A 109,647-nucleotide genomic window follows, 5' to 3' on the forward strand; every position below is an offset into this window, starting at 1 on the left:
GGCTGAGCCGGCCTAAATTTCATCCATGCCAACAGACTGAGCCTCTGCCTTCCTCTCACCGAGTTTGTTGCAACATGTGCCGGCTGCCGATGCTCCTGTGCGCCAGGGTAGAGATTTCGCCTCCGCCTGGTTTAACCCCACCCTTTCCACCGCTTGTCACCTCCCCCATCGGGGGGAAAAAAAAAATAAAAAAATAAAATAAAAAGCCCCCAAAATCCTAAATAAATAGGTCTCCGACCGCTCGCCCCCCCGCCGTCAGCTTGTAGCTGTCAGCACGCAAATAAGCTAGGGGCTACAAGGAAGAAAAACCTCACGATCTGGAAAACAAGGGCAGCTAAAAATTAAGTTAAAAAATGCCTTCCCCCGCCCCCCCGTCCCTCCTCAGCCCCTTCCGCAGCGCCGATCCCCGCCGCCCCAAGGAGGCAGCGCTGGCGGGGGCGGCAGCCGAGCCCTCCTCACGCACGTACCTTGCCAAGCTGCCGCGGGTCTCCGCCGGGGTTCTTCCTGCCGCCACCGCCTCCACATCCACCATGCTTTTGTCCGGCCGCGGGCTGCCTCTAACGCGGTGGGGGTCCCTCCGCCCCCGGCGCCGGCCTGCCGCCCTACCACGGCCACAGCAGCCGGCGGGGCTCCATGCCGCCGCGCTCCGCCAGATCCCGCAGCCGGCGGGTGCTCCGCACCCGAGGGCGATGCCGGGGCGGCGCCGAGGAGGCCACGGAGGGCTCGTCCCGACCCACCGCCTCCCCGCGGGACGGCGCTCGCTGCCGCTCTTTCCTCAGAGCCGGCCGCGCCGCGCCCCGGCGGAGGTGCGAGCCCGCGGCGGCCCGAGCGGGGCTGGGAGCGAGAGGAGAAAGGATGCGGGCAGAGGAGGAAGAAAACCGAGCCCGAACGAGGCGCTCTGGGATCCGGCAGCCGGGGCGGCGGCGGAGCGCCTCACTTGTTGCCCTGTGGCAGAGCCGCGCGCGCGCTCGCCTTCCCGCTCGTCACGCGCGTCTCGCCTCGCCGCACGAGCGCGCGCGCACACCGCCACCCCGCCGGGCGCCGCCGCAGCTCTCACCACGCGCTGCACTGGGCAAGGGGGGTGCAGGGCGGGGTGCTCCCGCTGAAGTCCCGCCTCCGCCCGGCCGGCAGCGCAGCGGATTGGATGGACAGGCGGCGCGTCATAGGGCCGGGCGGGGCACGTGGGAGGTGGGACGTGGGCCGTGGGCGGGGGCAGGGAAGGGTCCCTCTGCGCCCCCTCTGGCCCCGGTCGTCCCCGCGGTTGCTGGACCATTGTGTCCCTGAGGTGACGAGCGGGCGGGCGGAGGGGGAGGACTGGCACCGCCGCCTCGCCGGCCCCTTCCCCAGCAGGACACAGTCTCCCCACCACCCCGTCGCTACCCCACGGCTTGCAGGCAGCACGCCTCGCCACCCTGCCCCGGGAGGCCGCCTCCGAGCCCAGCGCGGCCGCCCACCCCTGCATCCCGACCCCGCTGCCATGGCGCCCGCCCGCAGCCCCGCTTCCCACCCGCCATGTTCTCCCTTGACGCCTCACCCCCTTCCTGAGGTAAAACACCCCGGGAAGGGGGAATTGGCGTCCCCCAGGTGTCCACAGACACCCACAGCTCACTGCAAAACAGGCCAGCGCTGACTGTCGGCACGGGAGGGGGGTGTCACCCGCGACCTCACCCCTAGGAAGAGGGTGACTGGTTTGGGGGCCATTCCCACAGGGAGGGAGCTGTGCTTGACCCCGCAGAAAGGCAAACACCACCACAGTTATGTCTGCCAGCTTCGTTGGTGGGAGAAGCTGAGGTGGCACCTCCTTCCCTCCCTCCTGCAATAATAAAAACATGTTTTCTGAGGTAAACACCTACTAGGTTTACAGGCTGGCAGCCTCTACAGTCACAGGGGCAGCTGGTCTTGGCTACAACACATCTTTATGACAGTGTTCATTCCTTTGTTTTTTTCCACGTGGCATCAAGCAAAAGAGGAAAACCCCCAGCCATGCTGAAAAATGCCATTCCACATCACTTTTTTTTTAATGTTTCTCCTATTTAAGCAAGGTAATTGCAGCTGGCTCAGTTTTATGTGGTGGTCCGCAAAGCTTTTGTTACTGAGTCCAGGAGGGAGAAGAAAAGGACTGTTTTAGGCTGTCAGTGCTTCCTTTAGTAAATAAGTTTCTGAGAGTTTCAGATTTTGGCAATTTGCCCTCCAGAGCTGATACTAATCACGCATGACTCACTCATTAGTAACCCTCTTTTTTTTTGTTGCTTGCTTACTTGCTAAATTGATGAGACTACAAATCCTGGCCAAACATCCCTATTAAAACAAACTAGAGAAATCTCCGAGACCCAGGATGCTTACTGAAATAAAACATGTGTGCTGTTACAGAAAGGAGTACAGTCTTCAGTCTCATCGTGGCCAGATCGATAGCAACCAGCAGACAGATTTACAGTTTCCATGGACTGTGAACCTCACAGCTTTTTATTCTATACAAGAAGAAAATGAATGCATGTCATTTGTTTCTATTTTTAGCACCTGCATTCTCAAGCCAATATAAGGAGAGGCCCAACCAAAGCAATTATCTCAATGTCACGTGGCACAGTTGTTTAAAAACTGTTTTCACTGCAAAGGGAGAGGTAAGCATGTCCCCACAATCCACAAAAATACATGTTTATGCTCATTTTCACCAAGACTTGGTAGCTGATGTGAAGAGCCATAGACACATGATTTGGTAAACAGCATGAGGATCCACAGCACGTACTGAGCTCCCAGTACTCCTTGTCATTAAATATTGGAGGCCCATAGAAAACCCGCAGCGAGTCTCCTGGAGCTGCTCCAAAATCTTGTTCAGGAGTCTGGAAGGAACGTCCCCATTCACGATGCATTGGGAGGGACATTGCATATTTCATTCCTCTTCAAATATTTATATATGTATTTCACGTTCTCACGTTTGAGTAAAGCTCTCCTTTTCATGAAAGCAGAAAGATTACAGCAAAGGGAGGAATTACCCTAAATTGGCAAGCATCCTTGTCCACCAAGTAACACAAGGCTCGAAAGGAGAATTATGTGTCTGGCAGCCAGGAGCTTGGCTCCACTGCACGGGAGATTTCATAACAATATGTTTTGAGATCAATTAAAAAAAAAAAAAGGAAAACAAAAATGAACTAGAACAGTGTGTCACGTAACACTGGGTGCTAAGGAACGTGGAAAAACACATGAAAGCTGAAAAGTTTGGACAATGGTGAAATGGTCTGCCGCCTTTGGGTGAAAGTTATTTCTCCCTCCTCCCGGTCCCACACCCACGGCCGTGCCTGCTCCTCTGTAATCTCACCGACTCAGCTGGTCATGGGGCTGCATTATGAAACCTTGAGGGGGGAGAAGGTGTTTTAATCCAAACATATTCCCTGATCCAATTGGCAGCTGAGCCTCAAAAATCAGCTGAAAGAGGGAAAAATACCTAGAACTGACATTGCCACCCCGCACAGGGTATTTTCAAACCACTGCCTAACTGCAATGCCTCCACTGTGCAGCTACACCCTAAAAACCTCAGTGAGGGTTAAGGCAGGAGCTCACTTTCCAGCCCCACTTCCCCGAGTGCAGGCAGCTCGACTTTCCCCGAATGCGTGCATCACACCAGGCAAAGCATTAAGCTTTCTTACCTGATGCTGCCAATTAACAGGTCCTGGTATGAGTAACAGTGAGTGTAGCACCATCCCGGGGCAGGGGCTACAGGGTTTCAGTGCGTCTCAGCCTGCTACAACGGCACGAAAACACCTCCAGCTCTAAATTCAAATCTCCTCTGTCACTCATCAGATTTAATAAAGTCTCATTAGCACAAAACAATCCCACGAAGCAATTCTCCCCCAATCCCGCCGTGACATCCTCCCTTCAGGCTTCACTCCAAAGCAGCCTCCTTCCCTCCTGCCCCATGCACTCTTGCTGGGGGCCAGGACACTTCCCTTTATGTCCCTGTCCCCACCAGGGTTTAATGGAGGGGTCTCATTTAAAAGCACCTCAGTCACTCTGAGATTTATATTTATTTTATTTTATTTTTATCTCTTTCTCCCTTTTCAGCAGGACCTGTTGCTTACAGCCACTGAGACGGGAGAAAACAACAAGGACACATCCACCTGATGCCCCACCATCCCATGTCATGACCTGATGCAACCTTATACATTAATTAATGGGAACTGGTTCTTTACAGCACCAAGACATGCTGTTCCCAGGGTTTTGCTGTTGTTGTTGATGTTGTTGCTTTAACAGGGCCTGCTGGGAAAGAGGATTTTGTATCCAGCTGTAGAGACAGGTAGTGGGGTGCCAGACTAAGGAGTAACCTCATAAAAATACACTTTTAAAAACACTGATGATGGAGCAGACACTAATTACATCTGCCGGTGTGACTGTTGGGGAGTATGGTCCCTGGGCCACCTCCAGCATGCATGGTGGGATGAAGCAGGATGTGAGAGACCACGTCTAAAGACAGATGTACAGCCTCTCCTGGATGGCTGGTTGTGCTCAGGTGAAACTAAGGATGCCCTGAAAAATTGGATGTTTAAGTTATTTTGCAGTTTGCTTCATTAGAAATGAAGCAGGATTTTCATGTTTCAGGTCTGTAAAGCAGCTGAGCTTAGTTATGGACACGGTAGTAAATTTTTCCTTTTTTTTTTTTTTTTTTTACTCCTGAGAAAGAGAGCAAAAGCTTTTGATTGCAGCTGTTGTCAGCAGCATGCACACACTATAATTTGGTCTGAAACTGGAATAACTTTTTTTTCTACATATTCAAAAATACCACCTTCACTTAGCATCATGATGCAAATTGTTAGACCCAGTGTACAGCCCTCGCCAGTGAGTTGCAGAGCATCAAACATTTCTCAGGGGCTGGTTGCAGGGAAGTTTTTATGTTCAGGGCATTGGTGTCGTGTCACTTGGTGACATGAATTCTTGTTGCCTAAGTTTTTCCATAGGCAGCATGATAAATGCAACAGTCAGAAAAGAGAGTCTTTTAAAAGGATTTGACTCTTATTTTTTATCAGATTCAAAATCATTTCTATTTTCACCAAGATTTTCATTGCTGTCATAGAAATTGGGTTCACTGGAATAAAAGCTGATTGAGGGGGGCTATTGCATCTACAGCTATGGAAATGAGCTATGTACATTAGCCTTTTCTCTAGCATTGGCCTGTTAATTAATAATTGGTACATTGCCAGGTGTGAAAAGAGAAGTAGGAATGAGTCCAGGTTATAAAATCTTCAAGGTTATCTTGCTCTTCCTGTTTCGCAGCAGCAAAGTAAGAGCGAGAGAAGTCAGATGCAGCCAGGTTGTGGCAAGATGGGGCCCGGCCATGGGGTGCTCGCCCTTGGGGGCCGTGGGCTGCTCTCCTGAGGGAGCCACATCACAGTGCACCCCAGCCTGCCACGTCTCTTGGGCTCATTGCAGCAGCTGCAGGCACGTCCTCCCCCAGCTACCAGAAAGAAGGAGCAGACACAGGATTTTCCCTTAAACCTTGCCTGGAATTCCCAGGTACCTGCTTGCAGCCACCCTTGTGAACACAGTCATTACCTCCTCCCTGGCAGAAGTGAGGGACCAGCACCTGTCTCACTGAAACACTGACTAGCTCCTTTCCACAGGGAGCACCTGGAAGTCCAGCATGACTGGTAGTCATTTATGTGAAGGAAGTGCTTCGCCCAGACCCCTCACACAGCGTCCCATAATATTAATGACGTCTCTTAGCACTACAGACCCTGCTCCAAAGCGTGCACCCACCACCTGGGCCAAAAATGCTGCTGGCTGCAGGCACACATGTACTGAAATGTTTCCCAGCCTCTCTCTTGTAAATACTCAACTAGTTCTCCTGTGTCAAGTGCTCCTATAAGGCCAGTGCAGCTAGAATTAATTTCCTGTGGTGGACCAAAGCTTACCCAGGACACAGGTTTATCTGATTTTTGTGGACAGACGTGTGGCTAGAGGACACCTGGAAAGCATGGGACTAACCTGAGCATGCTTCTGTGACAAAGGAAAATAAGAACACAAGATAAGAGGTTAAGATTTAAGTAATAACAGCAGCCTAAAGATTGCTCCTGTAGCATGCAAGCACTTCAGCAGCAGCTCTGATTTTCGAACACTGAAGATAAGAAAAAAATAAAAATGCAAAGACAACATGCAATTGGAGCCTGGAGCATCTCAGTTCCTCCAGGAATGAACCTGGGTTTTCCCACCCAAATGTTTGAGCCTCAAATCCAGCCAAGCAAAAAGCCTCTCCCAGGGTAGGCAAGGCTTGTCGGCAAGGTTTGTCAGCAAGGCTTGTTGGCGACATGAACACATTTCAGTGGTCTCCTCACACAGTCGTTTTCCCCACTTTCCTCCCCTGACACACTCATGAAAACCAGCGCAGCAAGAGTAACCCCTGCAGAGCTGTTTTGCTCCACTTCCCTTTGCTTTCATGCCATGGTGAGATGGGGGAGATACGAGTGGCACATTCAGCTTTGGCAAAACCACTCAAGTTGAAGGGATCGGCACATCCATCCGTGTCCCCAGAGCTCCACTTTTTTTCTGGAGCGTTGCAGCTTGCTCTCACAGGCAAAGCAGGATAGCGATTGCAGCAAGAAACTCACCCCTGCTACGTTGTGTGCTGTCATTTGCAAGCTGTGGGCAGAGCTGCGTTGTGCTTGTATTGATTCACATTTGCCAGGAATAATTACTCCCTGAGCTGCTTGGATTAATGTGTTTCCCTTCTCTAGAAGGACATACCTGCATTTTTCAAACAAAGGCTGCAGTAACTAGCAGCGTTTTCCTCCCAGTAAGGTTCCTTTCCCTTGCAGACAGAAGGCACAGCAGTGCAGAAGGCAGGCAAGAGGATGGAGAAGAATCCACTTGAAATTCAACTTCTGTATCACCAGAAACTGAACAATGATTATTTTGCAAACAACAAAAAAGCGCCCGCTATGTACAAAATATCTTTTTTGTGTCCCGGAAACATGAGCCCCTTACACCTCTCCTTACCTCCGTTCAGAGGCATCCCGCAGCGTTTTGCAGTAAGACCTGAAGAGCTGCAAAACTGAAAACTGCCAGGCAGCAGAGGCTGCAGCCGAGCCTCTTCGAAGGTGAGAAAACTGTTTACACTTAGGAAAAAATGTATTGGACTCACTTCAGCTGAACTGCTTCCATTTTGTTTTTATTTTTTAGCAGATGCAGTGTGAAGCACCAGCAAAACCCCAGCTGTGGGAAAACCACCAGTCTTCACATGTAGCTTAGATTTTTTTTAAACGATCTTGACTTCAGGCATCTCCTGGACAAGGCTCTGCTGCGTGATTTCCCTCAGACTCTTGCGGTGCCAGCTTGGGTAAGGTGACACCAATTAAAACCAATCCTGTATCTGGAAGGGTGCCAGCATCCAAGGTGGCTGTTTCTGGGTGGCAAAGAAAACTAAGCCAACACAGTGCGCAGGAGGTTTTTCAAGACACTCCCAACAGTTTGGCAAAGTGCTTGCAGCCGCCACCGGAGTGCAATCCTGCTCAGCCCACGGGGGTTGCAGACCAGGGACGGTGGCACAGCGAGTGTTTCGCCACTGGATCTTGGGGCTGGCACTTCTCACTGAGGGCTCCTCCTTTGCGTGGCATGAGCAGAAGGGTCTCCAAAACCAGCGTGAGGAGAGTGGCCCTGTCTCAGGGGGCAGCAGTGGCTGGCTCCTAGGGCTGCAGGGTTGGGATGGGACCTAGCTGGGCTGTTTGAAAGCTCCCTCCCAGGCATTCATGAGGCCCTATCCAGAGGGAGATGCATGGCATCCTCATTTTTGTGCCAGCTGTCTGCAGACATTGGCAGAACAGTGGTTACAATCCCTGCTTTCGGCCTCGCTGCTCCCCACATCCTCCGTGCTGGCCACTGGGTGCAGGCAGCCGTCCAGCATATTGGTCACTGAGTTCGCAGAGCACCCAGGGGCCTTGCTCCCAGCTGGAAAGCTCTGGCCCCGCACCATCCAGCTGCTGATGGCTTCTCGCAGGCGCTCGGGGCTCATCTGATTTGCCCCAGGTCCCATGAAACCCCTGTAACCTTTTTATGTGTATTTATCCACGTAAAAGCCACCTCGGAGGCCACAGGCCATTTGCCATGCCGCATTGCTCAGTTACACACACACCCATTACCACCCAGCCCTCATTGCAATGAGTGGAAGCCAGCGGTGCCACCTGGGGTGCATGATGTGCCCCCCCGGCATATCAGAATTACAATATATCAAAGAAGGAGATCAGAAAGCTTGTTATTGTAGGCTCTGCAGATAAACTTCAGAAATAAAAAACAGGGCAAAGGGAAATGAAATAATCCATATATCTAGTTTTAATATCCAGCCTCATACCTACAGATTACTGAAAAATGACCCGGAGGGAAGATACCTCCTGCATTAGGGACTGAGATCAGCAACATAATCAGAGTAAATGAAGGGTTTTCTTCATGCCATTCAATGGAGAAATCCCTCTGACATGGATGTGCTCACTATAAATAAATAAAACTTCAGAAACCAGCACACAGCACAGCTGAGAGGTAGCCTCGTAAATTAGTAAACCACTGCCCCATGTACGAAATTGCTGCAGATTTTGTGCCTGATCCTGTACATATTTAACCTCCCCCATGTAAACAGTCCTCTGAAGTTAATGGAGCCGTACTAATTTGCAATGGCTGGGGATTAAGCTGCTGGGGTTAAGCATTTCTGCCAGCTCTGATTGCAGCATGTTGTAGTTACAGGGCTGCAGGATGACTCGGAGATGTTCCTGCTCTGGAAAGTAAACATCCGTGGCCATTACACCGTGTCGCTGGCAGTCCCGCAGCGCAGCCCAGGTACAAGCGCTCGGCCTTCGCAGGCCGTGTCCTTGGACAGAGAAATCCTGCTCCCGCCCTGCAGAGGAGGGTGCAGACATTTTGTCGGACGCCGCAATGTAAAGCTCATTTCTCTCTTTCATTCTCACTGGGGATGTGCCAATGTTTTCCAGAGACCGTTTCATTACTATTATGCTGCTTGCAAGCATCTTAATTTAAATCACATCATAGATGCACCAAGGCAAAATGATCCATCCACAGCCTAAATAATAAACTGGAGTGAAAACATCCTTGGGCTGCGAGAGGCTGGAACAAGCACTAATTGAAATGTATAAACTTACATAACATTATTTATAGAAAGGAGCCCAATTGTCAAAGAGCCTGAGAGAGCTGGAACATGGGGATGTTTGTTCTCTTCGCAAAGAAAAATTAATTATGTAAGTTTATAACTTCCAGTTGCTTTGTTTGCTCGTCTCCTGATGTGCCTAAAGACTGCTTGAAAGGTATTTATGGTTCCTGGCCACCGCTTCTTGATGGCATTTTTTAACCTTGTACTTCTGCATGCCATTGCCTTGCAAGATCTTGGCGCAGGGGATTAGCTTTACACGCTGTGTTCCTCAGCCATAGAAAAATGCAGATTTGTCCTGAGGTTCTGCAGTAACAGATTTATTTTAGGGGATGCCTGGAGGAGGCCAGGGCGCACCAAGCCACCAGATATTTTGTGGAGGGTTCTGGGGTGGCTGCTGTGTTTTGGGAGCACGGGCAGAGCTCTGAGCTACTCGCAAGTGGCTGAGATCAAATGGACACCTCTCTCTGCCTGAGCCTGCCATCTCCTCCTGATGTGGCTTTGATTATTTTCTTCTTTCACTGCCAAGAACAGAGATGCCATGAAGACTCTAATACTCTACGTGGTTTGATTTGCAAGGTGGGAGGAGTGTCACTTATTACTAAAATGCACTAGATTGTATAATTTCCCGGTAATGATGTATTCAGCCAAGGCTGCCAACTGGCCAAAAAGCTCAGGAAGTATGGCAGAGAAATTATATATCATCAAACCCAAATGATGAATGTTCCCTCCCAGGCTCCACTCAGAAGCACTATGGCTTTGGGCTTTGTGCTGTGATCACTGTTTTTCCCCCCATCCATCCCTGTAAAACGTCACTCCTCAAGGGTCTGAGACACTCGCCAGCATCCAAAAATGCCATTTATTCAATTACCTGGTTTTACGTGTTCTTCAGTACCATCTCATTACGAAAGCTAATGGCTGAGTGCCAGAGTTTCAGCAGAGCCAGCCACTAAGTGAATTAAAATGCAAGTTCCAAGTCACCTGTGCTCAGGGAAGATGATAAGAAAAAAGAAGACATCTTCAGAGAAATGTTTCGTAGCTCCCCGTTGGTCCTGCTTGCTGCGAAAACACTAAGGGCCACCTGCAAAATGCCCCAGGCAGGCTCTCTGTCCCTGGCTGCCCCAGCCCCCTCCCTCCGACATGCTTTCAAACCCTTTTTCCTGCAATTTCTTGCATTTCAAGATCTGCCTTGTTGCCACCAAAAGGAAGGAGGAAGGGCAAGGCTTTCGGGGATTTGAGCATTGGGTGATGATCGACCCCATTATGTCTGGGAGGAAAGCTTCACAGCACCAGCCTCTACCACCCATGGATTTTGTGCTGGGGCAACAAGCTCAGGTGATATCCCAAAACAATCCTACCCAAGTGCTACCGGCAGTTCAGAGGTGGATTTGCACCAGGTGAGGTTGTAGCTGCAAACCCCTTGCCATCCTTTCATGGGAGGTGACACATCGTGTCCTCTGGGGACTCTGGTGGCCCCAGGGATCACCCATGGCATTCATGCTACTAGTAAAAGGCATTTTTGTTGGTGTATGTGCATACCTTTTGACGAAAGGGAGGACTCATCCACAGCTTTGGTGAGGCTTGGCTAAACCAGGGTGACCTTTATGGGTAGAAACAGCTTTATTTTGCTGCGCTGAGAGCAGAAAGCATCGATGGTGATGGCTGCCTGTCTCCTTGCGCCGACACCTCTACCTCCCAACATGGTGAGGGAGGCGCAGGAGCGCAGCCTGGTGTCTGTGTTGGATTAAATGGCACCTCAAGCCCCACTTCCCTGGGATTTGGGAATAATTTAAGAGGCGTATTTTAACTCCAAGGTGAGGAGTCATTGTCTATTTTTCTGGTCGCAAGCCACATGAAATGTAATGCATTAAATAGTTGTCAGTGGCTGCTGTGAAGGACTGCTGTGCTCCCCCCACCCGGCCATTGCCATGTGGTACCGCCTTCTTAAAAAGGCTCCCTCTGTCCCTGGCACAACTGAGCGCCTCTCTATAAATATTTGGAATAAATGAATAAACTGTTGAAAATCCCCAGAAGGGGAAGGAAACATTTCCGCGAGCAACGGGGGGCAAGCGTGAGTCATCAGGTGAAACGTCTCAGAGACTTGTGCATCTACAAATGATTGGTAAACATTTAAATCAGGAAATTTCCCCAGAAAAATGGTAAGCAATTTATTTTATCAATAGATAGCAAAGAACTGATGTACAGAAAAGAAAATCTCTCAAAATATCAACCAGTTTATCAAAAAGTTAAAGCACAATAAAATGTGGAGATCATGGACGCCAGCAAAAACCCTCCCGTGAAACACAATAAAAGCACAAACATTAATTCTGATATTTACACTTGCAAAAAGGGCCTGTAAGAAAGAAAAATAAAACAAGAAATGTAAAAGAAAGACTAAGTAACTGAACAACGGGAAAGTAAATCAACACCAATATAAAATAAGTATGCCTCGTCATCTGCTGCTTTCCATGGACCAAAGCTTTATGAAATACAGCACTTGCTTGGCTTGGATTTGGAAAAACATGGTGTGCCTAACCTGTTATTTTTTGAAAATACAGATATGCCTAGAAAAATACTCTAAAAATTCAGCAGTTCTGGGAATACGTGGACCAAGAAAAAAGAAAATTGCGCTAAAAGGAATCATCTTGCCAAGCAGAGAGGGAGTGCCAATTCTGTAATGTGTGATTGAAGGTGACAGCACTTGCAGATATTTTAGGGAGCACCAGATCATAAACGAGTGGCAACTTGGAGGAATTCCCAGAAAACAAGAAGCGATTGCATGAATAAATTGCAGGGCATTGTAGTGGTGCAAAAGGTGACATCTGAGATAGAACCAGCTGAAGGTTGCAACAACATGTGGCTGCTGCTTGTGAGTCTTTGGTAAGAAGCAGTACAGCTTGGGATGGGCTGCACATCTGGAGTTGCACATCTGAAGTTGTCAAGTATACAGTACCAGAGGGCAGCAGCAGCCCTCGCTCACCACAGGGCAAATCCACAGTGGCTTTGGTGAGCCATCACCCAGGAATGCACCAGCAAAAGTGGGACTGGAGGAAATCCCTGGTGCTGCCGGGTGCCGTCCCCTGCCTGAGCAGCATCTACCTGACCGCTCCCTACCCTGCCTCCGCCAGCATGATGCAGGTTAGAATAAATAACCAGGCTTTGATCGAAACCAAGCCTGCCCCAGCCCGGCAGCATGTGGCAGTCCCACTTGCAGGTGGTTTTTAGTTGTTAGGAAACCAGGAAAGATGGAGATGGGGCAGATCGCAGGCAGGTAGGGCAGGTATGAAGGGGAGTTTTCTGAGGTTAAGGACATTGCAGCATAGCATGAGTTGTGTCCAAGCTCCTTCCCTGTCTGCTTTTGAGGACCAGGCAGGGAAACCTCTCCCAGGTGGGACTCAGGTAGGGGCCCTCCTTCAGTCCTTCCTCCTGCTGCTTCCCCATCTCCCTTACTTTCCTCCTCTGTCTGTGCTGAGCTGCTCGTGTCCCTGCTGTAAATCTACAAACTGCCTGGCAGGCTCGACCGGTGGTTCAGGGCACACTGCCACATGGCTGCTCCCCTGAGGGAAGGAGGAAGAGGAGGAGGAGGTGATGGCCCTGGTGTCACACTGCTGGCGTGGCTCAGCATGCAGGCACGGGACCTGGTGCCATGGCGGGCAGCAGTGGTCTCCAAAACAGAATGATAGGCCAACAGTGCTGTGCTGGGATGTCTGCTCGGACAGACCCACGCAGGAGGCCAGCACCCACACACGGCCCCAGCCACAGCAGAAGCTGCCCGGCCATGCACTCAGGCCGAGTCTGGTTTACATCTGGGCTTTGGGGAAGGAATTTGCAATCTCTCCTGAAGGGTGTAAGCACCGGCTTTCATTTGCCAACACCACCAAGATATTTAGCTGGACCACTGATAGCTAGTAACACCCATGAATACCAACAAAAAGCCACAGGTGCTTGTATTCTTCACTCAAGGAAGCAAAGCAGAGCAGCATCGGAGGCCTCTGCTCTTCCACCAAGTTCAGCCAAGAGTGGCCAACAGGTTGAAAACTCCATAGTGAAGGACAGATGGATGGACATACACATAAACCATCCCAGTAGGAAGGCACAGTCCTGCTCAAGGGGGACAATCTGTTCTCCATGCCCCAGTAACAGCTGGACATTACAGCCGTCTGGGGAAGTGCAGAATCCTCTTTCCCTGCCCACATCAAACCTCATGAAGCAGACACGATTTTGCTGCCCCGTGACACTCCTGTGCCCTTACCAAAGGCCAGGCAGAGTGGGGTCCTCAAAACACTCAGCTTTTTTTTTCCTCATTGTGAACAGTAGTTTACAAATATCCACCAAGAAGAAAATCAGGTTCATTAGATATTCAGGGGAGGGAGGATTACGAAGAGAGAGAAGTGGCCACCCATAAAAATGTGCCCCTTCTTTAACTCTCACCTCTACTAGGAAAGTACCCAATTATTTCTTAAATGACCCTGGTATTTTTTGCCTCAGTCTCCTTGCCTGGTTAGCAATTTCATGTATTTATTATTCTTTGAATGAAATAATACTTCCTGACATCTGGTCCCAGTTTGTTTCTCTTTAATTTCCATTTATAGCATATTTTCCTATCCTCTGACCATGTTAAAATAAAACAATAAGTATGTTTGACATGGTGCAAGTTACTTAAGATCACGATCCTTCCCTGACCTTGATTTTTTAATTTTTTTTTTTAAACATGTTCTAAAATGTAGAAAAACATTTTAATGAACTTTGATGAAAAGGCAAGTGGAAAGCTCAGACAGTGAGCAACCACTCGGCATTTCACACCCGTGCCGGCAGCTGGTTACCCTGGGACTGGTGTGAGGATTGGTTGGTGGTTACAGTCCGGTTCCACTCTGACAAGTATCAGCTGGAGAAAGATGGGGAAAGCGAGACCACCGGGACTGCGCAGTCCCTCCACAAGATGGAGGGAATAACCAGGTGGCTGTAAGAGATGAGGCGGCAGTGGGGCAGGCCTGGGAAAGTAAATGTTAATTCCCAATGCAGTAATACAAATTGGCTCGAGTGATGCTTTCCCTTCTGACCAGGCAGATGGGAAAAGGTGCCCTTCCCTTGCTCTGAAGAGATTTTGCATCCAAGTACAATCTGGCAACTCCACAAGCAATAAATTCACAAGGAGAAGCGATGAGGAGTACTTCAGTTATGGCACAAGAACGTTTTATGTTGTTATCTCTATCTTGGTACAAGCCCTCAATATAATTTTAGCTCAGGAGGAGGTTGCTTATGAAGCTAAAACAAAATGGAAAGAATCAATGTAGCCTCCAACCAAATGTGTGGGCACACCTTCCTGTTAAGGAACGAAGCAAAACAGCGAGCTGGTGTCATCTCCAGCTGGTCCGTCACCATTTTATGGGCTACCAGGCAGTTCTCTGGTAAGGACCATCACGCTCCATACAAGCCTTAGCCTGCTCAGAACAGCTCCTCCAGGTCCCACACTGATAAGCTGGTAAGCGTGATTATACAACCTGCTGTGACAAGGCTGACAAGGTTGCACCCCTGAATGGAAACATCTGAAACTGAAAACATTGCTGCTCAGTCCTCTTTAGCCAGAAGGGTAGTGGTTGCTCTGCAGTTTGGTGCTTTGCCAGAGAGATGTGGGTGCCCACGACAGCCAAGAGCCACAGCAACCTCGGCAGTTCAGATCATGGTGCCCAGTACGTACCTTATCTGCCTCTGAAAGCTTTCTTCACACAACCCTTTTATTGATAGGGCTTTAAGCTGCCTGGTTGCCAAGGACATTTTCCTTTTACCCAAATGCCACGCTGAATGCACACACTAGAAATCCTGGGTTTAACTTAGGGCTCTTTGAGGTCAAGACAAATACCTTGACAAACAGGACTGAGAGCAGCCAGGTTAAACTGTGCCCTGACAAAGCACCGCCCTCTCAAACACACCGTGCAGCTCGGTGCCAAGGCTGCACCACTACAGTTCGAGAGTGGCTGGCCTTTGGGGAAGCACATCAGAAGTGGCTTTGAAGGCTTGCCAGCAGGTCGCTGGATCAGGCGCTCAGCTCATGCAGGAGGGCTGCTTCTTTTGGGAAACCAGCGTCACCTCCCACCACCCAAGAGATGTTCCCCTGATTGTCCCCTGGCTCCTCATGGCATCAGGTAGGTGTGACTGAATGGTCCAGCAAGGTTGGCCACCTCACACCCTCGGGAACCATTTAATCCTCAGCAGCACAGAGGCTTACAATTACAGAAATGCACGTTTGTGCGCTGCTCCCTGAACTTGCTGCACTTCATCTACTCTCCCGGGCTTTAAGCTCTAAGCAGGCAGAGTTCATGCAGGTGGAGTTGTCCTACATAGCCCATGGTTTGGAAGGATAAACATGAGTCCCCCCTAGTCTGCCTGTTTCTTCTGCTCATTTCTCCCCTGCCACAACTGGCCAATTTACCTTTGCTGTTCATCCAGCCCAGTATTTACAGCATCTGGAAGGCTCAAAAATTGATTGAGGGGGAAAAAGAGAAAAGCTACGCTACACTCGAAAGCCTGATTATGCAAAGCCTTACGCAAACAACGCTGCCGCCGCCTTGGAGAACAGGCCTGGAGGAGGGGACAGAGAAAGCTTCACAGTGTGACTTAGCCCATACTTCGTTGTGAATACATTGTGCGGTTAAAACCAGGCTTTAACAATCATCGCCTATTTTATGTGAAGAAAGAGGAATTACAAAAAAGTACTGAAGGTCATTCATTTTCTGAGTTGCAAGCTCTTTATTTGCTTAAGTGGTCTGAGTCAACAAAGTCATGCTCTCCTCTATTTCCGAGAGTTTCTTCAGCATCTGGCTCACCTTGGCCTCGTCAAACTCCAGACAGAGAAACTCCGATTCCTACAAAACAAAATTGCAAGAACAATAGTTGAGAAAGATAATGGTTTTTCAGGCATACAATGGAGGCAGGATAGCGAGTTCTGGTTTCCTGACGATTTGTGTCTCCTTTTTTCCTGGTACCACTTAAATAACCTCAGCAGACCCAGAGGTTGGCTACACACCTACTGAGTGAGAGCAGCACATGCCGGCAGGCCAGACAGCGGCTGCCAAAGAGGATACAGGAAGGCTGAGTTCTGTCTGCCCCTCCTTTCAATGTAGGCATCAGTTTGGGTCTCTCCTTAGCTGCAGACTTTCACAAAACTTGTAGAAATTTAATTATAGCTGAGACTTCCCATTTTCTTTCCAGCCTGGTGACCCCCAAAGCTGTCACCGCAGACGCTCCAACCAAAGCAGCTGGAGCCACCGCACAAAGCTCGTCACATATGAAAAACGGATTTTATACAGGGGAAAACAAGAATCTGAAACAGTCTTGTACAGGACATTCCAGTCTGAAAATTCTGGATAGTTTTATATTCTTTTACATATGGGTTCTAGTGTCAATATAAACTTAGAAGCAAGTTAAGAAGCAGCACTGATTTGCTCTGAAAAGTCCTGTCACATCTTAAAAAGTAGTTATTCTCTGACAAGATGGATATTGGGATATAGTAAAAGGATCTTGTCAACGGCCCAGAAAATAAAGAATATATATAAAAAAATAAAGACTATATATATGTGTGTATATATATATATATATAAAGTTCAAATGATACGGAACTCATTAATAAACTGAATGTGAAAAGGCCTCCTGAGATCTCCAGTCCATTAGCCTTACCTACTGGTATGTCTATAGTTACAAAGTATTTCCTATAGTGAATCTGGCAGATGAAACAGATGGCCGGGAGTGTGACTGCGTACTACAGGTCATTCCAGGTGAAGCACCATCAGTGATAGAGAAATAAATTGAAAAGTTTTGAAGACGCAAGTGCAGCCAGTATGGAGGGAGGTTTCCTTAGGAGACATTGGAATAGTTTTAGCAATCAATCAGAAACACTGTACAGCCACTGAATTTCTATATGTAACACAGACCCTGTGGTGCTTATAAAAGCAGAAGGGCATCTCCAGGTCTCATCTGTTTTCTACCAGGCTAAAGTTTCTATCATTATTTCAAAATATGTTTTTTCCATACAATTAGCATCTACCCAAACCACCGCAACTTCATCCTTTACATTTATGGAATTAATATTTAATACACAAGGATAAAATCATCGGACAAATTAAACCCATCCATTTTTACTAAGTACATTTTAGAACCGCTACGAGCATTTCCCCCCAGGCATCAGGATTAGTTTTACCTTTTACCCTCTCTCGCTCTCCCAACGATTCCTGGGTTGTTTCATTTTTCATAAGAACCAAACCAGCAAGTGAGATACAAACCAAAATGCTGAGAGTCAGCAAGGGGATCATTTTGTGTGCAATTACCACAAAAGGCACTGCCAGAAGAACACTAACGGGAAAGAAACGACGCACCAGAAGTCAATGATCAGGAAGCCAAGCGTGTGAAATGCATGGAAAGGTTGTGCTGGACATCAGTCACATGGGGAACTACCACAGTTCAAGGCAGAAATCAAAACGGTGATTTAAACCTTAAAACTTGAAACTTTCTAAGAAAGAAGACCTCATAAATTGAGAGCAGCGTGCACTTTAAACTTTTGTCTTCAAATGTCTCTGTCTCTCCCCTAATGCTGGCACCTAGGTCCTGTGAAGTCACTTACAGTAGTCACACTGGATGAGTCAGTGTTCGTGAAATGGTTATTATCTTATCTGCTAATGACCAAATCAGCCAACAGGCCAAAGTGCAGAGATCAAGTTACATATTTAGTATGCGGGTGCTTCTGATTAGAAAAGGTTTTGTAGAATTAAGGAGAACTTTGACTGAATGAAGTATCAGTAAAGTTCAGTAATAGTCATGTAACTAAATACATACCATGTAGAATATACAGATGACAATTAGGAAAGGCCTTTGCCTGAGCAAGCAATTATGCTCATAAACAGCACCCTATTGGAAACTATTACTGTAGGCTGTGGGGTTTTTTTTAAATTAATCATTCATCTCTATAATATGACTTAGTACATTCCAAAACATCACAAAAGTAGTATTAAACATTTGGGATCAATAACAACACAGGTAAGAAATCTAGGACTTGGAAGCAAGGGTGCTCTCGCACTGTTTTTCTTGTCCTTGACAATGGTTAATGACACGTCTTATGGAAAATACATACCTTCTACAAAATACCTCTGCAAGCATAATTACAGCAGAGCATAATTACAGCTGGTCACCGTGCAGAAATAAAATGGTTGGTGAGGAATTTGAAAGCCTAATTCCATTTGGCAGTGGGCTTTCTTGTGTTTTCCTGTCTGATTAGGAGTGCACTGAAAAAAAATCTAGGTCGGATCTGCCTGAAGAAGATGTGGTTGCAGGAGATTGCATAAGAAAGCCTGAACCAAACCCTGAAATATCTCTCTACACATTCCTTGATTAGGAAGCACTGGAAAAGTCAAATCTCAAGCAATCTGTTTGTTAACCCCTGAGGCTTTGTGAAGCATTGTGCTGAAACCAGATCACAGACCCTTGCTGGAGTAAACCATTCTCCACTGAAATGAGCAGAAATGGGTAGCTCAGCCCAGCTGGTGCAACTGCTGCAAATCAGGACTGCAAAGCCAACGCCTCTTCACCTCCCCCTGCTAAATTCCCCTGTTTTAGCATCCTTGTTTTCCCAGATACAACCAGAAAAAAGTTTTGAGCTCACTTTCACAGAAGAGCTACCGCAGAAGTTTTCTCACCAACCTAAAATCATCCCAATATCTGTAACATGTTACAAGTCTTGTTTCACAGACAACAACTGAAAACAGCTCTTCTCTCTGTAACCTGACCTTTCCTCAACACGTGTGCCACAGCCACCAGCTAATTTCTACCTTGACCTTTTAGGGAACGAGAGGCAGCATCATGCTGCGCAGCCCTGGGTCATAGTCCTCAACACGACTAACTCCAAGGCCAAACTCCTGTTGACATCTCAGGCTTTCCAGCCACAACTGCGCATCTCAAGTCACATGAGCCCATCAACAGACTTCCCCAGGCCAGGGTGTGCCCATGCAGCCTTTAAGCTCTGCATAAACCGATTTTATGGCTTAATCACACGGTGAGTGTGAGCGGACAGGAAAAGACTGAAGCTCCCAGCTCTGATGGAAATGTTTTTGCACCAGCCTAAGGCATAAGGAGGCTTTTTTTTTTCCCCTCTTAAGGTTTTGTCAGTTAAAAGGAATGTAAATTGAGCAAAAGGACACTCTTGGATTACACTAAGTCTCTTCATGCCATTTTATAGAAGTGTAAGTGTACTCATAAAGCATACTTCTATCTGTAAAGCAGCTAAAACTTCCCTATGTGGATTGGATGGTATCTAAATAGTTATCACACTCTCACGTGGACCAACCTAAAACGTGACCGAGAGGGCTGTAAATCAGGCTGCTCCGAATTGGGCTTTAGTTTTATTTAATGCTTCACTAGCTTATATCCTCCACAAAGTTCCAAAGAAGGAGGAAAAAAGGAACAAAAGAGAAGATGGAGCTGTGAAATTAAAACTTCCCATCGCTTCTCTAAGGTATCTTCCAGGAGCAGGACAAATTTGGTGTCTCTGCTCCTTCTCAGCAAGAAACAAGGCATCCCTTTTGATAGCTCCTATTGTTAAAAAAGTTTTCAGCCCACTTGGATCCCTTGTAGTTAAGCAAAACCAAAATGGAACGAGTCATTTGTTGCCTCGAAGTCCTGAAGCATGGCACACTTGCCAACCAGAACGAAATCTGGACTTCAGCTGAGCCCTTCATGGAGATGGACGCCATCTTTGGAAAAAAGCAGGTGTCTGTGCGCAAGCGGGGTTGTTAGAGCATGTCCGTGTGCGACGGAAATGGCACATGCATCCTCACCTTCAGGTTGGAAAGCCAAGCTTGATGCTCTCAGAAAGGTGTGGGAATGGACGTCCATTTCCTGCAACCATCTTGGTTTTCTCCCCACGTGCTTTCCTACCCCTTCTCCCGTTTCCCTCCTGAGCCTGGGCTATAAAAAGGAGCTGCAAAACAAACATCCAAGAAACACAAACTCCCCCCCAGCCTTGAATCAGGTTTTCTATTTTTTTTTTCTTTTTTAGTAACAACAGAGCACTGCAAAAATATTTATATGAGACACTAAGAGAAGCACAACTTTCACTGTCTCGGTAACTACACTACTTATTTTTAGAAAACCAATCCTCACACATTGAAAACTTTAAAAAAATAAAATTGTTCTCTATTGCATCAGTTTGACCAGCTATCTGAAATGTTTCCCAGCAACTTTGATACATCCAGTATTTTTAAGTTCTAACCACTGTACTGGAAAAACAAAAATAAACCTCTGAATTCACGTATCATTTTATTCATATTCATGTCCACTTGATTCGGAGACCTCCTACAACACTCAGCATTCAGGGAACTTGGTCCCTGCTAGGACTGCAATGTAAGTTGGTGGTAAATTTGCTTTGGATCCTGAAGTGTCTTGACTAAGGCTTGTTCCATGGGCTGGGGTAGAGGCTTGGGGCATCTCCCGATGCAGAAGTTAGCAAGTCAGCTTTGTTAGCAAACGGTGGTCGCGAGGGAGATGCTGGTAGGGGTGCAGTCAGTGGGGTGCCATGTCTCATGCTCGCTGGCCCAAGGACAGTGAAGGTTCCTATGTGCAAATATTTGCCTACCCAGGTGGAAACACCTCAGACAAAGCTTTGAGAGAGGTGAGGAGAATCCCCTGCCAAGGGGAAGGAAAGAAAAATCACTCAGCAAAGACAGCAAGGTGTTGATGACAGCCTTAACAACCCACAACCCACGTGGGTTCCAAGGGACTGGGGGCTTTCTTCCATTAAATCAGAGAAGTGCTGCCAAGCAGAGTCCTGGCTGGCTACCAGGAGAGCAGGTCTCCATGGTTCAGCGGTGGTGTCATGTGCAAGGAGAGAGGGAGCCAACTCCACTTTCACACAGAGAGTGCTCTGTGGAGTTCAAGGAACTGAGACAGAGAGAAATGCAGCATTTGTCTGGTTAGATACTATTTCATATTAAAAGCAGTTGCATTTTGAAACCCTATGCAAAGAGAATACAGGCGATGCTGCATGCCCATCCTCACCTCCAAGGATTTCAGATGTGCACAGAGCAAGCGCAGGGTCCACATCCCATGGGAACAAGCCTACTCACACCTGCTTGATTTGGGGTCCCAGAGGCCACCAGGCTATGGGTGCCACTACTGAAAAGGGCCCTCAGGAGAACTGCTTCAGATCACGTGGAAGCAGAAGGGCAGAGATGCCGCAAACTGGGACCCATGGCGCTTGTGCTGAGTGACCAGGGGTGAAGAAGAAACCTCAACGACACCCCATGACGGGCAACCACTTGCCAACACGCCAGACCCATGCATAACAGCCTTCTCAACTTGACAGAGTGCTCCTAAGATCATTAATGGCTCTTTGCAAAGGCATTATCCAGTCTTCCCTCTTGCCTCTCACCAGGGACATACCCTGGGATGAACTACAAGGAAAGCAAGCTCTTTTAGATCGTGAAAAAGCACCAGCTTCTGATGCCTGCATGCAAACACAGACAGACAGACAGGTACAGATATGGACTTCTGTACTCACAGAATCACAGAATCAATCAGGTTGGAAGAGACCTCTGGGATCATCGAGTCCAACCATTGCCCTGACACCACCCTGTCAACTAGACCATGGCACTAAGTGCCATGTCCAGTCTTTTCTTAAACACATCCAGAGATGGTGACTCCACCACCTCCCTGGGCAGCTCCTTCCAATGTCTAATGACCCTTGCTGAGAAGAAATGCTTCCTAATGTCTAACCTGAACCTCCCCATAGGTCTTTGAGCACTCTCATTTTCTGTATATGAGTGTATGCATGCATACAATTTATTGTGTGCACACACATAGGGCTTGCTATATCCATGCAGCTCCTTGAATATACACAGGCAACCATCACTTTACATCCTTCTGTTTCAGACCCCGTAGTGGTTTGTTTATCCCCAAAGCTTATTTTGCTTTACTTTTTATCTGCAATATATTTTAAATATAGATATTATTACTTAGGCAGCTGTTTCCCATAACAATGGGAGTATCGTGGTTTCTTGGGCTTTAGGTACAGGCAATGCAGTCATTTGCGCTGCAGAGGCTGAGATTCAATGTAATTTCATTGCTCTGGAAGATATTTTATTCTCCTGGCTTAGGTTCTGCCTTAGATTAGGATGTTTCAAAGATTTAGCTGCCCCTTGCATAAGTAAAAACCAAACATGTAATGTCACCAGAAACCCAACTTGCCTTCAAACATCCTGGTACCTTTCATTGTGATTAAGAATCCACATTAATTTTCAGCCTTCCCATTTTTTTTGGTAAAAAAAGACATTAAGTGGTTTTGGAAAGGACTTAGCTGATAAAACAGTTTTACATCCGCAGTTATACATTTGCTTGCTAGCAAGGAAACCTTGTTATCGTTATTAACAGTTTTTGACACTGTGGTAAGCAAAGTGCTTTAATTATGGAGGGGTTTGTTCTTAATTAAAAGGATTGCCGAAGGCAGAATTTCAATGAAAGTTATTAACAAAAGTAGTTGAGTTCAGAAGCGTTGTCTTTTTTGGGGGGTTGAAGCCCAACCATTCAGTGATACGTGATTAAAATAAAAAGGAATTTATGTCTTCACTGCTTAGTTGGATGTGTGAACAGGTGAATCAAAGAAATTTTTGGCATAACATTTCCTATAGAACTGAATTTTGCTGCTTTTTAACAACTTCTGAGTTCCTGATGGCTAAGCAATAAATAACAATTTTTTGACTACTTCATGTCACTTTTCCTTCCAGATCACTGAATATTCTGCAGCCAAGCCAATCTCCTGCCTCCTCTGTTAACTAGGAAAAACAGCATGTATATATTACATGAGTAATTAAGTGCATCACTTGTAAATAGAGACTCCAGAGTCAGGACTGTCAAACCTCTCAGGATTTTATGTTAGCTTGGATAGTAAAAACAGCAGGGAATACCTCCAAAATGATGTAATATTCTGCCGTAACATGCCAAGAGACAACCACGTATAGTTTTCCACCTGAAGAGCTGCCCCGGTCTCCTCTGCAGAAGAGGTGGTGGGCTAGGAGTCATCTGCAGGTTGCATCTGGCTCCCGTGTCGCAAATCAAATAAATAAAGCCACATACATTACAAGCTAACTAATAATTTTCTTTCAAGCAGAATTATCTCTGTAAACACGTATCTAAAACCCACCTTTGACTTTTATTCTAAACACACTAAAGAAATTGTGGGCTTGCTTACATCAAAGCAGTAGGGTTAAGGTTAAATCAGTGATGTGTTAACACCAGAGGAATATCTTACAATTCACAATACAAGCAAATTAGGTTGCAAACAGAAAAGCCAGTGGGGGGTAAATAAAACAATCCCAGAGAAAGCTGCTCCCTTGGAGCTGGTCACTAAGACATTACACGAGCCTGAACTTGCGGTCAGCTTGCATCACACAGGAGCGAGCACGATAGCAAACATGCCTGGGAATTCAATGCACACTCATCTTCTCCAGCAACACCCACAAGCAGAAACAAACGCCACTTTGTTTCAAGGTATTAATTAAACAGAAAAGGCAAAATTACTGAGTAAATCTATAACCTACCAATTTTACTTTTTTTTTTTTTTTTAATTTTTGCAAACAAGTATTAAGACACTGCTTATCTGGAGTAAAAGGAAAGCTATGCATGGGCTTAGATATAACCCACTTCAGCAGCATGAGTTCAGATACCATTAAAACTTTTGGTTTATCTGAAAATGTCAACTCTCCCACTTCTTCCAAATTTGCTAATTACACTTAAATGCTATTTTAGTAAAACACCTGTAGGGACTACCCTGTAAGTAATATCCTAAGTCACAAGCGTAATAGTATTTCAATAGGAAAATCAGTAATAGCCAACTACCTTATCAGCTCTCATTTTATACCTTACTACCCTTACAGAGAGGTACTGATGCTCCCTCTGGGTCCGCTTTCCTCCTCGCCAGCTCAGCATCAGAGCGGGTTTTGCCTGTACCAGCACCATACAGCTTCCCATTCCCACAACCAAGAATTGCGCATTCTCAGTTACCTCTTTTTTTTATTTCTTAATCACTAAAAGATTATAATTGTAGTTGAAAATAAAGCGTCTGGAAACTGCCAGTGAAGAAACCTAGAGAACTCGCAGAGGGGTAGCACGGACCTGACAGTAATAACTGCACCTTAACTTTGCAAGTTAAAACACATACAAACCAGTCAAAGTCCTTTAGACCCTTTTTACGCAGTGCTCCATCGGGGTCACTTGGCTAGTTTTTAAGTCAATAGATTTAAAGTACAATGCAGCTGCGGTCATTCCTTGACACATCAGCGCTGCTGGGAGCTGGGGGAGCGGAGGTGGCTCTAAAGCAGCGACAGCGAGCTGCCTGCAGAGCCCATGGCACCCACTCACTGCAGTGTTAAAAGGAAGCTGGCAAATAGCCCCAGTCATGCCAGCGACCCAGCCACTGCCAGAAGGTATTAATAGCATGCTACGTGTTAAGAGTTATTTCTCTAACATGGACAGAAACAATAAGATACTACCTTCAAGGTTTACTGGACCTGTTTAGAGGCTTGCATGGTAAAGAAAGAAATGCAAATCTTAATTAAAAAAAAAAAAAAGAAAAAAAAAGAAAATCAAACCAATTAAAAAAAAAAACCCATCCCAAAAAAGACAAGAGAAAAGAAATAAAAAAAAAATCCCAACCCAACCCAAAATTCGAACTGGAAATTAGACACTTTTTAGTACAGTGCAAGGACACATTTTCCTTGGAAAAGGTACATCTTAAAGTCATTTTTGCAATGATGCCACCTAGCTTGATTGCAGAAGCCTCCTTTCATCGTAGGCTACTCTTACTCATTAGTGTGAGAATTTGCTATTGTACTGTCTGATGGCGGAAAATAAATGAACCCTGATAAATAAATCATTATTATTACTATTACTTGCTTCCAAACCTTTCTTTGGAGGACCTCTCCTTGACACCTGGTGCACACAATTCCAATGGGACCCACTCTGGTATTGCTGAAAGGGCTGCCTGGTTAAGAGGTATTGGGTTTTGTTCCGCTACACGTCAAAATACAAAGCAAGCTACACTTGCTCTTCTTGCAGATCATCAGAGTGGAAGATCCTCCCAGCACAGAGAGCTTCCTTAGTGCTCCAGGTTTGCTTCTCCAAGGAATAGTTGCTCATGCCATTTCTAGCAGGACTGGGGAGAGAAGGAGACAGAAATGACCTGCATAATTCAGGCTAAAAAAAATAATAAAAGATAATGCGTAAGTTACCATGGCAATGTTCTCGAAAAGACTCAAAAAGAAGAAAAATATTGGATTTGATCTTATTTTTACTTCTTCAAGAATCAGGGCAATATCACATTGAACTGGGTAATTCATGCTAAGTGGAAATAGTTTGTGTCAGATGTTTATGAGAGCGATTTATTTTTGCTACTTAGACTCTGAAATCAGGAACACCTGATAAGTGGTAAAAAGAAAAAAAAAACCTGGGCTGTCACAAACCGATGTCGGGTGATAAAAGTATGAGATGCTGCATCAAATCTCCTATCACGTTGCGTCAATTGTGATCCCACTGCAAACTTCAGAAGTTATTTTTAGATTCATTAATATTCTGCAAGATACACTGGGGTATAAGATAATGACAGCAAAGTCTAAAGAATTCCAGAAAAACTGGAATGGATGGCAATCCATTGATTTCATATGACTACATTTCTGACAATACTAAATTCATTATTTTTAATTCAATTCAGAGCTATTTTTGCAACAAACCTATAATCATGGCCTTCAAAAACTCTAAGGTAAAGTGCAATTCATTTCCACAACATTGTATAAAATAAAGCACAAATATTCGTAACTGAAAGTGCCTTCTAATTCTTCTACATTATTTTGGTATTACATGAACAAAGAATTGTTTAAGCGAATGATTATTACATCCAAGTAGGAAAAAAAAAAGTTAACCCGCTTGCAGATTTTTTAATACTTTTAATGTAACATCAAGCCTGTAATATTACTGATTAAATAGATAAAGGATTGTAGAAATTGGAATAGTTCCAGAAGCGTATGACTAAGTCTCTGATACTGCATGGCAAATGTCATTGCTTTTACGACATGAACCTACTGCAAATAGTCCGTCTAGTATTTTATACCTTACGTGAAAGAGGAGTATTTATGGCTGCAGAGATGCACATGCTTTAACCTGCTGGCCTTTGTGTCTTTTGGAAGCACAGGTTTCTTTTCAGAAAGTCTTACAGGGAAAAAAATACCCGAACCATATTTTAATTGGTGTAACTAATTAGAAGAAAGCATACACTGAAGTTCATATACATTTCCATCATAAAGAATTAATAAGAAAAAAAGACAATTTAATACTTCTACTCAAGCTTTATATACTTTCTATATGGCTATGCTGGTTTCAAACTGGTGATATTAACCTGTACTGGTGTCTGTAAGCCTTCCAACTTTCTCTTTGATTTTTCAAAACAATCACTTTGATTTGTACACATTTCCTTTTTTGAGCTCTTTTAACCTTATGAATTCCCCACATCCCACACAGAGAACAGCATCCTGTCCTGTGTGCTCCTGCTACACAAAATCTGTATTACAGGGGTTACTTATCCATGCTTCCACTTAAAAATATTATTATACCACAATGCGTAAATGCAGAGGTTGCCAATGAACAAACGGTGGATGTCTAACACGGGTAATTACCCTGCGTTTGTGATTAGTGATCTCCTATTTCATTATTGAAAGAGTGCTCAGTCATAACTGCTGTGTTCCAGATGCTGCCAGGACACTGCTCATTCATTATTGATGGCGATTAGCCCAAACCCTCAGTTGTTTTGGAGTAAACACCTCAAATGTCTTTCCTACAAGGGCAAAACACATTCAAATACCCCAAATGCTGAGCCACATCATGCGGCAACTTGCTGTGGCCAGAAAGGAAAGGTTATAAAAGCCACAGTTCTGCTTGTACCAACACCAGTCAGATAAAAAGACCTGGTTATGTTGACAAAATGCAAATTTCATTCTCATTTACCGATTACTCTTTGCAAGATTATACCCATAACTTTTTATGTGGGCTTATCTGATTGATTGCCACTTGCTAAGCTTGCTTACCTGGTTCCTCCAACACCCTTTTACAATGTCTTCGAGCAGTTGAGACTCAAGTTACCCTATAAAATGCCTTTCCAAATCTGCTGCAGTCATCAGCCATCACGAGAGGTTAACAGAGTGGAAAACCCTTTATGCCTCTCCCTCGCTAAAGAGCAACTTATGTTTAAATGCGTATAACGTACATAGTATTTTGGCCTCCCTTCTGTTCACAATTCAAATTACTAATTAGAAAACTGTGAATTTGATAGGGAATTCCTAGTGATTTCTCCAACCCTGTAGTCAACTAGCTTAATAAATGTGGAGTGATTGAAATGTGTTAATAATAATTGTTTAAAAATAACCTGGTTTGTCCTCCCGAATCCCACATGCCAACACTGAGCACCAATGCTAAGGTCACAAAGTCAATCATCCCCATGAAGCTGCGTCGGCTTCATTTCAGCACTTGGTGAACAGGCAAAGAGATGCAGAACCCAAAATCCCTCCAGTGTAGCCACAGTTTGAGATATCTACCCCATTTTTCAGAAATATGCAGTGTTTTTTTAATAGTGCTCCACACCTTTTCAACACAGCTCTGACCACCTCTGGTTGTCAACGTACGGCTCTTTGCAGATTTACTCGCATCTGCCTCAGGCACCCAGAAAATGAGGAACATCTCGCTGGGAAATGACTTGGAAACACTCAGCTGTGGCCGCTTCACCAAGCCTCATGCCAGGGCTCTGTGGACTGAAATAAGCTGGGAGGTCGCTTTTCACTGTCTTACGCATGACGTTATCTCTTATCTTGTGGCAATGCCCTGTGTCCTACCCTTGGGTAGCCTGTTCATCAGCCTGAACCCAGAGCCGAGTACCTACAGCAGCACCCAGAGCATCCGGAGGCTGAATTTCCGCTCTGGAACGTGCTTGTTTCAGGCAAAATCCTCTAGGAATTGAGCTGCTGGACAAGATCTCTATCAAGGATGCACAAATAAGGTTTTCAGAGGCTCCTAACTTCTTTAAGGCAATTTTTTTTTTCATAAGAGCACCAAGATCCACGTCCCTGATCTTGCTGTAAGCCTTGAGCTTACTATTTCCATGCTTTTTTTCCCCCCCCAAAATTACAGCATTTCCTATATGAAGAGATATTTAAGGAGAAGCCCCCCAGAACATTAATGGTTGGACTCAATGATCTTAAAGGTCCTTTCCAACCAAAAGGATTCTATGATTTTTCCCTCTTAGTCTTGATCTTGGAGATGGACAAACCAGTTCGGGGAAGGATTGAGCCTGCAAAGGGAAATACTGACCATGTAAGTCGGTCAAAGCTGAAGGCCACCAAATATAGGGCTGGGTAATCCTAACTAAAGGCACTGCTGTCGCTGTTGCTTTCTTTAGATGGAAATGGAGTTGTGGCAAGAGAACAAAAAGTGTTACGCTCTAATTCCTGGTGCGGAAATTAAAAGTGAGACATCTCTGTATCTAAACTGATTTTAAAAAATTAATGCAAAAAGAACCTCCCCCAACTCCTCTCTGCCCCTATGGACATTATTTTGACACAGAAAGCACATCAAGACTGTTTTCAGTTGAACCCCAGCATCTTTGAAAGCACAGCTGAGCTCAAGAGCTCCTTCAAACCCTAAAACAACATGCATGGGATGTTTAAATCTTTAACAGGGGCATTTTTCAAGCAGGTCAAGCAGCAGGAGAAGTAAATAAGTGTAACAGCATGCAAAATAAATCACTTCACCTGCTTAGTCTGCTGACACTTTCTTGGTGATGCTGGTATGCAACTTTGGTTGGGTCTCAAGCCCAGGTGTTATGTAGAAGAAGGTCTAAACAAGCATAAAGTTAAAATCAGCAACTAAGAAATGCATTTGCTTTCTAACTGTTCTTTACACAAACTTTGTCTCCATTAGGCAAGCCTAAAAGACCTCCGTGCAGATGGGTTGCAGGGATTTATATCACTTTGTGTGCATACTAGGGAGAAAGCCCTGCTCTTCCTCTGTCCTACAGGCACAGCCGTTTCTGTTTCACAACAAGAAGAAAGAGGCAATGCAAGTCTAGAGAGCCAGGACTCTTCAAGGTCGAGACTTACTAAGGGAGAATTTAGGGAGAATTTATTTAGGTGCTTGTGGTCAATTTTTGGAAATCATAGAATCACAGAATGGTTTGGGTTGGAAGGGACCTTTAGAGGTCATCTAGTTCCAACTCCCCTGCAATGAACAGGGACATCTTCAACTAGGTCAGGTTGCTCAGAGCCCTGTCCAGACTGACCTTGAATGTTTCCAGGGATGAGGCATCTACCACCTCTCTGCACAACCTCTTCTAGTGTTTCACCACCCTCATCGAAAAAAAATGGCTTTCTTCTCTCTAGTCTGAATCCACCCTCATAGACCGGTCATCCCTGGTCTAACCCCAGTTTGGGAGATGGTACATAAAAGCTTCACATGGAATCATGTTAATTCTGTAACAAACACGGTTGCCAGTCCCCAATCACCCTAAAAGTGCAAATTAGACTGAAAGTTTCACATTAATTTTACTCCTTTAGAAGAAAGCTTTTGGGGATCCTATGCAATTTCAGTGTTTGTCATAGGATGCAATCTTAGGGAAACAGAGGGTGAAATATTATGTTTGACATTTCTATGTATTTTTCTCCACGTGAATGCCCTAGTGCATACCTACAGATATCTGTCAGGGCTTAAGAGGTTTTAAAAGAAAATAAAATACAGTGATACCTGCAAGTTTCACCAAACTGTGCAGAGAAGCATATAAAGACAGCTTTAAAAAAAAAATTAAATTACCTTTGTATCACTGTGACATTTGAATCAACATATGTATTTAAAAACTAAAGGAAATAATAACTATTTCTGTCAAGGTATCAGGTTCTCATCTTACTTCTTAATCACATTTTTCTCCATCTCATCTCAGCTCCCCCACCACTGGTAGTCCTTCCACTGCCAGTGCCCCCAAGGGTACCAGAGACTAGAAAGCTCCATCATCATTTATTCGAACTCTGCTGTGTCAGCTCTTAACTAACAAAGAGTCTCTCAGTGGAACCGCTGCAAGGTGATGTACTTTCCTCCAAAAGTCCCCCGCAGGGGACCTTAAAGGGTAAATGTCCTTTCCTCACTTCTGATCGTCGCCTTCCTGTACTGATCTGCATTCTTCTATTTCTATCTTGTCTGACAGCTGTACTTGTTTTCTTGTGCCACATTTTCTTTGCTTGGGTTTCTTTAAGCCTGCTCACAGAGCTGAAATATCAGTCTACAGCTTTCTGTGTACATGTTTAATCTCCAAATACCTAGGCTAGCCTCTGTTTTTCAGTCTTGTAGCACTAAATTGCAGTATGAAATTTGTCTAAGAAAAAGAGAGCCCTTACTGGAAGGATCTTCTGTTTTACCCAAAATTCAGCTTCTCTAGTGAGAACATTAATCAGACCTGGAATTCATATTCGTTACATTTTAACCTCCCTATTATCCAACATAGGAGTCATTCAGCATCGCAAAACCCCCTCCTTTTTCAGAATCAAGTTTCAACTACTTTGTGGTATTATTTACCATTTTCTTAAATGTATTGGAAAGTACCGTATTACAACATGAAATCCGCTCTGTCACTGGGGCGTTTTTTTGTTATAGGGTATCGCCAAGACTGCAGTTTGCAGACTGTGCCTTTAGTTAACTCTTAATTACACAAGGAAATTTCTGCACTTTTAAACTTAACTGTTTACTTAATCAAACCAGTGTCAACCACATTCTTCTCCATTACTGCAATATTTACTGGCAGGAAAACAGGAATGAGCTGTGGGGTTAAGAATTACTTTTATACCAGCTACATACACATAGTTTAAGTAATCGGCTTTTAAAAATAATCTCAGAGTCTCTCAGAGTCAAAGAATACCGTCAAAACTGACCAGAGAGTACCTGACCTTCAGGAGGCCGCGTGACTTGGGATCCTGGCGTATTCTGGCTGACAGCACTATGAGCTTGCAGGCTTAATAACTTGGTTAGCATCCCCCAAAACAGATCTTCCCTGCTCCCTCACAGCTCTTTACATGTTTTCGTTTATCTGTTATATAAAGGATTCAAGTGCCCATTAACATCCTGACTAAAAGTATTAGACTGAATATAAAAGCTGACTGGAAATTAATACCCTACGACAGTTCAAGTGGCCTTATTTTCCATGACAGTAAGCAATGCTGGCTCCTGTTGATGGCAATGGCTAGGAGATCTTCACTTTTCGACTTGAATCTAGCTTCAGCCAAGACCATGCCTGGTTTAGGCTCTGCAGAGGGATCTGGACAGGTTAGATAGATGGGCCGAGACCAACGGTATGAAGTTCAACAAGGCCAAGTGCCAGGTCCTGCACTTTGGCCACAACAACCCCATACAGTGCTACAGGCTGGGGGAAGAGTGGTTGGAAAGCGGCCTGGTGGAAAATGACCTGGGGGCATTGGTGGACAGCTGGCTGAATATGAGTCAGCAGTGTGCCCAGGTGGCCAAGAAGGCCAACAGCATCCTGGCGTGTATCAGGAATAGTGTGGCCAGCAGGACTAGGGAAGTGATCGTCCCCCTGTACTTGGCACTGGTGAGGCCGCACCTTGAATACTGTGTCCAGTTCTGGGCCCCTCACTTCAAGAAAGATGTTGAGGTGCTGGAGTGAGTCCAGAGGAGGGCAACAAAGCTGGTGAAGGGTCTAGAGGGTATGACCTATGAGGAACGCCTGGAGGAACTGGGATTGTTTAGCCTGGAGAAAAGGAGGCTGAGGGGAGACCTTATCGCTCTCTACAATTACCTGAAAGGAGGTTGTAGCAGCGTGGGGGTCAGCCTCTTCTCCTGGGCAACTAGCAACAGGACTAGAGGACATAGCCTGAAGCTGCGCCACGGGAGGTTAGACATTAGGAAAGATTTCTTCTCAGAAAGGGTCATTAGGCATTGGAACAGGCTGCCCAGGGAGGTGGTGGAGTCACCATCTCTGGATGTGTTTAAGAAAAGACTGGACATAGCACTTAGTGCCGCGGTCTAGTTGACACAGTGGTGTTAGGTCAAAGGCTGGACTCGATGATCCTAGACGTCTCTTCCAACCTAGTTGATTCTGTGATCAATCAAAGAATAGACCGAAGATTAAAATGACTTTGAATCAGCATTTTGGAATAAGACATGTTTAAAACCTTTTTTTTCTGCCCCTTTCTGACCCGTGCGTACTTGCCCTGTGGTCTAAAAGGCACCTGGATTGCCTGAAACAGCAGAGCAAATGAGGGGAGTACAAGGCATGTCACTGAAATGCTTCAACACGCAGAGCTGAACAAAAAGTACAACAGTGTTTATTTTGGTTGCTGCAAATTTTCACAAGTGGTTAGTAAGGGCCACGCAAATCCTCTGCTGGTTTGTGTCTCTGAACAATGACAGGCAATGCCCTCAAAAAGTCCCATCTTCAAAAAGTCCCTATATTCTTGCACCTAAGCTCTTATATCAGCACGACCCTGCTCCAGCAGATACGTTTGTGCCCACAAAATGGAATTTTTCATAAAGTAATTTTTCAAGGGCATCTGTTTATGCACATCTTATCCCCGCTGTGTTTACAGCATCACAGCGATGCCAGGCATCCATGCGCTCCAGGGTATTTTACCACCTCGATGGGAAAGGAGAGCACAAAGCCTGGCAAAACAGATCCTCGCAGGCACACACACCACCAGCAGCATCCTCATCTCGTTACAAAAACATTAACCCTGTTTCCCTGGCACACTGGTGCATCACACAAATCCTGAATTACACACGAATATGCCTCTAAATGGAGAGTGAAAAGTTACTCTCATTTGGGCAGAACGGCTCATCTAAAGATAAGAAAGCCATGTACCAAAGGCTTGAAAATATGCCTGCAAGTTCAGCACGTGTTCAGCTGGGTTTTCCTTCTTAAAATATATAACAAGACAAAGTGGTCGGGCCAAACAGGCTTTTTTTTTTTTCCTCCTGTTTTTAGGGCATTTATCTATACACTTTCTGACAATCTGAAAATAGAATTTATGAGGACAAAAGGGACTACTCAGAGTTACGTTGCCACTGCAAACGCATATTCTCAGCAGGACCAAAATAACTATAACTTGTTTCCTTTCAGTAATTCAAATGTATGAACTTACAAGGGGGAAAAAGACAAATTGGAAAAAAAAATGCTTTATTTCACTTTTGATATTTTTATCTCATTTCTTTTAGAATGCAAACTGCTGTCTTTCGATTTGCCATAAGAAACTTCCTGTGGAAAGAAGGGCAGCCATGTATTCATAGCCCAGCCTGTTTTACAGCCCCTCCGACACTGCTGCTGTTGCTGTTCCAAAGCCTGGGACAGGCACCGCACTTGGATTTATCAGCAAAAGAGCAGCTCTTGCTGTGCGGGGTGCAAGACCCATGAAAGATAGTGGGAATCCCTGCACTGACTGCAGTGACCTTTGGATTAAAGGCACTAAACAATCAGCGTTACGTGCCGGCAGGGAGACACTGGAGGAATACAGCTCTCTGATGAAAAAAATGGAGAAGCTACAGATTTGCATTTTTCTTTGTCTTTTTTTTTTTTTTTTTAAAGAACAGAATATGTCCTTGCTAATATTTGCTGCATGATACATAACTCCTCTTTTTTTTTTTCCCCCAGCCTCTTCCCTTGTATGAGAGGAAAAGCAAAGGCTCACAATGAAAGCTGAAGCTGTAGGTGCAATCGTGCAGAGAGATTAGCGTGGGAGGACACTTCTGCCTGTGCAGAATCCCACTGAAGTCAAGGGGCTGTAGGTTCTGCCCACACAGCTCTCGTTGCCTCAGCTAGTATTACAACTTTGATTTATTCAAGCTGCAATTTCAAACTTCATCCTAGAAATAAATACAGGCAATAGAATAGGAACTCTGCGTTACAGTCAATGCACCTCACCTGGATTCATCTGTTTGAAAGTCTAAGCAGGACAGATCAGGACATCAGTTCCCAGCACGATCCCAAAACCAGCCTTGCCATGAAGATGGTATTAACGCACGGCACTTGATAGTCTTCTCGACAGGCATCATGTTGAACCGTATCTCTTCTTTTTAGAAAAAGATTCAAAGAAAAGTTACCTAATTTTGGTTGACCTCTCGTCCTCAATTCAAGGGCAAGTGGTACTGAAGTAGAAATCATTTTCATAACTGAATTGCAAAGCAGTCCTTTAACAATTAATAAGTGATCTGCTCGGCATATGAAAACTGAATATGAAAATAAGCACATGAGAATTGGAGATACCTCTGCACAAAGAAAGGCTGCAGCTCCTCCACATCAGATATTTAATTAGTTAGATCTTTCTTTTTCTCCCCATGAACAAGGGGAGGAGAGGGCGATGAAATATAAAAGAACTTAACCGCTTCTCCAGAGGAAAATGGAGATGATGTGAACGGCTCATTTAGTTTTCTGTGTCTTTGAAGCAGAGAAGTTGTCTCTCTTTTTTTTTTTTCTCCACAAAAGCAACCTTTCTTTTTTGGTCTGCATCCACGGTTTGGACATCAGTATTTAGCAGAACAGATGCATTTCTCATCAGCAGTAAATCTGTAATGCCACAGCCCTGTTCTCCTGCATCAACCAAACATAAGATTTGTGACCGGTTCCCTTTGGCAGATGTAAGGTCATCGCTCTTCCTGTAGGACTGCAAGAAATAGGATGTGTTTCACCGCCTCCCCGTTCCTGTGATCAGACTAAACATGTCCTCCTGGGAGACCAACCTAAGCACTGAGGACCTTGCCTCATGGACCTCATACAGGCCTGGCACATCATGGCCATGAGGATGCAGTGACACCACCCTGTGTCTTCTCACTTCAGCTCTTGAGTGGAGGGTCAAGAACCAAGTCACAATTTGTAGCAGCTCTCAGATAAAAGACAAATGAATGGTGCTGTCATTTAAGGCAGGGAGAAGAGCAGTATTACAAAACCCAAAGCTCTCCCTTCCTTAAGGAAGCAGGGAACAGGAGGAGGACATGCAATACCGAATGCTGTTGCCAGGTTTTAGACCTGACGTGGAAGTACAATAAAATTTGTGAGTGGGTCTGTGTCCTTAAATGTATGTATTTCTTCTCTTTTCAAACATCAAAGCACTACCCCTTTATAATCCTTGAAAACCCAGGGGTTTGTACCGATGGCTGATCTTTCTGCTGCACTCTTGACCAACACACACTAACAAAGCCAGGACTAACTGTGCACCGTAGTAATAAAAATATTTGTTTCTGGTTTAAATATCTTGCTTTTCAGTTTCCCTGCTTACTGTTGTACCAAAGGGCTGGGAGGTAGTAGAGATTGTATGGAAAGATTTGGACTATTTTGGGGGCTGGGGGAGCAAAAAGAGGCCTGCAGATAAAATAAAAAATGGCGATGAGAACAGGGAATGTCTCCCTCCCCTCCCTGCCTGCAGGATTTTCACATCTCTCCTCACTCTGCTAATGCCTGTTGTAGCTTTCTATGTCTATTGCATCTTTCTTCAAGGTTAGGAGACAAGACCTAGCAAGATTTTGCAGCAGCAGTAAATAATTAGATTTTCAGGTTTATTTCCTCCCATTTTTAAGCTTGCTTTTATCTGCACTGCTGCTGAATGCCAAACAGGGATGTTCACTGACCATGCAACACTTGGACCCCTGGCCTTCCCTTCCTTCGCAAGCCTTTACAGCTCACATAGAGCTCAGAGAGATTTATAAAATCCAAATGACTCCTTCCCCAAAGCATCATTCCACCTCACCTCCAGAGATTTAAAAAAAACCTCATTGTGGCTATATTAATTAGCAAAGCTGGGTTCAACCCACGTTAGCTGTTGTTTTTATCTACCACAAAACCATAGTGATTAATTTCTCGGAGCCTGCCAAACCATTTTCAAGAAAGGCACAGCACGATGCATCGGCGGCACTGCAGACGAAGAGAGAGGTGCATCGGCAGGGCTGTGCGGTGAACACCAGCATGAGCTTGCCTCCGTTGTGCTTGATGCAAAGCCAAAACTGGCATTTCGTTTTCAGGAGGACTAAATTTCGCTCATAAATTGAAAACCAAGTTTGATAAATAGCTAAGAAGTTCTAAGAAAAATGGACACGGTGGCATGCTGGGCTTATTACATTCATTCTGCTCCACTGTAGGCTCAGTAACGTACTGCTGGAGGTTATAAAATGTGCCTTAATTTCCTTGGATAAAAGGATTCTCCTGAGATAAAGCATCCTGGGAAGCAGCTTTACATTTGGAACAGCCTTTCTCCCCACAGGCCCAATTAACAGTTTTCGAAACAAGTTGTAGACACGTAAAGAAAATTTTACTACAGTGATATTTTCTAAAATATCAGCCCGGGTTATGAAAAAGGTGTTTGCGCTATAATGAGCTAGTAAAATAAACGAGGAGTGAAGATGTCATTACTGGCCTCCTTTGATTGATTCTCCAATAAACAAGTTCTTGATGAGAACTCAGCATTACCATTTAATGGGTTTGCGCTACTTCTCTATGCACCCGTTTAACAAAGGGCTGTAATTAAATGCCGATAAAATACCTTATCTTGACATTACAGACCTCAGCTTCTCATTTTAAACCAATGCGGTGGCAGCAATAGGTTTTTGTTCGGGTTTGTTGTTGTTGTTGTTGTGGCAGCAGAGCAAGGGAGGGCACCATGCACCATGAGCATCCCCTGCACCAAAAAATTAACAACAAAAGAGTAACTTCAAAAAAAGTAACTTCCACTATAACTTTTAAAAAAGCCAGTCAGTCACACGAAGAAATCAAACGCGTCTTTGGTGCCCTAAAAACAGAACCACACCCCCCTCGCCAAAAAACATCCCAGAGGTGCTTTCCAGAAGAAACTTCTAATGTGCTGTTCAACCCTGCGCTATTGTAAAGGGGTTGATACAGGTTTCAGGACGCGGCTGAATTTTCAACAATAAAATAGCTGCAGACAGCATTAAACTTGGCTTTTTCTTTTTAACCTCACTGGGTTTATCTTATCACACTGCTCTTCTCAAATATGATTTCACAACACATTGCAAATGATGGAGGGAAGAAAGGCTGGACAAATCGTGCACTGGTTGTCCTTGAAGGTGGGTATACTGACTCGGCTGTCTTGATACATAGGAAGCATATTATCTCATCAGATCTGAGGAAATTCTGATAAAGCAGTTTTGGGTATCGTTAAAAAAAAGACGATGTCAACAAACCAAAAAAAAAAAAAGTTCAGAGATACGTGAACTCTTTGGAAGGATTACTAGCAAAGCATCTGCAATAGCTGGCAAAACTCTGTCTAACATTTCTTCCCTCTGCCAAGAAGAGTTGTCCTTCGCTCAACTGGGGATACTGTATCCTTGACTTTTATAATTTTCACTGTAACTTCAGGCAACTTTTTGACCTTACAACAGACTTCAACACCACTGAGGTTGGAACCAGGCAAATCCGAGAGGTGCCTGCAGAGTTATACCCGACAATGACCACCTCTATACTTTATTTCGCCCAAGCACATGGGACACCAAATTCCTTAAGCACTCACGTTCATTCTGATGTGGTCCTGTATTACACCTTGAATGTCCTCTCCCCTGTCACGGTTCGCCACCTCTTTTCGACTCAGATGGTTAGTCTGTATTTTGGGGTCTCAAGAGCGCAAGCTGACGCAGAGAAATGCGTGTCTGTGCATGTGCACACTTTGTATATACACAGCCACAAACGTATACCTACAGGCACCAAGTTTTGTTCAGCAAGATGCGATAGGGAATCAAACACCAGGATGACGTGTTTTTGCCTCCACTTCCAAGCTTCCTTCCAGTCAATGCTCCTTGCAAAAATACAAAGCTCTTCTCTGTTCCCATCACATAACCACCCCAAAGCTTTGTGAAAACCATGCCAAGGTCCTGCTTTTGATGTGATAACCACTCTGCATCAAGCTTTGTCATCTATATGATCTCCAGCTACCTTTGTATGTTCTATTTGTGGCAGGTGGCTTTCTCCAAAAGGAGCTGACGATCACAGCCAGTCTCTTACCGCTGGTCTTCAGTGCATCATGGGCACTGAAAAGTACACATGGTGGCCAACACTGTAGGAAGGTCTTGACCAAAAGCTTCACTAGCACCTGGGAAAGCACATTTTGGATGAGGGGCTAAGAGCTTGAAGGTGTTCGCTTAGGGCAGTCATTGCCCCACTGAGCTGGGCCTGGGAGAGCACAGTCACATCCTGGGCTGGAAAGACTCGATGGTCAATCCTGAGCAGCAACTTCATGGATGCATTTGAAGCTCAGACAGCACAAGGCCCTACAGGACTTCTCCTCAAGGGAAAAAACAAGTTGGGATGAGAATGGACCTGCCCACTCAGTGCTTGAGAGAAGTGATGAGGCATTTCCCTTGCTGGAAACCTCTCCTGCGTAGCGCCAACCCTGGGTGGGTAATGCGCTCTCCTCCCTCCGCTGTCCTACAGCACTACTCTTGAAGAATGCATGCCATGAAATCTCTGCCATGAAATCTCCAAGAAAGCCAGTCCCCTTCCTGAACAGGAGACTAGTTTCAGTGCTCCCACTACAGACGAGCCTCAAAAACATGGAGTGGTACTCGCACTGCATCACTGTAGGGGAGTTACGTAGGAGGCAAGAGGGTCACTGTCCATGACTTTGTCATGGGCCAGGTTAAAAAATCACCCCAAACTACTTTCCATCTGGATCAGGCCTCCAATGCAACTCCCTTTTTCTTCCTAGTTTTTTGTTGCCTCGGATTCTGTGTCTCAAAATGGCCGTAAATAGGAAATAATAAGCAAATACAACATCTCCACTTATTCCTACCATACGTTATACATCCTTTGTGAGCAAAATGACTGTGACTTTTTAAAATTGTGGTGAAGCATATTTTTAACTGTTACTAAAGATACAGTGAGTCATTAATGATCTGGGCGCCAGAAGACTGTGCTTTCTGAAGTCATCACTACTCATTATTTCAAGAAAACAATTAGTCAAAATTAAAAATGAAGCCCTAGAGCTTCCAGGAACTGGATACTGTTCTTTGAATCATTCATGAACAGGATGAAGACAATAAAGGCTGTCTGGACCATCCCCTCACCCCTTTGTAATGGGTATAATAACTAGAGACAATTTCATCAGTAAAGGACAATAAAAATATAGATCCCCTTCAGGAGCTCTGAATGGGGAGGATGGAGGCATGGAAACACTGAAAAATTATTCTTATTTACTGACCTGGCTGTGTTAAACTCCTAGCTACGTACTTTTTATTTTTAAACAAGAGTCTTAAGCTTCTAAAAATAATAGCCTGAGAGGAATACTCTTACTGGAAAACCAAGGCAATAAGTTCAAATAAAAAAAAAATGTAGTGTTTAAAACTGTTTAAAACTTTAAAAAAAGTTTAAGACTTTTTCAAGACAACACTCTTAGAAGATAGCATATTACTAGAAACAGAACAGAACTGAAGCAATTTCTTTTCATTAAAAAATGAATTACCATACTTTTCCCCAGCTACAACCCATTTATCCGACTATAATGAGGAGCCACCATTTGATGTTCTGATCTCTCCAGAGTCACCCACTAAAATATAACTACTGCAGGAGTAAAAAGACCTTGGTACCTGGGTCTAACGCACCAGTAGCGCCGTCTGAAGTTCTTTTGTTCTATTATCAGAACAGCTGCATCCATAAGGACAGATGCACTCTGCTCGATGAGATTTATTGCTATTAGATAAAATGGCCAGAAAAGCAGCTTTACTAATTTTTTGTCTTAGGTAAAAGCTCTAATCACTGTCCTCTTAGTTTTCAGCTACAAAGGTCAAAACAGAGTTAGGTTTTTTTTTTCTTTTTTAGGAAAAAAACCCAAAACAAAACAAAACAAAAAAAACCAAACCCACCATATGTTTGGAGTTTTGGTTATATCATCCCTCCCCGTGCCCTCGCCGACCCGAGAGACAGGTTGCCGCAGCGAGATCTCGCTGCAAGCACAGACGTGTGCCATCAGCTGACAGCTCCAACACCGGGGAAGCAACCAGCACAGTGACTCACCTGGGTCTGAGTTTATTTACGGACAGAAAAAAAATTTGGTTTATTCCTCAAAGAAGGGTTGGGGAATCTGGGCTGTGGAGCCCAAGGGATATTTTTCCCTAAAGATACCTTTCAGTTTGCAACTTTTTTGTGCTTAGTCTGTGATCTACTTTTTCCTTCTTTCCTAGACTCTCTCTGACATGGCTTGTCTCTCAGATCAGGCATTTTGAGACTCTTCGCTGACATCAGGAAACACAATTTTTTAAGTGGAAAAAAACCAAATCCTCTACAAAGCTGAGTTTCACATCTCTTCTTCAGAAAAGATGGCATCAGCACCCCCCAAAAAATAAATCATTTGAATGTGTTGCACCCGATTTATACCTGAAACATCCCCCTCGATAACTTCTTGGCATTGAGGTTGTGACTGCTCTAGTGGTGAGCAACAGCTCTAATGCCACAGTTAAAAGCACAGAAATGTTACAAATGTATAATGAGGCCTGAGAAGAGCTGCTTGCCGTTCTTTCTGCTGGCTTAAACATCACACTTTGCAGGCCAGAATGTCCCACAATGAGAGCGCAAGTAAGCAGCTGGCCGAGGATTAAATCTAACAGTAAATCTAATGCATTTTCCTCTTTTTCTCACTGGTGGAATACCCTCTCTGGTCTCTATCTCACGTCATCAATATTACAAGCTTCTCTATTTTAGCTTTTCTGATTCATATCTCATCTCTCCATCTCTGCAGAAACAGAGAAGACGACCCCTGGCTTCTTTGATCTCAATACCCCTTCCTCGGGGCAGCCTTTGGTATATGTTTAAGGCATCTTTCCTTTCAAATTGCAATGCAACATTTACTCCTACCAGGGTGTCCACATGATCACAGCAAAGAGAGCAGAAAGAAAAACCAATGTAGAAGGTTGGCATTTATTATTTAAAAAAATAAGTTGTTTCTTCCTCTTAATCTTCCCTTGTTGCTTTCTATTAGCAGTTTGGTAACTAGAGATCATTTCTTACAACATGTTTTCAACACACGTAATGTAGCGGGTTTTATCCTGGAATCCTTGAACCACTTTCAAGAGATGAGGGAGAGTTAACGACAAAAACTAATTTCATAGTTTTGCTCTGGAGTCACCTGAGTGTGATGCTTCCAAAGGGTCCAGTACCTCCAGCAAAATATTTTGGGCTTCACAACTCAAAAAAGATGATCCCATGCTACAGGCACCATCCCAAGACTATACTAAATGGAAGAAGGTTTAATACCAGCCACGTGCCGTACTCATTTTGAGATCATGTCACTTCTGTCCCTAATACTGCTGTTCAGTTTTTGGGTGTGTTATCCATGGACTGAGCATCTCCAAGTGCATTATAGCAGACTAGTACCTCTCAAATACAAAAATGGGGCATTTAATAGCAGTTGTATTTAAAAAGCGATCCTACAGCTACTAATGGATCTGCTGGTTAACATTGATACCGCAGCTAAAAGCAGGTTTGAAAAGGCACTTTTTCAGCCACGCGTACGAATGTTAATGATTAATGTGCTTGTGCATGAAGACGGGAGGAGGAACAGGTGTAGCAAAAAGATAACATTAGTAGGAAAAAGGTTGTTAGGGGAAAAAGCGTAAAGGTCAAAGAATGGAGAACCAGGCCATCCTTAGAGCTAGTAACTGTAGCAGCTCACGGTAAATGAAGGACAGTACAGTTTCATTTTGGGGAGAAGATAATTTGCCCGTCACTACAAAACTCCACTACAACAATTTTCCAACTTACCAAATTGGTCCACAGAAGAAACAATTTTTTCAGGTGCTTTTTTCTGCCTTTCATTTGATGTTTTCATAGGTGACACAACCAGGCAGCACTCTTTGAAGTAAATACAGAAATGTTTCTTGTTGGGAGGGAAGAAAGCCCCTGCAAAACCTTTACCACTCCTCTTACATCACTAACATGGAACTGCCTAACATGCATGAAAGACTTCTGGCTGAAGAAATCAAAATTAGCACGTATTTTCTTCATCTTTCTTTTAGTGAACAAGCAGACATGGCAGGGCATCTAAACGAGGTATTTGAGACTTAATTTCTGTGAAGCACAGTACAACGTAGGATGGAAAAGCAAAATTTGAAGCATCCTTTAAACAAAATCTATCTCAGAAATACTCTTCAATACTTCAGCGTGATTTTGGAGGTTTGTTAATGCATTAAAGTATTTGTTATTAATTGGCACGCATCAGAAAAAGCCTGAAACACAATCAGACCTTTCAGGAGTTTTGCTCCTCGTGTTTTTATCATACCATTCCTGGCTGGGAAGGGGGGACTATCAGAAAGCTGCCACCTCCCACCGCATGACGACAGAGCCATGGCGCTGAATTGCTCTGCTGGAGATCTTCCTCATCTGCTTCTTAGAAATCTCCTCTTTCTTAACCCAACAAGTTCTTAAAATTGCCCTGTCATGTACCTGGAGTGCTTAGGAAAAGCACAGGAAGGAAGGCACATACAAAGCCCCTCACTCATATGAAGAGAACAGTAAGGCATGGGTATATTTTAAATATCTAATCAAGGACTGGTTTTACTATCAGAATTTTATATTACCAAGAACTTTTATTACTTGAATTTTATTATCAAGGACTGGTTATATTACCAGAATTTTATATTCTGCACTATTTGTATGGGCTGCACAAGAAAGCAAACATCCCTAATTGAATAATGTGAACCCTTTAGGAACTACCACAGCAAGGAAGTTCACGCAAAACTCTTGCTTTAAATACCTAAGCCAGTCCAGTTATTTGAAACAGAGATGTCAGTTCACAAGGCAAGTGACTACCTTTAGAGTTTCAAAACCAGAAATTCAGTAATCCATCATTAGTCATCAGTTTTTCATTTTATTTCTGATGCCCTTATTGTTTTGCTCATGGATTATCCAGCTCTATGTTAAAAACTGTAGACACAGCATCAGACTCATATTATACAAAGCCATAACACATTCAGTGTGAGAACAGTTTGTATAAGATTGCAAACCTGTTGCATAAGCTTTAAAGGAAAACGGATTGTACATGCATTTCATCTTGATCCATCTGTCTGGTCTATAATCTAGTTTCCAAAAATGTCACTGTAGTTCCCTCTCTGAAAGAAAAAGAACCTGAAAGTGTTTGAGATGAGCTGATGAGATGAAGCTTGCTATGAATAAGAATGTTTATATTGGTGATGAATTAATGTTTGCATGAACGTTTGTGTGACACTGGCTTTTTCCTCCCTTCAGAGTGAGCTTGAAATGAACTTTATATGTATCTACCATCTATAGGTACCAATGATGGTACCTATGAATCCAGATTGATTTCCATTGAAAAAAAAAGAATTTTAAAGAAGCAGGGAAGGACCTCACAAATCAATTGTCTCTGTCAGATGACAACAACTAGACTTGTTTTTAAGTAACTGGAGTTGTTTTTCAGTCACGGTTTAGCAAGGGATCAATACAAGCTGGCAATGGCAGCTAACAGCCAAATTCAAGCTCGGATGAATTTTCAGGGCTGCAAGATAGGCTTTGCATCTTAAAACTTCAAGGAAGGTGAAGGGATGTGAAAGACCTAAGATGAAGGCCAAGGAATCTTTCAGCTCCTCATATCTACAGAAGAAAAATTACACTTGAGACTTGCCACCTTAGAAAAAGAAGTCTCCAGCAGCAAGTAATCCCTACCCTCCTCCCATCCCAATCAAGGAAAAAGCAAGCGGTGGCTCTTTGAAGCTCTCTGTGTTAGAGAGGGCTGATCACTAATGACCACCAGAAACAATAGGCAGCACTAAAAACAATGGGACCAGCTCCTGTCTGCAGCTCCAGACATTTTTCCAGGAGCCTAAAGGAATTTCAAGTCCTTTTCACCTACATAGTTTTTTTTTTTTAAGGGATGCCTATGGGTGCATGGGAGCAGCAATCAAGTACTTGTGAGGAAAGCATCTGGTCTGACAAAGGGATTTCTCCTGATTTTCAGTTTTTACAGTGCATGCTTGTAAAATTAGAGCTCTAATCAGAGTGCTCTTTCCACATCCATTAAAAGGCAGAAAACCAAAATACAATCCAAACCTGAGACTACAAACTTCTGCTATTACATCTGGCAACCTTGATTAATTCGAGGCTTGAATATTCTCAGTAGAGTAAGGAAGTGCCAGCATAATGCCCTACGTTGATGTGAAAGTGCCTTTCTCTGATGCATTTTACTCTCATTTGAAGGTTTCATTAGCAACAACTACTTTTTTTAAGCTACAAAAGCTTGTTTTTCTTAGGCCTTGAAATACCTGTCAGTACTTTTTTCCTTGGAAAAGTATACTTATTGTTTGCACATCTTGGAAAATCTAACAGGTTAAAGATTGACGGAGCAAGGCACTCAATATCCCAGTAAATATAGTACTTGATGTGCTAATTTTCAAGAGGCTGGTAGTAAACTCACCCATGAAATAGTATCGGGGAATCTCAGTGTGTGGGTTAAGAACTGCACAGCGAGAGATAAGAGAAACCCCTGGTTTCATTTGATGAGAGCACTTGGGCTGCAACCTACTGGCTTGGGCCCTTCCTGATCCCGGCCAAGTCGTTCATCCTTCTGCACATCAGAAATTAGCATTACCAGAAAGCTTTGCCATTTCTATTTTATAACTCTTGTTTATTCATGTCTGTCAAGATATTTGTTCTAAAAAATTTAGGAAATGAAGGTCTATGGAATCTGCTAATGAAAGGTTTATTACATTTAATTGAGGCTGATGTTGCATCTGGGTTGGGTTTATTCATTCATGCTGTTAAACACAGATGAGCTATTGTATCATTAGCAAATTACAGAAAACAATCAAAATTCTCTAACATGAAAAGCAAAGTTATTTTGGGCAATCAAGGTAAAAAAAAAAAAAGGCACAATACATCTCCATAGCCCTTTCAATTTTGCTCCCTGCGTGCATTTGTTTTAGCAGCTTCCCTTGCTATCTACGTCCTGCATCTTCTCACAACTGTGACCCACAAAAACACTGACGGAGTAACTAAACACAGATTTCAAGTTACAAAACAAAGTTGTTCACATATGCTGGTAAAGCAATCCCTGTTCCTGTCAGAATGAGCTTCAAAACACCTCAGTTAACTCATGCTGCAGATAAAGCTCTAAAAATAGCTTGCCCTTAAGAGAGTCTTGACCAAAACAAATTATCCAGTTTAATAAGCATCATTCCCTCCTTATCCTCCGAACATTATGCCTGCCAAAGGAATTAGAAACAAAAATAGCAGTTTTATCTTCCTCAAAACTACCAAACCTACAGGCTCTTAACCGAGTTCCAGCTGGGAGGAGTGCAGCAGCCTGAGCTATATGCTGTTGGAAATGAAAGCCAGAAAACTGTTAATTAGCTCTTCAAATATCTGAAAGGGTAGGTTGTGTTACAGCCAACAACTCCACAAGTTCAGCGTGAACTCCTGGTCCCGGATTATCGATTGTTGATGCTCCCCTCAAAACACAGGATTACAAATATTCCCCCTGAAGCTTGTCATTGAGCATCCCGAACAAGCTCCAGAACAAACCCAAAACTGAAAATATTTTAAGTAACAGACAACTGTGAAAAATAGAGAATGAACACAGGAAAAGACCACGACTTTCAATGAGGCTTTTCATTAAAACATCCATGCTTGAACAATCTGCTTTTCTCACAAGTGTTGTTAAATATTCACTCCAAGTTCCATGTTTCAAAAATTCCTTCTTCCACTACCAGGATATCTGATGGTTTATCCAGGCCAAACATGTCACAGAAGCTTTTGTTACAGGTGGTTTTTCTATGGAGCTGGTTTCATTGTCACAAATGGCATCTCACTCAAATTAGATATAAAATACATAAAATACAGCTCAAAATATATAAAATATATAAAATTAATAAAATACAGCTTTTGCTTTACCCTAACCATGCACTATTTAGCTATAACTTCTCTGTTCACAAAAGTATTAGTTGATATACTTTAATAAAAGTATTATCTACATGCTTAGACTGCATTAGTGTCTGGTCTGCAATGGAGCGGTCCTTGTGCAACACAGCCAGTGTTTGAGAAAAACATACCACAAGCTAAAAATAATTTGTAATCTTTAATGTTCGCCACTAACTTCATATCAGGTCTGTGATGGAAACTTTCCAAAACAGTTCTCAGATTCATTTCTGAAGTAGCTGGATAATGAAATTTCAGATATTTTGATTTTTCTTTCTCAACAGCAGTCTGAAAACCTAAACACACACAAAAGACTGGATATGGTATGAGAAAGTGTAGCTCACCTCTGCTTTTTTGTTGTTCATAAACTACAACAAAACCCCAGGACACTGATGGAAACAGATTTAAGATGTGCAACCTAAGAGTCTCTGAACGTTGTTATCAGCAGCACAAGAAAATTCATGCGGAAGACTTAAGCGCAGCACAACAAGAGGAAAAAGCATCATCGAACGGCACAGGTTGCAATCTTGTCAAAGACATTTTCTAAATAAAGAGGCAAAATCTCCTGCCGAGGTGAGTCTGAGGTAACTTCAGACAATGGCAATAAGCCATGCCTCCCCTGTAAACTTGTCTCTTAAACCAAAGGACTGTGTCAGTCTGTAACTTCATGAGGGGAAAGTAAACATGTAATTGCCAATAAAAGCCTCACCACACAATTAATGTGTGTTGTCCAAAAAAGAATGTCCAAGCTAATTACATTTATATGAACAGCAGGAGATGTCAGCCTTCCTCCCTCAGCAGTGGAAGCCGGGAACATGCCTGGGGCCCTGACACTGGGATGAGGAGCTGGCCTGGTTCACGTTCTGAGCATGGCTTCGGGTCACAAAACGTCCCTAAAGCTTTTTAGGTGATCTAGATATACCATGGTTGAGGAACCACGTGGCATCTTGACACGGGGATGTCATGGGTGGCTACCATGACGCCTGCACAAAGCTTTGGTGCAACAGTATGGTGGACAATACCTTGGAAAAAACAAGCTTTCTCCCTGGAAAAACATACCCTGCCCTGAAACGTTTTTCAATGACCCATCTGTAAACCGTAACAGGCATCAGCATCTTTATAGTTAAGTCGGCAAGAAGTGGCTGGAAACCCACCAAAGTGAGGCAGGCAAAGCGCTGAAAACCCAAGTGTCTGCAACTGCTGCCCAGCTGGACGGACAGTTTTGCTCACCAGCGTTCAGCCTTCTGCACTTTACCGGACAAAAACGTCTTTCTTTGGAGACGTGACTTTATAATCAAGCGCTATAACAAGGGCTGCAATTCAGCGCCCAGAAAACAATAGAAGACCTGATCCTTCCCATGTGAACAAGCTGAACAGTGACCTGAATAAATAAAGCGCAAGGCAAGCTCCGTTTTAGCCATCAGACCCATGGTTTTCATGTAGCAAAGCCAAAAGGTACTAAATTTAAACACTGAAAATTAAGGAGATGCTGTTCCAGTTCTTCGCAAGATGCTCTCCCCCCGCTACTCTTCTTTCACCAGGCACCGAGCAAGCCAACACTAGAGAAACTGAATTTTGTAGGAAAACATCTTTCCCTGCTAGAAAGAAAAGACTCCTCTGACCCGCAACTGCACAGCTGCCACGACGCCAGGGAAAAGGGCTTCGTCTCCCTCCCAGGCTTTGTGCACGTGTGCACACCATTACACACCTCTGCAAAAAATCACTTTGTGGAGCTAATTTATAGATGTTTTATGCCCAGCATTGAACTAACCTTATGCAAGTGCAAACACTATGATAAATTACAGCACGTGCACATAGGACAGAAGGCAGAATATCAAATGACAGAAATAGCCCCATCTCCTTCATTGTTTATTGTTTTTCTTTAATTTTCATTTAAAATGCACTTTAGAGATAAGCACAAAAGACTTTTTTATTTTTCTCCCCCCACCTCCCCCCCCGGTCAGATACAATGAACTTGTCCTGAAAGAATTTAACCTTACTTTTTAGTTGCTCTCCACAAACACTACAAAAACAAAGCTTTCTGCATGCTGGGAGGAACAGAAACAAAGCCGAAACTTTACAAACCAGCCACCATGAACTGCAGCTCTTTCTGACCTGAAGCCAAACGCCTTGCTCATCCTTGCTGGGCTGCACCGCTCAGGTACTGGCCATCACTTCAACACCTTTTTCTGTTTTCTTTTTTTTTTTTTTTTTGGCCACGCAAATACAGGCAGAGCACGACAACATAGACGCGTAGATTTTCAGAAGGCAATATTAAATTCAAGAGTACAGTTCCTCCCTCAACACCTGGGTAGAGGGTTGAACAGCAAAGCTGTGGTGGGGTGAAGACAGGCTTTCCTACCAGAAGAAACCCTAAACCAGGGACTCCTGCACTTTATCTATAAGCTAGCCCTGTTCATTAAGTCCTTCATGAAGAAGCCCCTGGTCGCTGCTGCTCCTAAACCTAGAAGAGAGAGAAACTCAGAGCTCGGTGGTCAGAAACTCAGCCTGACCTGCAGCTTCCCATTCACCGGAGACCTTGTGCCAGCAATCCTTCCACCACGGTTGATAACACCAAAATGTGAGAATTTGAAAAGTCTTTTTAAGCTGGTATCTTTTGCACTTTTGCCTGACAATGAAATCCAGCAAGAGTTCTTCCCTCAGCAAGGAATTAGCTGACATGTAATTTCAAAGATATATATTTTGTATGGACAAATCTCCTAAGAAGCAAAAAGTACTCAACATTTTTTGTCTGGTTTACTAGTAATATGGTTTAGTGGTGGACTTGGCAGTGCTAGGTTAAGTGGTTGTACTTGATGATCTTCAAGGTCCTTTCCAACCAAAACGACTCTATGATTCTATAATACAAAATATATTTCTGTAAAGTGACAATAGTAAAAAAACTACCAATAGAACCTTGACTAAAATTTCCCTCTTTTTCACCTATGCACTTACTTGTTAATTTTTTTAAGGCGGTTTCTGAATCCTGAGCATCAGCAGGGCTACTTTGTCATGAAATACTCTTACCCAAGGAGTGCACAGGATAAACAGGCAAACCAGACTAAGTCAAACTGGAAATTCAAGACACAGAGAGGTCAGCAGGCATTCCTATGGATTTATCCCTAATGGGAAAACTCTGTAGATAGTGCTGGCCACTTCTTGCTCAGACAGAAAGGAATTAATTTTGCCATTGTAGATCATGTTTGAAAGTTGAATAAATGGTTGGTTTTTAGGATCCATTGACATCTTTCAAAGAAAAGATGAAACAAACTGGCTTTAATTCTGTCTTCACAGCCACGCTGTCAAATCAAGCCCCTCCTGCTCTAAACACCACGCAGTGAGCAATGTGATACACCACAGTTTCCTACAGTTTTACAATACACAATGTTTCAGTCATTTTATTAGACCTACGATAAATCTTTCTTACTATAACTGGTATTTACTGTGAAAATACTGATACAATATTAAATTTAAATTATTCCATATTTTTAAGACTGAAAGATACACTTGGTAAAGATTAATAAAGGCAGAACAGTCTCAGGCAAAGGAAAGAAAGAGAAAGGAAAACAGAATTCAAGAGGTTTAATTGTTTTCGCAGAAGCGTTCACATCTTTGGTTGCAAGTTTAGAAAACTACTCAGAGCCACACAAATATTTCTGTTGGCGATAGCTGATCAATTTGTGGATGAAGATTTTGTTTCATTTAGAGCATTAGAGGAACAAATTCCCTCTTTTTTTTTATAAACAGAAAAGTATTTTTCCATTACTTCTATTACAACTTCTATAAATGTGTAACACCTTTATCACAAAATTGCACTCATCTTCAATTTCCACCTTGTTCTAAAAACTGAGAAGTCAAAGTGTAAAAGACACAGTAATACAGTTTCACAGAGGACAAAACAGGACACTGCTCCAACACTGGAGGGTAACAATCAGCAAACTCTCAGCTTTTATTTAAGGATGATGTTACAGGCACAGCTATTACAATGTCACCGAGATAACATGAGACAAAGAAATACCTCACTAAAAATTCCTTTTGTAGCACACCCTCCCTTTTGATCCCCTACTTACCACCAGCAACTATAAGATTAAATAGTGCGACCTACCAAAAATATGCAGGAAAAAGGTGCCACTCAAAGCATGAGTGCGTGTGATTTTGAAGGGAGACAAGATCAAGAAGGGGCAGGATAGGAAAAGATGACAAACAGTCGTCTTCACTGAGGATGGACAGTAAACATACATACTAGTATCACAAAGCAACTTCTCTTTACTGCAGCAGTTAAACTTGGAAAATGGCTTTTTGAGATGCTAGCTGAACAACCAACAGTCTTTTACAAATATTTGCACAACAAACCACACTGAGGAGTATTCACATCAGGCCCATCAGGTCATGTTAATTTTGTATCCCCCCTAGAAAAAGATCTTTTCCAAGGTTATATCTCTGGCACCCTGGATACAAGCTCCATGAGCCTGTTCCCACTATCAACAAACTTTAAGGAATAGCCAGAAGGTCTGTAAGTGTATCAGGATCCATCACACAGAGGAAAAAAACACATTACTTGCAGATGAAGACTGCTGTGGGCCCAGCCAAGCTGAAGAAGAACGAAGTACTGTCCTGTTTCAGGAGAACAGCGTCCTTCAGAAATTTCACTGATGTTCTGGCACTGTCCTTTGAAAACAAATCCTCTCTCTCAGCTGCCGGCGGGGGGGGGGAAACAAACTAAAACCCAAGTAATTCCATTCATTTCACTATAATTCACATTTTCAGACACTATCCCAAGCTCCTGCGTAGCAGGAAAACAGGCAGCCAGTGTAATGAGGCTATGCTAGGGAAGACGAGCATCACACAGAAAAGTTGGAAATGAAGTCCTCACGAAAGTAAATAAACCACTGCAATACTTTCAAAATTCCTGCTGTAACAACATCTCTTTGAGCAAGGGATATTGCCAGATTTCAGTTACGTCCTCAGTGAAACACAAGCCATTAGTAAAACAGACCTGTAATTCATCACCTAGACCATCTTTTCTCTCTCTGTACTCTTTTACAAAAACCAAGGACAGCCTTAGAGACAGAGCTTTAGGTGAACGAACAAAAAACCCAGGGCTTTGCCCTGGGAAGCTTGACCCCAGGTAGGTGTTGCATGCTCTGGCAGAGCTCTGCAGGAGGAATGAATCTGCAGTGTTGCCGGCATCTAAATACTCCTTTATGGAAGGCTATTTAGCTATGAACTCAACATCTATCCCATCATTTTAAATTAGAAATGCTCTGTTCTTCATGTTGTATTCAGCAGCCTGTATCTTCACCCAACCCAACAGAATGGGGGACCAAACTCTACGTGTCTTTCTCTGTGGGAGTTGTCTAACTTGTGGCATCAGCCCTGGGAAAAGCCTGCGAACCTGCAACTCTGGTACGCACAAGGGACAGTGAAACAGCAGATCAAAAGTCTGTTTTCACTAATTCTTAACAGATTTTCTGTGCTGGAAAAGTGTTTTAGCTGATGGTCCACTGTATCTTTCACATGTTTCTATATTCAGTCAGCTCCATATATTCCTGGCAGCTGATCTTTTTTGTGTGTGTGTATATATATATATAAAAACCTCTTAATTTCTAAATCTAATTATTGCTAATATGACTTAGCTTCACTCTTCCAAGCGCCTCATAAATCCACAGTGAAACAAGGTCCCTTCTGTGAAATTCAACAGAATTATTTTCCTCAAGCCCATGGCAACAAGACTGTGACTTTCTTTTTGAAGGAGAAGAAAAAAAAGAAACTATTTTGAATCTCAGATCCTGAGATTAGAAACAAATAACCCTCCCAAAAATCAGTAAAAGGCCCCTTTTACTTTAGATACTGAAAATTAACATTTGTCAAACCAACATGACAAGTTATTTAGATAAAACGGAACCGGATTTTCTGTGTTTCAATGTTTATATTCTTAGAATTCTCCCAGGAGAAAGCTATGCCACTTGACAGATTTATCCCCCCCCCCCAGCTTCCTGGCATGCAGCAAGTTAGTTTTTAGTGCTTCTGGCCACTTGGTCCTTATGTGACCCATGGAACAGGAGAAAAAAAAAAAAGAAAGAATTATGGTATGCTTATAGTTTAAGTTCTCATTAACTTTGTTTGTTGACTTTACCAAACTTAACAGCCCCTCAGAATAAATCTTTAGCTTATTTTGATTGTTGAAAACAAAGTATGCTTCAGATTAGGAAGAACTAGTAATTACAGCATTGCTGGTTCAGAGACAGGATGAACCCTTCAGAATCATGGCCATCACAGCCAGCTTGTGAGCACCATCACTCAGAGCAAGTTTCTAGCAGAGCCTCGTCAAGTTCCACAAGGCAGCCAAACAGAGGTACTCTCCCCCTTTTCCAGAAAATCCCCCTATGCCAGTGCTGGTCATCACTGGAGTCTTCTGGGAGCCGATTCATTCCACTAACCTGGCCAAAAATCAACCCAGTAAAGCAGGCAAAACGCTTTCTGGGAGAGAAAAGGAGCAGAGAAGGGGAGAGGGGACTAAAACCTTTCCTTCAGCTGTGGCAGTTTGTTAGACCTGCTCAAGCATGATGCATAAGTTTACTCTTAACCCACGTGGCACATTTTTCCAGGATAGTATTAGCTAAATCGTGGTACTAACCACTCTCCTACCCTGTAAGGAGTAGGATACTGTTGTACCTGTAACTCCAACATGATTCTTGAATCACAGGAGGCTTTGCCACACAGGGAAGGAAAATTATACACACTCTGGTACCACCAGCAATGTCTAAACACAATTCTGGGTTGGTTCTGCTCTCATGCCTGCGGCCGTGGCCTTCAGGTCTTATGCAGTGCATTTTCCCATGTTTTAGAAAATTCTGTTTTAGGTTTCAGAACAAGACTATTAAGAATTGCTTCTGGAATAAATTAAAGGCCAGGGAAGTCAGGACAATATTGCATCACTTTATATTTCTACTTTCATAGTAGAAGTACAAAAGAGTTCCTCACCAGTGTTCATTTGAAACACATTCCTAGAAGTAGGGATCCATTTGTATTTGGGTGAGCAGCACTTTTACACAGGCAGATTCCCATGTCAGAAGCTGTTCTCCTGAAGCTAAAGCAGTACAAAGGAATAAGGCAGTGATAAGCACTAAGCAGATCATTAAAAATTAGTTTCTTCTAAGGTAAATAGCATTTAAATTGCAGTGGGAATTAGATATGCCTGTTGTTTAAACATCTTGGAATCAAAACAATAAAAAAACCTTATAAAAATTATTTGACAAGTACATGCAGGCAATGTGACAGTGTTTAAGATCACCATGGTACCTGATTGCAATGCTGTCGCAATGACAGTGACAGCAAGCCAGAAATCTGGAGGTGTTTCAAACGAGACAAGCTCCTTTTAGATTCTGATTTCCTTGTGTGGAAAAAGAAAGGGGAGACAAGTGCACAAAGAAAAGATATACTTGGTATTACTTACTGCAAAAGAAGAGACCTTGCAACTTGGGGTGGGGGGTGGGAAGATAGTTATTTCCTCTAACACTCAGAAAACCTAGTGATGATGATTGTGTTCAGAGTCCCTGGGGATGAAACAACGCCAGGCTGATGCAGCTTACTCTAAAAAGCAATTCGGTACGTTAAAAACAGTATGTACTCCCTCCCCTTAAAACATTCCTTTAATCTAGGAATTATTAGCAATTAAATGCTAGAGGAGAACTAAACCTTTGAAGATACACAAATATAGTACACAACAGCATCTTTGTAAGGTTAGGGTTGGGGCTCATCGTTCATAAGCCTGACTAACCCATCTCTCCCCCACATCCAGAAAGAAGTGAAGAATTTCTGTTCCCCTGCACTCCTGTGAGGAGGGAGACAAACAAAAAGAGCTGTGGACAGGGAAGAGTTGCTATGGCAAATATTTAATGCAAACAGTGATTTTGATAACGAACTAGCAAATGATAAGCTCTGAATTCCCCCCATCTCCATCCCTAAATTGGAAACAACTGACTGTATCCAAGTCCTGTGCTGGGACACACAAAAATTATTATCCATGTGTGATGTTTTTAATATAAGAGAAATAAAAAACAAATCAAGGGGAACATAGATAGCACTGGTACTCACATGAGAAAAGCAGACCTCTGCATTTATTTCTAGCGACTACTGGATTTCCATTGAAATAACCAGATTTCTAGCCTTGCAGGAACCTCAGAAGAAACACTCCCTGGTATCTCTGGGGCCTCCTCCACCCTGGAAATGTCCGTTGGTGTCAGTAATTGATACTTTGCTTCTGGCAAATCTACATACAGCAAGTTGACAGGAGTGCAGCCTTGTGAGTTTGAACACAAGCTTCCAAAAAAGATGAAAGCCTGTGGGCATGTATGTTTGTGAGTGGATGAGTTACATGAGTACCCGGCACATTGCAATGACTCAAATCAGAGTGAAAATTTCAGAGGTAAGAAGGAAGAGGAGACAAAGTGAAAAGTAGGAAAGACCAGAATAGCCTGTTACATCCAGATGTTTATGCAAATGGCAGACTGCATATGAAATAAAATATACTTAGAATTTATCAAGGGTCATGGAGATACGCCATTAGCTTTGTAAAGCAGGACTTTTGCTGCCCCTGAGCACACAAATCTTCTAACTATACAGCACAGCACTTACCGTGCATGAAGGCAACTTCACCGGTGACACCCATAATTGTATAGACATACTTCTTCTGTTTAGGTTCTTACACTATCACTTTAAAATGCTAAAAATACCCTGGAAGCACATGAAAAAGTCCTCCTGCTTATTCGGAAGTATAAATTGTATAGATAAAGCACTCTGCTTTGATTCAGTAAGCCCAAATCTTTTCCTCAACATCTGACTCATTGCTTTCCACCTAGTTTGCCTCTAATGAGTACCAGCCAAGTCTAAAGTGTAAACACCAGCCCGAGAGATAAAGATGTGTTTGTACAGAGGAGAGAGAGAAACTATAGACAAAACGCATCTTCATAATTACAAGTGTATGAGATTTGAATGTGTTTTGTTTTCAGCACAAAAAGTCATGTTCCATCCACTCTGGTGACCCAACCCTTGCCTCTGTCAAAAATATCATCGAGTGTCAACAGGATGCTGGGCTTTGCATTAACAATGCTCGTAGTGTGAAGTATGTTTACCGCTAGGGAAAGGAAAAGAAAAAAAAATATATCTATTTCCGTATGCAACATACAGAGCTAGTCTTCTCTAAATAAATGGACCTGTTTGTTCATATGTGTCGATCTTCAGTTCTCAGAAGTTATTTTCAAGTAAGTCCAACTCAAAAGTAAAGGTCTAAAGAGGCAGGCTTTTGTGCAGGCTACAAACAGAGGACAGATGAAGTGGGGGGGTGGGAAGAAATGATGACCCTTTGGTTTGCTGATACTTCATGAGACATCTGAAGACTTCACCCAACGCATGCACAATTGATTCTCTCAGTAAATCTATTAAACCCCTTGATGGCATCCTGTTTGAAGCTGAGATTGCCACATGATCCACTAGTCCAAAGGGGAAAAAAACATCAGAAAGAAGAACCAGTGTCCTCACACGCCTTAGAGCCACATGTTGGAGCATGAACGTGCAGTATCACTGGTACAGTCTGACATAAAATTTTAATTGAGAGAGGTTTGCATACCTTCACAGCAACTACAGCTGGCTTAAAATGCAAATACGCTTACTTTTAAGCTGCCCTCTGCACAATCCCAGCATTATTGCTAATCAAGTCTCCAAGGTAATAAGCCTGGGTTGTGTTCATGTGTATCTCAACTTGCAAAGCTGATTCTCAATATAATCATCATGAACAAAATTATACAGCTCAGCTACGTAAACTTACCACATAAAGCTCATTATTTAGAATACATTAGAACATGCAGGTGCCAAGTAATTCCTATATGCTCCATCCTTGTTTTTAAAGCTCTGCTTTGATATTGCAGTTCACTAAATCCAGAGAAGAACAATTATAGACAAGGGGTTTCACGCACAGTTTCAAGTGAAGATTGCATACACTGCTTCAAAAAAAACCGAAACCACACACAACCCCAAGAACACAACGTAATCTATTCACAGCTTCCTGGAAAAATAAGCTTTGCCACAGAACAAGAAGAATATGCTGTTTCCATAACACAGCACTGGTCTCAGTACAGTAATATAGAGAGACAGGAAGCAGGGACACCTTGCAAACCTGAACCTTCCCCAGGAGAACATCCGTACTTTTACATGGTCACAGACAGCTTTGATCCGGGATGGTTCACGGCCCTCTGCTGTGCTGTACAACTCCAATAAAGAAAACAACCTAGGTAGCTCAGCTGAAACGAAAAAAAGAACCAAGTTTGAGAGCGGGGAGGAAGCCAAAGGGATGAAAAGAGGGAGGAAGGAGGCAGAGCAGCACCCTGGGGGTGTGGGGGCAGAAAAGAGGAGAAGCAGAAGGAACGAAAGCAGAACCGGCAGAGAAAGGCAAGGGAGAAATGGGAAGACTCAAACACAGCAAGGAATATGCTGCCGCTGCTGAGAGGTGACCTGCATCTCAGGACCTCCTGGACTCAGAGCCCTCTCCAGGACTCTGGCTCGGACTCTCACGAGGCAACTCTGCTAGAGCCTCCCACTCCTGACTGACCCTTCTCAAGCAGTCCCCTGCTTAGCAGATAACCCTGGAAATAGTCCCCTGTCTACCAGAAAACCCATCACAACTGATGCCCAGGCAATCTTCAAGCAATAGCTTGTAATTTAGAAAAGCAGCAGAGTATCTCAAAAGCACACCGTGCACGTCGACGTGTCACACATCAAACAACCTTCTCCAGATATTCTAAAGAAAATCACCTTTCTCCCTTGTCAAAGATGACAGACGCTTCCTTGGACAAACACAGCCCAACACTAGTTGTTTTATAGTTGCTTCCTGCCCAGCTTTCCAGCCTTGCAAAATACACACTTTAGCCAAGAATAAAAAGGCAGCACCTGCCCAGAGTGTACTGCAGTCACAGCTGGGTAGGCTCCAGTTTCCAACAGCACAGGTGCATTACACCTATCCTACTACACCCTCATAAATCAGATTTTTCTGCATGATTGCCTACTCCCATAGTTAAGCCTGAGATTCACCTTAATTCACCTTCTTGACTAGAGTGCTTACGATATAATCGTATGATTACATCTCACTGTGAATAAACCACTATTGCTTACCACTTCCACGTTTGGAAAAAGGAAGATGTTAAGAAAAGGATGAGGCAGGATAGCACATACACCCACACAGAGCACAAGTCCCTATGCAAACGACTTCAGATAAAAGGCAGCATTTGACTTATATTCTATCAATAAGAAAAGAAGAGAGAAGCACTAAAGGCCATTTCCCAGAGTTCAGATAGGGAGGTATTAATATTCTGCTCCGATATACGTCCATTTCAGATTTTCTTTGGCTGGAAGAACCCCACTAATATTTTCTCCAGTGGCTTATGAATATCATGAGTGTTCTGCCTTTATTTGCATGCAGCCATTACGTAAATTTATTTGCCCACAGGTAGATGTTCTTGTGTGCATACAGGAGGTCCAAGCCAGGATTTTCTGCATGAGGAAATCTTTCCAACCCCATTCTTAAAAACTTTATTAAAGAACACAAGCACTACAAAGCAAAGTTATCAAAACACAGAAAACGCCAGAATTACAGCTGCCGAGCAACCTTAAATAACCTTCTACCCTTTTGCATATGCACTGTAGCACAGGCTGCCATGACAAGATCCAATACTATTTATGTTCCAGCTGAACTCTTACAGGCAGTGCCCCGGCAATGAATGGGGGCTGTGTAGCGAAGCAGGCTGTGGGCTGTGGGCTGCCCAGGCTCACTCACGTTGCAGAAGCTGGAAGGTGTGGAGGGGAACTGCAGGAAGAGAAAGAAGGATCTTATAGTTGAAGCAGCTGAATGATACCCTGGAGAACTGGGCTGTGCCTATACAGGAAAGCCCATGAAATGGCCAGCAAGCCATGCCAACAACGTTTTTCCAGGTGGTCACTCACTGTGTATTCCCTGTTTTCTCCGGCCTCAGTCTGAGGCTCCTGGAGCGTGGTTTGCAGGACTGATGCCTGTCAGAGTCATGGGTGTGTGATCAGAAATGTACGCTGGCTAGATCACCAAGGCCCAGCACTCTCAGAACTCCAGTTGAGGGTTTTTCAAACTGGGCACCAAAATTAGTGGAAACCTTACATTTATGTTCTCTCCCCTCAGAGTGCCTCCTTGAAATGGGAATTATAATACCATCATAACTGATTATAGCTATTTATTTATGAGACTTTTATGGCAGTAAGAGGGTTTGGTTAGGAGCCTCCAAAATAATAAATACTATTAAAATAAAACACAAAGAAATTCATAATTTCATATTCAATGAACAACAAAAATGAATGTTAAATAAAGACAGACTGAATGAAGAAGACAAATTACTTCGCAGCACCCTTTCAACAAGCCCCTTATTATTCTGGGCAGTGAATGAAACAGAGACAGTGTGGGAGAGAAAAACATACAACCAGAGCCAAGCAAAGGGCATAAAAGAAAGGAAGGTGCAGAGGAGCCGTGCTCAAGCAGGGAATGGTGCCAAACGGGGAAGGCAGTGAGAAAGCAAACGAGAGCCCTGGTGACAACTCCCTGCCTGAAGGAGAAAGCCCTGTCCTTCGAGCAGAAGAAGGTTGTCGGACGCTGCTGTCACCTCTTAGGATGGAAGATCACGAGACACGCTGACCCAGAGCACAGCAGGCAATTGAAGTCACGTGCAAGTTCCTGGCTTGCAATACTCAGCCCTCTGGCTCAGCACTCTGCTTGCTGCCCTGAGAGAAAGGTATGAGTTGAAATCTCTCCTGGGAGACAGAAGAGCTTGTGGAGAGCTCTACATGTTGTCATGCAAACAGAGGGTGCAAGAAATGCACAGGAAGGGGCAGAAGGAATGAGGTTGTGTTGCAGGCTTGGAGCACAGCGTCATGCCTCTGACAACTCCTTCCAAAAATCCTCTTCCAAAACACAATGACTGAGAAAAGCAATGCCCAAAGCTCTTTGAAATAAAGTACTGCCTGTGCAGAGCAGAAGTCGATGGTTTAGAATAAAATACAAAGATTCGCTAAACAGTTTTCTTACCAGGTAGCTCCTGCACGAGGATCATGGCAAGTCAACAGCCCCCAGACAACCACAAGGCCACCAGGATGTGGCAGCACCATCCAACCACGAGTACTTCAAGCTAAGCTCTCTTCCAGCAGCTCTGGGGAACAGTCTCCTTTAGAGGTGAGCGAGTCTTTTTGATCTCCAAGCTCTGTGCTTGGAAAAACAAGCCTCCCCTCCCTGTCCTGAGAGAGAGGCTTCAAGCCCTTGAAACCGATACATTTGTCCACCGTCTTTCAAATCCTTCCTCTCAGCTGGGGATATTGTCTTTCTTCTGTTTGTTCTGCCCTAGCATCCACTAAGCTTGACTCAGTGTGTTTGCAGAGAAAAGTGTTATGACCCAAAGTGGCTCAGTCACACATCATATCCAGTCCACGACAATGTTTCAGTGCTCTTGGATCACTGCTTATCAGCGCTGTTAACTGTCATGCATAGCATTTGGCATATGTACTTCTGCTCTGCAAACTTAATGCTTGTTTAATATGACTTTAAAAAAAGAAACACACATTTAAAGAGGGTTTCTTTATCTTTTCATTTATATCTTGCATTAATTTTACCCTGAGAGTTTTGATTTAATGCAAATGTAGGTCTCTCTCACCCAGCAGCCTGCACTCTTTGACTGACGGAGTTTAATGACATTTACTTGACTACTCTTCCCCCAGTATAAGTGGAGGAGCTGCCTTTCTCTTCTCTTTTTGCTTCCTAGAAAACAAAGGCTGAGACAGTTTGCCTCATCTGCCCTGAGCTGAACTAAGCACAAGGTTTTATCCATACCATTCACTTGAGAAGAGGGGTTGTTAACCCATCATTAATCAGTACCTGGTTCAGACAAAGGCAGGGATCTATCTCACCAAACTTCAGGTCCCTAGAGCTGAGCTAGTAAAGCCTGCTTTCCTTCAGAGTAGGTGGGAACAGATTCTTTGAGGGAACAGTCCAAGGCAGACACCTAAACTCAACCAGATTTACCGCTCCCTCAAGCAGCCTGGGTTTCTCCACGTGCTTTCCGGTGAGCTCCGTTTGACCGGCTGGAAGCAGACATGGCTCATTGCTCGAACTCCAACGGTGGTGACCTAAACACCACAGGACAGCAACGGCAATGAAAAAAAAGCACATTTTACGACACACAGAAGTTGTCTGGATTCAATCAGTATCTTTTCTCTTCTAGTGGAAAGGGTCAGAAAGAAGAGAAACAATATGGGAAGATGCTGTTGCCAATGCCTGCACCTTCAATGACAGAAAGCATGTGAATCAACAGCTCTTTTTCGCGTCCTCACAACAGAAGGTATCACAAAAGCCAATTCTGTCAAGTGTCATGTTTGTTCTCATTGTATAATCAAGATATTTGCAGGCAGGAACAGGTTCCAGACTAAGTAAGTTTGATCACACTTGAGCTTTTTCCCCAGACAGGCGCACTTTCTAGCAGTCTCTGAGCATCACGGTGATATTTACTGGGAAATGCAAGTGCTCCGTTTCCATAAAAGCAGGCGGTTTAAAATTAGCCGCGGATAACTCAAAATGACCGCTTAGAGCAGAAATGTAATTTTCTGTAAGGGGTTATTGGTTCTGATCATGATGCCCTGCACTCATGATCTGTCATGCCTCATTACTTCAGACCAAATAAGTCAGGCCAGTGTAACTGGATACGTTAGAGACTCTCCTCAATGCCAAGCTCTTTTAAGATGCTGCCTTCCAGGCTGAATTATCAAAAAAAAAAAAAAAAAAGCCATTATGAAACTCATTTTCTCAAGTCCTGTGGCATATTTACAGGTTAAATGGAATGAAATTTTTTTAATAGTTCTTAAAGCACAGCTCCACTTTTGACAGCAATTCAACAGAAATGGAATCAAACTGACTTAAAAGTTTATTGCCTCCAAGCTTTCAAATACCACTTCAGAGGTTTAAAGAAATAGGTATTATAGCAGCTTTGCATGTTCAGCCAAGGTTCAGAAGCTGTCAGAGAATATATTCTAATTCCAGTAGTAATTTGCAACTATCTTATTTGGTTAGGCCACTGCAAACTAAACACCGTGCGAGCATGTCCCAGATTTGCATTGGTGAAGCTTAGCCATTGGAACACGAGGAAACTTTGTTCTTTCCATCTTGTATCTGCCTATCTAACTCCACCTAATATATTTTGGGAACTCAAATTCCAATGCCATAATCTTCACTAGGTCTCCACTGGCACAATTTATTACAGTTAAATCATAAGGGAATGTGATGATGCATACGAGAAGGACTAAAATTCAGCACAGAGGTCCTTTGGTTGTGCAGGGTCAGGGTAAAAAACACTAGAAACTTACTTTTGTCACTAAACCAAGAGGCTTTATACCCTCCTTGTGACTTAAGAGGAAAAAATCCTGAAAAAAGCAGCATCATTTGTATGGTTATTTTTAAAACTGGGGCTATATTTCAAGCATTTACTAACCAAATTAAGCACATGCAATTTAAATTATGCTTTCCTTGTCTTATTAACATATTAATGAATATACATCAGCGAGTTGAACTAAAAATATATTAAAGATTTGCATGTCTCATTATCTTTGTGGAGTTTTGCAACTGACAATTTGAAAGAAGGAGAGGGAAAAAAAAACCTTGTGTCAAGGTCTATGCAAAATTACAGCTTAGAGAGGTTTCTTAATCAAAGGGTTGTTTTGTATCTTTCATAAGCTACAATGAGAATCTCTTTCTAAATGAAGAGGACTTGCTCTTGGAATTATGTTCAAAGTAGTCATTTCCTCAACTTTTAAAGCAGTAAATAGGACAATGATGTCTTAACCAAAAGCACTACCAGTGATCTCCTCCCAACCATCTCCTTTCAGATAAAAGCAGGGAAACTCATGCTTCAACACACTGCCTCACTAAGTATTCTCAAAACAAGCAAAAAGAAAAAAAAATGGAACAGAGGCACTCAAGGAAACAGGGAAAGCTATTTTGACGATGAAATTGTTGACAGCAATCAACTTCTTGTAACCACTGAATAATAAAAAAAAAAGAACCACAACAAACCAGTTTATTTGTTAAAGCTGTGACTAAGTCAGGACTCGCTTGCTGTTCAGCTCTGCTCCTCGCTGTTCCCATACTTCTAGCATCACTGCAGGCAACCCAGCCAACTCTGTGGTTCAGCTTGCTATATTTCCCACCTAACAGTGCAGAAAATAATTGGACAAGTAATAGGACAAATATTTCAATCATGTTTCTCATTAATGACCATAGCTGAGAAATATTCTAGAAATAAAATACTAATACTGCTAAAATACCAAGATCCCTCTGTTCTTGCAATCTTGGCAGGTTCCCACCTCCAGATACCATTTTAGATCATTTCCAAACCAGATACCTTTTCCACACTTCTCCAGATTAAGTCTACAATACTGAACTCGTCCAACAGTCATGCTTCTCATTTTCTATTCCTCCTCCATTCTTTGAAGAAAAGCTGGCACTTTGGAGAGGTTATCCTTAGCGCTCAAGGAAAGCTGCTTCACTTGTTCAAGAAATCACTAGCTAGTATTTAAAATGGGTGATCCTTTGAACACGTATGTTTAAATAAGCATTTTTTCGTGGCAAGGCAGAGTTCTCAATTTCTTTTCCTCCATTTTGCCCTCACCCTCCCCTTCACTAAATTGATCCAGACTAAAAATAATTTGGGGAAAAAAATAAAGGGTGGGGAGGGAACAAAAAAAAATAATTTGGATTCATTCAGCCACTTTCAACTTTCAGGTCTGTAAACATGTAACTACTGGGGTAGCACAATGGTGTGAACAAGTAGGAAAGGTGAGGAACTCTTTAAGTACATGTCCTGGCAACAGAAAGACCCGTAACCTGAAACTACCACCGAAGACCCACATGTGCTTTTCCATGGCAGTTCTATTTACTGCCTCCCTTTCGGTCTATGTTTTTAACGAGATGAAGCAAAGACCAGCGTACTAAGGTGTGCCTGTAAAACAAATCCATTTAATACAGAGGGAAGGGAATCTGTAAATGCAGATGAAATGTTTGGGCTTCTTCAGTGCAAACTCCCACCAGTCATCTGCTGAAAACCTGACCTACAGAACGTGGAAGTTGGTACCTGCAAAAAGAGCCTTGTTTCCTACGGTCTTAATTCACTCCCTTGGGAAGGGGCATGAGCATCTCCCCAAATTTTTTTGCTGGCATCTAGAAGTCCCTAGGTACCACTGCTAGTAGTATAAATTGACAGCAGCAACAGCATCTGCAGCAGCAATGAGAGTTTGCTTTTATACAGACACAGTGGTAGTATTCCAAGCATCTCACATGTTGATCAACTACATTTCTGTTCAGGCAGCTCATAATACCTCAGCATTAATGCACAGTTACCGATTGCCAAAGACAGTTTTGTACACCAGCAAATTCCAGTAGCTACCAGCAAAATCCCTCAGAGATTTTGTAAATGGAATGATAAGAAGAAAAGGAAGGGAAAAAAGTGATGTTTCTCCTTTTTTTCATTTTTAACTAGGACGAGACATATGAGTGGAAGCACTAGAAGGACGGAAAGCCACAGCTTGCTAGAAATTAGAAGAGAAATATCTCCTCAATAAAAAGATTATATTGAGAACTGCCTACGAATTGCATTCTCCTGTTGCCCATGCCTTCTGCTGCCTAATGTATTAATAGAACTGCTCACCATGTGGGAATTCAATTCACGAAGAAAGGTGAAAAAACAAAGCTGCTGGCAGATAACATACAAGCTGCTGAAAAGAAACGACACAGGTGCCCTCTTCCCTCAAACTAATACATGTAGAGAAACACGGCAGGTTTAATGGTACAATTTGCAGTGATTTTGCTTTTCTACCATGGACTGTGTTGTTTTTTTTGTTGGATCAATTCTTGCACAGCCAAAGCTGGAGTCCAGGTTTTATAAAGAGTATATATACATATATAAGACAGAATAAAGAGAATCCAAATGATTAAACAGCAAACAAGGGTGTAAGTTACAAGCATTTCTCCTGAATTACGTGCCAGCTTTCCAGTTTTGTATCTTCTGATACCTTCTCCCGCAGCAGCTCTTCCTAATTAAAATAAATTAAGAAAGAACCCTGAACACTAATATTTGGGGATCTCAAGAGAGACCATGACAAACCTGGAAGGATCTCCAAAGCACTTTCCAGTGGCAACGTGGCATGTTGTCAAGATTGGGAAGGCTGGCCAACTGGCAAAACAACAATTTTAAATGTACTTGGCCCAGGCTAGGCCTGTAAAAACAAGATGCTTTGTCAGCCAACGCAGTGGGCACTTATGTTCACAACAATTCCTTTTTTTCTGAGTTTTCTAAGAACAAATTACTTGCTAATGTTAACATCCAAGTCCTCTGAAGAATGCAGATGGCCAGCAACACCAGAGCTAAGACTCAAGGAGGTCACTCACTTTGATTTGCTGTATATAGACTCTCCAGCAAAGAAATTCCACTTCTAAATTTTTTTTTTTGATAATGAAGCAGAACTTTTTACTTTTGTTAAAAAGAAGCTAGTGAAGATTACAATTCTTGATTTTTCAACCATGTTCCCCTTCCTTGAAGGCCTCCTGGGGTAAACACATTTCATAAAATATATTTATTCTGGGATTTATCCCGAGATAAATTATTACATAACACAGAACACATCTACTTTCTCACCCAAACTACATGCTGCTGGTTTTACAAAAGGTGGGCAGTGTCAAAAGAAATCACTAACTCCTATATATTCACCCCTAGAAGGCTTCACACCAGCAAATGCTCTCTCTGGGTCCTCAACAACTGGCAACATGGCAGCCAACAGACCCCATCTTTTCATTGCAAAGTTGCTTTTTAGTAAGCCAGGAATTGATCACATAGGCCAAGCATGGTCCTCTCTGCCTCCTGCCCCAGGAAACAATGAGAAACAGCAGCATTTTTTAATCTACCCTTTCCATTTCAGTTTTATTTCACCCTCTGTAAATCTCCAAAGACCTTCCATTAAATCTCCAAAGACCATACATTAAAGCTCCATCTTTCCAAGCCTTAAACGACATTTCTCCTCAATTTGCTGCAGCGAAGTTGAATCTCTAACTGGTTGATAGATGTGGGAAATGCAGAGCTGCTCCCCTGCCCTCCGGCAGCGACCCAGGCCAGGCTGTGTGCTCTGAAGAAGGCAGAAGCTCTAACTAGGTTTGTTGAAGAGCAGGGTCATGCAGCCAAACAGTACCAGTCTGCATGTTGCATTTTGTGCAAATGCAATGCTTCAACTTGCATATCACAGAATCACAGAATGTTAGGGATTGGAAGGGACCTCGAAAGATCATCTAGTCCAATCCCTCTGCCGGAGCAGAATTACCTAGATCACATCACACAGGAACGCGTCCAGGCGGGTTTTGAATGTCTCCAGAGAAGGAGACTCCACAACCTCTCTGGGCAGCCTGTTCCAGTGTTCGGTTACCCTCACTGTAAAGAAGTTTTTCCTCATATTTATGTGGAACCTCCTGTGTTCCAGCTTGCACTCGTTGCCCCTTGTCCTGTCAAGGGATGTCACTGAGAAGAGCCTGGCTCCATCCTCATGACACTTGCCCTTTACATATTTATAAACATGAATGAGGTCACCCCTCTTCTCCAAGCTAAAGAGACCCAGCTCCCTCAGCCTCTCCTCATAAGGGAGATGTTCCACTCCCTTAATCATCTTCGTGGCTCTGTGCTGGCCTCTCTCTAGCAGTTCCCTGTCCTTCTTGAACTGAGGGGCCCAAAACTGGACACGATATTCCAGATGTGGCCTCACCAGGGCAGAGTAGAGGGGGAGGAGAACCTCTCTTGACCTACTAACCACACCCCTTCTAATACACCCCAGGATGCCATCGGCCTTCTTGGCCACAAGGGCACATTGCTGGGCTCACCGTCATCCTGCTGTCCACTAGGACCCCCAGGTCCCTTTCCCCTATGCTGCTCTCCAACAGGTCTGTCCCCAACTTATACGTGGGGTTGTTCCTGCCCAGATGCAGGACTCTACACTTGCCCTTGTTATATTTCATTAAATTTCTCCCCGCCCAACTCTCCAGCCTGTCTAGGTCTCTCTGAATGGCTGCGCAGCCTTCTGGTGTGTCAGCCACTCCTCCCAGTTTTGTGTCATCAGCGAACTTGCTGACAGTGCACTCTATTCCCTCATCCAAGTCATTAATGAATATATTGAATAGTACTGGTCCCAGTACTGACCCTTGAGGGACTCCACTAGATACAGGCCTCCAACTGGACTCTGTCCCATTGACCACCACTCTCTGGCTTCGTTCCTTCAGCCAGTTCACAATCCACCCCACTATCCGATCATCCAGACCACACTTCCTCAGTTTAGCTGCAAGGATGCTGTGGGAGACTGTGTCAAACACTTTACTGAAATCGAGATAGACCACATCCACAGCTTTACCATCATCTATCCACTGGGTTATGTCCTCATAAAAGGCTATCAAGTTGGTTAAGCATGACTTCCCCTTGGTGAAGTCATGTTGACTGTCCCTAATGATCCTCCTATCCTTGATGTGCCTAGAGACAGCACCAAGGACAAGTTGTTCCATTACCTTTCCAGGGATGGAGGTGAGGCTGACCGGTCTATAGTTACCCGGGTCCTCCTTCTTGCCCTTTTTGAAGACTGGAGTGACATTTGCTTTCCTCCAGTCCTCAGGCACCTCTCCCGTTCCCCATGACTTAGCAAAGATGATGGAGAGTGGCCTAGCAATGACTTCCGCCAGCTCCCTCAGGACCCGCGGGTGCATCCCATCAGGGCCCATGGATCTATGGATGTCCAGGTTGCTTAATTGGTCCCTGACCCAGCCCTCATCAACCAAGACAGACTCCTCCTCTATCCTGACTTCCTCTGGGGCCTCAGGGGTCCGGGGCTCCTCAGGACAGCCTCCAGCAGTATAGACAGAGGCAAAGAAGGCATTCAGTAACTCCGCCTTCTTTTTATCCTCTGTCTCCAGGGCACCCACCTCATTCATCAGTGGGCCTACATTGCCTCTAGTTTTGGTTTTACCTGCAATGTATTTGCAGTCAATCTCTATACAGCTCCACGTCCATGGCTGTGGGGGACTGCACGGACAGTAGAGGCATCTGTGATTATTTACACAACAGCCATAGTGCGAGTGTCACGCTGAAAGTGCCCTGCCACCCTGCCTCAAACCAAGCAATTCCTTTGGTGATTGGGGTTATGCAATTTAGGGTCTCTGAACTACTCAGTTAATGCAAAATGATGAGGAAGCACAACAAGCTCATAACCATCCTCTAAGTTCATTAGTGACACGGGAACCTTCTTATTAAAGAACAGAGCCAGAGCTGTGGAGGTTTTGAAACTTATCAGCCATCTTTGCTTCCAACCTCTGCGATGTCTTCTCTTAAAACACCGTGAGCTTTTTTTGTGCCTCCCCAACACAACATTCAGTGTCACAGGTCCCAGACAACTGCTCTCAGTCTGCTGAAACTGAACTCCCTATTTCCTGACCCAGAAGTTCAAGCATTCAGACTGAACTAAAGCACAAAGTACAAAAGCAACAAAAACGCCCTTAGCTCCATCTTTCATGTGAGGTCCGGTGAATAGAGAAGGAACTGAAATGCATACAGCAACTGGATTAAACAAGGAGCATGAAACCATCCATTTCACCCGAAAGTCTGTGGGCTAAATGCTCAGGTCTGTTGTGGCTGAGACCCTGACCGTACATCTGACTGCAGTGACTTTATCCAGCTTGAGTCTTGAAGATCTCAAAGCGTGCAATGTCGCAAACTCTCAGAGTAACCTATCCCAGTGCTGCAGGAATAGCAAAGAAAAAGCTGCAAAGTTACAGAAATGCTTTCCATAGGGGAGCCACGATGAGGACCGAGGGCTGTTAGCTAAGGGTACAGCGTCAAAGGAGTACCAACTGCTTCTGGGGGCAAGGGAGCTGGTAGAAAAACAGGGCAAGGACTTCCAGAAAAGTCACAAGCAGACAGGGATAACATAGGAAGGAGGAGAAGGAAGGAAGGAGGAAGGAAGGAAGGAGGAAGGAAGGAAGGAGGAAGGAAGGAAGGAGGAAGGAAGAAAGGAAGGAAGGAAGGAAGAAAGGAAGGAAGGAGAAGGAAGGAAGAACAGGTCCTTCTGACTAACCCATAAATGTGTAGTGCCAATTCCAGAAAAAGGTGTAACTGAGTGATGAAATGCATTTGCTGGAGACAATTTTCAACAGACAGGTCTGTTGAACCCAGCTGCCCCTGTTCCAGCCTCATCATAGTCTGCATCCCAAGGCTGCAAGAGATCAAAGCTATGCAACATTTTATCACTGCACGAGAATGCCAGATTGATGTTAGATTGCAAAATATTTGTTGATCGCATGAGATACGTAACAAATGGCAAGTTTCCTCTCATAATGTCCAAGACCTCAATATATTTTCTGAGAAGGTAAAAAATTTCACGGGTCCAGGACTGAATCTGAAGTTAGGGAGATGAAAGGCAGTAAACATGCATCGTTACGATAACATCTATTTTCACACAGGTCACCTTCAATTAATCCAGAATTTTCCCCGTAATACCCTGAGCTTGGTTACTATCAAATATAGTTATGTCTTACTTTTAAATTATTCTATTTAACTACTTAGCAAATCCAGTTTCAGAGTCAAAACAAGGAAAAGTTTCAGAGTTGACAAGGAATATGTGTGTGTGAGTGCGCTCATGCGTGCCCCTATGTGTGTATACAAGGCAAAAATAAACAAGGATGGAGACTGTTAATACCACTAGTTGCAGAATATCCTTTCTTCATATAGGATGAACAGATGAGGTACTCATCAAAATACGGTCAAATATACGCAGTAGATAAGTGACAGTTCAAGTCAGTTATTTAACTAATATCTCAATTTAATGCTCTTATCTGTACCATATTACACTTAAAAATCCCAACGGCCACAAATAACAAAGTTCTCTTCTCATTCCCCAAATTTCACTTTGCTTTCAGGAAAAGGTGACAAAAATGGAACTGCCAAAGCAAAGGACTACTGAGAGTGGCATGCAGAGGATTAAGGAAAACTGAGTTAAGTCAGTCAACTGTGTTCCACTTTCTTCTGTGCTGAGTGACCCGCTGCCCTCTCTGGTTTTTATTTGCTTTTGCACTGTTCTGCCTTATGTAACTGTTCCCTCCAGCTCATAAATTTCCAAGGTGAACAAAAGCTCAAGTGATTACATTCGGCTTGGCCACAAAGGTGATTTTTTTTCCACTAACTTCTACTTACCGGGTTTTATATTTTTAATCACATAAAAGTATGAAGCTCGTTGTGGTTAAGTTGATCGATTGGGCTTCTAAATGCCCACGCTTTCCTATTTTTGACTGGAACAAATATTGTTCCTATAATGTTAATAACTACAAAGATTAAAATGGATTAAGGCTGGAAAGGAAAAATGGTTTGGTGGTTGTTTTTCCTTCCCCTTCACAGGCCAGGCTGCTCTTATTTTGGTTCAGGTACCTAAAACTGCTTTTCATCTCCCGAAGCATCTCTTTGCCTGTACCAATATCCTACAAAAGGCAGTTTGCCTTTTCACAGTACATCCTACATAAAAAGGACTGGAAGTCCATTATCTGAAGTTATTTTCAGCGATAGCTCTGAAGCAGCCTGACCTGGAGTCACGCAGAGGCAAAAGCAAGTGCAGCCATAATCCTTCCTCCCTATAGCATGAGTTTACTCATGACGTTTTCTTGATCTGACCTTTCTTTAGTAGTGAAAGCTCTTGCTGGAGATAACCACAGCCTAGGGAAACTAAGAGACCCGTGCTTACAAAAATGTGCAAAACACCAACAGATCCTCAGTGGCATTCAGTCTGTAATCTTAGCAAAGTAATGAGATTTACAGAAGCTAAATCCTAAGCTTTTTATTACACTGTGAAAGCACATTCAATTTTAATATTTGTCAAATGTGTGTGAATTCAGCTTATCATTTGTTTATAGCACAGTTCATACAGATTTCCACCTAAATTTGTGTAGAATATATATAATTAACAAGTCAGAAACAATTTTGATCTCCAAAAATTTACTTTGGGACCTACTTCACTCTCTCCCAGACCATGAAAAGAATTAAAGTTTTCATAGTCACAAAAACTAGAACTTAATGAAATTTCAGAACTTCAGACCTTCAAAATCCCAGTAGCATTTTACCTCCCACATACAGCTCATGACAATTATCTACGTTCATTATGAATTCTTTCCACGTCTGAATTATTACCTGAATTATTATTATTTTCTCTGAATTATCAGGGTCTGGACCCAGCCGTTAGCAGAGAGCATATTTGATATACCTAAGGTAAATCCTGACCTGACAGTTCTTACTTTTTCAGTATCAGGTAAATTCTTGCACTGTCAAAGGATCACTTCATTTAGTAAGTCCTTTCATCATACAGTATTTATCTCACTGGTGAGAGTTCAAAATGGCAAACAAAATATAGTGAGAACTAGGAAATATTAGACTTCTCAGTTTATCAAAAGACTTGCTAATGCTTGCCTGTTCTTTAAAGATGTTTGTTTTCTAAGAAAATATACATCCCTGGTGACTTCAGACTTCAGAAAAATGATATGCAATGAGAAGCTGCTCTTTGCCCTTAAATTTGAAAGAAACTGTCCTAATTTCATAACTTATAGCGTGGCTTTTAGTATTTGCTATATAGTAGTATTTACCTACCATATACCATTAACTACAGGCCAGTCAGTCTCACCTCTGTGCCTGTCAAGATCATGCAGCAGATCCTCCTGGAAACTATTCTGAGGGACACGGAAATCAAGGTGATTGGTGACACCCAACATGGCTTCACTAAGGGCAAATCGTGCCTGAGAAATTTGGTGGCCTTCTACAACAGGGTTACAGCGCTGGTGGATAGGGGAAGAGCAACTGATGTCATCTACCTGGACTTGTGCAAAGCATTTGACACTGTCCCGTATGACATCCTTGTCTCTAAATTGGAGAGACATGGACGGATGGATCACTCAGTGGATAAGGAATTGGCTGGATGGTCGCACTCAAAGAGTTACGGTCAATGGCTCGATGTCCAAGTGGAGACCAGTGACGAGTGGTGCTCCTCAGGGGTCGGTATTGGGACTGGTCCTGTTTAACATCTTTGTCGGTGACATGGACAGGGGGACTGAGTGCTCCCTCAGCAAGTTTGCCAATGACCAAGCTGTGTGGTGCAGTCGACATGCTGGAGGGAAGGGATGCCATCTAGAGGGACCTTGACAGGCTTGAGAGCTGGGCCTGTGTGAACCGCATGAAGTTCAACAAGACCAAGTGCAAGGTCCTGCATGTGGGTCGGGGCAATCCCAAGCACAGATACAGGCTGGGCAGAGAATGGATTGAGAGCAGCCCTGAGGAGAAGGACTTGGGGGTGATGGTTGACGAGAAGCTCAACATGAGCCGGCAATGTGCACTTGCAGCCCAGAAGGCCAACTGTATCCTGGGCTGCATCAAAAGCAGCATGGCCAGCAGGTCGAGGGAGGTGATTCTGCCCCTTTACTCCGCTCTCATGAGACGCCACCTAGAGTTCTGCGTCCAGCTCTGGGGCCCCCAACATAAGGACATGGAGCTGTTGAAATGAGTACAGAGGAGGGCGACGAAGATGATCAGAGGGCTGGAGCACCTCTCCTATGAAGACGGGCTGAGAGAGTTGGGGCTGTTCAGCCTGGGGAAGAGAAGGCTCCGGGGAGACCTTCTAGCACCTTCCAGTACCTGAAGGGGTCTACAGGAAAGCTGGAGAGGGGCTTTTTACAAGGGCAAGTAGTGATAGGACGAGGGGTAATGGTTTTAAACTGAAAGAGGGTAGACTTAGATATTAGGAAGAAATTCTTTACTGTGAGGGTGGTGAGACACTGGCACAGGTTGCCCAGAGAAGCTGTGGCTGCCCCCTCCCTGGCAGTGTTTAAGGCCAGACTGGATGAGGCTTTGAGCCACCCAGTCTCATGGAAAGGTGTCCCTGCCTGTGGCAGGGGGGTTGGAACTAGATGATCTTTACGGTCCCTTCCAACCCAAACCATTCTATGATTCTATGAACTAAGTTTTATGATACCTCTGTCAGGTAGATATTTTAAAAAAGGAAAGAGAAGAGATATACAATGTTTTGGGAAAAAAAACCCTCAAATCCATAATCCTCATGTGATTTCCTCAGGTCTTTCCGGGAAGAATCCTGCAGTGGAACCCCAGACTTCATGTCGAATTAGGGCAGAAAATACTCTTTGCTCATAAAACATGCTTAACATCCCACAAAACTCCAATAAAAGTGCTATTACATGGCTTACCAGTATCTTAAACACTGAAAAGAAATGCATGTGAAAATATCCACTCTGTAAACAAGTTCAAGCACGAAATCCAAGAGCAAATACTCAGGGTAATCTATAACATTTGATCAGTCTCAGTTATTAAACTGCAAAATATATAATGCTGCAAGAAAGTAAAACTTATTGGCAACTCAGCCCAGAATACTAGTGGGAAGAACACAGCCCCAAGGGAGAGGCACATCTCATAAGGAAAATAACATGGCAAAGTCCATAAAACAAGTTTAAATGCATCTTAATGCCAAGCCACAGTGCAAACCCAATGCATAATGACAAGGTCAGATATAAATCTGTGACCAAAATCTGCACATAACCTAACATTGCACGGCAGCGACCGTTCACCATATGGAGCAGCGCTGATGCAGCGGGGCAGGAAGGGCACGAGAAGGGCGACTCTCCAGCTCACTCCGCTGTCCCTCCCGGCAGAGTCGCATCCGGTTGAAATTTCATGCCAAAAGAGCTTTACAGCGATGCTCAGAGAGGGAGAACAAGATGAAAAAGGACATAAAGAAGGGAGCAGGGAGCTATAGATGTTTTAAGAGAAAGCCAGCAAGGTATAGAGATACAGGAGGATAAAAACATCACGCAAAAGAAAAGATGGGCTGTTCAAAAGGAAAGAATAGACGGGCGGTGATGAATGCTGAATATCACGAACCGATGAAGGTGAATGCAGGCTAAAGTGCAACTGCTTTAGGATTTTATTTTTAGTCATATTGTTAAAGACAAAGGGCTTTCAAAGCAGAGCACTTCATGGCTAGCATGTTCATCTGCCTTTAACCAGGACGTATAAAGACTACATCACCAGCATAAAGGAAACTTCAAATAACACTGTAAAATCTTTACTGAGGAAGAAGAGTTCGAACTGCAAGTTACAGATCCTGAACCAAACTTCCCAAAGTTTGGAGCACCAGTATTGCTGAAAGTATATAATTAGAAGTGTTTTTAAGAGCACTTAGAGGAAAAGGTTAATTTTTTTCTATTATCAGTAATGCCAAGGATAGTGAGAATTAATTCTTGCAGGTTGTAATGGATTCTCAAACCCAGAAACATCCTTTTCCATCAGAAAACATTAATGCAATTTGACATAATTCACGTAAACTCAGTCTACTGACATTTACAAACCAGTCACATCAAATTCCCCATTTCTAGCCATATTAGCTCTTACACATATATTCGTTCTGTCATGAAAGAACTGACTGATTGAAACTCAGAGATGGCAAGCAGAAAGCAAGGTTACTTATTGAAGCAGAAGGAGCAGACACTTCAAACTGCTGGGCAGAGATCTAAATCCAGTCCGGAGACACTGAGAAGAATCAGAGAGACTTTAAATTCTGGAAAGGTACATTTTCTACAGAGTATTTCTTGGCTTCCATTGAAACATATGAAATATTAATGTCAATTCATTACACATCAATGCATTTGTATACTCCCCTGTTATCAAGTGTCCAAATGAAAACAGTTTGTTCTGAATAATTTACTGCTGAATCACCAGCCAGCTTTCTCCTACAAATCCAGGAGATCTTCAGTATCCGCCAAATCATATCTATGACTGACAACCTTTTAGAAAAGATGTTCTCTCTGTTAAGTTTCAGAAAGGTACCAGCGTATGTGTATTTGATGTGCTACAAAACTTGATATTTAGAACAGATATAAATGTGCTACCAATAAAGTAAAAATACATATAAAGGCTATAAAAACACGATGGTGTTAAGTTTGTGGGCTGGATCCAGCGTGCAAGAACAACTCGTTCAACCCCCGACAGTAAAGTCTCTGCAACCATCTTTCGAGGAGGTCCCCAAACACATCTGCAAAGAGGCTGAGGGCTGGATGAACTGTTCTGGCAACCCACTTGCTGCTGTTTTGGTCCCAGGGTTCCCCCAGCTCCCCTGCCTCAGCCCATCATGTCAGCATGCTGTGGACTGCCTCAGCCAAAAGCTTTTCAGCAGAGAACCTATTTAATCCAAAGCTAAAGGCTATGCAAAACCAGAGTTCCTTAAAATAAATACTGATTTTGACTCAATTGGTGACAATCCTAACTACTCCATGATTATGTCTGTAAGTACCAGTCTAATACCCTTACTCACTCTGAGTGTCAGACTTGCCGACAGCTCACTACTGCGCTGTCCTCAGCAAAGGAGACAAAAGTTATGCCCAGTGGCAGTTAAAAAAAATGCATTCACACAACCACCTCCCCTGGTATGTTTGAAATACGAAGCTGCGTTGCTAAAATAATTCATTCTGGTGTGGTTGTGGAGCTCTTCAGTAAGAGAAATTACAGTGTCTCAGAAATGTATACTCTTCCTTCACGTTCACATTCGCTGTACAGGGTGGAAGAAATATAAATGTTCTTGCTGATTGATGTTACTGTAATAACCCATTACCAGTGAAAAAACAATTTCAAAACAAGAGTCACTAACTACATAATTCCCTTATGAAATATAACAGAGGTTCTGAGTTAAGGATTTTTTTTTTAATGAACACAGGTATTTTTCCCATTTGCTCACTAATGTATTCATTCTAATGTAGTCACTGTAACCTTTTTTATTTTTAACTTTTTCCATTTGTTACTAATGATCTCCCTTCCAACCCTTAACCATTCTGTGATTCTGTGAATATAATTATTTCCAATCTCAAGATCCTAAGCAGAAAGCTCCATTTTTTTGAGGCTAGGAACAAACCTAAAAACACACACCATTATTGTATTGGTCCCTGCAGGCATACACGAGTGGAAGACAGAGGGTCAGCACTTGGGAAGGGTAAGCTTTCAAAGACTGAGAAGAAAAGTGGGCTAACAGAATAACTTCAACAATATATACTGTCTCAGGATCCCAATTTACTTGTACTTTCATTCTGGCCTTGGTGTAGCCACACAGTTTCAATTAAATCCTTCAGTCTGCATAGGTATACTCCAGGTGTGTGTATACATATGTGCGCACGTGTGGGTATATGTATATACATACACATACACACACACTTTAAGTATACCTAATCCAGGTACTCTTTTGCTATAAGCTACTAAAATATTATGAAATCCAAGGAAACTTGCAAAATGCTAACTCTTAACATCAGTACCCTCAAATCAGCTCATGGTACGATTTGCAGTAGCTACTGCTACGAAATGAGGTTTTAAGATGCACTAACGCATTGCAGAGGAAAAAGATACCAAATTGAAACACATTTCTTGTCAGAAAAAGACAGAAAAATTGAAGACGGGAAGCCGTGCCTTTAGTTGTACATGCATATGAATTATAAACATTAAAAAGAAACGCAGAGCTATTATATCTCTTTCAGGCAGATAAGACCAGATTGCACAATGTGACTGGTAATAAAGATGTACTTGTAACATGAATGTAGGTGTTATGTAGAATAGAGAGGAGTCTTTCCCCTCATTTGTCCTAAAATGTAAGGGATGCTTGATCATCATAATTTGTGAACTTTATTCTTTTTCAGCTTCTACTTTGCAGATTTTACTTAATTTTAGTATTTTATTAGGAAAAAAAAAGACTAATTGATTTCATAGTGCATGGAATATAAATATAAATTTAATATAATTGCTAGTACAGCTGTTTTTATGTTTCAGTTCTATTTTCTCAGATACTCCAAGCCTAATGTAAAGAGAGTTGTCAATACATATATGAAGATATAAAATCAGCAAAAATTGCATTCACCACCCAGAATGTATCTTTGTATCCAAAGATGGACCACAAGTTCAAGTACATTAAAGGCCCGGTGGCGAAAAATACACTGACTTGATTTGGATGCAGCGCATTCAGCAATAGGTAAAATGTCCCAGCACACATGTAGCTAAATCAGGGTTTATATATTTTGCAAAAGAAGCTTACCTGCCCATTTTTGCCCAGTTCCATTTCAACTATTGCAACAGGAGTGTTTATCTGATCGATGTGTCTTGACTGTGACTTCAGATCCACCCGCCAGTTCATGTTTTTCAAGACATTATCCCAACGGCTTTGATTGATCAGGCTCTCGTGGATTTTTATTCGGTGGTTCTTCCAAAATTTTGCAATGACTGCAGCTTGATCGGGTGTGATGCCACCTTGTTTTTTGGTTTGAGCGGTGAGAAAAGCCTCCAGCTGATTCAAATCCATGTCTGCTGAAGCAATAGACTGTAGAGAAAGTAAGAGGAGAAAAAGGGAAAAGTTTGCTCAAAAATACTCTGTAACACACTAAGCTGAGCAGCCTACCTAAAAGTCGCATCTTTAGGGTTTTATAAATATCGGACTTTAAAGGGATAGTGCAAACAAAGCTGGGTTATGGAAATAACCTGACAACTTTCATTGAAACTCAATTTGCAAGTGCCTACCACTTATCCCAGATTCCTGCCCCCGGACAGCTGGAGGGTAATGGATCAGTAACAGTGATGAGGAAACTGGGAGCGCCTTTGGAAATGCAGTACTGGTACAGGATAACAAGGAGGCTTCTCATTGCCTGCCTGGCCCCAGCATGCCCTATGCATACCCAACTGGTTGCTGCTGGGAGCTGGGTCAGAGGTCTGGCACGATACTGCTGTTCTGATGGTCAGAAAGCTGGGGCATACATGGCGTGCCCCCGGCCAAGGCTGAAACAAGTGAGGAGACATCCCAGCTCGTTGCAACATCCACAGTTTCATCTGCCACCCCCACACCGCAGACAAGGAAGCAAAACTGGTAAATGCTGCACCAGTAAAGCAGGGTCTGCAGCACTGGCCACAGCAGCAAGAGCGCGAGTCTTCCAAGGGAGAGTCCACGTGTGTGGAGCAATCCTTAAAAATGCAATTGCAGCTTCTTCCGAAGCATCAGTGGACTCTGTCAGGCTAAATACTCTATTTGTGTTTTGTAAGGGAGTGTAGGGGGTCATATACTCCTCCTCCCTGCGCAGCAACAGAAATTATTCTTCCCTTTTTTAACAGATATCCAGTTTTTCCACCTATTTTTCCGAAGCTGATAATCCTATAGCCTCAAATTTGCATTGCCTAACTGGCAATGGTTGCTAAATATGGTTGTGAAGGGAGGGGAGGAGGTGGAGAGAGGAAATTGTGGGTAAGTTTCCCCATCGTAGTTTCAAGCAATGCTTTTGCTTCATTCTCACCCAAAATGGATGCAGCTTACCCTTAAAGGAACGTGCCAGCTCCAAGCACGCGCCCATGTGGAGCGCAGCAAGGTGAAGTGTGGCCCACGCTGCAATCCTTGGGATTTGCCTCGCTTTAATCTTCACAGAATCACAGAATGGTTGGGGTTGGAAGGGACCTCTAGAGATCATCCAGTCCAAGCCCCTGCCAAAGCAGGTTCCCCTAGAGCACGTTGCACAGGGTCGCGTCCAGGTGGGTTTTGAATATCTCCAGAGAAGGAGACTCCACAACCTCCCTGGTCAGCCTGTTCCAGTGCTCTGTCACCCTCAAAGTAAAGAAGGTTTTTTTCATATTTAGACGGAACTTCCCATGTTTCAGTTTGTGCCTGTTGCCCCTTGTCCTGTCGCTGGGCACCACTGAGAAGAGTCTGGCCCTATCCCCTTGACACCCACCCCTAAGGTATTTGTAAGCATTGATAAGATCCCCCCTCAGTCTTCTCTTCTCCAGGCTAAACAGACCCAGCTCCCTCAGCCTCTCCTCGTAAGAGAGATGCTCCAGTCCTCTGATCATCTTTGTAGCCCTCCGCTGGACTCTCTCCGGTAGTTCCTTGTCATGGTATTCCTACTGCTGTACTCCGTGCGTTCAGGGAAATGACAACCTCACTCTCAAAGCCTATCTTTAGCCAAGGGGGTGACACTGTGTGGCTTTTGGCCAGACGGACACTGTGTTCTCCACACTGCCTGACTGCAAAGCAGGACATCGCTTATCTAAAAATCAACAGGTTAGTGCTCCATGAGCTTGCCGAGAACGCGAGACCTGCTGCTTCTCCCCATTTCATCAGCGATGAACTAAAACTGCCAATGGGGTGACCTACTGGCAGGTCTTGCTACCTTCCTCTAGACCAGACAGTTCTCAAAGTATGCAATTTCAGTCTCACCAGGAGTGGCCTGAAATAAAATGGCAGGTAAAAAACCCCAACAAACCACAAGAACTAGCCCAAAACAAGGAGATCATGTATCACGCAAGCGACAGAACAGCAGCAGGTTTGCTGTTTTGAAGGGAGTAATGCCAACACCGTGACATGCTCAACCTTCAGCAGATACACCACCACATCCTCCTTACCCAGAGTCTTTTCAAGAGAAAAGCAAACCAGAAACAACCCCCCCCAAAAAAAAACAACAAACAACTTGTGATCTACAATGGTTATGCTGCCTTTTATGATCCCGTGTATAAGATCTTTGTCCTGAAGCTTTTATAGTAGAGTTGTTTTGTTTTGTTTTTTTTTAAGAGGGACACGCTGCCTTCCCTCACTCTCACAATGGATTAGCTGCCATCTGTTACGTGATCAAGAAAAGAAATGGCAATCCACACCAGAAGTAACTGCTTGGCTGTATGAGGGTTCCAGCTTAATAGGAGCATCTGCCAATTTTGACATGCGTAGTGCATCACTCTGTCTTTTCTATAGGGCATTCACCATAACTGTATATATTGTTTGCTTTTATCAGGAAGATATTTAACTTAAGAGGTAATTATCCTGTAATATCTAATTATGCTCTAAGTGAAAAAAGCACTTCTTTTTATTTTCAAAAGAAAACCTATTTAGACTTACAGTCCTTTCCTACATCCACATCTTACATGAACAGGACTGTCCATTAACAGCAGTGTGGAATACTTTCTGTGTTAATATTTTTCAGATCACTACATCCTGTGTACACCACTACACCACAGTCTGTGGATCTGTTTGCGTGTTGTGTGACACCAACTACCGCTTATGTACACCTTTTGTGTTGGTTTATGTCAAGGGGGGAGGAATAGAGGTGAATCAACAGCCCCAGACCCCAGAACCTTATGTCAGCCCTGTCAAGACCAAGATCAAGTCGAGATGCAGACTTTCTTCTCAGTTCAGCTGTGCAGAAAATTGCCTTCTGTTTTATTCCTGCACAGTAACCAAGAACATAAACTGCATCTTCTGCACTGAATGAAGCAAAGGTATCATGGAGAAACATCTAATGTTCATTAAATGTAAACCTAATGCAGATTCACTGGATCAAATAACCAGGTAACCTTTTTCTCTTCTTGATTTTATAACCTTCAAATATTTCACATTTGTAATTTTTAGGGGTTTCTTTTAACCTCACCCCCTTCACAACTCTTTTTGCAAGATACAGCAAGGTTTCTGGCAGTGCTTCACTAAACCGATTAAAAAAACACACACACAAAGTTCCTTATTGTGCTTGACACATGATATAAATCTGACTTCTAAGTGTGTCTGAAAGAGGAAGCTCACGACCAAGCTTGCAGTTTTAAGCCTAAGGATGACAAAACAATATTACTAGGGTTTATACAGGACAGCTAAACTTGCCTGTTTGGCAAAGATCATCAACAGATTGAAGTTAAGATCCAGCACGAGCTACATTTAAAACCTCTGTACGTTCACGTACTATAAGCACCCTGATACAGGTTGCTACCAAAATACTATCACATACAACAGAGGAAGGAAACCGTGTATCATAATTAGCAATGATTCCTCTCTCTCTCACACACAGACACATATGCACATGTACACACAATATGGATCGCTTAATGCTGTACGTGTACACAGCTAAAAAAACCCAAGAAGATAACAACCATACTGTATTTTGGTGGAATATTTATCAGATAATGCATGCTTTAAATAACACACCAATATAGTCCATCATTCAGACTAGAATCTCTCTCAGCTTGGAAACAGAACTACTAGTTAAAAAATCCTTTTAAAAAAAAAAAGAATATAAATTTTAATTGGAAGCAGGTACAAGCAAGCAATGAGTTATACCTCAGTATAGCTCCATGAAGGTATTAATGAAGACATACTTTCTTTGAAATTCCTCAACAAAACCCACCAGATATAAAGGTTTTCAAGTCACAGAAGAACAGCAACTCATTTTAATATTCTTTTTCATCTTAACTTGGAAACATTTCAATGTGGACAGGAAACCTGATCTAAGTTACAAAGAACGAGAGAACAATTAAGGTCTTTGCTGATCTTCCATCTCTTTTATTGTACAAACGCACAACTCATTCTTTAAACAAGCGTAGTTCTACTGCATTCCTCATGTGAATGACCACAGTTAAATTTTGGACTTTTTTCAAGCTTCAGGAAATGTTTTAATATAAAAAAATTATATTTCCAGTCATATTCTGCACAGCATTACAAACAATTCTTTCCATTACTTTTAACAATGCTCACTTATTACACAGAATATCACATTACAGTGAATACACCTTATTGATATTTCTAAGGATTAATTTAAAGTTAAAACATAGGGGTTCTTCTGTGTTTATAACTAAGGACAGATAAAATATATCTGATTATAGGTCTCCCTCTCATGCTTTTAAACCCTAGGAGCTTCAGATGAGCATTTACCACCACCAGGACAGTGACCAGCTGTTGTCCAGCTCCCACAGCAGTGATGAAGATGGTTTCACTGCTGGAATAAGCAACACACGCACATTTTAGCATCATTACTGGAAACTTCTCAGGACTTAAAGGTGTTGAAACCTATTTCATCCATCAGCTCCTACAGCTGAATCACTGTCAGCATTGGTTCAAGAGGGATATGTCTTATTAATGCCAATTACTTAGTCCAGACAGACCTTAAAAGGTTCTACTGCCATACATTGAGTCACTGTACTCTCAGTGACAGATATTGTTATATTGTATAGACTTTATATTCTGAGCTAAGTGTGTGTACATGGAGATCCTGCCTTAGTTGTTTCCCAACTCGTCTCTTCAGCAGTCCTCAATAAGCATATGTTTACATTATATTATCACAGCCTCCTTTTTATTTACAGACTGTCCCATCTCTACACAGTTCTACAGCATGTCAAGAAGCATTGTGTTCAGCCTGGAGAAGAGAAGGCTCCGGGGAGACCTTCTAGCAGCCTTCCAGTACCTGAACGGGCCTACAGGAAAGCTGGAGAGGGACTTTGTACAAGGGCATGTAGTGATAGGATGAGGGGTAATGGTTTTAAACTGAAAGAGGGTAGATTTAGATTAGATATTAGGAAGAAATTCTTTACTGTGAGGGTGGTGAGACACTGGCACAGGTTGCCCAGAGAAGCTGTGGCTGCCCCCTCCCTGGCAGTGTTTAAGGCCAGACTGGATGAGGCTTTGAGCCACCCAGTCTAGTGGAAAGGTGTCCCTGCCTGTGGCAGGGGGGTTGGAACTAGATGATCTTTAAGGTCCCTTCCAACCCAAACCATTCTATGATTCTATGAAAAGCATGACACCGAGGGAAAAAAGTTATGTAGGACCTAATTCCAGTTTTTTATTGGCAATCACAAATTATTTACTATTTCAACATAGAAATCTTCAACTAACAAAAAGCAGAAAAGCTTTCTAAGAATGTATAAAATCACAGTTGCTCTATGTCAGTAATTTCATTTACATTACTATGACTATTCACTTAACTGAATAAGTAAAAAGAAGTTTATTTTTTAAACTAGAATCTGTAAGAGAACACCATTAGATATTAAAAATTTCCTCACATTATGTATTTTCAGATTTGTTAAAACATGCTTTTTTTTTCCCTAGGAAGCACAGCTTATGGACAGCACATCATACTACGAGCGTGCAAATCCCATCCTCAGCAACCGGCTACACCTTTCTTTCCAGAGGCTGGGCAAGTGCTTTTAAATAACAAGAAACAGTTTTGGTCATACCGACTTCTCCTTGTTTTCACCTTCAACACATATCCACTATGTCTTCAAATATAATTCAGCCAATAAAAATATGACTTCAAATACCATTTCCTTAATGGAACAATATTTGATAATCTGGAGAGTTTTGTAGTGGCTTAATTAGATCCATTAGACATGTGCCTTGGTACACAGAACAGGAAAACAGACTTAAATTCGTTATCTCTTCTGAGAAATAAAGCCTGACAAGCATGCAATGCTAGTGAGAAACAACAACTGGTAAAACCCACTGGGAAAAGAGAACACACTTCATTTCCAGAAATAAAACATTACTTGTCAACTGTTATGGAAGAGCTCCAAGAGCTGGCCATGCCAGCATGTGTAGGCATTTTCTCCAGCTGACCCTCAAAATTGCAGGCTGCTGCCAGCCTGAAGCACAAAGAAATCACAAGCTCAGAGAAACAAATAATTCAGTGCCATGTACCGTACTAATGAACTTGCCTCTTCAGGTTTTTGGTGGGAAAGGGGGGACCAGCTGCAGACAGGAGGAATGTGCCAGGGGACCCCACTCGGCCAAAATACTTTGATCACACAAAGCCAATTCCTTTTAACGTCAGGATACTACGCATTTCTTTCACCTATCATCCTTAGAAGAAAACCTTTACGGGATTTGGGGCAAAGAGGAGGTGCCTGCTGCATGCAGCTTTGGGCTGTGTAGCTTTCCTCCTTATCTAAAAAGAAAGGCAACACTGGGAAAGCAGGGGGGGAACAGAAGCAATTCTCATCATCTTTGGGAGTAACGGCACACGCGAGTCCTAGTGACACTAAGCTATTCGTCAAAGTTAGCTCAGCATGTTCTTCTGCAAATAGTAGCTTCAGACAGGAGGAATATGAGAACATCTCCTGTGGTTTCTGGGTTCTCCTTTGTAAGTATGTACTAACCAGACTCTCTCCCAAGGGCTGCTGAGATATCCAGTCCTGCAATAAATGAGCTGTTCCCATAGACATTCCCTGGATATTAGTCCAGTAGACTTTCCCACGTTTCTGGAGACAGTGGAGGTTTTCAATCAGTTGGTACATTGTACCTCACAAGCACTGTTTATTAGAGGCCAAGAGCTCTCCTGAGAATTGGAATTAGGATAAAATTAGATGCAACAGCCTGCTTGTCTGCACTTGAAAATGGTGATCCATCTTTCGGAAAAAAAAACAAAAGCTAAAGGCCTCTACACTCCCCCCAAATTTGTAAGTCAGAAATCAAAAGAGACCTTAACAATACGTTTAGTGTTCTACATCAAAGTAGAAAAATTTTAACTAATCTTTAAGTCTTCATCTAATCCATGGGAGATCACACGAATTTCTTTTATACAAGTTCCATACCATGTCCTAATATTATTTTAGTTTGCTTCTTACTGAGCTGTAATACAGTTAAAAGTGAAATGAAACTGTTTGCTAATAGAAAAGAGCTAACTGTGAATCATTAAGAGCACAATAATACATATATCTTGTTTAAAAGCCTGTAGTTTAATTTTTTTCTAGCGTGTAATAGATCTTCTGCAACACCTATTTTTTATTTTAACCTGTAGAGCCTTTTGATTCATTGCTGAGGAGACGCTAACCAGACATTCAGCAGACTTGTAAATATTTTTAAGTTTGAGTTATTCTGACTTCCATCAAGCCTTCCTTCTTGGAAAGGAGAACTCGCAACACACAGCAAAAATTACTTAACTGCTACTGCAGATGGGAAAAATGTGTGTGCATGATGAAGTTTCAGACAAAATTACATCCTTCCTGCATTTCTAATCTTATTAAGCTTGATTCCACCCAGACTTGTCAAACATGCACATGGAAGATAAAACTCGTCTCGATCGGTCGCTTCCACGCTTCTTGACTGACTCCTCCGTTTTCTGCCCCAAGGTTCCCAGATTCTCACCAAGCAGAAACCCCCCCAAAACCCCCATCTTATTTTTTTGCATACAAGCTCACCAAACCCAATGTTCTCTGCTAAAATTATTTTTTCATCTGAACATGAAGTTTAATAACGGGGGAGTAGATTTACAGCTATTTTTGGCCTAGCTTACAATTGACAGCAAAAGAGATCTCAGCATTAGTTTTTAAAAGCATGTGAAGTGACCACATTTCTTCTCCAGCCTGCCTCTGCCATTAGTCTGCGTGTCTGCTAGAAATGACCCGTTTGAACTCATAATTCCATAAAACACCACTTTCTAAATTTATTTGCAGAAGGTGTCATTTTTCTGCGGTATGAAGACTCATTTGATGACAAAGGAGGATGAAAGGTTGATTAAAATAAGCAGCCACTAGAGGAACCACAACCTGAGCCATGCTCCTGTTGTCAGATCTTACTTCCTGCAAACCTGCTGTGCTGAGCTCAAAAAAGTGGCTCCCCCACCCCAGCCCCATCCTAAAAAAACACCATCTTCAGCTGAAGGAAAACTGAGTATCATCAGGATTACTCTGTCTAGGCTACTCAGAGAAAGAACTTATACCACTTACAGAACAAGAATAAATAAAAACCAAAACAGAACAAGCCCACCCACTAATAACACTACTCATAGCTAGATCTCCAAATGATTTCTCAAAGTAAATGCTTCAGGCCCCGCGGGACACTCAGCTAAGAGCATTGAGGAGGCACCGAGAGGCAGGGGCTGGGACAGGCGGTGGCTCGCCTCGCGGCGGTCCCTTCCAACGCAAACCATTCTATGATTCTGTGATGCCTGCATACTCAGATTACGAACACATACTAAAAGCTTGGATTTTAAGCAATAAACGTTAAAAAAAGAAGCACCACTCCCCTCTTGAATAAGAGTTTCCAAACTACTTAAATTATTTAAAACAGAAAGAGGAAAAGATGTACAAGAAAAAGCCGCAATGGGAAGAGCTTCTCGGAGAGCACAGATAGGCGTTGGACAGGCTAGAGGGAGACAAAACAGGGAACCGAAAAAATAAGGAAATGTTCTATTAATAGCAGATACACTTGCAACTACAAGGGCCAAATAGAAGGATTAAAAATATAACTATATTAAAATTAAAAATACAAATATAAATTGCCCATCCTGGCCTGTACTCAACTGAATTAAAGAAAAAAAATCCCAAGCTTTGGTATCAGTTTTCTCCCCGCTTGAGACAAATTCTTTACTGTGGTTTAGAAAGCATTTTGCCACTTGGGGTGGAGGCAAAGAAATGTCACATTTCCAGTAGTTCTTAAACATGCAGCCGTGTTACAGACAAGTTTGACGGGTTCAACCTTTTTCAAAATGAATGTGCATACACATGTGGTCCCTGAACTATGCTTCAGCAAAAGCAAGTTGTTTTCTTGGAGAACGTCTAAACCTTCGCAGGTGACATTACTCAGTCTAAAAAAGGTTTCTTCTTCAGTCCTCCTGAAGAATTAGGATTCAGAAATAAGAACTCTAGACAGATGGAAGCCATTTAATGCAGTATTGCTGAAGACAGAGAGGAAAATAAAAGGCAGAGAGAAATCCAGATAGGGCAGAATAAATACCAGATGGTAAATACAGAAAAATTCAAGGGAGGGAGTAAAAGCAGGAAAAGAGAAAGAGACAGACAGATAGAGTGGCAGTCCCGGAACTGGTGACATGACCTGTCATTCCCTTAAGAGACCACGTGGTCGGTGTTTTTTCTGCTCCTCCATTCTCTTACAATAAAATAAATGAGAACTGTGTTTATCAGGTTTCTACAATCATTCTGGAAAACTACTTGCTGCCACAGACTACTGCTTCATGTTTAATCTGGTTTCACTTAGGAGAGTTAAAAATAGAAGTTGGAGCAGCTCATATTTTGAAGGCAAATGGAAAAAAGAAAGTTGTAGCCCTACCCTGTGTGCAGCAATGGTGCAGACATTATCAGAGCTTATTGTAGCATTCTGCAGGAAGCGATCCTGGCAGTAAAATCAGGCAAAGCACAAACTTGCTTTATTATGAACCAAGCACAGAAAACAGAATTAGCATCATGAATTAATTTTCACTTTTACTCAGTGTATCTTGATTGTTTATACCTTTAAAGTTAATTATTAACTCAGCTAATTTCCCCCTTGGTTTACATTTGGACATCAGCTTCCTTTATAGCAATGCACAGATGCTCCAGCAGTGAACAACATGAAATACATGAGTCACACCCCTCAACTGTATGATGTCTTGCCATAAACTCTGATTTGGAGCCAAATTCTGACTCCAGGCTCTGCTTTCCTTCCTCTCACGGGGCTATTGTCTATGAGCTGTACTGTTCTGGGCAATAGCTAGAGTTACATTTCCCTGCCTGGAAGGAGAAGGGTTTCTGCACTCCTAAACCAGGCTAACACAGCAGTGCATCACTGCCTTGGCCCATAACCCTGCAGACACATTTCACAGCAGCAAAGAGATCAGCAAGTGAAGGAGACAAGTTTACAGACTACACAGTTTCAAGGGAAGCAAGCAAGAGTGCTTTTACCATCTGGTCATTCATCACCTATTTTGACAACTCGTGTTACACGTTGACAGGTTTGACAGGCGAGAGGTAAGCTTCCAGTCTCAGGATACCAGCCGGCAGGTCTTCCTTTTGGCATGGAAAAAATGGTTTTCTCTGCTGTCGGCTCAGTGAAATATAAAACACATTCCGCAAACCAGTAGCAGCCATGGTGGTTAACAGCTGAGCCTTTATAAAGAGACAATAGCAGCACAACAAACTCTTCACCGTAGGAATCACAACTGTTCTGTAAAGGTCCCCACTCCACCCCTGGTGCTGGAAAACAACACTTGATCGGAAGCAAAGCCCAAACAGGGAGCTCAGAAGAAACCATCCCTCACTTTCCCATAAAGATTTAAGTACCATATGCTGTATTGAAAATGCTCTTAGAACTAAATGTAATAAATGTTTTTTGGGGGAACAAAAAAAAAAAGCTGAAGACTTAATGAAACAGCCAAAACATCAATCTGAAAGTATTCTCCAGTAGAATCACATTAAATATTAGTGGCTGCTATAATTACCCCAGAGGGGGTTCTCTCTTTCCTTCAGGTTAGGCTCTTGACGAAGTCATTTATCAGCAGAGCTGGCCAAGTAATCAGGTTTTCCAGCGAGCTTGTAGAACAACTCCACACCCCTGTGCCTCCACAGACAACGCACGTTGCTCTCGAGAGCTGCACATGCATGACGGTGGTTTGCAGAGCTTACAGACACACACCACCAGTGAAAACTCTCTGGTGCCAAACAAGATCTGGCTTTAGATTCACCGTTGCAGGCCTTAACAGCTAAAAACTGCAGTACTCAAATGCTCCAAGACACTGCAGCCCATGCCATCAAAAAGAATTGAATTAATTTTTCCCATGGCTTTTCTTTGGCTTTTAGTCAAATTGGGAGCTACTCATATCCAATAAACTCCCTACCACTTGTCCACACGAACTAGAAAATTTCCCTAGCACTTTCTTTTCATTATGAGAATTTTTACCAATTTCCTGACATGTCATAAGCTGACACATCATAAAATGAATCCTGTGAACAAAAGTACTCTCCCTGCTGAGCAAGGAACAACCAACACTTCTAACCCACTTCACAACAAGCCAGAGCCACATCCTCTCTTTCAGTCATGCAGACTTTATACAATGGACACAAAATAGAGGCACACACACAGGTACTCGTCGCATACAAGGAGGCATGTCCAGTAATCGATGGGGGAAGAGTCCTTCTGCAAAGTTGCATCAGCCGCTCGTGCCTTTGGTCTTCTTAGAGTCCTCAAGAGAGGACCATCTTAGAGGTCTCAAGAGGTCTGAAGCAGCATAACAACCTCTAGCCTCTTGAGGACTCATCAGTAAAGCACAGCTCAGGTGACCCATGCATCTCACCTGTAACACTGAAAAGCAAACCATGGGGCCATACTACAAGACCCCAACCAGCTTCAGAACCACAGCTTATCATCTTCATCCTAGGCAATACATAAAAACTAAGTGTGCCACTAAATGGTGTTAGAAGGGCACTCATTTCTGACCTCTCTTCTTACAAAATATGTATGCACGTATGCAGAGGTAAACATGTGCATGTGAGCACCATATGAATACCTGAACATCTACTAAAATAACAGCACACTGCCTAAACGCGCCATTTCTTCTGCAGAAAAAGGGAGTTACCTGTCTTTTCTTCACTTCAAAAAAGGTAAAAATTGAGTTTAATGAAAAACACAAAAGAAATCACAACTAATTCAAAAGTATAAAATATTTGCACCATATTTGACCATGCAAATCTAAAGGGTACTTACATAAACAGCTTGTTAGAACAGGATATAAACTACTCTTGAACCAGAAATGGCAAAAAGAGTGTAAGAGAACGGCACATCTGATGCGACAGTCTGAAGAGAGACACCAAAGCCATGTGTAAATGTCAGACAAGGAGTAAAAATGTCTGTTGCTTATTTGTCTTTTACAAAGATACTACTTCAGTGCCTGCATATATCTTCAGAACATGTTTAATAATCCTGGCATCGTGGTTTATAGAGACTGCAAAGAAAGGAAAGAAAAAACTACCCACCAAGCTGAGGTAGGAATCTTTTGGCAGAGATCCCAAAACATCTCAACCAGAAAAAAAAAATCTAACCTTATTTGGAAAAAACACAGAATTGCACTCAAACTATATTTGTATTGCCACTTTTTATTGTTAGGGAAGAGAGAGAGAGATATGAAGAACATGCTTTCAGAAATATATTAACATATGCAAAATGAGATAATTACAAAAATATTTTTAAAAATAATCAGAGAACGACTTATTTTAAGTCTAAAAATTGTTTGGACAAGTTGGCTATTATTTCACATTTGCTCTGCACAGTACATTTTACGTCTTCTTTCAGTGAGATTCTGTTGTAATCGGTTTTTACTTATGGGGAATCACACAGAAACCAGCATTATTAAGAGGCAAATATAGAAGATGCCAAAGAATAAGAGGGATAAAAAAATATATTCCACGATCACTGTCACCTTTAGAAGTGAAACACACAATCCTCAAGGAGAGCAGATAAACAGATACCAAACTCCATGGGGAGCTGAGAAGGAGGAGGGACTCACAGGCTTGCTATCAAACTATAAACCCACCATCTTTATAAGAGATCGAGTACTCTAAATTAGATCTTGGGCTATCAGCTACAAACAGGTGCTCATGCACCGTAAACAAAGTGAAAGGTAAATCCCAATTGCTTTGTTCAAACAGTCCAATTTTAAATCATTGAGTGGCTAAAAGAAGTATAGGATGATTTGGTTTCCTTGTATGATTTAGTTTCCTTGAATATGACTGCCAGACACAATGGAACACAATTATGGAAAACCTACTGTGCTTAAGCTTCAGGTGTTCAGAATACGAAACAAAAACGCCCCAAAATAAGAAATCAGTTTGGTTTTCCCAGTAATAAACTCCTAAGCCTTCACAATGGAGACCATCCATATTCCAGTCAGTTCTGACTTGCTCCATATATTAAATCCTTTTTTTTTTAAAGTTATTGTGTAAAAACATATATTTATAATTTAAAAATGGAATATTTTAGGCTCTGCCTTTAAAGAAAGTCACTCACTCCATCTTGTTCTAAAGCCAATGATCCTCTAGGGGTGACCTCGGAGCCCTCTCAGTAAGTTGCAGCCAACCCTTCCTGCCCACAGAGGCTCACAGGCAACCAGACGGGCCGTTCAGTCTGCAGCTCAAGTTGCCAGAGGTTCTTACCTGACAACTTCTGCCCCACTGGGCTCAATGACTAAAACATCAATGAATAAAAGACTTCATGTAACAACTGTAGTGCCTGGCATTTTGTGCCACTAATGCTTTTTCTTTCTTTATTGTTAAATAAACTATTGCAAAAATCAATGTCATCCAAAAATGTTGAAGAGTTCAAGGCTCCATCACACTTGGTCACCAGACTGGAAGAAATCCAGTGAGTATAAGCTGCAAAATGGAATAATTCTAGCCACACAGCATTTTCACCACTCCAAGTTTTTGGTATTGTTGGATATACAGCATCCAGTTGCTACAAACTAGTACAGTAGAAAAACTAATGTACATCATACCAAGACTGTAGCTGCTAAGCGTTACCAGGAATGGAAAATTTCAGATGTTCAGCTTGTAAAAAGATTGACTTGTAAGTATCATCCAAATTTCCTTTTCGTACGCTAGCTGCGAACTTCAGTGGCTCAAGTGAATGCCACATCTCGCATCTTTGATAGGGCTTTGGTTATTCAATGCATTAACAGCTCTTTCTGTTGCTCTCTTCTTCTTCTGAATGTTCTGTGAAATGAGGATATATACATTAGCAGAGGAGATTATGCTCACCCCAATGTAAAGGATCCATTGACTAGTCTTTTTTCCTAATAAGATTAATCTTTACTTGCAATGAAAAAAATGTATGTATATTTGAAGAAATAAAGAAGTCTATTATCTGCTCAGGTGTGTGGCAGCCTCATGTGAGACTGGCAAGGTTGGAATAAGAATTTTTACTCCATTGCCAACATCAGTACTCTCCTGGAGCAAGCAAGCACTAATCTTCCTTCACACCAGTTTTAACAGACCCAATTTTAAAAGTATCATATAATGAAGAATATAATTTCAGTGTACATCCTTTTCTTTTAGTCCTTCTTTAAGCATCGAATTGAAGAAGAGACAACTCAAGTTCTCCCCTTTAAAACAGGCCACATTTAACGAGGAAAGACAACTCATACTAGTCCAGAAAGCCACCAGCACTGAGATGATGGCACTGAACTTCATTACCCTCTTCAGCATTTCCCCCACACTTTGGGGAATAGGGAATGGAGCATTAGTGTTACTGAAAGAATGAAACTATGTATGAAGCCTAAGGGAGTCTTTTTACCTTTTCAAACATACTCCATACAGCACATGTTTGATGAATACTAATTAAGTATAGTAGAAGCATTTAATTTGTAGTAATGAACTTCAAAGGCACGATCCAACTCCCTAGTCTTCAGAGTAGACTCTTGTTAAGGTTAAGAGAAACACTCAGGGATCAGACTGGACTAATGAATTTCAGCATAATCAAAATACTTGCCTTTCTGTGCATGCGCGTGTGTGCGTGCACACCCACAGATATATACACACAACATACGCTAATCACACACACGCATATATATATGTAACTTATGCTAATCATACCTGTGTGGGGTTGTTTTTTTGAGAAATAAACAGTGCATCCAAAACTTGCTGGTGTTATTAATGATGAAAATACTACTTAGTGGCAGAAGTTCTACAAATGCAACAAACCGAACCATACATTTGGACAGGAAAAGGGAAATCAACAGGATACAAAGCATCACGACCACCAGAGAATCCAACTTTCTCAGCAGCATGCTGTTCTGGAAGTCCATTAACGCACAATTAGCAGATTTTCAGTAGGGCATTATAAAACTGAGACGTGACGCAGAGTCATTATAAACATGAAGAGCTGGCACTGATCTGCCTGCTCTAGACATGACAGATAGGGCAGCCCCCACCTCCGCAACTGGGACAAAGCAACTAGAGCTCTACTTGCATTGATATAATCAACACTGTAATAGAGTAAAAACAGAGAGAGAGAGAGAGAGTTGCTTCTCGTTTGGGCAATACAGAGTTTACCACACCTACTGTACATCAATGACGCAGGTCTGACGACTTCTTTTAATTTACTGCTTTTCCATAGATAAGAACATAAAAGAAAAAATAATATGACACAAAAGGTCAAGTAAACCATTAAAAGTAAAGTAAGTCATTTGCACTGAAGTGGCACAATGTCGGCACTGTCTTGGATTGGCCTCATTAGGTAATGATCTATAACCTGTCTCACGCTTGAGTTATAGGAAATATTACTAATTAAATGAACGACATTATAATGGTGGGAGGCCTCCTGTTTCCACCTGCCTTCAGGATTCGCACGTGTAGTTGCACAGGAGTAGGAAGACTATGAGGTTTGTAACGTGGATGTGCGGATTCCTTGCTCACACCCTGTTGTTTAAATGACAGCCCAATTCATATAGATCTGCTCATAGCACAGAATACCATCACCTCCACATCCCGCAGCTACCAGCAATAACATCGCCTTCTACACATCTCTTCAGTAATTACAATAGCAATGAAAACAGGACTGCAAATATGAAAGGGTTTAACAACACAAACACCAAGTTCAGATGCAAGACTCAAGTTTGGACTTGGCAGTGCTAGGTTGCCAGTTGGACTTGATGATCTTAAAGGTCCTTTCCAACCAAAACAGTTCTATGATTCTATGAAATCACAAAAACAGCAGTATTAAAAAAAAAACACAGAATGATGCAGGTACATTGTTCTTTCTATCTATCTGACACATACAAGCAATAAATTGCTGCTCTAGGCAGTGAAGCACTGATCTTACCGCTCCTGTCAGTGTTCTTCAGTCATGTAACATCCTGCAGCCAACCTGCCTCTCCAGTTCATTCTTTTGGAAGAATTTCCCCCCTCCACTTTATGTTATTCCTACAACTGCCAGCTGCACCAGTTCTTATTTGAACTGACCGCACCTACACATACCTAAAATCTAAAATAACTCGTATCAGAAGCTAATAAGAATGCTTTGGGGAAGTATCCATGAAGATTTTCATCACCGCAATGCAGGAGGTGCTAGTTCAACTAAACATTCAATTTTCTATCCTCCTAGGATTATGCTGAAATAGGGAAAAAAAAAGAGTAACTGTAGGTTTATATACTGAGAAAAGAAAATGTATCCTGCAACACCAGACACTACAGAGGTGGCAATCGAGCTGTGTTCTGATTAGCAAGCTGTGTAACAGTGGTGTTTCGCTAAATTAAAGACTAGGATTGTTATTTAGTTGTTCTAGGCAAACATCAATTGAGATAATAATCATTTTCTCATGTATGTCCCATTATAACATTGTAGACATTCCCTCCCTGCCAAAATTGTGTGCAAAGTTATTGTTAGCATATTTTCACCTAGCCCAATAACAAATACAATTATTCATAATAAGCACAGTCATCCGCTGGAGTGAAAGGTATAATACTATGTAGGAAGCATATTTGGGTAGGAAGCACCTCATATGGACACAGTACTTGTTGATACCACGTTACCAGCAACTTGTTTCTTTTTACCTGAATTGAGAAGAACGAGCATGCTTACTGAGCTGTCTTTTTAGTTAGTAGATGCAGGCACAATTGCAATTCTAAATGGCAGAAAGCAAGCAGTCTCTCCTATTAACTTTTCCCAAATGATTTTATCTCAGTCTTCGGACTGAGGCTGTTCCGCCTCTCAGAAGCTTGGACAACTGCAAAGCGCTCAAGAGTTCATGACTCAGCCCACGTACTTGAGGAATCACAAGGTATCTGGGGAGAGGGAAGAATGACAACTCTCTTCCCTTATTAGAAAAAGCAAGATGTCATTTATTTCCCACCAGTGGCTGTCAGCAGAAATCCTGCTGAAGATGCAAAGGCCTTTATCCTCCACAACTGCATGGACCCTACAACTTTTTCTGCTCTGACTTTTCAGCTAAGTGCAGACCCCTTTTAAGAAGGTCAAGTTGCTTCCTTCTCAAGCAGGGGCAGTAATGCTCTGGGATTTCCTCACTAGGCAACAACAGCAACTTCATAGGGAAAGGAACTGCAGTCCCCAGGAGGAGAGTGACAGTCTTTAGGGACAACACATGATAACGGCACTGATCAGCCTCCAAAAGCACCCACAGTTTGCTGGTGATCCTCCAGAGCTTTTTACACACCGCGCAGTTTTATCCACTAGTGGCACTGAGTTTCCCCCCACCATAAGCCTTTACATCAGATTTTGATCAAAAGGTTTCTTATTCAACTGATATTCTCCAAAGGCATGAAGAAAAGTCACCACTAGAAATGGCTGGGCACTTCACAACATAGAAATAGAGCTTCAAGACAGGACTTAGATACACTGTGTGTGCCAATGGCACAGCAGAGCCAAATAATGACGGTACCATCAGCCTCTTGGCTGAACGACAGTGAAATGAACATGACAGTCATTAGAAAATCTAGAAATAACAGCATGATTTCTAGTGAAAACAACCAATGGGACAGGGCCAGCAGATGTTATAAAGCGCATACCTAGAGTTTGGGTGCATCTTATACGTTGGATATCAAGCTCTTGGTTCTCATATATTACTTACATAGAGTCTGATTAATATTTTACCAATGACATACCAGTGTATTTATTACAGTTGGTGACACCCTCAGTATTTGTGAAAATAAATACTTATAAATCAATTGTAATAAAATATTTAAAGTCCTCATGCTGAAATTTTTATTGTCATTTAGCCAATGTACAGTTTGTTCTGCAGCAGAAGAGTGAACCAGGACACTGCCAACACGGCAGCAAACACTCATGGTCTGTAAATCCAACAGCCTACTGCCACCAAAAGGAAAAGACTGGAATTACTCCAGATGTAAAATTTATTACCAATGGAACCAATACAGTAAATTAAACTTATGTAAGGAGGAGACAAATATAGTATTTTAATCAGGACGAAGAAGTCTTTGAAAACAAAAAAAAGCTGGGAGTGAGAATTTGCAAAAGCTGATCACCCCAGTTTGTGAATGTTCTGAAACCTTATGGGATAGGAGGCTGGGAAGTATGAAGGCAGAAGGTAATAAAAAATTGACAGAAGAACATCGAAAGGGTACAGTTCTCCAAGGCCAGCCTTCCTAGGGCTTTGTTCTACCTTCCAGGACATTCCACACAAGAAAAGAAAAGAGATTTTAAAAAAGTAGTAGTAAATTTCGCTAGAGGTAAATGTAATAAGGTAACACGATTTCTCTACCAAATAAATTTGGTGTTTTAGAAAGAGGTCAGATGATTTATGCACATTCAGCAGATCTATGGGCAGGAAAGGAAACAGCTGTAAGCAGCAGATCATCATGACATCTTTTATAAATACAAAACCAGGACTACTCTATATACAAACCAAGGGAAAAGAAACATTAAAACACTTCTGCTGCAGTAAATATGACACACTTTTGTGGCCCTTATTCATCTCCATACTTTTCACAGGTGCCATGCTTTGCATGGGTGGAATGCAGGAGGGTACAGGAAAGTCCTTCACCTTATTTATACTCAGCTCTAATACAAGCAAGTGGTTGATTTATGGTACAGATCTACGATTACTACTTAGAGACATGAACTACTACAGCAATTAAGTCACAAGGGCAATGAATTGCTCTGCTTCTAATCATCAAGACGATGGGTGTCAGAGAAAAAAATCTTCAAGAGACAGGACTGGGGCATTGCTCATCCCATCCAATTTAGGTTCTCACATTCCCTAAAAAGTCAACAGAAGACAGTATAAGACATCTTGTCTTTTCCATATTGACCATACAAAGGACCTGGGCTTCTAAACGAGGTATTTGAAAATAAACAGTATGGGCACCTCCCGAAAGAATGTATTTGGTGCGATTAGATATTCTCATCAATGGAGACATAAAAGTTACCTGTCTTCTTCTGAACGTCAGATGCAGATCACTGCACACAAGGGAAATGGCTGCATAAACAAGTGCTCTGACTTTCTGTTGCTAGTCTGCTGTTTGCTCTCCTTCCTCCGCCACCCAGAGGAGGAAGGAAAAAATAAAGCCACAAAAAAAGAACACAAACATTGCTGTTAACATTTTAATCATTTTTGATAGGACGAAAGGAAACGGCCTCAAGTTGCACCAGGGGAGGTTTAGGTTGGATATCAGGAAAAATTTCTTCACTGAAAGGGCTGTCAAGCATTGGAACAGGCTGGACAGGGAAGTGGTAGAGTCACCACCCCTGGAGGTATTTAAAAGACAAGTAGATGTGGTGCTGAGGGACCTGGCTTAGCGGTGGACTTGGTAGTGTTAGGTTAATGGTTGTGTTGTCCGAAAAGCGGATTCCAGCCCGGCATGCAATTAACCAATCTCACATGCTCAGGAGAGATATTGTATTTATTCTGCACAGGGTACAAGGTGGAATTATCCCTAAATCAAGCACACCCATTACAAATCCCAGTACGATTTTTATACACTAAAAATTACATGAAGTCATTCTTCTATTTGCATTACACACTTTTCATTGGTTACTATATCTAATTACAATTAACATAAATGCTTAATTTTAAAACTAATACTTCTGTCAAGGTTGATTTACGTTTGACAAAGGTCATTCTTTTCCATTAACCAGGCCACACATCAAAGTCCTTCTGCTTCGGGATACTCCTTTGTTCTTTTTCTTCTGGCCAGCCTCCTCCTCTCCCTAGATGTAGATAAGGTGGTCATGCTGGCCTTGAGTGATTGTTTTTCTTCACGCTAGCCTCCCTAGATGTAGATAAGGTGGTTGCTTTTCTTTCTTCAAGACGAGCTAGGTATGTCCTGACATAATGTACCTACATATATTTTTAAGCAATTATTAAGTACAGGTGCACTAAGTAAATGTTCTACCATGAATATGAGTTTCACTACATCATCCTAACAGACTATATCCTACATACATCTTTAAGCAACTAGTAAGTATAAGCACACTATATAGTTGGACTCGATGATCTTACAGGTCCTTTCCAACCAAAACAATTCTGTGATTCTATGATCATGGAGATTTTTCACAATGAATTAAATATCAAGGCTGGAATAAATTTGCTCAGAAATTCATGTGATAATTAACAAGGAAGGGACAACACAGATCCTTTCAGTGGAGCTTGCTCCTTCAGGTGCTGGGGAGACATCAACATCGAAGATGTATGTACAAAGACTAAGATGTTAGAAGCACGGAGGAACACTTCTGAAGTTTGCTGTTACCAGCAAATACAATGTAACACCAAAAAACCCCACATTTAAATTCGTGGAGATAATAAAGTATTCCAGCCAACTCTCTGAAGTGTGCACTGCACGTATGTGTTTTGCACTTCTCAGCTGCTTAAAGACTTAGTTAAGCAACTAAGAGACTTTCCTCTCACCCTCCCCCTGCCGCACCATTCAAACAAAAGGAAACAGCTCACACCATATCTCTGTGTGATGACTTCAGACGAGTCAGTTTATGCAAGAGGCAGCGATTTGTAGGCTAGCTGTGAGAACTGAAAAGGAGGTTACCACAAATAATAGCTAGGACAATGCATTTTTCCACTACGCAGATGGAGGGAGAGAAAAATAAGTTTAAGCCTCCCTACTTCCAAAGCACAACTCTAATAACAACCTTTCCTCCCCCATTCTGGGAAGGTGTGAAAGAGAGAGGGCCCTCAAAATGACCACAAGGCCAAGGGATTTTTTAGGATGCTCTAGCGCAGAGATCCTGAAAGTATCCACAGGACCTAGGTGTCACTTCCTTTAACTCACCCACTAGAAATAAGCACCCCAAAATCCATGCATACTCGACATGAAGTTGTGTCTGTACAAAGTAGTTTGTGTATTGCTTAGCTCAAAACTGCAACTTTAAAGTGTGTTGAACTGCATAAACTTTGGTTATTTCCCAGGAATTTTGTCCCTAAGGAGATGACAAGAGTGGTGGCCTTGAAGACCATGAGACACACCCGATAACAGTGAGATGCTAATTTACATTGCAAGGTGTGACCTCTAAGGCCACAGTTGTTACCAGTTTTGGGTTCCTAAAGCAAGCACCACACAGCAAATGTGATATCCTCACCCCAACATACTGCCATCCTCCTAAGCTATATGCCTACGTTACAACAATGCGTAAATATCCAATAATTGTAATCATCTGTGTTTTCTGGGGCCTGAATTAACATTATGCCCAGAATATGACATCTCAACAGTGGTTAAATAAGAGTTGTATCTGAAAAGGAAAGAAAAAAAAATCCACAGGCAAAGCCAGAGAGTCTTAATTCCTGCAAGAATCAATCTTTATGATTCAGCTTTCATTCCAGGCTTTTCAGGGCATCATATGAATCTGATCATTAAAGAAACAATGGACTCTCCATAAAATCAGAAAATGAGTGCCAACGTCCTCATTAGATTCCAAATTTGTCAACTACAAATTTCTCTTATTTCCTCTGGATGTGGCACTGTCTTTACTTCTGGCCTCAATTACATCATGTTGGCTGAGCTGCTGTCACATTTCAGTGATGGCTAAAGAGACACCCATTTCTGCAAACAAGAAAAAAAAAAAACAAAGCCTGTATAGAGTTTGGAGAGTATTCATCTAAAGTTCTTATTTATCTAAAGTTACTGTACTCCAGTACTGCATTGAAATAAGTAGAAAAATACTACCTGTGTTTGCCAGGTATCGGCCAAACTTATGTCTCAGATGCAAGTCAAAAGCACCTCAGAAAAAAGCACTAGGAAAAACAGGTGAGCCAACAGAAAAAGAAAGGGATATAACCATCAGGTCTGAAAAATTACTATCAGAACAGGGGAGAATGGGTACCACAGAAAAATCTGGCTTTTGCAGATTTAGAGGGGAAACTAATTTAAAAAATAAAACTGAAAAGTGAAACAAGAATTGAATAGGAATCTACAGCAAAGTGTTGAAATATCAGTCAGAATACATGGTGGGGGTGGGGGGAGAACATAGGGAGTATTAGTTTCTTTTTCTAAAAGAATGTGATACAGCAGAAAACAGTCTCTTTTTCTCTAGTGATACTGTCAGGAAGAACTCAAAACATCCCGGCTTTTAGCCATGGATTCAAACTCTGATCCCCACTGGGCTTTGGTTCCTCAGCTCTGGTAACACACGTCACCATCACCTGACAGAGCAGAGAACAGGCAGCGTGTCCAATTCTGAGAAACTCTAGTTCACTTCTCAGTATATCACCTGCCATTGATTTCAGTTTCCTTCAGCACGCCAGCAAAATAGCTTGCAACTGATGAAAGGAGCACATCTCGCTTCCCGCTCCCCTTCACTCCCGGCTATCCAGTCCCAACTGTCTCCTTTCATCATCTCTGACGCTTGTCAGATCCTTTCATGAGACAATTCAAACTCAGGAACTTCACGGTAATTCTCTTTTTCTTCCTTCCTTCAAGTTACTCAGTAACCCAAACCGTCACCTCACAGAGCAGTCCAGAAAGCACCGTACTTGTCAAAAGGTAAGAAGTGGTAGTGGATGGGGCAAAAGGGGCAAGACCCCCCCAATTTTGGCAATAACATCCTTCCCAACTGGCATACTGCATCTTGCAGAACACGCGGCAGACCTGACTGCTCTGCCCACCCAGGCGGTTGTCTTCAGGCATGAGCGACAATAAAGAAACATCAAATTGAAGTGGTACATTTCACACACACAGTTCCTTACCTGATCCACAAAGAGGGAGGTCGCTGCTAACCCCGCTGTGACACAGCATAACGATGAGGGACTAAGCTGTGTTCTCTGCTGAATCTGGTGACACTGCACTTAATGTTTTGGTCATTTAAAGCACCAGTTAACTATTCATCTGCTGGGCTAACATGCATGTTTGCTGTAACATACTGACTCTTGACACAGAAGCAGCAATATTGAGGGGGGGAGGGAGACATTCTACACTGCTTTTTCTCTTAAAAAGCACACACACACTTACTTTTCACCTTGTAACAAATAAGAATACAGATAAAAGCAAGTAAAGCCAATTCCTTTTCAAATTTATGATTATTTTTCATCATATAGACTAACACAAGGAAATGCCAAAGATTCTTTACAGAACAGTAATTTAAAAGATATTGTTTGGAAAAAGAGATTAACGATCTTCAGGAAGACAAACAGCATGGAGTAAAAATAACGTGTAGTGACAGGGAAAGCACAGCAAGCAAACATGTTGAAGCTTTACTTCTATGTAAAAAAAGGACACTTTAGAAAGGGAAAAAGACAACATAAAAAGCTCACTGCTAAATACCGGGGTTTGGGCATGAAAAATTGTCCAAAATTATTCTACTACATTTAGTTACATTTTTCCCTCACATGAGTGTAGCAAAAAAACTACCGACCGAGTGTATAAACTCTGCAAAACAGCCGCGGGTTTAACCACCGGGTGGCAGCAGCCACCCAGGTATTCTGCACCCAGAGGCTCCTTGTGCCACATCGAGCTGCTGGAAACTACTCCACGCTTTTCTCTCTGAATGGAGGGCAAAAAAAAAACCCACTCCGGAGAAAAATACCTTCTCCTCTCTTACATATAAAGCAAAATCTGTTTGTTATTTAAAATAGCTTGCTTCATAATTGGTGATGCTTTGCCCAAAATATAGTTTTCTTGTAAGAAATCTGTATTTTGAACAGTAACTCTTCTCAGAAAGTTCTCAAGCAGCGGTACTTATTTCTATGAGCATAAAACCCAAGAGTCGCCTCTCACCCCTCACAGCGCCCTGCCCTGCCGGGCTCCCGCTTCTGGGGGGAGGCGAGGGGAGCGCCCGGCCCCCACCCGGGCCCCGGTTCTCCACCGAACCGGCCGCTCACTGCGTGGTGCACGGTAAGAGATGAAGCCAAAGGCAAGGTGGGCTTTTACCCTCCCGGACACGGCAGGACAGGGCTCAGGGCCTGGTCCCGGCGCCACCAGCCCCATACCAGAAGCACCCAGTTACAGAATCAGAATCACAGAATCGTTTTGGTTGGAAAGGACCTTTAAGATCATCAAGTCCAACCATTAACCCAGCACTGCCAAGTCCACCACTAAACCATGTCCCTAACTGCCATGTGTATGTGTCTTTTAAATGCCTCCAGGGATGGTGACTCCACCACTTCCCTGAGCAGCCTGTTCCAATGCTTGACAACCCTTTTGGTGACGGAATTTTTCCTGATATCCAATCTAAACCTTCCCTGGCGCAACATGAGGCCGTTTTCTCTCGTCCTATCACTTGTTACCTGGGAGAAGAGACCAACACCTGCCCTCGCTACAACCACCTTTCAGGTACCTGTAGACAGCAATGAGGTCTCCCCTGAGCCTCCTTTTCTCCAGACTAAACAACCCCAGTTCCCTCAGCTGCCCCTCATGACACTTGTTCTCCAGCTCAGCCCCGGTTACAGCCCAGCCCCACGCTGAGGGCGGCCGGTTTCAGCCCCGCGGCAGCACCCACAGCCCCGGCTGCCGCCCGAGCCCCACCGGGAACAAGACGCTCGTCCTTGTGCGGAGAGGGACGCCAGACACCCAGGGGCAGAGAGGCCGATGAAATGGCTTCCCGCAGGGGAGGCCCCCCAGGACGGGCCCCGTCTCCCTCCACAGCCCCGGCCCAGCCCGTACCTGGAGGAGGCCGCCCATCTTGGCGCGCAGGGCGCGGAACTCCTCCGGCGCCGCCTCGGGGTAGAGCTGCCCGCGCAGCAGCTCCTCCGTGATGTCCGCGTTGCCGTAGTAGGCGGCCTGGGCGATGCCGTTGAGGAGCGCGCTCAGCGGCTTGCAGCCCTCGGGCGGCGCCAGCTGCTCTGGTGCCGCCATGGTGGAAGGAGCAGAACCACCGCCCGCCCCGCCCCGCCCGCGGCTCGGAGCACGGCGGCCGCGCGGGGACATCCCTCGCCGCCCCGCACCGGCGCGAAGCCTGTGGGCCACGCGTGTTCTCCGAGGGTGAGAGGGACCGTGCTCTCAGCAAGCTCATCCTAACTATCAAGTACCAAACACGTCCGTGGAAAAGGCCCCGTCTCTACCATCCAGGCGAATTTTATTTAACACAAATAGTCCAGCAGGTACCACCCCGTAATTGTACATTTGTTATCAACGCAGGCAACGAGCAGTGTCACGACACACACCACCACCCAGCCTTCTCTGACCAGCCTTCTTCCACTCCCCGACGATTTCATTCAATGTTTCAGAGGTATCTGTGATTAAAAAAGAAAAAAAGGAAAAAAAAACCAAACACAACCACACAGAAAAACCCCAACCAAAACCCAATCCCATTAACCAGAACCAAACAGAAACCACCGGAGCGGATACGATAAATTTCTGCTTTCTAACCTGTTTCTTCCAGAAAAAGTACTCCATTTTACTAAACATTCTGACATTTTAAAGTAACTTCCACTGGCTTTGCTCTCTGTCCCTTCGCTGGAAGATGGAAGAGAGACCACAAAACATGGGGACAGTTAAGAAACAGGTACTAATAAAAATCAAGTGTTTTCTCTGTGCACCATTCTATACAATTTTAAATATAAAAAAATATTAAAATGCTTTGTACATACAAGCATATGCAGTCACAAAAGAGATTGTGTGCTCTCGAAAGAGATGTCTACAGCAAACTTTTTTCTGCTAATAATACAGTAGTGTCATATACCACCTGATTCCCATTATTTAAGCCCTTCATAGTTGCACTTTATGACATATAAGAAATCACCTGTTGCTCAAAAATAGAAAACGTAAGTTTATGATCAACATGATCTGTTCCGCCTCGTACTTTATTCTGCATCTCTTTGTCAGTAGAAAACAGGCAAAGAACATGTGCAAGTTGCCCTTGCCTGAGGGGGATCACAGCATACACCTCTTGAAGCTAGAGGTAACAAGAAGAATTAACAGTACGTGCATCTAAAACTTTCTTCCACTCTCTCCATCCATTTGGACAACATTTAAAATGTCCTTTTTCTCCATGGTATTTAGATTAAACAGCATCTTTAGAAGCTTTAAAGAATCTGGAGATACAGGAGAGTTTCTTTCGATGACTAGAAATTAATATATAGTATGAGAAACATAACTCCGTTTGGGTACAGACTCTTCACTGCACAGCTGATCCTTCTGAGACTCAAAACTCGTCTCTGACGAGTACAGTTCACAGTTGCTTGCATTTAAAAAGGGAGCAGGGCAGTAACTCTTCATGGCTTATCTGTATCACCACAGAATACAAAGTAAAAATTCTATCATTCTGGTTTATATTTCTGAAGATACTGTTCCTTGACGACAAGCTTTCTTCTGCTGCAAGCTGACATACATCATTAAGTCCTCACAAGTAATGCTGGTTTACTGACTTAGGTTGAGGTACAAAGACAAATTTGTTCTTACAATTGCTTTTTCTTCTCAGATATCAGTTTACTTTAGTGCCTTGCATGAAGATGGCAAAAAAGCTGGTGAGAAGTGCGTACTTTGACTTCAAAAACAGTATAAAATTATTCAGAATGCACATGGCAGCAACCAGTAACCTGTATCTTTAAGAATATTATTTATTTGTTTTTGTAAACAACCTCATTTTTAAACAAATTAAAAATACATTGAAAAGTCTCTCTCTGTATATATATATACACAGTACATGTTCAAACTTCACTTCAATGTGATGCCATGATTTAAGCAGAAAAACAAGAGTTCTTGATCCAAAACCGAGTTGCATTACAACCATCTTCGGCCGTACAGCATGCCGTGCTGCCAAGAGCTGGCCCCTGCAGGAACGCTTCATTTGTTATTGATCACCTGAACTGTTTTTCGGCCGTAGTGGTAATAGCTGTACGCAGACGCTACCGTTGTGAAAGCTGTGATGCACCTTTGGGGAAAATAGTTCCTGTGAGTCATTTGAGGCTAAGTACGATAATAAAAAGCGTTATTTTTAAGTGTTTTCCCTGTTTTGCAGTACACAGTCACGGATTATGTCCTACAGAAATGCAGTTTATAGTTTATATGCTGAAATTCAGTGCTAAGTGGAGGATTAGATAAACAAAGGAACTGCCACCCAGTGCTCAGTTGCATGCTTCTGTTTAATTGCATACTAGGCCAAATTTTTACCATATTAGCACTTTTTTCAAGAAGCGAACACAAAAGATTCAGGATTTGTAGCCTACATAATTTTTACCAGCTTGAGAACTGACTGATGTGAGAAACTTTCTCTTAGTAGTATGAAAAGGGAGCGTTCAAAACATACAAGACTTGAACATCATTTTTACCGAGTTCCAAAAGCTAAAGGACAAGTTTCGGCTTCAGTCTCTTTTGTTCCCTTCCCAGAAGCTGGGTAATAATTGTATGTATTTCTAAATTAGCAATGTTCCTCTGTGTCAAAGGCTGACACCATTCAGGTGTGAGTCACTGCTACAGTCCTGCCCCTCCATTATGGCTGCCTTCCCGGGACACGCTGCCAGACTCATCCGGGTCATGTCTGAGTGTGTTCACAGAGGACCCTGGTAAGTGACACCCAGCGTTTCTCTGTTACAACACGGCAACTCTCCCATAGAGTCCCAGACAAGCAGCAAGGTGTCTTTCACAGATGCAGTTCCAAATTTGGCTTTCCAACAGGATGAAAAACCACTGACTTAAGATCAAGGTTCCTTGCTCCTTAAAAGCTTCAGGTTTGGTTTTGTGTGGTTTTTTTTTTCCTAAAAGACAAGTAACACTGGATTTTCCACTACTTTAAACTAAGTTACTAAGTAATTCTGCTATCTGCTGTTCAGCCTCTTTGTTCTGAACTCTTACCTAACTGCTCCAGAGAATAACAGCACTTGTAACACCTGCCCTCAGCTACAATTCAGATTCAGATCTCCAGTGACAGCAGTGAAAGGAACAGCCATTATTTAAGGAGGTACGCTCCCGTATGACTGTTTTCATTCGATCCCTCCCCACAGCCTAGAGGAATGACCAGATTTCTTCAGGTGCTTTTCAAAGAGGCTTCAGAAACCTAGATTTCAAGATAGCACATACAGTATAAAGCAAAAATAAGAAAATACTTGCTATTTTTACTGATATAAAGATTGCTTTTTCAAGGACACTTACAGCATGAGTGACTAAAGAATCCATAGAGTCTTTCTTCCCACTCCCTTCTTTTCTATTAATGAATGTACACTTTGCCTGTGTACACCATGTCTATTCTGAAGATTTCTTAGCTATTATTCCTGGATCTTAACTAGTTTCATTTGACTACTTTTTGTTTGTACAGTAAATTAAGTACCAATAAATATCTAGCTCCTGTGTCAGTTAAGAATAAATGCATAAAAATTCAGCTGTATGGGTCTATTATATCATCTGGGCACGGTTTTTTTGTTCTACACAATTAGATTAATCTCAGTTACCATTTTCTTTAGGAGTACACTAAATTATCTCAAAAAAAAGTGAAGAGGTAAGTTACCATAATGTCTGCAGATATATGCTGTCCACATAATTGAAAACAGGAGCTGCTAAAGAAGCTGCCACCAAAATTAGCTGAACCGCTGTATTCATCTGATAAAAGCAAAATAGGAAATGTGACCAAAATGAAGACGTGTATTAGGCAAGGAATAATAATATACGCTTTTATTACCAGTTTAAGTATTAGTCTATATACAGCAAATTTATTTAGAAACCTCTTTTAATGAAGCATCTTACACCCTCAAAATTAGCACGTGCTCTGACACAGTACAGAGTCGAAAAATCTCTCAGGATGTAAGTTGCCTCCAAATCAGTTAGCACTGTTTTGAAACTGCACTCAGCAGTAGCAGCAAACAGCCCCCTCCCTCCAAACTACACACCACCCCACGTACTGTGAAATTATCTTTTGTAACAAGTTACTACTCTTACCTTGCTAATGAATGTGGGTTTTAATTGGGCAGTAGCATAACAGGGGTTAAAATACCTACTGAGTGTTCTCTGTCGGGGGAGAAAAGAGAAGGAAGTTCTAGTATATCCCATTTGATATACCTCTTCGCGTGATACAGAAGTCAATTGGAGCACAAAGAATTATACTGTTACTGCTCTTACATGATTTATTACACATAATACAAAGGGGAAAAAAGTTATCAGTAGCTCTGACTCATCTTTATGAAACCTATTTTATGAAAGACTGTTCTGCATACAAATCTATCTGGCAAAAGAACAAGCACAGCATTGTATCTTAGGCCACCCACCCAAGTTTTGAGTAACCACCAAGTCTCAAGATGAAAATCTCTCGGTTACAACTTGTTAAAGGCTTATTCATTTTTTATACTTGTAAAAATACATAAGATGTAATCAAAATAAAACGATTACATGTTCATACAATTTTGTTTGATGCTATACACTTACCGGTGGAGAAAGAGTTTTGTATCGCACATAGAAAACAGCAGCAATGAGCGCTACATCCCTCAAGATAATCATGGAAGTAAGTGAAACTGAAAAACCAAGCCAACAGGATCTAGTGAAAAATCACGTCCATGATTAAAACCAAAACAAAACCAAAAGAGCACAAAATATGAAGCAAGAAGAAATAACAGCTCTCAACTTCTTCTGAACAAGTTTCATGCATGACCAAAGGTTTATAGCATGACTTCTAAAAGGGTTTCATCTCAAGTCTTAAAACAATTCGGTCTATGAGAAAGTTTTTTATATAGCTACTAACTACTATTGCTTTAAAGAAAGCACATTTGAAAATGGCAGCGTATGCTGGTTGGTTTTGTATATGGCAGCACATGCTTTTTGTGAGGTCTATAGGGAGGGATGTTTAAGTATTTAACAGGAGCAAATAGCAAAGTGCAACCGACAAAGCAAAAGTTCCCAGCCACAGAGTTTTCCTTCCAGTAACACAAAAAAAACTATTATACATAAAATCAACTACTTCACCTTATATGGTTCATCCAAATAATGACATTTCCTCACCTGGGATAAGATTTGCACAAGTTAGGCTTACGTAGAGCACACTGATGAGAATTTTATCAGCCAGAGGATCGAGAGCACTTCCCAAAGCTGATTTCTGATTAGCCCACTTTCGTGCAATAAATCCATCCAACTAGGAAAAATAAAGTTCAATTTTCTCTGTTAGAAAACTAAGAATAAAAATAGTTTATATATGCTGTTACAGAGATATTTCACGACAGACATCACATAATACAGCTTTTAACTAGATGAAATATAATACCTGTTAGCTGGTATTTGTATCATGCTTTTTTCACATTGCATTCCAGATTCTGGAAGCCCCCGAATATATTAAATTCTTATTATTGGGGGGGGGGGAAGGAAAAAAGGTATTTTGCTGTTCCCAAATTCACACAATTGTTGCCACGACAGGTGCACCTGCACATGGTAATGGACCACTAGATGCACAAGCACTGACTCGACAGGGGCTGGTCAGGGAACCCTGCTATCCCCTTTGCTCCACCAGCACCTTCGGCCACCTGCGAGCTCCCTTCGCAATGTCGCAAAGGATGTATATACCATTTCTAGAAAACCATGAATATAAAAACTAATCTGTTTATTCATTTCCATCCTACATTGGAGTCTAAATTTCAAGGCATGTGAATGGGATCACCATAACCCACGCTATCCCCAAAGCATTTCCAAACTGATGTAAACGTACCAAATCCGTTATGCCAGCCAAAACAAAGACACCTAGTGCAACATCGAAATTTTCTTCAACAATCAAATAGCCTAAAACTGGTGCCAAACCCATTCTTGCCATTGACAGTATATTTGGGATCGTCCAGGGGTTTTCATACTGTAAAGGAAGAAAGCAAAAAACTTCAGGCCAGGAAGGCAAACCCTACCTCGGCACGTTAACAGAATTAATCAATGCAAACACTTTTAATTTGAACTAGCCAAAAAACCTTGTAAGTTCTTGGAAGCAACCTGCTGTTTGCACAAGACACACAGACACGGCCTCTAACTGCTAAACGTTAACTCGGCCTTCGAAAGGGAAACACGCCGCCACGGAGTGACCCAAAAAGCCCTCGTTTGGCTGCGAGTTTGGGCCCGACACCCGTTTCCAGCTGGCAGCACGACTGTCGCTGCGTTACGGGGTAACACGGGCTGCCCCCCCGGGGCTGCACCGCCTCGCTCCCGCCCCTCAGCGGAGGGCAGCGCTGGAGCACCCCAGCCGGCTCCGCGCACCGGCAGCAAGAAAGCCACCGCCGCGCCGCCCCGTCCCGCCCCGGGTCACGTACCAGCTCGGCGTAGCGCCCCGCCATACGCCGCTCCCGGGGGGACTCCGGCGGCGCGGCCCCGCCGCTCCCCGCCCGCCGCGGCGGCCCGACCCCGCCGCTGAGGAGGCGCCAGGCGGCGGCGGGCGCGCGCAGCAGCCGCGGAGGCTCGCGCAGCAGCCGGTGGCGGGGCTGCCGCAGGGCGGGCGCGGCGCGCGGCCCCGCCAGAGCCCCCGCGCCCACCGCCAGGCAGAAGACGCCGCTGTTGCCATGGCGGTGGCCGCCCGTCCCCCCGCCGCGCCCCTCCGCCGCCTCAGCCGCCGCCACCCCGGGTCGGCCGGCCAGAGGCCTGGCACCGCCGCCCGGCCGCCTCCGCCCCGCGCCACCGAGGAGCCCCCAGAAACCCCTGCCCAGCCAAGCGACAGCCAGCATAATGTGGGGTGGCGCCTGCCCGTGGGCCCCTACGCGCGCTGCGGCCTTGCCCGCAGGAGCGAGCGGCCTCCCGCCGCCGGCGCCATCCGCCGCCCCGACAGACTGGCGGGGGCTCGGGGACAGGGTACGAGCCGCGGGGCGTGCGTGTGCGGCGAGGGGTGGAGGGGGGGACGTGCGACTTTTTGCGGCGCTTTACGGCAGCCCCCTCCCCTCCGGGCCGCGCGCTTTACGGCAGGCTGCCACCCGAGGCGGGCGCGGCGGCCGGATTGAAAAATAAATCACAGCTGTGAGGAGAAATACGGGGGAAAAAAACGCTTTTCCGCCGTTTTTCAGCCTACCTGCCAGCTGAGGCTCTCCCCCGCAAGCCCCCGGGCGCGGACGGAGTCCATGGCGGCATGGCGGGCGGCTGCCCGGGGTCACCCCGCTCCTCTTCACGGCTGGGCGGCTTCGTGGGGCTGCTTTTTGCTCCAGCCGTTCCCTTACAAGCCCTTAACGGAGGAGGGTGAAGGTTTGCTTTACCGTAAGAGACTTCTCAGAGGACCTAAGTAGTCTCTTGTTCTCGGTACTCGCTCTTCGCCCTCCCTCGCCCACATTTACTTTAGCTCAAGGAGAAGGAAGAAGAGTTTACTTTTCCAAGCGTTTATTTCCTTCTGAGGCTTGCTCCTACCCACCTTCCCTAACACCGGGAGACATTGTTATTTTTCATATTTCTGGCATGAGTTTGTCACGCAGCTACGGTTTGACCCCAAAATGTTCAATCAGCTTTAGTTACACACAGCAGTTAATAACTAGTGAAGCAAATGGAAGCTTTAAAAAAGAAAAAACCAAACCAAACAACACCCAAAAAACAACAGATCACATGTAGGATATTTAACTCTATCTCTTCCACAGCTGTTTGAAAGAATCCAGAAAGAGTAGCTAAAATGTCTATGACTTTGTTAATTTAGTAATTCCTCTACCACATCAAATTAGAGGTAATTGCTTTTTCTTTTCTAACTCTGGCGAAGGTGAAGCAGTAGTAGAACACAACTTGGACGCTGGGACAGGGTGCACCATCAGCAAGTTCACAGATGGTACAAAAGCAGGAGTGTCTGATAGACCAGAGGGTCGTGCTGCCTTTCAGAGGGACCTCACCAGGCAGGAGAATTGGGCTGACAGGAACCTCATGAAGTTCAAGAATGGGAAGTGCAAAGTCCTGCATGTGGGGAGGAATAACTACTGACTGTAAAGCAACTCTGCACAGTGGAGAATAGATTCTCCAGCTGTGGAGATACTCAAAACCACCTGGCTGGAGGTGGCCCTGCTTGAGCAGGG

General features: G+C 43.1%; 3 protein-coding genes across 4 annotated transcripts in view; all 3 read right to left on the minus strand.

The window, feature by feature from the left end:
• The window catches only part of B3GNT2 (UDP-GlcNAc:betaGal beta-1,3-N-acetylglucosaminyltransferase 2), a 21,879-nt gene extending 21,359 nt beyond the window's left edge, over positions 1-520 (minus strand). Inside the window, exon 1 of the mRNA XM_068411973.1 lies at positions 468-520. The gene's annotated coding sequence lies outside the window, so the exon portion shown is untranslated. The remainder of the gene's footprint in view (positions 1-467) is intronic.
• Positions 521-15,860: 15,340 nt separating this feature from the next.
• COMMD1 (copper metabolism domain containing 1) lies at positions 15,861-101,606 on the minus strand. Of its 2 annotated transcripts, none has more exons than XM_068402668.1 (3): positions 101,387-101,606; positions 76,353-76,634; positions 15,861-15,996 (listed from the first exon to the last, which is right to left on the minus strand). In XM_068402668.1, exons 1-3 carry the CDS (start codon positions 101,576-101,578, stop codon positions 15,889-15,891), a joined length of 582 nt encoding a protein of 193 aa, XP_068258769.1. In that variant the 5' UTR covers positions 101,579-101,606; the 3' UTR covers positions 15,861-15,888. The 2 variants fall into 2 exon arrangements, with proteins under 2 accessions (XP_068258769.1, XP_068258779.1); XM_068402678.1 differs by lacking the exon at positions 15,861-15,996 and adding an exon at positions 25,039-25,322.
• Positions 101,607-103,263: 1,657 nt separating this feature from the next.
• On the minus strand, positions 103,264-108,494 carry CRLS1 (cardiolipin synthase 1). Its single transcript, XM_068403006.1, has 7 exons — positions 107,926-108,494; positions 107,343-107,480; positions 106,646-106,775; positions 106,076-106,161; positions 105,593-105,661; positions 105,165-105,256; positions 103,264-103,595 (listed from the first exon to the last, which is right to left on the minus strand). Exons 1-7 carry the CDS (start codon positions 108,331-108,333, stop codon positions 103,508-103,510), a joined length of 1,011 nt encoding a protein of 336 aa, XP_068259107.1. The 5' UTR covers positions 108,334-108,494; the 3' UTR covers positions 103,264-103,507.
• Positions 108,495-109,647: the final 1,153 nt, after the last annotated feature.

The sequence above is a fragment of the Nyctibius grandis genome, chromosome 1 (assembly GCF_013368605.1).
Source record: "Nyctibius grandis isolate bNycGra1 chromosome 1, bNycGra1.pri, whole genome shotgun sequence".
Classification (NCBI taxonomy): domain Eukaryota; kingdom Metazoa; phylum Chordata; class Aves; order Nyctibiiformes; family Nyctibiidae; genus Nyctibius; species Nyctibius grandis.

Excerpts from the sequence above, each read along its gene's own strand:
- COMMD1 (XM_068402668.1), bottom strand. The coding sequence starts at position 101,578 with ATGGCGGCACCAGAGCAGCTGGCGCCGCCCGAGGGCTGCAAGCCGCTG. Across the intron at positions 76,635-101,386 it reads AGATGGGCGGCCTCCTCCAG|TCTATTGCTTCAGCAGACAT; the intron begins GTACGGGCTGGG and ends CTTTCTCTACAG. Across the intron at positions 15,997-76,352 it reads AACTGGGCAAAAATGGGCAG|GAATCGGAGTTTCTCTGTCT; the intron begins GTAAGCTTCTTT and ends TTTGTTTTGTAG.
- CRLS1 (XM_068403006.1), bottom strand. The coding sequence starts at position 108,333 with ATGCTGGCTGTCGCTTGGCTGGGCAGGGGTTTCTGGGGGCTCCTCGGT. Across the intron at positions 105,662-106,075 it reads ACAAAACTCTTTCTCCACCG|AGAACACTCAGTAGGTATTT; the intron begins GTAAGTGTATAG and ends CTCCCCCGACAG. Across the intron at positions 105,257-105,592 it reads AACCCACATTCATTAGCAAG|ATGAATACAGCGGTTCAGCT; the intron begins GTAAGAGTAGTA and ends TGCTTTTATCAG.